This window comes from Microtus oregoni, unplaced genomic scaffold, assembly GCF_018167655.1.
Source record: "Microtus oregoni isolate MIOR12 unplaced genomic scaffold, Mior012 000007F_ref0000211, whole genome shotgun sequence".
In the NCBI taxonomy this organism is placed as follows: Eukaryota; Metazoa; Chordata; class Mammalia; order Rodentia; family Cricetidae; genus Microtus; species Microtus oregoni.
This window is the reverse complement of record NW_024543066.1, coordinates 29448836-29593014: the sequence shown is the minus strand read 5'-3', so window position 1 is coordinate 29593014 and position 144179 is coordinate 29448836.

The following is a 144179-nucleotide window of genomic DNA, read 5'->3' as shown; positions in this document are numbered from 1 at the left end:
CAGCTGGACACAATATTTTCCCATTTGTTTTTGCTTCCTTCATTGTACTCTGTCTTTACACTAAGTGCAGAAGAGGGAATGTGAGCACTTCTAACCTGGACTGTATCCTAATAAGTAAAAACAAAATGTGTTTTCTGCAGGGGAGTTGGTGAACACTATTTATGCAAATCTGTCTGAAAGACTATATCATTAAATTCTGTTTTAGGATTTCATACATGAGAATTTCATCTACATCATTTCTATCTCTTTATATTTCCAAATATTCCCGGATGTTCCCTTGAGTTTATGATATTTTTCCTTATTATTACATAGAAATGCATGTATGTATGTAAATAAAACCTCCTGAGTTCATTTAGTTATACCCACAGGCACATGTATAGAGATGACCATTGGGATTCTATAATATTGCTAGAAAAGACTGGATCTTCATCTCTTAATAACTATCAATTGCCTAAAACATCTCATTTGTCGTAGACATTGTAATACTTCCTTCATTCACTTTTATATGCCAACTTGGGGAACTGTATTATTGTGATTTCATGGTTGCAACTTTTTTGAATATATATGAAGATGCTATCATGCAGCTATTTTTACAGTTAGTAAAAAAAAATCAAAGGAATATTAATTTTTAATAATAGTTAATTTATGGGAAAAGGGTAGTTTTAGATTCTGTGAAATAATGTTGGAAAGGATGAAACATCACATTTTCATTACCATTTTATTGGCAATTATCTTTATTATATTATTTTTATATTTTTACATTATTTTGACTTAAATGAATAAATCAGCATCAAATTTATGATTATAATTAGAGTGTTACACTGTAACACATTAATAAGAATGAATCATTTTCAGAAAATAGCCAGTTTATATATTTAAGTTTGTTAGAGATAGATGAGATAATAACAACTCAATAAAATATGAAATAATATAGAAAAATATAAAATTTCCTCAAGGAAACAAATAATATTCATACCCTTGCATTTTTCTGCTTGTATTTAAATTATTACATTTATGTTTCTTTAGGCATTTTATAATATTCTTAGTTTACACAGAATCATTCAGATTTTTGTTGAGCCATTGCTGGGTACTTTTAATTATTACTATAATCTTTCATGGCAATACTGCTATCTTTCATTAATATTTATTTTTGTTAGCAAATACATTGCTTGTGGGTGTAGTATAACAAAATAGTATGGATTAATAATATCTTTAGCACTTTCTAAATATAGAATGAGATAAAAAGAGAAAGTTGCAGTCAATGAGGGCTAATGAGACGCCAAGGACAATGTCACGGGGTTTTGATCCTACTTAATGTGCTGGCTTTGTAGGAGCCTAGCCAGTTTGGATGTTCACCTTCCTAGATATGGACGGAGGGGGGAGGACCTAGGACTTACCACAGGGCAGGGAACCGGGACTGCTCTGTGGACTAGAGAGGTAGGGGGAGAGGAGTGGGGGGAGGGGGAGAATGGTGGGAGGAGGGGGAGAAGGGTGGGAGGGAAATGGGAGGCTGGGAGGAGGTGGAAACTTGTTTTTTGTTTTTGTTGTTTTTTTTCTCCTTTTCTCAATTAAAAAAAAAAGAGAAAGTTGCGTAAGTTCTCTAGAAGAGGTATGATTGTGACAAGCACTGAGACTGGATTTTCATTTAAAATAAAAACTTTACTTATGTGATAGTAACATTTTTACAAGAAAAAGAATCTAGAAATGGACTTAGTCTTATCTTTCTGGGAAACTCACGTTTTGTTTTCCATGCTGTATGTATAATTAGCACTCTCATCAGCAGTGGAGGGGTGTTTCTCTTGTTCCACGTCCTCACGAGCATGAGATATTATTTGTGCTATTAAATTTAGCTAATCTGAAAAGTATAGGATGAATCTCAAAGTAGTTCTGATTGGCTTTTCCTGATAGATAAGGATATTGAACATTTATTTGTTTCACAGCCATTTGAGATTCTGTATGGGAATTCTTTGTTTAAATCTATTTCACAATTTTAAATCGAATTTCTGATATTTTATTGATTGAGTTTCTTTTATAATTTCAATATTAGTCCTCTTTCACATCTCAAGTTGATTTTAAAACCCTGTATTTAAATTCTATAGACTTTCTTCTGTCTTATTGAAGATGGATTTTTTCTTATATAAATGTTTTAGTTTAAAAAGTCCATTTATTAATTGTTAATCTTAATCCTGCATTTTCAGTGTTCTATTTAGAAGTCATCTCATTTGCCAATGCATCCTAGGATGCTCCTCATTTTCTCTTTTTTCAGGTTCATTGTATCCGGCTTGATGTTGAGGTCTTTGATCCACCTAGACTTGAAATTTGTTCTGGGATAAGCATGGTTCTATCTGCGTTTGGGTGCATGAAGACATCAAGGTGGACCAACACCATTTGTTTAAGATTTTGTCTCATTTCCTGTGTTTTTATGGCTTTTCTATCAAAACATAGGTCTGAACTTATGTCTGATCCTCAGTTAAATTTCACCAATCAGCATTCTGTTTTTATGCCAATAACATATGGTTATAATTATTGATACTCTGTAGAACAACATGAAATCATGAATGGTGATACTTTTTCGGCTTTTTTTGTAATTCAAGATTGGGTTAAGTCTCTTGAGGTTATTATTCATTCATGTGAGGTTGAGACTTGTCCTTTCAAGATTTGTAAAGAATTGTGTTGGAATTTCTATTGGGAATGCATTGATTGTTTTATCTTTGACTTCATTATTTTCTATAACATCAGGGACTATTTAGCATTTGTATTAGAACACTATAAGATACTAGTCCATATTTTGCTGCACTGATTTTTTTTTTAGAATTTTAATTTTATATTAATTTATCAATTTTTTTACTTAGGCACATTCTCACTGTGTAGCCCTGGTTGGCCTGGGACTTTTTATTTTTTTATATTTATTTATTTTATTTATTTATTTATTAAGGATTTCTGCCTCCTCCCCGCAACTGCTTCCCATTTCCCTCCCCCTCCCCCGATCAAGTCCCCCTCCCTCTTCTGCTGGAAGAGCAATAAGGGTTCCCTGACCTGCGGGAAGCCCAAGGACCGCCCACCTCTATCCAGGTCTCCTAAGGTGAGCATCCAAACTGCCTAGGCTCCCACAAAGCCAGTACGTGCAGTAGGATCAAAAACCAACTGCGATTGTTCTTGAGTTCTCAGTATTCCTCATTGTCTGCTATGTTCAGCTAGTCCGGATTTATCCCATGCTTTTTCAGACTTAGGCCAGCTGGCCTTGGTGAGTTCCCGATAGAACATTCCCATTGTCTCAGTGTGTGGGTGCACCCCTCGTGGTCCTGAGTTCCTTGCTCGTGCTCCGTCTCCTTCTGCTCCTGATTTGGACCTTGAGATTTCTGTCCTGTGCTCCCATGTGGGTCTCTGTCTCTGTCTCCTTTCATCGGCTGATGAAGGTTAATATTCATGAGGATGCCTATATGTTTGTCTTTGGATTCACTTTCTTATTTAGGTTCTCTAGGAACATGATTTATAAGCTCAATATCCTTTATTTATGGCTAGAAACCAAATATGAGTGAGTACATCCCATGTTCCTCTTTTTGGGTCTGGCTTAACTCACTCAGGATAGTGTTTTCTATTTCCATCTATTTGTATGCAAAATTCAAGAAGTCCTTGTTTTTTACTGCTGAGTAATACTCTAATATGTATATATTCCATACTTTCTTCATCCATTCTTCCGTTGAAGGGCATCTAGGTTGTTTCCAGGTTCTGGCTATTACGAACAATGCTGTCATGAACATAGTTGAGCATATTCTTTTGTTGTATGATAGGGCCTCTCTTGGGTATATTCCCAAGAGGGGTATTGCTGGATCCAGGGGTAGGTTGATCCCGAATTTCCTGAGAAACCGAAACACTGTTTTCCAGAGTGGTTGCACAAGTTTGCATTCCCACCAGCAATGGGTGAGTGTACCCCTTTCTCCACAACCTCTCCAGCAAAGGCTATCATTGGTGTTTTTTGTTTTAGCCATTCTGACAGGTGTAAGATGGTATCTTAAAGTTGTCTTGATTTGCATTTCCCTGATTGCTAAGGAAGTTGAGCATGACCTTAATTGTCTTTTGGCCATTTCAAGTTCTTCTGTTGAGAATTCTCTGTTCAGCTCAATGCCCCATTTTATAATTGGGTTGATTAGCCTTTTACGGTCTAGTTTCTTGATTTCTTTATATATTTTGGAGATCAGACCTTTGTCAGTTGCGGGGTTGGTGAAGATCTTCTCCCAGTTAGTGGGTTGCCTTTGTGTCTTAGCAACAGTGTCCTTTGCTTTACAGAAGCTTTTCAGCCTCAGGAGGTCCCATTTATTCAATGATGCCCTTAGAATCTGTGCTGCTGGGGTTATACGTAGGAAGTGGTCTCCTGTGCCCATGTGTTGTAGAGTACTTCCCACTTTCTCTTCTATCAGGTTCAGTGTGTTCGGACTGATATTGAGGTCTTTAATCCATTTGGACTTGAGTTTTGTGCATTGTGATAGATATGGATCTATTTTCATTCTTCTACAGATTGACATCCAGTTTTGCCAGCACAATTTGTTGAAGATGCTCTCTTTTTTTCCATTGTATACTTTTAGCTCCTTTATCGAAAATCAGGTGTTCATAGGTGTGTGGGTTAAAGTCAGGGTCTTCTATTTGATTCCATTGGTCGACTTCTCTGTTTTTATGCCAATACCAAGCTGTTTTCAATACTGTAGCTCCAAAAAATCAGTTGCTTTCCTATACACTAAGGATAAGGAAGCAGAGAGGGAAATCAGAGAAGCATCACCTTTCACAATAGCCACAAATAGCATAAAATATCTTGGGGTAACTCTGACCATGGACGTGAAAGAGCTATTTGACAAGAACTATAAGTCTTTGAAGAAAGAAATTGAAGAAGACACCAGAAAATGGAAGTACCTCCCTTGCTCTTTGATTGGGAGGATCAACATAGTAAAAATGGCCATTCTACCAAAAGCAATCTATAGATTCAATGCAATCCCCATCAAAATCCCATCAAAATTCTTCACAGATCTGGAGAAGACAATAATCAACTTTATATGGAAAAAAAAAACCCAGGATAGCCAAAACAATCTTATACAATAAAGGATTGTCTGGAGGCATTACCATCCCTGACTTCAAACTCTATTACCTAGCTGCACTGATTTTCTATTGTCTTTTTTTTTTTTTTGCTGTTTCATTCAACAATAAAACCTTTCTTCTTGCAGAAAGACACAGTGTTTACAGGCAGGTGAAACAATAGAATTTGCTAAGTGTAGGTAAAACATTCCATCTTGCAGAAAAATTTTTAAATTCAGACACTAAGTAATTTAACAGCTTCTGAAGTGCCAGAACTTGAATGTTCACCAAATATATATAAGCTGCAAGGAAATCTGGAATATACTGAGATAAAAACCACTGACAAGAAAAAGGTTCAATCCAACTGTGCTGTATGTATGGGTTACTCTTCAACCTCATGATCAGCCTATGACACATACACACTGAATTCCAGGTTTCTGGCATTCATGAGCTGTCACTCATGTTGAGGTGGTTGTATTTGATACACCTGTCTTTGATTCATTTCGCTTCCTGTAAGTAATCCATCACTCATATTCCTGTTATTAACCCAATCAAAGTCATTGGTTTTACAAAGTAGAAATTTTTGCTATCCTTAATTTGGCCTGTCATATGTTCTCTCAGCGGGACAAGAAGACATTTGTTCACATCTAACTGGGAGTAATAGCATATAACAATGATATTTATCAAAGTACAGGCAATAAAAAAAATTTAAATGAATACAATTTATGATGAACATTGAAATTTCCATATTTAAAAAATCAGGTAGAAACTGAGTGATTCTCAGTTGAGGATTTCAAGGAGGAAAATTCAAAGCACTGGACATGTGATCTCACTTAAGACTCAGGGTTAGCTTCATTGATTAAATTTAGAATTTTGTATCTGGCCGAGATACAATTGATTTTTTAATTTTATAAAGGATGTATGCCTCTTGATTTCCAGAAACCATGAGTCTCAAATCACTGTGTCTTCATGCTTTATTGATTTTTAAAAATATTTTCTGAATTCTAAAATAAAGTTCAAATTGTTCATATGATTATTCCTACCCAGAATTTTTAATTTGGATTAAATTTAGCCAGCTGATTAGGAAACTTAATCACACTCATGGAATCAATTCTCTTTAAAGGATGGAAGGGAAATTCTATCATGTCTATACCATTCTGATACGAGACGAGAGCTGAAACAGGGTATTGTTTCTAGGTATCTCTACTAAGCAGCAAATATTTCAGGAGTTGTCTTGGAAGTACACAATTTTGGACTGATAAGATAGCTCAATGGGTAAAAGGCTTACTATACAAGTGTGAGGACCCATGTTTAGAACCCCAGAATTCATCTAAAGCTTGACATATTTGTGAATATCCATAATCCCTGGATTTCTTCTTCTATAAGGGAGGAAAAAATGGAGAATTCCTGTGAACTCATAGGCTTATGACCTGGTATGTGAAAAGGTTAATAAGCTATAAAACAAAGTAGAAAATTAGAATAACACTTAAGGATGTCTTCTGACCCCATATACTCACTGTGGTGTCTAAACACCACACACACACACACACACACACACACACACACACACACATATGGACACACACAAAGGAAAGAATATAATATTTAAACAGTTTGATTTTCAACAAAATATGTTTTTGTTATTCTTATGCCTACAGAGGATTTTCTTTGCCATTATGTCAGCTCACTAAGATTGATGTTCAAGTTAGGGAATGTATAATGTCACAATTTTAGGAAGCTTTTTCTTTGATGAACCAAAGGCTCTGCCAAATCATTTCATGTCAAATAACTGACATATTCAACAGTATTTTCTCATTTGAGCAAGTAAAAATTTCAGATTTGTGAATCTGACAAATATTAAGTTAAAACCCTGTTTGATTAATACATTCATATTTCTGTGTATAGTCAATGTATACCTAGCATCCGTTCTTTGTATTGCACAGGAATTAAAATGTCAACTTAGGAATAAAAAGAAATAGTGGTAAAATTGGTGTGAATACTCATCTGAAATTTTGAAAAAACATCAAAATAAAATCTCTATAAATATCATTTCCCATTCAGATGTCAATTATTAATTGTGATAAAGCAGTAATAATTTAAAAATACATGATGCAATAAGAATAATTCTAGTACCAAAAAAGGTGAGAAAGAATGGGTGCAACTTGGAAAATGTGACATAATCCCAGACTTTGATGTAAAGATTCACTCATAGGAACACAAGCAGGAAGAAGACTTCAAGAGCTGATCTCTTTTGTGGTTCCCTCTACTTTCCACCCTTTGTCTTGAACAACACCTGCATGAATATCTAGGTCCTGTACAATCTTCAGAAGAGCCAAATGTTGGTATAGTTTAACATAGCTTTCTCATCTACAACTCAACTAAGAGAAGTCCTGCCTCCTGACGCCTTCCTTTTGGTAATGGGAAAGTTGATGGGTCTTCTTCCTCCCTAATCCTTGAAAAATTCCTAAGCATCAAACTCATTGATTTTATTTACAGAATTAAGGAGTGGAGGTAAGTCTGGGTATGGGCCCTTTGAAAAAACTATTTTAGGGTGCTTTATATTTTTGTATTAACTCAGTTTGGGCAACAGGGTGTCTGTTTATGATATTTCTTTATCTCTTTTACTATTTCTGCTCCCTCTCCTCTCTCTTTTTAAATTTCTTTCCTCTATCTACATTACTCTATTTCTTCTAACTCGTGTATGCATGCTTGGATGTATGTGCGTACATACAATTAGGTATACAACATAAGTTTATATATTGATTCCTATAATCAAAAAAGTTTTGTGCTTAAGTTTAAATCATCAATGTGTTTTTATTTATCTAAATTCATTTGCATTGCCTTCTTGCTATATATCAAATCTACCAGTAATAACAGTTACATATGTGGGCATATACATAGTGCATATATAAAAATTTTTCATTTTTGTGTTTAGAAGCTCTGATCTACATATGAAAGAGAATATTATGTGGCATTTGTATTTCTCAGTCAGGATGACTTCAGTTCAATTATCTTCAACTAATCACTTTAACAATTTTATTTTTATAGTTAAATAAAATTTATGAATCACATTTTTATTATTTATTCATCTGCTAATGAATATTTAGATAATTTTTATTTTCTTGCTATTATAAGTAGATCAGGATTAAGAATGGATGTGCAAGTAGCTCTTCAGGTAGGCATTGGATTTTGTGCCTATCTCCATTTCCATGATAAGATTGTGTCTGTCTTGAGGTTGTATAGGTCCTTTACACAATATCACAGTTTTTATGAGTTTATATGGACAACTATATCACCATTTCCATAAATCTATGCTTCATTGAGATTATCTACTATGTGTGGCTCTTACCATCTTACTTTAAGACCCTTCTTTTGAAAAATCTTAGGTGATGGGTTTGAGGATTATGTCTCATTTACGTTTGAGCATCCCACTCTCGTATTCTATGAATGTTGGTGGTTTGATTTCTTCTATCTTAACTGCTTTCAATGACTAGAAGAAGCCTCTCTAAAAAGGAATGAGAGATGCAATGATTTATAGGTATAATAATAATTTATTAGGAGTCATTTTAATGCTTGTCTATTAGTAGCATAATATTATGTTCTTCTCTAGTTGCTATGACTTGTCTAGCCATAAGACTTTGGGCCCATTGATTGTGCCATGCCTGAGTTTCGAATTGTGCAATAGGCCTAGATCCAGTCAGAAAGTAGTTTTTTTACACCTATGACATATGTACCACTCCCTATTGAACCAATGGTCCTATCATGTCAAGCTATTCATTACTGTAGTTGGTTTCATTGTCTAAGTGGATGAGTATGACTGACCACATCTCTTCCTCAAGATGGCACAAGATTTCATTGCAGATGGTTATGAGCCTACATGTGATTGCTGGGAAGCAAACTTAGGACCTTTCAATGAACAGACAGTGCTTTAAACTGTTGTGCCATTTTTTCCAGACCTCTTACTATATAGACAACCTAAAATTTTGAAATACTAATGCTTCTAAAATAAATATAATTTACAAGAAAGTATAACTATTGTATACTTTGAGCTAGAAAGAGAATTTTTTCCCACCTTTCAGGGATTTCCTATAATTGATACTGAGAGAAGCGTTACTGTTTTAGAAGATAATACAGCTTGCTAATTCAGCCACATATGGCAAAAACTATTTCTTTTCCTTTATAAACTATTTTTAATCATCTTTAACATTCATTTGAAAATGCCCTGTTGGTATCAACTTGCATATACTTTAACTTAGAGTGAGGGTCTCCATGATTCTATAGAGCATCTCAGACATTTGAATATTAAAAGAGTTAATGATTTAGAAGTCTATATATCATATTCTATGCTTTTAATGGAAGATTTCAAATGCTTCAGTGTTGTCTCAAATTGCTCATTAGAAATCGATGGAATTATTCCTAACAAATAACTAGAGAAATCAAATTTAACTTTTTATACTAATGAAACAAATTGAAATTATGTCAGTTAAACATACTGTAATTTTGCTCTTATTTTTAATTTCAAAAATAAATTAAGTTTTACAAACAGTAAATTTGCTTAAATCTGTACTCCTTAGAAATTAAAGACTTTGTAATTTGCTTACAGTTTACTAAAATTTTTATCTTTCCTTATTTAGTTCATTAGCAATGAATAATAACATGTCAAAAATAAAACTATCTATATTCACAAAGTAATTACAAATAATCTACAAATTAATTCTTTGTAAACTAGAAGAGCAAATACACAATAATTCTTCTGATAACTCAGATAAATAATAAACTCATATAACCTTCCAGAAAATAATCATCTAAATCTTGATATTTTAAAGAATTGTATCATATATTTCTTTCCAGAAGTAACACTGAAAACTCTTATAAATTAGATACTAACTAAGACTATTTTATATTTACCTCTGATTTATACTCAAAGGAATAAAATCTTGCAGATGGATGTGTTCCACTTTGCAGAATTTGAAAAATTAAAATATGTATACCACACCATTGACACTTATCCTGGTTTTCAATAGAAAACTGCTTTGAGCTCACAAAATGCTGACTCAGTAATCACACACTTTTTCTAAAAATGTCTGAATCCTGCTCTGGGAGACCCTTTGCAAGGTATGATAGAACCAATCTTTTTCTCATTTTCCTTGCCCAGACCTTGTTTCGACAACAATTTTTTGAACATTTGACTAGCAATAAGTGTATTGGGGCTATATAAATATACCCCCATTCAGACCATAATATCTCAACCTTAAAAATTTACAGATAAGTGAGGTACAATGTATGACTGAAAAGTTCTTTCATGGCCCTATTCATCTTTCCATGAAAGTTTGCTGCTACTTTCTTTAGAATCTTGACTTTGGCCAATCACTTGTAACTGTGTAATAGTCTCCATTTTAGGCCTTGACTGGCAGTTATAACAGAAATATTGATATCAATATCCAAAAGACCAGAAAAGCTTTTCCATTTATAAACAAAGTAAGTTCTTATTGCTGTGAACTTATGGTTTGTACCCAGTAGGCATCAGGTGAATCAAATCCTGCCTCTCATCTCTCATTTCCCGTAACTTGAGTAAGTAAAATTAATTGTGCAAACAAATGACCTGTTTTTATCACAGAAATTCCATTAGGTGAGTGACTCATAACATTGGTTTCTTCTTCAAAATCAGCATCAATCACTTCAGGAGCAACAAATATCCCTTGCATCATAGTGCTAGTTCTCCCCACCAATAATCCTGTGAAATCCTTCTGGAAAAGGTCCCTCAATCCCAGTGCTTGCACCTCCATTTCAGGAATTAAAACTGTGTAGATGGAAAAGCTTAGATTGTACCCTTCATTGACTGGGCTTGCTCTTCAAAGGTCCTGAATGGATTTCCTGGCAGAGTAACAGGCTGCTGGATTGCCACAGCATCTCTCTTTGATTTGTATTCATTAGTCCAATGTTTTCTCTCTTGCATCCCTGGCACAATGCTATGCTAGTTCCTTCCTCAACTCTGGGCTTATTCCCTTTCAGGACACTGATCTGATGTCCCATAAAATCATACCCAAAGCAGCTTCCGAAAGTTCCTTCAGCCCTCCTTTTCTCTGGGTCTTGATTTCTTTATTTGGAGAGAACATATTTCACTGTCTTTCCCTATTAAGCATCAGGTATAGCCAATCCCTGTGTATACAAGGGGCCAGTATCTCGCCAAATCTGGATATAATTAAAGCAATCACCTTTCTTTTAAAAAAGACCATAGAACAGTTTTACATTTTGTATTAGTATTCTCAAAGGCTAGCTTTTCAACTGTCAAAAATCCTGCTTCTTATCTCCAATCAAACTTCTTGATGTATACATCAGCCTGGAGTCAAAGTCCTGAAACAACTCATTGTGCTCCTGTCTTATTTTATTAGAAACAGTCCTCAGTGTGTCCTTTTGAAGATGGAAGTTAATTCCAGGCATTTTTGGCAGCTTCATTAATTTAGGCATATGCTGATATATCAAAGTTTAACTGCTAATCTATTTGTATATAAAGAACTCAAGAAATCAGATACCAGAAAAAGATAATCCAGTATAAAATGGGGTACAAATATAAAGAGAGTTCTCTATTTTTTTCTTTTTTTTTATTGAGAAAAAAAATTCTGCCTCCTCCCAGCCTCCCACTCCTCTCCCCCTCCCCCCACTCCTCTCCCCCTCCCTCTCCAGTCTGAAGAGCAGTCAGGGTTCCCTGCCCTGTGGAAAGTCCAAAGTCCTCCCACCTCCATCCTGGTCTAGGAAGGAGAACATCCAAACTGGCTAGGCTCCCACAAAGCCAGGACATGAAGTAGGATCAAAACCCAGTGCCATTGTCCTTGGCTTCTCGCAGCCCTCATTGTCCGCCTTATTCAGAGAGTCCGGTTTTATCCCATGCTTTTTTTTTTTTTAAATTTATTTATTATGTATACAATATTCAATTTGTGTGTGTTTGCAGACCAGAAGAGTACAGCAGACCTCGTTACAGATGGTTGTGAGCCACCATGTGGTTGCCGGGAATTGAACTCATGACCTTTGGAAGAGCAGGCAGTGCTCTTAACCACTGAGCCATCTCTCCAGCCCCTATCCCATGCTTTTTCAGTCACAGTCCAGCTGGCCTTGGTGAGCTCCAATAGATCAGCCCCACTGTCTCCGTGGGTGGGTGCACCCCTTGTGGTCCTGACTTCTTTGCTCATGTTCTCCCTCCTTCTGTTCCTCATTGGGACTTTGGGAGCTCAGTCCAGTGCTCCAGTGTGGGTCTCTGTCTCTATCCATCGCCAGATGAAGGTTCTATGGTGATATGCAAAATATTCATCAGTATGGGTATAGGATAGGATCATTTCAGGTTCCCTATCCTCAGCTGCCCCAGGAACTAACTGGGGACCTCGCCTTGGGCACCTGGAATCCCCTCTAGGTCCAAGTCTCTTGCCAACCCTAAAATGGCTCCCTTAATTAAGATATGTGCTTCCGCCCAGCGGTGGTGGTGCACGCCTGTAATCCCAGCACTCGGGAGGCAGAGGCAGGCGGATCTCTGTGAGTTCGAGACCAGCCTGGTCTACAAGAGCTAGTTCCAGGACAGGCTCCAAAACCACAGAGAAACCTTGTCTAGAAAAAAAACCAAAAAAAAAAAAAAGATATGTGCTTCCCTGCTCCCCTATCCAACCTTCCTTTATCCCAATCATCCCGTTGCCCCAAGTTCTCCCCATCCTACCCTTCAGAGAGTTCTCAATAGAAGAATCTGAACTAAGCGAGAAACACTTAAAGAAATGTTCAACAAGCCATCAGGGAAATGCAAAACAAAACTACTTTGAGATTCCATCCTTTATGAAGGCGTAAGTCACAAACAATGCCACACCAATTCGGGGTTATGATTATTAGGGTGGTATTTATTTAAAGGGGAAAAAACTTACAGATCACTGTCCCAGGCAACAGCCCTCTTCGCAACCAGGAAAGGAGTCTAGTTGCAGGCGGAGCAGGAAGTGAAGAGAGAGAGAAGAGGGAAGTGGCCGCTTTTTTAAAGGGAGAGAAACCACGCCCCAGTGGGCTGGTACTTCAGCGGTGATAGGCTGGAGGAGTGGGAGGACCTCCCGCAACACCTCCCCCTTTTGTTTAAATAAGAGAGTTCTAAACCTACTATGAAATTATATACAATAAGTACAAATATCCTATTCTAACTAGCTTAGGTCTTGTATAATAAATAACTTGGCCAAGTCATGAGAGAAAGTCACTACATTTATATAGTCTTCAACCCCATCGAAGATCTGAGAAGGGAAATAATGTTACCTGGGTAATTAGGAAGTTCAGTAAAACAACTTCCAAAACATGCAACAAATTACAGAGACAACTAGCTACCTGGGCAATCACCCAAAGTCACATTAGCAGCGTTGAAGCAACCAACTTTGGCTAAGGCCTAACATAACTGACATACCATTTTCTAAGGCAAGCAACTTTTCAAAACTATCTTACCCTGTCTTGGCAGGATATGACAGTCCTGTTTTATCCATTGATGCATGCTCTGTATCTTTGTCAGTTGTTGAGGTATGGGCATTTCTTTGCCCAAACGCCAGTTCTGCCAAAAAGAAAGGCTCCAGGTGGAGTGTCTTTGGTGTTCAACATTCTCTCGGGAATAGAGTGGTGTTGCCTGGAGCAGTTGTGTCTCACTACCACAAAATTCTGAGTTAGATTAAAGGCCATTTTCTACAGCTCTTTGAAGAAGTTGAAGATTATCTATCTATACTGAGTAAAATCTCTATATATCTAAAGAACCTGATTAGTCTATTATAAATGACAAACTTAGATGACTATTAGTCTATATAATTCTCAATATCTATCTAACTTAAAGACTAAGACAATAAACGACTGTGAAACAAATGAGGACAATGACCTCCATATATAAACAATGTACAAATATACATTGCAGTAGGTAAATATATATCAATACACAATCATTATATAAGTATCTTAATCAGAGGTAGAAATGTACACTGCAATGTGGTAAATATATACTATATATATATATATATATATATATATATATATATATATCAATACAATATATGTTAATACATAAAAAATGTTTTAAACAGAGGTAGAAACATGCATGCGTACAATAGTCAATATAATTTAACTTTGTATCAATATACAAGAATCTATACCAATGTATTTGTCTAAAAACAGTAACTCACAATTACAAATCTATTATCCCATCATACCTCTTTTTTTTTTTCAAAATGATCCCTGAGCGTATAAAATTCCTCCCCCAACCCTCAATCGTATACTAATTATAATCGACCCCTAAATGATGTCCCTAAACCCAAGGGCAAGTTTTATTGGGAAAGGGGACGTCGTCCTCTAGAATTACTTCCAGCTGTCATGGGGGCGACGTTCTTTCTGGGGGATCCTGTGAAAGTAAAATGATGGTTAAATTTCAAGATCAATGTCTTTTAAAATTGCCAATAGTCTCTGAGTATTTTGTGCAGGTCTGGCCAAAATGTTGTATAAGATGTGCACCATTTCAGCTAACCAAGTTGGAACTGTCTTGTGCAGCTGGTACCAAAAGCAGGTCTTGTAGTAGCACTATCAGTATCATGACGTCATATCAACCAGTTGGAGTTGCTGTTATGGGGCCCCATCTTCTTCCTGGAAACTTCAAATGTCACTTCAGGAAAAACTCATTGTTCATTATGAAAAACTTAAACATTAATCATATAGACATATATAGACATATATATATATTCAATGAAAGACATGATAGATATATTCAATGAAAAGTATGATAGATATGAAGAAAAGCAAAGATGTTTTCTAAACTCATATTTCTTTCTGTCCCATATCATGGCTCTTGACATGAGAGAGAAACTCCAGAAACTCTGGGTTTTTCTCTTACTAACAGGCTTGGAATTGGAGAGGGACTGAGCCAGAGTCCAACTTCAAAACCAGCTTTATAAATTTAGAAATATGGTTTAATATTACTTACACAATCCATTCAGTTGTCTTGATATTTCCTATTGGGCAGGTATTTTTCCATCTGTCAGTATCCAAACATCCAGGGTCCCTTGAATTTTTCAAAGATGAGTGTTTTCCTGTGGAGATAAGAACAGAACCCTGCCCCCATTCTATGTTTTTCTTACCACCTGTATGAATATCATCATTGTGGATGAGTTGTCATTTCTCCTTTCCAAGAGGTTTCTCCTCTTCAAATCGAAACTTTATTAATTTTGATGGTATCCACAATTTTTCTTCTCCTGTGGAAACAAGAGCAAAACCCCTTCCCCAACGTAGCACATCTCCTGGCTTCCACTGAGAGGTCAGCACATCTTTGAAATAAATTGGTTGATTTAGTTCAGCAGACTTTTCCATTATCCAATGTCTTTCTGCTGCTGTCGTTCCTTTCTCATTAGCGTTAAGAAAATTCAAGGTTAATAAAGCATTATGTAATCTATTTCTGGGGGTATTTTCAGTCCCTTTCTGTTTGTTCAGCATATCCTTTATAGTACGATTTGATCTTTCTATAACTGCCTGACCTGTAGGATTATTTGGTATACCTGTAATGTGTTTTATATTATAATAATCAAAAAAGCGTTTCATTTTCTTAGATACATATGCTGGACCATTATCTGTCTTTATTTGCGCAGGTATACCCATGATGGCCATAACTTCCAATAAATGTGTGATTACTGAATCAGCCTTTTCTGAGCTCAGGGCAGTAGCCCATTGAAAACCTGAATACGTGTCTATGGTGTGGTGTACATATTTTAATTTACCAAATTCCATAAAGTGGAACACATCCATCTGCCAGATTTCATTTCTCTTAGTACCCTTTGGGTTACTCCCTGCAGGCAACGGTGTTTGATTATAGAAAGAACAAGTAGGGCATCTCTTTATAATGTCCTTAGCTTGTTGCCAAGTAATGGAAAATTCTTTCTTTAGGCCTTTACTATTGACATGATGCTTCTTATGAAATTCTGAGGCCTGCAACACACTTCCAATCAATAATTGATCAATCTCAGCATTGCCTTGGGCTAGAGGACCAGGCAGACCTGTATGGGACCGGATGTGTGTTATGTATATCGGACAAAGCCTGTTCCTGATTATGTCTTGTACCTGGATAAACAATGAAGTCAACTCTGTGTCATCTGGTATAAATTCAGCGGTTTCAATATGCAAGATAACTCTTTCTGCATATTGTGAATCTGTAACTATATTAAGAGGTTCTTTAAAATCCCTTAGCTCCATATGAATGGCATATAATTCTGCCTTCTGGACAGAATTATAAGGGCTTTGTTCCACCTTACTCAATTCATCTGACTTGTAACCTGCTTTCCCTGATTTATTTGCATCAGTATAGAACGTACGGGCTCCAGTTATTGGAGCATCACGTACAATTCTAGGAAGAATCCAAGAAGTTCTTTTTATGAGATTAAGTCTATCACTTTTGGGATAGTTGCTATTAATTTCTCCCAAAAAGTTAGCACAAGCTCTTTGCCACGGTTCATTGTCTTCCCATAACTTTTTTATTTCTTCAGTAGTAAAAGGCACTATAATTTCTGTTGGGTCTATACCTGCTAGTTGACGAAGTCTCAGCTTACCTTTTATAATTAATTCAGAGACCTTTTCCACATAAGTTTTTAATTTTTTACTTGGTTTATTAGGTATAAATATCCACTCTAAAATAATATCTTCCCTCTGCATTAGAATCCCTGTAGGAGAAATTCTGGAAGGCAATATGACTAGGATGCAGCTAAGATTTGGGTTCACCCTATCCACATGTGCTTCCTGTAATTTTTCCTCAATCATTGTCAGTTCCTTTTCTGCTTCAGCTGTCAGTTCTCTTGGACTATTCAAATCTTTATCACCATCTAAGGTTTTGTTTAAATGAACTATTAGATCAGGTGTTATCCCAACAGCTGGTCGTAGACTGGAAATGTCTCCTAACAATCTTTGGAAGTCATTAAGAGTCTTTAACCGGTCTCTCCTAATTTGTGCCTTTTGCGTTTTAATTTTCTCTAACCCTATTCTGTAACCTAGGTAATTAATAGAATTTCCTCTTTGAATCTTTTCAGGGGCAATTTGTAATCCCCACCTAGGCAAGACTTTCTTTACTTCTTCAAACATCCTTTCTAAAGTATCTTTATTTGAATCAGATAATAAGATGTAATCCATGTAATGATAAATGATGGACATGGGGAATTGTTTACGAATTATTTCCAATGGCTTACTTACAAAATATTTGCACAGTGTAGGACTATTGAGCATACCCTGTGGGAGGACAGTCCACTGATATCTCCTATTAGGCTGAGAATTATTATAAGTAGGCACTGTGAAGGCAAATTTTTCTCTATCCTTTACTTGTAACGGTATAGTGAAAAAACAATCTTTCAAATCAATAACTATAAGAGGCCATCCTTTTGGTAACAGAGAAGGCAAAGGAATTCCAGATTGTAGTGGGCCCATAGGTTGAATTACTTTGTTGACAGCTCTTAGATCTGTCACCATTCTCCATTTACCAGATTTCTTTTTTACAACAAACACAGGAGAATTCCAAGGGCTGGTTGATTCTTCAATATGGTGAGCATCTAGTTGCTCTTGCACCAGCTGTTCCAATGCCTGTAGTTTATCTTCAGCTAGAGGCCATTGTTTGGTCCATATTGGCTTCTCAGTTAGCCATTTTAAAGGTAGGGCCGTTGGTACCTCTAAAGGTTTGGTATTTGCTGTATGTTCTTGTACAGCCTGAATGGCTGGTGACCTTTTTCCATAATACCTCATCATATCCTTCCCAGAATTATGAGTTCCTGGAAATACAGGAATGTTAATCTGGGTATTCCATTGCTGTAGCAGGTCACAGCCCCATAAATTTATGGCAATATTGGCTATATATGGCCTTAGTCTTCCTATTTGCCCTTCGGGCCCTATGCATTCAACCCATCTTGTGCTTTGTTTTACACGAGATAGGGTTCCAATTCCCAGGAACTGAACATCTACCTCTTGAAGAGGCCAATTCGGATGCCAAGATTCTGGGGTAATGATACTTACATCCGCACCTGTGTCTAATAAGCCTTCAATAAAAGTGCCATTTATACAGACTCTTAGCTTTGGTCTTTGATCATTAATAGAAGTCTGCCAAAATATACGTTTACTCTGTCCTATTGGGTTTTTTGACTCATCCTCCACATGTAATTCTTCATTTAGACCAGTATTACTTTTTACAGCAGAAATTGGAGCTTTTAATTTTCTTGGTGAGGCACGTTCTCCACTGTGACTGGGAATGACTGGGCCACTGTTGGCTTGGGGGCCTGCGAGAGGCCCCCCAAGGAGTTTCCCGATGATATCGGATTGCCCCGTCTGTCTGTTGTTGACCTACATTCGTTGGACCAATGCCTGGTGATTTGGTGGGATTCTTAAGAGTAAAAAATTAAAAATTACAAAAAATAAAATTAAATTATGTTTATTATAAGCCTTATATAATTTAAACTTGTTTTTATTTTCAAGATTTTTCCAAAATAGATTATCATGAATAGGAGAATATCTCTAGATACTTAAGATTTCATAAATAATATTTTGGAAGAAGTATTAGAATATTAGTGTAGGAATAATATTAATTATAGAAACCAATCATGTAAGAGGATTTTACAAGGACACTAATATAATTCAAAGGGCAAAGAATATTATTTTTACCAGCATAATGAGACATTCATTAGTAATTAAGAATAGGAAAAACATAATCTGACACCATTTCATTTCCTACTATAACATAAATCTCCAACATATGAGAATTTAAAATAATTTTTATTTTAAAAAGTTATCAAAAGTCCTGTTAAAATTTTAGGATGTAGCTATTATGTGGAACATGATAATGAAGTGTTTATTACCCATGGTATTCAGTTTTAATAATTTTGGGATAATTATGATGCATACTATTACAGTTTTCTGAGACAAATTAAGTTTGTCTTCATGCTTTTATATAGACAAAAATGACTTTAAACTTATGATCCTCCTGCCTACCCTTCTAAAATATAGAAAGTAGAAGTCTGAAATGCCATATTGTCTTTTGTTGCTGTCTGGGGGAAGCAAACCATGGTTTTGTTTAAGCTGTCCAAGTGTTAGTCCTCAAAGTTACAAACCAAACCCTGAGTATATATTAAGTATACTTAATTGTTTTAAAACAGTCTTAATTGTTTCTCTCAAAGTGTTTACAAAATTTTTCTGTAATGGGACATATCCTTTTATTTTAAATTTTATAACTGTGTAGTGATGAATAATGTAGACCACACTTTGTCTATTCCAATCTATGGACATATGGGTCATTACAAATTTTCTTATGAAAATGACTTTTATAAAGTTTGCCATATCAATATTTTTATGTGTGAACATATTTGTTTGTAATCCTTTTGGATTAATACCCAGGAGGGTAATTAATGTGTCACAGACTAGATGCATGGTTTATTTTATAAAAACCTGTCAGATTGCCAAATGAGTATTCCATTGCCTAACTCATTAGCAATATGTGACTACTATGACATTGCTTACAATTGGTGTTAGTCTTATTTTGTTCATTCCGATTCTTATGGGATGATATTTAATTAGCATTTCACCTCAGTTTAATGAGACTAGGGTATTTTCAAGTACTCATTAGCTAGTTACATGTTTTTGTGACAAGTTTGTATTTCATTTATTTGATTTGCCTATTTTGATTACTAAATTAATCTGATATATATAAATACAACTTATGTTTCATTCTAGAATATGTCTTCTAGAGTCTTGGCTTATTGAATCATATTCTTTATTATATCACTTAATCAAAATAATTAATTTTAACAAAAATCTATTTGAATTTTATTATTTTAATCAATAATCTCATGTTGGGTTCATGAAACTTCCCCTCTATGTGATTATTTGATTATTTACTATCCTGTAGAGGATGGGTTCAAGGGCTAAAGCTTTGATGTTTACAGTACTAATGTGAAGTGATGGGAACTTTGAGATGGGATCAATGGAAAGATCATTTGGACACTGGTGAGATTTGAAGGACACCATCCTGCATGATCCAACACATGAGTCAAAAGTTATGTGTTGCCTCAATTCAGTGCAAGAAATCTTGGCAAATAAAAAATGAAAGGAAGACTATAACACTAGCAAAAATTGAATATAAGTTAGTAACCTATTTTTTGTCATAGACACGTAACACAAATTTAAGTTACAGAGTAATTCTGTTTCCTTATAAATCATGTTTTGATTTTTGTCAACTGAGACAGTGGTTCAAGTAAACATACAGTGATTTTACCACAATTAAGTTTCTTCTAATGAAGGTTATACTCTGGTTGGAAACTAAATGTATACACATGCTGAATTCTCTATATTGTATTGCATGTACTTGCTACCTTATGAGAACAGTATCCTGTTGTACGAACTATATATTTCAGTAGAAAAATGTGCCTCATATTAATCTAATTTGGCTCTGAGAATTTTCTGAAGGTCACCATGTCCCATCACTAACAAATACCTAATCTGTACTCATACGTTCCTCCTAGTTATCAATCTCCTTCATCTAGATGGTGGATAATTTTATGTTCAGCATCATGAAATAACTAATTCAGTCTTGATATGGTAAGAATTTCTAAACTAAATTCAATTAAGTCGGTTCTACAGCCATAGCTTAAAAACCAGAAGTAATAGTATAGAAATGGGATTTACTTGGTATTTGAGCTTGTTTACAACACATAAAACTCTGTTTGATCCCCAGAGTCACATAAAGAGAGCATGATGGAACACAACTGTGGTATTAGGCTCCAGAAGCAGGAGGAACAGAAGCCCAAGTTTATCTACAGGTAACTATAAAGTAAATTTGAAGACAGCCTAGACTTAATGAGAATCTGTCTTAAAAAATAAACAAAATATAATGAAAATATTCAAAAGAAGAAATAGATATGGGCAACAGGATAATAGGTGAATAGAACAGATATGCACTAAAGACTGTTCAATTAGGATAAATTCTATGAGAGATGATGATTTTTTATTAACTTTAATTATATGCATGGGCATTTGTCTCCATGTATATTTGTGTATTACATGGGTTCTGTTGCTAGAAGAGGTGAAATGCAGGTTCCAGGTCTGCTGGGTTTGGATTTAGAGGGGTTCTGAGCTGCTGAGTAGGTGTTTGAGATCAAACCTAGATGCTCTGAAAGAGCAATGAAAGCTCTTAATCATTAAGCCGTCTCTCTAGTCCCGTGAGTAAAAATGTTGAGAGCATAAACCTATGCCTGTGGAGCATACATTTGCAGTTATATTTCTTCATGACTCATACATTATTTTCAATAATATACTTTAAGTTTTGTCTAAAATACTATCTATATGCTTCTTTGTAGCAATTTAGATTGGGATGTATGGGTACAGCATTAATATATAACCAAAGGATCTGGAAAAAATAATGAAACCTCCATATCTTCACCTTTTCTTGCTAGAGAATCAGATTTAGATAATTGTTATAGTATTGCTAAGAAGGCTCAATTTCCCGCAATAAAATAACTAAGAAAACAAAAGAGAAAAGGATGTCAATATATCTGAGACTACTATAAACTATCCTTTCTATGACAGAAATAATGGTCGACAAAATCATCTATCTATTAAGTAGGCATAATAGAATTACAATGAATTATATGCTAAATTCTGGTATTTGACCATTAGAGCTGGTCTCTCTCACATCAAACATTGTTATTAAGAAAATGCTATGCAGACTTGCCTGCAGGCTTTCTGACGGAGGCATTTTCTCAACTGATATTAATTACTCTTCACAATAACACTAGCTTGTGTCAAATTGACAAAACACCACCCAGAACAATCAATGTATTAAAGACAATTTCCATTTAATATTGCTATGTATTTCAGATATGCTATCATTTCTAAAAGGGGGAATCTAAAACTGCCTCTGAAACTTGGCATATTTCTACAGATAAGAATGACAAAACCCTTTATTTTTACCAGTGAGAAGCAAAAGCTGTTAGCACATAGCTGGGATTTTCAGGATGATATATGTCATAGGATTACATGAAACTTCTGAAAATTCAGAAAAACATTCTTGAAATTTAAAAAGTAATCCAGCAAGAAAAGTTACAATCTAAGTAGAACTTTTCATTTAAAAGAGAAAATGTGTAGCAATATTTCCCAAGTTCATTTAACTTTCAACTGTTAAGTAGATATAGAGCAAAGAAGCAAATAAACTTGGGTCATGTAAAGTAAAATTATATCTTATTCTGATGCTCAGGTATCATAATAAGCTATATTTTGTGGTTCTTATACATCTGTGTGATGAAAACTGAATTCTGTGGGAATTCCTCAATGATAGCTCTGATACAGACAACATTATTGTCTTAATAAAATGTCCCTAGTCCCAAATCCGATGTTATATGCAGTTATCTTAAACCAATAAACCAATGCTTTCAATGTGAGATAACAAGTAATATATAATTGAAAAAAATAACTAAATATCATTAAAGTCTTAAGCAGACATCACATTGTAGGATGGGAATGTTACAAACATAATTTCTCTTTAGTAGATTAGAGAATATAAATACATTTTACTATATTTCGGCCATGATCCCATATTGCCCATTCCTGCTTGCTTTTACATATCCTTCAGCAAATAATTATGACTTAACTTATTATTTGTTATCATGAAGATTGGTAGAGGTGGGAATTCCCAGTGGAGTCATATTTATGTGATGTCATAGCAAAAAAAATCATTTTTTGATGGTTAAAATTAGTGGAAGATCTGAAATATCTATGAGAGGCAATATTTGTCCCTGAGTATACATAGTTATGGCATCTCCTTTTGGTAAAATGGCAGGAACTTGTGACATTTGTCATCTAAATTTCTTTATAAATTTCATTTTCTATTTATTTAAGCATTATAACATCACTTCTATCCTCCCTTTCCTTTTTCTAATCTCTACTATGTACTCACAGCTAATTTAATCCCCAGTTCATGGACTTTTTTTCTCAGAAATCTGCTCAGTTGGTTTATTGTAGCAAGTATGGATATTTTTACTACTTAACATTTGGTACTGGAAAACAAACTGTGGGGTTTGTTCCTTAGGAACGACTAATTCTCCCAATCTCAGTAGTCTTTAGTTTCTGTGGCTTTTCATCTATGTGAGAAGTCATGCAACATTTATCCATCAAAAGCAGTATGTAATTTGTTGTGTTTGGTGTTCAATTCTTATTTGAGACACCATATTAAAATGAGTTCATGGAAGTAGCTTTCTTGGCATATCTACAGGCCATAGGTTTAAAGTATGTGGTATCTTCAGCAATAGATGCTTGTCCTCAGGACTTAGAGGTGAACCAGTACAATAGCAATAACCTGTAGAAACTTTTGAGAACCAAGCATAGATTGCAAAAAATAATAAAATAATAAATAAAAGTTGATTAAAACATTAATTAAATTATAAAGATGTTTTTAAAAAATACTTCAAAAATCTAAAATAGGCAGTATTTGTAGATTCATTCAAACTTTATTAAAGTTAAAACAAGAACACATCAACAACCTAAACAGATTTATAATAAAAAATTAATTGAAACTAATAAAAAAAATCGTTCTTAAAGACAAAGCTGGGGCTCAGATGGATTCACAACAGAATCCTTCAGATTTTCAAAGAATATCTACAACTAATACTTCTTAAAATATTATTTTTATAGTTAGACACAGAAAGAAAATTACCAATCTTTTTCTATGAGACCAGAACTACTCTAATACAAAACCAGTTATAGCACAACAAAAATAAATCTAGAAGCCAATGTCCTTAGTGAACAAAGACACACAAATCCTCAATAAAATGCATGAAGGTTGGATATAGAAGTATATAAAACAGATTATTCACCATAATGAAGTTACCTTTACCGAGAAGATGCAAGGAAGTTTCAACATATGTGAGTCAATAAATATAATAAATTATATAAGGTGACTTAAAATCAAAGTAATGCTATCATCTATATAAATGCAGAATATCGGACAAATTTAACAAGTCTTCATGATGAAAGTCCTATAAAGTGTAGGACTTGAAGAAAAGAATATCACCATTATAAGGATTTTAAACAACCAATCCAATATTATTCTAAATAAACAATAAAAACTTGAAGCAATCCTAAAGCAGGAATGAAAAAGAACTCTCACCTATTCTCACTCCTTTTCTTTCTTTTTTTTTATTTTAGGACTTATTTTATTCAAATATATTTATTTTTATTTTTTTAAATTTATTTATTTATTAAAAATTTCTGTCTCTTCCCCGCCACCGCCTCCCATTTACCTCCCCCTCCCCCAATTAAGTCCCGCCCCCCTCAGCCCGAAAAGCAATCAGGGTTTCCTGTCCTGTAGGAAGTCCAAGGAACCCCCACCTCCATCCAGATCTAGTAAGTTGAGCATCCAAACTGCCTAGGCTCGCACAAAGCCAGTGCGTGCAGTAGGATCAGAAACCCATTGCCATTGTTCTTGAGTACTCAGTAGTCCTCATTGTGCACTATGTTCAGAGAGTCCGGTTTTATCCCAGGCTTTTCCAGACCCAGGACAGCTGGTCTTGATGAGTTCCCAGTAGAACATCCCCATTGTCTCAGTGTGTGGGTGCACGCCTTGCGGTCCTGAGTTCCTTGCTCGTGCTCTCTCTCCTTCTGCTCCTGAATTGGACCTTGAGATTTCAGTCCTGTGCTCCAATGTGGGTCTCTGTCTCGGTCTCCTTTCATAGCTTGCTGAAGGTTAATATTCAGGAGGATGCCTATATGTTTTTCTTTGGGTTCTCCTTATTTAGCTTCTCTAGGATCATTAATTATAGGCTCAATGTCCTTGGTTTATGGCTAGAAACCAAATATGAGTGAGTACATCCCATATTCCTCTTTTTGGGACTGGCTTACCTCACTCAGGATAGTGTTTTCTATTTCCATCCATTTGCATGCAAAATTCAAGAAGTCCTTGTTTTTTATTGCTGAGTGGTACTCTAATATGTATATATTCCATACTTTCTTTATCCATTCTTCCATTGAAAGGCATCTAGGTTGTTTCCAGGTTCTGGCTATCACAAACAATGCTGCTATGAACATCGTAGAGCATATAATTTTGTTGTATGATAAGGCCTCTCTTGGGTATATTCCCAAGAGTGGTATTGCTGGGTCCAGGGTTAAGTTAATACCGAATTTCCTGAGAAACCGAAACACTGCTTTCCAGAGTGGTTGCACAAGTTTGCATTCCCACCAGCAATGGGTGAGTGTACCCCTTTCTCGACAACCTCTCCAGCAAAGGCTATCATTGGTGTTTTTTGTTTTAGCCATTCTGACAGGTGTAAGATGGTATCTTAAAGTTGTCTTGATTTGCATTTCCCTGATCGCTAAGGAAGTTGAGCATGACCTTAATTGTCTTTTGGCCATTTCAAGTTCTTCTGTTGAGAATTCTCTGTTCAGCTCAATGCCCCATTTTATAATTGGGTTGGTTAGCCTTTTACGGTCTAGTTTCCTGAGATCTTTATATATTTTGGAGATCAGACCTTTGTCAGTTGCGGGGTTGGTGAAGATCTTCTCACAGTTAGTGGGTTGCCTTTGTGTCTTAGCTACAGTGTCCTTTGCTTTACAGAAGCTTCTCAGTCTCAGAAGGTCCCATTTATTCAATGAGGTCCTTAATGTCTGTGCTGCTGGGGTTATACGTAAGAAGTGGTCTCCTGTGCCCAAGTGTTGTAGAGTACTTCCCACTTTCTCTTCTATCAGGTTCAGTGTGTTCGGACTGATATTGAGGTCTTTAATCCATTTGGATTTGAGTTTTGTGCATGGTGATAGATATGGATCTATTTTCATTCTTCTACAGGTTGACATCCAGTTTTCCAGCACAATTTGTTGAAGATGCTCTCTTTTTTCCATTGTATACTTTTAGCTCCTTTATCGAAAATCAGGTGTTCATAGGTTTGTGGGTTAATGTCAGGGTCTTCTATTTGATTCCATTGGTCGACTTCTCTGTTTTTATGCCAATACCAAGCTGTTTTCAATACTGTAGCTCTGTAGTAGAGTTTGAAGCCAGGGAAGGTAATGCCTCCAGACGCTCCTTTGTTGTATAAGATTGTTTTGGCTATCCTAGGTTTTTTGTTTTTCTATATAAAGTTGATTATTGTCTTCTCCAGATCTGTGAAGAATTTTGATGGGATTTTGAAGGGGATTGCATTGAATCTATAGATTGCTTTAGGTAGAATTGCCATTTTTACTATGTTGATCCTCCCAATCCAAGAGCAAGGAAGGTCTGTCCATTTTCTGGTGTCCTCGTCAATTTCTTTCTTCAAAGACTTAAAGTTCTTGTCAAACAGATCTTTCACATCCTTGGTCAGAGTTACCCCAAGATATTTTATACTATTTGTGGCTATCGTGAAAAGTGATGCTTCTCAAATTTCCCTCTCTGTTTCCTTATCCTTAGTGTATAGGAAGGTCACTGATTTTTTTGTGTTGATCTTGTATCCTGCCACATTACTAACGGTGTTTATCAGCTGTAGGAGTTCTTTGGTAGAGTTTTTGTGGTCGCTTATGTATACTATCATATCATCTGCAAATAACGAGAGATTAACTTCTTCTTTTCCAATACGAATCCCCTTGATCCCTTTATGTTGTCTTATTGCTATTGCTAGAACTTCAAGCACTATATTGAAGAGGTATGGAGAGAGTGGACATCCTTGTCGTGTTCCTGATTTTAGTGGGATGGCTTTAAGTTTTTCTACATTTAATTTAATGTTAGCCGATGGCTTGCTGTAAATAGCTTTTATTATATTTAGGTCTGACCCTTGTATCCCTAATCTCTCCAAGACTTTTATCATAAAGGGGTGTTGAATTTTGTCAAATGCTTTTTCAGCATCTAATGAAATGATCATATGTTTTTTTTTTCCTTTCAGTTTATTTATAGGATGGATTACATTGATAGATATGTGTATGTTGAACCAGCCCTGCATGACTGGGATGAAGCCTACTTGATCATAATGGATAATTTTTCTAATGTGTTCTTTTATTCGGTTTGCCAGTATTTTATTGAGAATTTTTGCGTCGATATTCATGAGTGAGATAGGCCTGTAATTCTCTTTCTTGGTTGGGTCTTTGTGTGGTTTTGGTATCAGGGTAACTGTAGCTTCATAAAAGGAATTTGGCAATGACTCTTCTGTTTCTATATTGTGAAATACATTAAGGAGTATAAGTATTAGCTCTTCTTGGAAGTTCTGGTAGAATTCTGCATTGAAACCATCTGGACCTGGGCTTTTTTTGGAAGGTAGATTTTTGATAATGGTTTCTAGTTTTTCACGACTAACAGGTCTTTTTAGATCGTTCACCTGGTTTTGGTTTAGCTTTGGTATGTGGCACTTATCTAAAAAAATGTCCATTTCTTTTGCATTTTCAAGTTGTGGCATACAGGCTTTTGTAGTAAGATCTAATGATTCTCTGAATTTCCTCTGTGTCTCTGGGTATGTCCCCCTTTTCATTTCTGATCTTATTTATTTGCGTGTTCTCTCTCTGTCGTTTAATTAGTTTGGATAGGGGTTTGTCGATCTTGTTGATTTTCTCCAAGAACCAGCTTTTTGTTTCATTGATTCTTTGGACTGTTTTCTGCGTTTCTATTGTGTTGATTTTCGCCCTCAGTTTGATTATTTCCAGTCTTCTACTCCTCCTGGGCATGTCTGCTTCTTTTTTTTCTAAAGCTTTCAGGTGTGCTGTTAAGTCTCCGATGTATGCTTTCTCTGTTTTCTTTAAGTGGGCACTTAGTGCTATGAACTTTCCTCTTAGCACTGCTTTCATAGTGTCCCATAAGTTCGAGTATGTTGTTTCTTTATTTTCATTAAATTCAAGGAAGACTTTAATTTCTTTCTTGATTTCTTCCTTGACCCAGGTGTGGTTCAGTAGTTGACTGTTCAGTTTCCATGAGTTTGTCGGCTTTTTGGAGGTAGAATTGTTGTTGAATTCTAACTTTAATCTGTGGTGATCTGATAGGACACAGGTGGACACTGATATTTTTTTGTATCTGTGGAGGTTTCCTTTGTTACTGAGTATGTGGTCAATTTTTGAGAAGGTTCCATGGGCTGCAGAGAAGAAGGTATATTCTTTCCTATTTGGGTGGAATGTTCTATAGATGTCTGTTAAGTCCATTTGCTTCATTACCTCCAGTAGTTCTCTTACTTCTCTATTAGGTTTCTGTCTGATTGACCTGTCCATTGCTGAGAGATGTGTATTGAAGTCTCCTACTACTAGTGTGTGTGGTTTGATGGCTGCCTTGAGTTTTAGTAATATTTCTTTTACATATGTGGGTGCTTTTATATTAGGGGCGTAAATATTCAGGATTGAGACCTCATCCTGACAAATTGTTCCTGTTATGAGTATAAAGTGTCCCTCTCGATCTCTTCTGATTGATTTTAGTTTGAAGTCAGTTTAGTTAGAAATTAATATGGCCACACATGCTTTTTTCTTAGGACCATTTGCTTGAAAGACCTTTTCCCAACCCTTTACTCTGAGTAGATGCCTGTCTTTGTGGTTGAGATGAGTTTCTTGCAAACAGCAGAAAGTTGGATCCTGTTTTCGTATCCAATATCTTAGCCTGTGCCTTTTTATAGGTGAATTGAGACCATTAATATTAAGTGATATTAATGACCAGTGGTTGTTTATGCCGGATATTCTTATTGTTTTTGGAAGTAGAATTTGTGTGTCTCCCTTCTTTGAGTTGTGCTAGTGAAGGGTCGCTAGATGCCCAAGTTATTGTAGGCAGTGTTGGCCATGTTGGATTCCTTGGGTTGCGGTTTTCCTTCTATTAGTTTCTGTAGGGCTGGGTTCGTGGCTACGTATTGTTTAAATTTGTTCTTATCCTGGAATGTCTTGATTTCTCCATTTATAGTGAACGAAAGCTTGGCTGGGTATAGTAGTCTATGCTTGCATCCATGGTCTCTTTGCTTCTGCAGTACTTCTATCCAGGACCTTCTGGCTTTCATTGTTTCCATAGAGAAATCAGGTGTAAGTCTGATCGGTTTACCTTTTTTTAAGTTACTTGGCCTTTTTCCTTTGCAGCTCTTAGTGTTCTTTCTTTAACCTGTATATTTTGTGTTTTTATTATTATATGGCGAGGGGATGTTTTTCTTTGATTCAGTCTGTTTGGTGTTCCGACTCCTTTTAGACTGGGGAACTGAAGAGGTAGTTTGCAACTGTCATCTGCTCCCTTTTCTCTGCTCTTCCACATTTTTTACCCCAATATATGAGTCCTGATTTTTTGATAAAAATTAATAAGATTTATGCTTCACCTGGAATCCAGCTCTGAGAATAAAAACATGGGTAGTCTCTCATTCCTGGCTTTGTAGTGAATGCAGCTTCCACCAGAAGCCTTAGCTACTTTCCATCCCTCGCCACAGGTCCTTTGAGTGAATTTGGGACTTTTCTGTCCCAGCCTCTCTAAAACAGTCTCCTCAGATACTTGGGCTCCATATGCCACCAGAGTAAGCTCCTAGTCACAGGACAGTTCTGCCTTCCAGTATCTCTCACCACAAGTGCTTCTTCCTGCATTGTGCCCTTATGCATTTGTCAGACAGCTGGTTCTTTCTCCCTCATAGGTTGAGTGCCTCCCATGGAACCTCCTCTTCTGGATATGGCCATACTAAGTAGATGACTTGATACCAATTTGGGCTTTTACTCTTTTTGCAGCTATCACAAAGTCTCAACTCTCAGCTCACAATTATGCACTAACAGCTGCAGCTCTGCAGTGCCTGTATTCTCCTCTCAGATATGATGTGCAGCAGCAGCAGCCACCTTAATGGTCCATTGTCATGCAGCAGATTTGTTGAGAGTACTGGGGATTTTAAATGGGGGAAATAGTTTAAAGAGAGAAGGTTTTCCCAAAGATAAACAATGGGAAACACTTTTACAAAGCAGGGAGTTAGGTTTCTGTATGATTACACAATCGATAGTTTAAAAATGGAACAATTAAATGAGTGGAAAATTAACTTAGCTATAATTTACATAATCTTAATTAAGCTCATTATCACTTTGGTAATTCTTATTTTATCTCTAATAAAGTTAAATGATATGAATGCCAGGATACAGGTCTTAGAAAAAGTTACTAAATAAAATATTACCATTTTAATTGATAAGTTACAAGTATTAGATAAACTTACTAAAATAGATAATAGAGATATTCAGAAAAAGGCAGAGTAATTTAAAGGAAAACCAACAATACCATTATATTATTTAGAGAAGAAGAGCCCAAGGTTCTCAAATAAACAAAATTAATTTATCCAATCATATGACATAACAACTGCAAAATGACAGGTATCCCAAGGCTATGTAAGAATTGATTTGATTCCTGTGGAGAATTTAAGGAAGAATTAAGGGAGCGATAGTCTCATATGGTGTGCATTCACTTTTTGTGAAGCAGATGTTAAATTCACACTCAACTGTAACAGAATTGTCCCACAAGACAAGAAAGACTTGGTTACAGCAATTTTGAAACCTGGTTCTCAACTGCAGTGTAGGAACTGGTGGAAAGATGAATTTAGGAACATTAAAAACTGAGGCAGGGCTAGAGGTATGAAATTTCCCAAGAGCAACTTCTTGGAGAGGACAATCATGGTGATATATATATATGATCACCACATCATGATTTTAGGCAATGTAGCAGCTTTGAATGCTTGAGACAGAGTTGAAAACGTTGGAAAGAGAACCAAATCATTTGCTAACATTATAGGGACCCCCCAAAAAAAGCTTTCACTGATTTATAAAAAGGATTGACTTGAGTTTAAATAGAATATGATGAAAATTAGAAGCGAGACAAACAAAAATTAATTTTTGGCTTTCTAAAATGCTAAATTACAATATAAAATAATAATTAGGCCTTTAAAGTCAAGATCAGCACTCACAGAGGAATTGGTCTGATATAGAGTCAGTATTGAATATCATAACCATGGTGATAATTGGATAGGACAGGTAATTTCCAGAGGCTTGAAGAAAAATCAAAATGTCAGGTATTTCATTTGTGGTAAGCAAGGTCACCTCAAAAGGGACTTTAGGCAGTGTGTTCTTAACATAATAAAATTGCATAAAACTTCCTGAATGTTTGTTTCTGTTGTTCTCTATAGTCATATAATGTAAATGGTATTTTTGTGGTTCCAGTTTAATTAAAAACTAAAGCTGCCTTTGGATTCTGAAGAGTGGCTCTCTTCTTCTCTAAACCCAAGCATGCTTGTTAAAAAGAAAATACAAAATCTTTGTCTCATTTCGTTAGAGCCATTTGATATGGGACATGAGAAAAAACAAATTAAGGAATATTTTCTTGCCACTAAACACATAACTCTTATAATTTATTTAAAAAATATCTTTAAAACTTTTCTTAAGGCATACATATTTACTCAAAACTCATAAAATATTATATATTAAACTTTTTTCTTATGATATTAATTCATGATTATTAATTGTAAATAGCACTAATTCTAAAAAAATGCTTAATCAAGCTTACTGTATATGATTTGGGGTTTGAATCTCTATCAGGTAACTAGGAATTAAGCTTTTATACTCTGTATGTATATAGCAAATTATGGTCATTTAACCTCTTAGAGATTTGATGATATTTAAACTGTTAAGGTTTTCTGAAGTGATTTATGACAATGTCCAACAGTGTCTTTGAAATCTCTAAAAGGAGGATGTGGACCCACAATGATGATTCCATATGAAGTGTGGTAATGGAATGAAACTGAATAATACCACCCAAAGATCAATTTTTGATTACAAACTGTTCAGGATAATTCCAAGTTCTCTAACAATTTTGTTGCACCCAGAAAACAGAAAGTAATTTTAAGAACACAATGCCCATATTCCCAAGATTTAGGGTGGGCAGTTTCTGGTCACTCAGGGGGCTATGGTTTTTGCCATAGTATAAGGGAGTTGGTTTAAAGTTGTTATTGGTAATGGTCAAGGAAAAAAAATGAACAAAGAGATTAGATTCAGGGATCTTACTTTGAAAAGAAAAAGGTGAGGTCTAGAAATAAAGATAGGATAAAGGATAGGTTATTGAAGCTATTTTTAAATAAAATAATAGGATAAAAGAGTAGATTCTTATATTTACTTTTAAATCAAATGAAGTAATTATTAGTCTTAAATACATTACATTGTATGTTAATACAAATTTGAAGTTATTTTTGTTATAATGTATATATGTTTCTACTCTTGTTTAAGGTAATTTGTATTTTGATACAAAATAAGGTTTTTTGTTATAATATATTATACATATATTTCTACTCTTGCTTAAGGTATTATACCTATGCAACTCATTTAACAATATAATGTAGATTTCTAGTCCTTGAAATTTATTATTATAAACTATTTAGGATAATAATGAAATGCAGGTTAATAATTAGTCTCTTATTAAGTCAAACTTTTAGTCATATTAGTTATGTTTACAGAGTCAAACAGAGATATATTTTAAATAGACATGTCATCTTTAAATACTTCAGAGATCTACAGAAGACATCTAAGATGTTTTAATAACATAAGATTCTTTTTATTTATGACAATGAGACTTATCTGTTCCTGGCGGCACCAATTCACTTCAGAGAAGATGATGGACATTGAAGATATTGTACATGGAGTTTACTTTCTTTGAAACAATAGTGAGCCACTGAATAAGAAACTGCTCTTGTCTTGATGGCTAAGGGTATGCTGTCCAAATGGACAAAAAGGACACAAAAGAAGGTGATTGATGAACTTTCCAAGGCACTGTAGGATAGCCCTTCAGAAAACCCTGCTTCACAGAAAAGTCTGTCACATATTCTAGGCATTCAGGCTAAAGATGGATGCCCCAACTTTACTAAGTAACCCGAGGGACTGTACAGAGAGCCAGCCGTTACAGTCATTTCATAGTATTGGAATTTGTTTGTTCTGCATTTCCTGTTTACACAGGTGGTATTATATACTTCTCAGGCTCTGATGGAACTGAAGACTAGATACTTTTCCTTGTTAACAAATTCAGAAAATAAACACACAAAAAAGTGTTTAGTTTATACAGTTGAGAGACTTAAAGGATAGTTTTGTTTGGTAATGCAAATTAGGCTAGAAAACTGGATTAGGTACAACACTTTTAACTCACCAAGATAGACTAGATAATGGAATGTTTTGTCTAAATTTGACAAGTGCACATGAGCTGGACATAGCTAATGTAATTATTGCCCAGGCATGTTTGTATTTAGTTATTGTGCTTATTTTCATGTTAGTTAAAAACCTTTGCTTTTTATTTAAACAAAAGTGTGAAATGTGTGATATTTTGTTTGTTTTCTGACAATTAAAGTTTGCTTGGTTTCAGAGGACTGAGCTAAACACTAGTTAATCATAGAGGTATGGACGAATATAGAAAGATATAGGAAATGATAAGACCACGGGAGAAAAAATTTGGGTCCTTGGGACTGAAGAACTGGAGAGACAGAAAAAAAATGGACAGTTGTTTCCTGTTCTTTTTATCCACCAGGTTTTTACTGGAATATCTGACTCTTGATTTTTATTGGTAAAGATTAGGTCACTTGGAGATATTAATATTTACCTTAATGTATTTCTCAGATATTTATATATAGACTTTGATTTGTCAATTTGAATGCATTTTCCTTACCATGAATAAAAAAAAAAACTCATATGTTATCTATCTTTCTTTTTAATCTAATGTATGGACTCTAAGGTTTAAGGCAACAGCTCTTATTAATCACATGGTTTTAGAATAAAATAATTTATAAAATCTCAAAAATAAGAAATATTTTATTAGAATGCTTAAGTCATGGTCATTTAAATATACATTAATGGGTGTTAAAATATTTAGAATGAAAATAACTGACCTTACAACAAATTTGCATATCATATAAAAGAAACTAAACTTTTCAAAATAATATGTATTATTTCAACAAGTATTTTATAAGCAAATAGACTATAGTTTTCTAGAAAATTGCAAAAACAAAGCTGACTTGTTTCATATTGCATTACAATAATTTGTCAATCATTGAATAAACTCTATTTAAAAGTGTTAAAGCACATTATAGTATGCAGCAATGTATAATAGAGCACTATCCCAGGAGTAAAAGTGAAGACAAATCAGAAAAATGTAGTGTAGAACAATCGAAAAATTCATACTTTCTTGCTAATTCTGGATTAACAAAAGCTATAGTGTCTAGAGTATGGAACAATATTGCGTATCAAAATAGTAGTTTTCACAATATGGAGAAATTTGAACATTAAGTTGCAAATAAAACATATTTCCTTCATTGTTATAATCTCTTCAGTGCTATCCTGTAGCTAGATTGAACAAATATAAAATAATAATAATATTTGAAGGTAAACTTCTCTTCAGGAATAGCCAACATTCAGGTAAAGGAACCTGGACCTCAGCCTTTTTAATTTTGTTACTAGGTACAAAAAAAATCAACCAATATATTTTTAAAATTTCTGAATGAAAAACATTTTCTATAAAGTGGTGCTTCTTGACTGAATTTCAGAATACTTTCTTAACTCTACCTTCCCATCATCAGTTTGTTCAAATGAGTTTGTGGTGATTTTCATGTGGTAGAAATAAAAAATGTTAAATATGAACTTAAAAAAACTATACTGATATGCTAAGCAACTATCATTATTACCTGATCTGACAGTACTTAAATCTGTAGATAATACATTACAAAATTCCTATGCAGTATTTTACAGTCATTTTGTCTAAATTCAAATCTGTCTTCATGTGTCCATTAATGTAGACACAGTTTGCATTTTGATCTCAATAAACATTATGAAGTTCAGTGAGTTGAATCAGTGGATAAAACACTAGCCATCAATCTTGGTGGCAAACGTAGGTAACTCGCTACTATAAGTTGCATAATGACCTTCATATGCACACTGTGGAACATATCAGACATTGCCATGCTCACACTTGCATGGAAGTGTAAATTTGTTTTTAAATAAACATATAAAAATAGTAAATAATTAAAATTATAAACAAGTCAATGATCATAAATATTATATTAGACAAAGCTTCTTTAGGAAGAAGAAATCTAAAAAGAGTTTCATAAATGAAAAACCTGGCAATCATTAATCAGAGCTATTTCAGGCACAGAGATTAGAAAATATAAAAGTCCTACACATTGTTGAACATGAAAACCAAGTAAACAAAGTTAAATTTAAAAAAAGCTCACAGAACTGAGGTTGGAGTTAATTAGGAACCAAATTAGATTTTACATAAAGGATTGCAAAGACATTATAAATGAGATGCATTCAAAAAATGATATTTTAAAAATGTTTTGACATGTTGCATGATTTTTGATGGGAAAATATTTGTAAACAGGTATACACTACAGATCAGACACTACATTTCCTTAAAGCAAACATGAACGAGGAGAGACTTAGGAGATCCTAGATGAATCATGAAAAGCCCAGCTCATATGATTAACATTTCTCTAAAGTCAGGTGCTTAAAATCCTCAGCTCAATTTACATGCATCTAAAAGACAGAACATTTACTTCCTAGCTTTTTTTAGTTGTCTTTTATTTTATATATCCCATATTAACTCTAAGAATATATTTGTAAGCCTTTTTACTTTCTTACCTCTCTAATTCTTGTAATATTCATAACCATTATCATTATAGTAAACACTTCACTTCAAAGCAGAGGTGCTCTAATTAATAGGAAATTATATCCTGGCATATGACCACTTTGGCCCTTAAAATCTTTCTTTCTCTTCTTCTACAATGTTTCCAGAGCTTTGGAAGGTTAATATGCTTTATTTTACTCTTCTATAAAGCTGAAGTTGAGCAGTCTACGACATAGGAACAGTAAATTCTTCTGTATAGATTGACTTCTTTAGAATCTCTGCAGAAATATTGCCCATTACAAAAACCCTCCATGATAGAGTAATGAATTTCTTATTTTATACCTTTCGTGAATTTTGCTGAGGCTTTAAAGCCCTCAAAGCTTCATAAGCACAGTGTCTATCTCTCTTTCTTTTTTCCCTGTCCAGTAAATCCAACTCAAAAAATTCTTGCAACATTTGATTCAAGGACCTTAGTCATTTGAATGATTTATCTTCTGTTACCTCCTCTTGTGTGCTATAGAGTCATAGAAACCCTATGAGCACCTCCTCTGAATTATGTAGATTCACCAGAGCCTGTTTTATCTCCCAACTATGATACACCATCAAGTTTAGCTATGCCACCAACATTCCATACCAATTCTGACATTATTTTTAACAATATCTTTCTTAATGTTCATATAAATATAGACCTATTATTTCCATAAACTAGGCATCAAACCCTTTCTTACCTTGTTATGAATGTACAGCCTCTACTGTCTTGTAGTCACTGGAATTCATGGGGATCTCAACTGGTGATACCCATGAACCTCTTGTGGGATATATAGGCCATTTATCTGGGACTGATTTCACTTTTATTGCCTCAAACGATGAAGCCTTTGTCTCAAGACAAAATGAGTAGATACATTGCTTGGGCTCATCCCTTGCAATTCACTCAGAATTATCAAATTTTCCCCATGCACCATAGCATAAATGTCAGACTGTGAGAATATTTTATTAAAAAACCTTCCCCCAATTAACATAGAATGTATGCATATTGTTTATTTTTGTGATTTCCAATATAAAATTAATATTGGTGTAAATGCCTCCATTGTGAAGCATGGACTATCTGTTCGTCTATGCCAGAGGTTATACCTGACGGGTTCCTTTATCATTTATCACTTCTAACTTACTCTTTTCCCAAGGATGATTCATTCTACAGGTTGAGAGTTTCTGGATCCTAGAAGGAAAGAACTTTTTAAAACATATGTGATTTGTATTCTCTTTCACAATCCCTTACATTTTGCTATCAATAATAGAAAGCAAACCAATAGCAATTCCCTACTCCCATATTTTTCCAGCCAATTCAGAGACAAATATGGAGGATATAACTCTCTTTTCTTCATTTTGATTTCTTCTTTTCATAAGTAAATTCTTTCAGAGAAGAGTGGTCAACCATAGTTCAGTATGTTAGCACCCTACAGTAAATGCAGCTGTATGTTCCCATAGTTCTTTGCTTCCACACTCCGCTCATCATCCCTTCCAATATGTACTAGTTTAATGTGATGCAATATGTTATATAGTAAACCAGTCAATTTATGAGTATGCTCATGTTCACATTGCACACACTGTTCATCAAGGAGGCATGGCATCACATATGATGTAGAGGACTGCTACCCATAAATTCCTGCCAGTATTGTTTTATCTTCAAATGTATCAGCATTGATTAAATGTTTTATTATAGGGACAGGTAACTGTCACCTGTGTACATTGGTTTCTTTCCTGTCTTATTTATGATATTAAAATTTTATGTTAGAAATAGTATATTATTTCCAGTTTGAAAAATTGCCAAGATTTGGAACTATGTCCTTTTTTTAGCTCCACATGTAAAGGTCCTATCATATGTCTATTCTAGAACTCAGGAGAAGAGAGTATCAAGTAATTACAATGAACAGCACTTGTCATTAAATAAGCAAAATAGACCTCGTCTTCAGTTCTAAGTTACAACTTTCAACTTTGTTACATTTAAGACTTGACATTCTATTTTCTAGGTTCTTGCTTGAAGTAGCAGATTGTATCAGGAGAGATTTGGCCTAAGACTAGCAAAACAACTCCTGAATCAATACTAAATTACAATTTGCTAATAGTTGTGTTTAAGTTCTTGACCAGCAAAGTATCTACACAGAAATTACATTAACTAAAACATGTTCACTGCTGTCAGAGGAAGAAAAAAAAATGTTTCATTTGAAAGGAAAAGAAGGGACCACTTTCCTACAATCAAGATAAATTGTGCATGTTCTTTCTAACTACTGACAAAGCCTATCATGTTGTCAAAGAAAGCAATGTGTTTGACAAGTCTCTGTCTTACCTGTGAATTCTTTTAAAAACAGAAATGTATTTTCTAAGATATATCCAATAAGTTTCAGAAAAATTGCTATTTTCCAAAACAGATATTTAAAGGTACCTATGATATTTTATATGCACATAGGTCAAGTGTTTTCATCTTCAATCACTATTTTCAACTGAATTAAGCTGACAAGATAATAATTTAAATGAAAGAAAAGAAGTTCAGAATGAAACCTCAAGGACATTTTCCCGTATAGAACACTATAAGCTTCAAGTCATAAATAGTAATCACCCCATTGAAGAGAATAAGAATAATAAAATTGTTTAGTAACTAAATTCTATAAACCCTTCTAGAGAGTCATGCAATCCTGAAATAAAAAGGGAAGAATGTAGGTGTACAAACCCAATGTAATCTCTCCATTCATATGACTATTAGAATAATCTTGCATGAAAAGATTTTGTAATGTTTTTAATTTATGAAATAACATAAGACAGTTGGGGCATATCTCAGATGCTTTAATTCAAAACACACACTTTCACTGAGTAAATTAATGCAGAGACATTCCCTCAAAGCATTTTTATATTTTATTGTTTTTAAGGTACCTATTATGTAACTTCTGCTTCCTTTATTCTTATAAAAACTATCCAGGACTCAAGGACACAATGTTAACTCATTCACTCAGTTCAATTAGATAAAGGTTATAGCAGTAAATAAATCTTTCCATGTTTATACTGCTAATTCAGGACAATGGATCTTTTTTTTTACTATTTTTACCACGTTTTTTTTTACCTTGACCCTCAGATGGATCCCAAATGTGTGTGTGTGCCTGGGTGTATGTGTGCATGCATGTGTGTGTGTATGTGTGTGTGTGTGTGTGTGTTTGAAATATTTTTACTTTTGCAATTTGTCTATTTAAATGGCTTTATCAAGTAAGTATGGAAAGTTAAATCACCTAAAGAAAACTCAAAGCACAACTGAACACAAAGATCTTATGTGTATTTTCACATCTGCTTCTTCTCCATTCATTTCTCAATGGACACATCCTTGCTATTTGTTACTAATCAACCTTTGTTGCATCATTTTGGCGGTACCTGTTCAATTATTCAAAGAATCTCTTCCAGAACTCCTTTCAAGTGGTGAAAGTTTCCTCTGTTGCCCATTCAAACAGTGTTTTTCCAGCCACTCCAGCACAGCCTTTAGTTGGCCAGTCAGTGTAATCTGCAAACATCAGTCACTGTCCACATTAGTGTTGTCCAGCTCCCTTCTCTGACAACTGATCTCTCACAGAAGCTGAGGGAGGGCGTTTCATTAGCAACTACATAGCTGAGAGTGTACTGAAATACAATTAATTATGTAGTATACTACCTGCCATCTTTTTTCAAATATTTATTTATTTATTATATATACTGGGTTCTGCCTGCATGCATGCCTACACATCATAAGAGGGCACAGGATTTCATCACAGATAGTTGTGAGCTACCATGTGGTTGCTGTGAATTGAACTCATGTCCTCAGGAAAAATAATCAGTGCTCTTAAGCTCTGAGCCATCACTCTAGACCCTGATTCCGTAACGTTTCTGTTCCATTAATTGTTAATTATTTTGTTTTGCCTTTATGCTCCTTCTATATGCATTTAAAAAGTGAATTTATCTGTTTTGATTCTAATTTTACCATAAGGGATCTAGTTAGTACCTGAATTTCCAATCAGATCCATGTTAGCTATTTTTCCGGTTGTTCTGGTTAAATACCCTGAGCAAAAGCTAGCTAGGTAAGAAAGGGTTCACTTTGGCTTGCTGTTCTTCAGGAGTTACAGTCTACAGTTTTAGGAAGGACACAAGAGTAGTAGCATTAACCTAGTTGGACAGCAGGGAAGTAGATGTTCACATTTCACGAACACACAGAAAGTTGAGCTCAGGAAATGGGGTCAAGGTACAAATCTCAAGCTTCTCCCAATGGCATACTTCCAGCAAACTTCTACATTCCAAATAGTTCTACGACATCAGGACCAAGTGTTCAAATACATAAGCCAAGAGATGACACCTCTCATGAAAACCAGAGCAAGATAGGTACAGACAAAATATACATCAACTAAAAAATCAACACTACATTATGTTCTTTGAAAATCTAAAAAAAATGTTCAGATTTTTAATTTTCTTATTAATTGCCTGAGGTCCATCATTTGATTTACAGATTATCATAGAAGAAAATATTACAAAGACATTAGTTCATAGCTTTCTAAAGTAACCTTATATGAAGAAATCTGATAAGATCTAGAAAAGTACAGCAACATAGATTTTATATTGGGAATAAATTAGGACTTTGGTTAAGATGACAATCAAGTGAGCTGTACCTTTGAGTTAGTAAAAGAGAGAAAAAACTGTATTCTACAAAGAAACACGAGCGTTGAAATTTACAAAGAAAGGAAAGAGTATCTCCCAACACATACACACACACAAAAAAAAATTAGGAAAGGGATTAGGATAAAGAATCAAGTGTAAGAAGCATAGCCTAGTCCTCTATTAGTTTAGAGTGGGCAAAGTCACTTCCAAAATATAAACCAGAGAAAAGATGGCCAGGACTGTCCTTAATTCTTTTCAGCCTTGAATAATTTTTCAGAAATTAATGTGGTAGTGATTCCTTTAGTTGATGGGTGAATTATTACAGAAGAGAAATCAGAATTTCTCTTTATTTGGTTTAGAAGGAAGTGGCTCTGTGCTGTCTTCATAGAAAATGTATTGCTCTGAACGTCTGGAATGAAAAGCAAGCAAGCAAGCAAGCAAATAAGCAAACGTGGGTCAAGAAGCCTCAATTTGCCATTCCATAGGCCTCAAGTCAAGGAAGGCCCATATAAGTAAGAGAGTTCTGGAAAGCAGGGGCTGGAGATAACTTGATATGACCAAGGTACAGGTATCAGGATGGTGGGTTCAGGGAGAGAATTGCACATGGAAGACAATCTTACTATCTGTGTCAGAAATAGACTTTCTTAACTGAGAATTATATGAAGGTTAAAAGCTCTGAGTTTGAGGTGCAGATATTATCAGGAAGTTTGTATATGTTCACTGTATAGCCCCAGTTGTACCTAATATCCAAAGAAGAGTGATTAACACTTAGGAAGCTTTGTAGATTCTAAGGTAGATACTGATCTATAACAACCCCAGTGCTAGAATAGGTTTCTACAAACTTAAATCAGTTGTGACACAGAAAATTAAATATGAGACATTCCAAAAAAGTAATTCTGTAGCCTTGTGAAAGGTAGAAAATGTACCTGTTCCATAGACTGTAATCCACAGTCTAAATGCCATGGGTAAGGACCCCTAGGACATACAGACTTTTGACCTTTGTGCTATATAGAATCAACAACAACTATACCACGGGGGGGGGGGGGGAAACAGAAATTCAGAAACACAACTGACTACTCCAAATGCAGGTATCTGGCATTTGCAGTTTTCCAGGACCCAGAAAGAAACCATTCCAAACCTTAACATCTTTATTTTATCATGATACCTCTGGCTTGGCTCAACTCTATACTGCCTGTTTAATGAGATTTTTACTTTACCACAATTATTTTAAAGTTTTATTCTTTTAAAATTATTTTCAAATTATATATTTTGATCATGTTCTTCCCTTCACCTATTTTCTCTAATAAATCTAAAAGGTTTTTTTTATTTTTTATTTTTTTTTCCATTTTTTTTATTGAGTAAAGGAAGAAAAAAAAAACAAGTTTCCACCTCCTCCCAGCCTCCCATTTCCCTCCCCCTCCTCCCACCCTTCTCCCCCTCCTCCCACCATTCTCCCCCTCCCCCTACTCCTCTCCCCCTCCTAAGTTTTTTTTTTAATTACCATTCATGTATTGGCCAAATTTTGTCTACAAATTTTCAACCGTTAGCCAATATTTCAAGAGTTTTTATGTTCTCCCTCCCTCCCTCTCTCTCCCTCTCTCTCTTTCTCCCTCTCTGTATTTTTCTTTCTCTGCCTCTGTCAACCTCTATTTTCCTCCCTCCATCTCTCTATTTGTGTCTCTTTCTCCCTCTCTCTCTTTCTCTCACCTTCCGTCCCTCAAATGTTATTTTTCTTCTTTCCCCCACCACAGTGATTTTCTCATTACTGTGTATTGTTTTAGTATTTTGATGCCATATAATTTAAAATATAATTTTATTTTTATCTCATAATACCTTTCTCAAATATCTAATTTTGTTTTTGAAATTTTTCATTATTGAAATGTTTTAATCATGTGAGAGACAGTTGTGTAGCTTTGTCTATGTGAGGGGCCCCGAGCAGTGGGACCAGATCTATGCTTGGTGAATGAGCTTTGGAGCCTATACCCTATGGTGAAATATCTTGCTCAGCCTTGATGCAGGGGGTAGTGGCTTGGTTCTGCTTCAACTTAATGTTCCAGGCTTTCTGGACTACCCATGGAAGGACTTGTACATTGGAAGGAGTGGATGGGGTATTGGTTGGGAGGGGAAGGTGAGGAGAGTCCAGAATTAAGGGTGTGACTGAGAACAGTAGTTGGAATGTATAATGAAATTTAAAAAAGAAATATAATAAATTTCTGTTATTTTTTCTTTTCCCTTTTCTCTTACTTTTTTCTCCTCTTGCATTTAATAAATTTGGCCTCTCTCCTAGTTTTGTCTGTCTCATTCATTTACTATTTTACACTCATGCTAAATCAATTTGAATTTTACAGCATAATGTATAGCAATTTTCTAAGCTCTGTTTTATAGTGATTGGTGATATATTGATATGCAATAATTTTATTTTATTTTATTATAATACCATGTATGTTTCCATACCACTGCTGGTTCAACAGTGATTATCCTGCTAACTGAGCGATATGAGAAATTGAGCCATCTAATTTCCATCCAGTACCAACCAACCCTGAGATCGAATCAAGAGAAGTACATATTCTAACACAGAAATATAAAAATCTTTGGCAACATGCCTAATTTGGCTTGCCTTCTCTACAACTCCTGAGTTCAGTGTTATAGGAATAAGTCAAATAGGCAAAGGTTTCAAGGTCTTCTTATAAAATTGGCAATGACCTGAAAACATAAAAAAAGAAGATTGATTGAATCTTCAGTCTGTAGAGGAAATCCAGGAACATATAGAGGAAAGCAAAATGGAAGAAAATTCAGAAAGCAAATTGAGACGTCTGAAAGAAAACTACAAATATAAGTATTATAAAGGAAAGAGGCAGCACAGTGGGGAAATGCAGAATCCACTTTAAAAAATCAATAACTTTTCTCTGTCCTACTAACAAACAGGCCAAGGAAGAAATTACAGCAATATGCTCACTAACAATAACCCCCAAGAAAATAAAGTAGCCAGTAATAAACCTAAACAAGGAGAGAAAATATGTCTATAGCAAAGCCTATAAATCTCTGAAGAAAGAAATAGAAAAAGATACTAAAAAATGGAAAGACTTCCCAAACTCACATTATGAAAATAATCATTCTACCAAAAGCCACTAAGATATTTGGTGCAATTCTAATAAAAATACCCATCCCAATTTTCACTGAAAGCATAGACAAGTTATTCTAAATTTGTATGGAACCACAAATAGCACAGACGTCCAGTGGAATTCTTACCAAACAGAACAATACTAGAGGCATTCTAGATTCCAGAATTATATTCCAGATCCTTTGTGATAAAAACCATATTACACTGCAATAAAATAAAACATGTGGAAAATAGCAAATAATAAAAGTCCCAACATATCTACATGTAACTACAGCTAGTCAATATTTAACTAAGAGACCAAAAACACATACTGAAGAAAAAACATTTTCATCCCTGATAAAATCCAATATCTGCACATAAAAAAATAAAATTAGACCCTTGCCTATTACTTTGCACAAAAATTTAATACCAATTATATTAAGAACCAAAATGTAAAATCAGGAACACGGAAATCACTATCAGAAAACATAGGCAGCCCCTTGTTAGATATAGACATGTGAATGGACCTTCTGAATAGCAGCCTGTTTCTCCAGGAATTAAGGCCAGCAACAGACAAGTGGGACCTGCTAAAACTAAAACACTATGCACAATCAAGGAATAAAAAGTTGAATGAAAAGGATGCCCAGCAAATGTGAGAAAATATTTGCCAGCTATACATATGACAGATGATTACTATGCACAACACACTGACCTCAATAAACAGTACAAAAAACGTCTTAATTAAAAATGCAGAATATAAATAGGAACACATTTCTTTTAAAAGTAGCTTAAACTATCTCAAAAATGCTTATCATTCTTAGCACAAATGTTAGAAAGCACAGTTAGAAAGCACAAATAAACAACTTTGAAACTTATTAGCCTAGTCAGAATGGCTAAGAAAAGTAGAACATCCAACACCAATTGTTGGGAAGTATTTGGGGACTAGGAACCTTCTCTCACCCGTGCTGTGGTTGCAAACTGGGATAAACACTATGGAAATCAGTGTGAAGAGTCTTCAGTAACTAAAAATAAACATACCATATGACCTAGCTATACCAATCATTGGGATATACCCAGTGTTCAACTCCACAAATACTTGCTCAGTCATTTTCACGGCTGTGAGAGATCACAGCATTTAAGCACAAGCCTAAAGGAGACAGTAAATTTCAAGTAGGGTAAGGCTACATGTGGAATTTTGTCTGTGCTATAACAAATAAAGGTTGCCTGAGGATCAGAGTGTGGAGTAAGTCACCCGTTAGCGCCACAAAGGCCGGCAGTGAGGACACACATCTCCAATCCCAGCGCTTGGGAGACAGTTACAGATGGATCTCTGTGAGTTCAAAGCCGCAAAAGATTGAAACAGAGCCAGGCAGTGGTGCCACATATCCTTAATCCCAGTACTTGCGAGTCACTCGCCTTTAATTCAAACACTAGGGAGGTGGAGACAGGAAGGTATATGGCTGGGTGGAGAGAGTAATATATGGTGGGAGAAGTTCAGAGCTCAAGGAATTCAGTCTGAGAACTTACAGAGATAGGATACCCCATAGAGTTTGAGGATATCGTAGAGGTGACAAGCTTACTGCTCTGCTTCTCTGATCTTTCAGTTTTCACCCCTAATATCCGACTTTAGGTTTTTATTATTAAGACCAATTAAAATTTGCACTATAGCTATGAACTGTTAAGACCAGTGCTCAATGATATACTTCCAACAGCAATACTGCTTTTTCAATATACTGACCAAATAACATCACAACTAAGGTACCAAGTATTTAGAGATCCTGGTTTATGAGGCACATCTTTCTCATTTAAACACTCTTATTGTTATTTCAATTACTAAAGTGAGTATGCATGGAAAACATGACTTGAAATAATGAAGATATTTATAAGAATTAATGTTATTAATAGTTAAAATAACTGTTGAATTACACTTTAGTATTTTTCAAAATATTTTTAATAGAAATAGAATTGCAATATGTCTCCCACTTTCCATCCTTCTAGCTCTTACAAAGCACCCTCCCTCCAAACCCAACCGTATTTACCCACTCTCAAGTAGAAAGCCTGTTTTTATTATATGTGCAAGCACATATACATACACACACACATATATATATATATGTATATATACATCTATATATACATATATATGTACATAATCTGATGTGTCAATTTCTGTGTATTTGATTCAGGAATGATCACTCTGCACTGGACAATGAATAAGGGACTCATCCCTGGAAGCAGCTACTTTTCACCTTTTCAACAGTTATTACTTACCTGTAGTTTTTTTTTTTTTTTGCCTAGTGGTGCGATCACATAAAAATTCTGTCTTCCATATTAATATGTTCATTATTATTGTCTTTGTTCCAATATTATTTATGCTGTCTTTTGCAGGAGGGAACTGTGTCACAATAGACTTCCTGTTATTCTAGGTTTCACACCATATTTCTTCTTCCCCTTTCACAGTGTTCCTAGTGCCACTAACACAAGGGAAATGATACAGATATAGCCATTGGGGATGCTATTCACAAGATCTGTTGATCTTGGTACTGAGCCCAGTTGTAGTTTGTTTATGATGGCTTCTATTCACTGAAAAGAAAGGCTTCTTGGATGATGGATAACACCAATGCTATCTGCAGTTAAAGAGACAAGATTTATAATGGAACAATGAGTTAGCCTGACTTAGCAAGTCATAGTAGCAGATTATTTTCTAATATCCATGACCTCCATAGTCTTGTGAAGCCAGCTAGACTTTCAGGACAAGTAATACTATTTCTAATTTTGAGTCATCCTTAAGTCTAGTTAGATAATTGCTCTTACCACTGACGTGTGAGTGCTATGTCATTTATTGCACCTTGACAGCCTTGTTGGTCATTATTCTGTTCCATAGATCCTGCAGGTAGATAGGACTGGCTATTCGGTGGCCTCCTTTCCTTGGTAGCTTGCATAATATGTTCTGTCACCACTGAGGTCAGACCACAGGAAAAATACTTTCAAGTGAGACACAGTTTGAATCATTTGAAACCTGCTTATGAAGTGGGCAGTGTGATAAGCAACCTAGGGCTGCATCAGAATAAAAAGCAGTATAATAAATTAATACCCTGCCCAATGTAATCCAGTGCTAAATATATATATTTATTTTGCCACATTAATATGCCTGAAAAGAATAGCTATATGCCACATTCCTTATCCATAAAGAATTTTGATGTTCTTGAGCAAGTGTGGATCATCAGAATTGTATCACACTAGCTGCCCAGATTCCTGGCCCACTTACACCTACTCCATAATTAATTTGAGATCCTTGAAGTACAACAGAAACTTTATAAAACTCAATGTATTTTATGTTAAGGTTACCTATTGTGATCTTTTCTAAAATGTGAAACTGAATGAATATTTCATTAGACATTTTAGGAGAAGCTCAGCGTAGCAGGCTATGGTATATGCTATTTCCAAAGAAACAGTAATATAGGTGACATTGAGACTCTGATGTTGTAAAATATTCATGACAATGTAAGTATCTATTAAGAAGCCGGGATCATAAAACTTCTTGCAGCAAAAATGCAACCTTACTTTACATGCATACTGTCCTTACAATGGAATGCTCAGCACAGTACTGTTCTTTCACCCTCACTTTGGATGGCTCTTTAAAGAATATAGATGATTTGAAATATTGAAAAAGTCTTTTTCCTATAAGACTAAACAAACTACATATATCTAAAAGTAATACTCTGATTAAGAAATTCTACGGAATATATAATAGCCTTTGAACTATTTTTGTCTCTCTCTTCCCCCCCCAACACACACACATACCACAAGCACACTTTATATTCTATTACCTTTGTGTAATTTTAATATCTTAAAATTGGTATTACTTTTATAATTTCCTATGATAGAATGTGCTATTATTATTTCATTAATCTGATCAAGTGACAACAGGTTATGATGTCAATGAATGAAAAATGAAATTCTCGAAACACTGATTTTAAGTGAAGATTTCAGAACCAGATGACAGATGCTAAAATCAAGCAGATATATTATGTTTTTTTTCAATTCATTTAAAAATTAACAAATACTTTATTGCATCCATCACATTATTTTGAGATAAATATATCTGCATTATAGGGAAGGGAATCTAGCTAACTAACAAATGTGTCACTCTACATAGTATACGTTTTGTATATGTGATTTTAAATGGTTCACATTCACTGTTTGCATGTTTCAAGAACATCATGAAAAAGCAAGAATTATAATCATCATGATGTACAAACACATTTTTTGAAGCTGACTCCTTGAATCTAAACATAATTTGGATCCTCTCTTCTGCATCTCCCCATATCCCCCTTTCTGTAAACACACTAACCACTTTTAACCCATATTTTCCCTAAATATATTTAGCTTTTTATTATCATACTGCATATTTTTTCTTGTTGGTATATGAAATGAGCATTATTGTCTTATCACTTTTATGAATGCAAAAACTAAGAATGATGATCTTAGTATTCTCTACTTCTTCCCAAAAGAATCACCCCTATTTTGATGGGTTTTTTAAACACTGAGGTTAATTATTGTTTCTTAAGAAGCAAGAGTGACTGTATATTTATCAGAACATTAGCATTTATTAGTGGCTAGACAGTTGAACAAATGAAATATGTTGATATTTGCTACAGCAACAGTAGCTTCCTGTAAGCCTTAGGGGGATGCATGACACCCTTAACTATACATAAAGAGATGTAAATGAACCAATCCTATACATGTTCTATTCTACCAACCAAATACTGCAAAAATAGCCTTGTGACATTAGAATAAACTGTTCTGAACACGCCTTTAAATACACTCACTCCTAAGTTCATTCTGCACTGATCTCTGAGATGAAACTCAAGCCTTGGAGTTGATGATATAAAGGTTCCAAATAGAGCCAATCCTGCCTCTATCACTTTTTCCACAGGGTTTGGACCTGTTGTGAGGCGGCATTATCTGCCATGCTCCACACAGAGAGGTACAGCAGTGCATCTATAGGTACGATCCTAAGGATTTTTGAGATACTCTTACAGTGCCCACTTTGCAAACAGCTATCCAACACTAAGCTCACAATGAAAATACAATAGCAGATGCCTACAACCCTTAAATACAAATGTTTCAGAAAGTAGCACCCTGTGTGGTATTCTGTTACTTATTGTGGGATCAATGGAGAAAATAGGAAAAAAAAGAGAGGGATACCATGGTGGGATTAATGGGATCAAGATAAGAATGCTAACATACATAGAGGAATGGTGAAATCAAAGAAAAAAATCAGTAATAAAGGCAAACTAGAAGCGAAAATTGGAGGGTTTGGTAAAAGATAGGTAGATAACAAAAATAAAAACACATGCCCAGAGGATATTGCTCTATCTTATTCCAAAGGAAGTTCTGTGATCAGAGCCCAGTATCTCGAGAAAACTGACTTTTTAGATTAAATGAAAAACAAATTATTTTAGCAAAGGGAGAATAGGAGATACAAACACTGGATCTTGTGAAAGACTTATTATATCTTGAATATTGAGTGAATAAAAAATAAGTATATAAGGCAGCAAAAATACGAGTGAGACTATCATGAGAGTGGTAGAGTGGATATACTTGGTGATGTATATGTATGTATGTATATACTCTCTCAAATTACGATATTGGCATTATAATTAACATATAAAAATAAACTTTAAAATTAAGACCTTTCTTGGGTTTTAGACGTGTCATGGACATATTCAATTCAGGAAAATTTGAGGTTTTAATATGTGATTTATTGGTAAATATTTTAATATCAAAATTGTGTCACTGCCTCATTTTGTTGGGTACAATGGACACTATAAGGATGTTTGACTTACATTAATATTAAATTAAACATTACCTTCTATTTTTATGAGCAGTGAAGTATTCTTTTATTCAGAATTCAGTAATATTCATCTTGAAAGTTTGCACTATGACATAGTTGTGGTTTTCCATAAAATGAGAAAAATATATTCATTTGTGTTTCATGGAATTTTCTCAATCAATTAAAATAATATGTCAATATTTCTCTGGAATTTTAAAATTGACATATAATGCAATGTTAACAAACTCTTTTAATTATTATGATATGTATCAATTATTTCAAAATTATTGGTAATTCTGATCATTTAGTCTTATTTGAATGATTTTGAAAGGAGAAGTAATGTTTCTTCTGCAATAATGAATGATTTTTGAGTCTTATTAAAGACCCTACAGTCAGGGATGATATGAAAGAAAATATCTCAAAATTAGTGATTAGGTAATGAAAAGTAATCTTGAAAATTAATTCATTAAAACTTTAATTTCAGGGCTGGTAAATGTCTCAAAAGTAAAAAAGAAAAAAACAAACTTTTGTAACACAAGCATGAAAATTCAAGTTTAAATATTTACAAACCTTGTAGAAAACCATGAATTGCTTCATGAACTTATAACCATTGTGCTGTTAGAAATGGAGACCGGGAGAATACTGAAGCTCATTGTCCCCCAATATACCCCCTGAGAATCCATCTCATGATAACGAGACAAAGAGTTTTAGAGTAAGATGCTCAATGTCTACTTCTGAGCTCTTCTTGTGAACATATATGTATATCTGCACACACATGTGTAATAAACTACTTCTTCACAATTTGCAGTGCTTCAACATACTCCATCATATAAAAAGATAGTTTATACAACAATTAACTATATAGACCTGAAACCTGGCTAGAGTGTGCAGGGTCTAAATCTATCTCAACTTTCAGAAGTCAGCATTACTTTCTGGAAGAGAGACAGAACTCTGATGACTATATAATATCTAAATTTGTGCTGAGCTTTATTATGCAGCACAGTGTTGTTATAGATTCCACAGCAGCTAGGCAGATGGTGAGACTAGATAAAAATGATTAAACAGATGTGTAAAGGATAAAATATTTGCCGGCAATTGATGACATATAATTTTGATCCTAATATTTTGGAGTCAGTGAGTGGGGTGTGTGAGGACAGCCTGGAAAACATACCAAGACTCTTTGTCAAACATGACAGGCAAAAGTGTGGGGGGGTCCCATTCAGCCTCTGGTATCTTCTCATGGCAGCTCTCAGTTACCTGCAGTCCAGGTCAAGGGAATTGAAAGCCCTGTTCTGACATCTGAAGACACCTACCCACACAAAGACAACCATATATATTTTACCCAAAAAAAAATGCCTGAAGAAATAGTTAATATATTAATACCTTCGAGATCGGTGTTTAGTAAGAACAGTGAAGGAAAGATCAACCCGGCTACAAGTCCTCTGATCTGAAATGTGAAATGTTTGTTGGATAATTGGTGCAATATTGGCACAAAATTTATTGAAATAAGCAACTACTATTTAATTGGATTTAAGACCCACTCCATGAGATGGAACTCATGTCCAACGGTACTGGTGTGGCCAAGAACCTGAGAATAGAGAAGTCATGTACCTAGGAGAAAACAAAATGCTACTGTTTTACTAAAGAGATTGTAGCGATAAAATGACTAGGGATATAATACTGTATTCATAGATGTGTGTTTTGTTCATCCATTGTCAGAAAAGCTTCCTTGTGCAGTAGATGGTAGGAAATACAGAACCTCACAATGGGACAAAGTACTTTCTAGTGAGACACCTTAGAACATTCACTCCTTAATGGGATATCTCTATCAAATCACTCCCATCATTGATCAGCAAACTCTGAAGAAGAGGCAGAAATACTGTAGGGACCGGAAGAATAGGAAGATACCAAGTAATCCAGACCTTCTAGACAAGTAGAACTGATGTACCTATGAACTGTGAACAGGGCAATCAGAGGTTAAAATTTGATAGGGCTCCAATGCCATAGAGGGCAGTGGACACAAGCTCTCATCCATATCTCTAAGCTAGCAGTTATCTCCAATTAATAGCTATTTATAAAGAATAAATTAATCAAATTTCTTCTGTGTATAGATACCACACATAGGGAAGGCCCTGTGCCCAGCAGATGTCCCAAGCAAGATAGTTAGTAGTATTTTGGAGTTTCTTTATTGTTTGTTTTATTTGATTGCTTCTGTGTGTTTTTTTTCTTTCTTTTTTTTTGTTTTTTGTTTGTTTTTGTTTGTTTTTTTTTTGTTTTTTTTTGTTTTTGTTTTTTTTTTTGTTTTTTTGTTTTATAATGCCTTGCTTGGGCATTTTTTTTCTTCCTTTCCCCAAAAAGTTGTGTTTTTGTGTGAGTAAGCATCTCTATTTGTTTTTTTTTTTTTGTAATTATTATCTTGGCACTTGTTTCCTTTTTCTGCTTGTCTGTTCTGTTCTCTACAGTCTTATTCATTTTCATTTACTCATTTTATTATCATTATCAACAATTCAGTTGCCTGTTTGTTTTCTAATGAGAGAGAGATGAAAAAAGGCTATGCATTGGGTAGGTGGTGGGGGAGAGATGAGCTGCAAAGAATTCAGTAAGGGAGAAACAGAATAAAAATATGTTGTATAAATTCTATACAGTAATAATCATACTAAGAGTTTTAACTTTCTTTGATGGAAAATGCACACATCTCATAATTTTTTAAGATGCTATAGATGCCCTGTTTCAAAAATATCACCTGCTGTCAGCTCTGCTATATAGAGACAATGCATTTTAATAAGGAGCATGCATGCAGTTATATACTCATGTGAACATTATATGCAACTTGATAACTTTGTGGAGATCTCTGTATTATTAGAATCTCATACTTTAATAGTTACCACATTGTTTTTAAATTCATAAGATTTTATTTCTCTCATTTTATCTGTAAATTTCCTAAATAAATTTTCAAGTAATGATTCTAATAGAAATGAACTATTTTTACTTAGCTTTACGTGTTCATTATACATGTCTCATACATTTGTATGTAGAGAAGACAGTTAATACAAGAAAGCATTAAAACAAATATTCACCAAATCCTTAGGGAAGATTTTGTATTTGAATGACTGCCAATATGAGTAAATATTTCTCTCATAAATATTTTTCTTGTTTTTTAACATGTATAAATTATTACAAATATTTCTTATTGAATTATAATTATGGTAAGTAATGTTTAAATGAAATATATAATATGTTTAAATGTTTTATATCATAATAAGGTCTTTAAGCATTTTAAGTAACACTTTTGGAAAGAAGTTTAAATATACATGTTTATATAATAAATATATATCTTTATATAATTCTTGACATATAATTTTGCAGGTTACTTATATTATTATGAAAATTGTATGGTGTGTTGAGGGAATTACTTATGAGATTTGTTAAAATGTATAGATCAGTATACTTCACTTTTTTCAAATATAGTGCTAAAATCATGGATTAATTTGATTGTAAAATAAATATTCAACATTAATGTATTGTTAATATTTAAACAACTGTTCTGCACTAAGCGGGAAACTATATGTACTTAAGGCGACAAATGGAAAAAAGACAAGCCCACGTACATTTAGGTGAAAGCATGGAGCATAGACACATGAATAATCCATGCACATTATTTGAGAGAAAGTGAAACAAATGATTGGGCAATGGTACAACATTTTGACATGGTATTAAGAAGTGATTGCTCAAAGTAAATCCAAGAAGAAAGGTATTTAGAAGAAAGATTTGTCAGGATTTATTTTAGATGGATGAGAAACATCGAATAAGTAGGGGAATAAGGTCAGAGAATTCTAAGAAAAAAAATCTTAGTAAATTTATATTCATAGAATCAGGAAGAACATTGGGTTATTATGTCAAGAAGAAGCAAAAACAAAGAAGAGTTTAAGTGTAATCCAATGGGAGGTTCACCAAAATTAAGCAGGATGGAGCTGGGGAAAAATTGTTCTTGGATGGATTGACCAGTCAAGTGATTGTCATCAAACAGTGCAAAAGGTATGACACATATTGGAATATTTTTTCTGATCTTAGATTAAATTCAACTTGATATTCATGTTGTTCATCCAATGAAAATTTAGGTTCAGATTTTTACTCTATAAGAAGTAGACATTACAGGAAGTCAAGAGTGAAGTTATAATCAATTCCACCAGAAATATAACATTCTAACTTATAAAACCTCATAACTTAAGGTTTAGAATGTAATTTGATCCAAATAAGTTTTACGTGTGATAATTTCAAGTAATATAATATATACAGAATTATAGTGATATTAAGATATTGCAAAAATTAAGATTTAACATATACACATTATCTGAATAATGAGAGAGCAAGCAGATATTTTATCATTCTTCTTGCTTCAAACTGACATGTAGGACTTAACAATGTATGGAAATTAAAAATTTAATCATTCTGAATACTAAAACATTTAATCCTTTAGTACTTCTCCCTGATGTGGTCATTGTAAATCTCTTTGAATAACTGTGTTTTTTATTTTAAAATTGCCATGCCCAAAAACAACAATTCAATTCCATAATCCCAGAGTTGCTTTATTTACTTCAATTTAGGGGCCAGTTCATACATTGATACTAAATGTATATCATCACCGTTCTTCCCTTCAACATCTTCTGTGTTATCCTTCTCTGTCTCAAATTCATAGCCTCTAATTATTGTTAAACACACACACACATACACACACACACTCCATACAAACAAACACAGCCTAATGAGCCCAGTTAGATTTATTACTATGCACATATGTTTATGACTGACTAATTGGAAATGGAACTGGATAACCTATCAAGGTATTTGTCCCTGAACAAAATTTATTTTTGCTGACTAAACAAGCAGCCATTGACTGCCTGGAGCTCTTCATCAAAAGACAGAGCTTTGTGAAATTTTCTCTGTCCACTTTAGAATATCAAGCAAAGTTGTTTTTTGAATATATTCTTTATGTAACCAAATTAGTGAGATTGCATAGGTGCATTTTTCACATCATGTTTAAAAGACAATATACATCAGTATGTATCCTGCTCTTCTGAATTGTGCCTACACCCACACTCTAATGTTCCTTCTAAGGCTTGAGGAACATTAGAGAGTGGATGTAGGAAGAGGAAGAAAATGAGAAGAGTTGAAAGAATGAGGAGTGAGAGCTATGATTACTTATGTATACTGAAAAATACAGGCATTTGTCTTAGTAAATTAAATGGTAGAGAAATAGCTAACTTAGCAGTAAAAATGATCACCAGAAAACCGTATTATATTTGAAATTTCTTAATAAATTCATTGCCAACTATTGAGAAAAAAATCTCTACAGTGAGAGAAAGGAGATACAATCAACATTCAATTCAAATATAATTCTCTGAGGAGGACTATCTTTTGCTCACTCTCAGGAGTAGACAGCTCTATTGAAGCATTCAGCCATATCATGATGAAGAATTATGAAAACTTTGAGATGTTGGCCTACCTTGGTTATTACCCAGTGTGCTATGTTATCCTCATTGTTAGTAGAGACATCTGGGTCCAAACAAAAGGGTTTTCTGACTGTACATTAAGCAGCATTAGTAGTATTTGTATTCCCTCTCAAACATCTATGTAGAAAGCTTTAGAGGGATTGCACAAACAATAGGTTATATTGGAGCCAGTACTCTATCACAGCTCTTTCTTAGGGAACACTAATATTTTTTTAATTTATTTATTTATTAAAGATTTCTGTCTCTTCCCCGACAACGCCTCCCATTTCCCTCCCTCTCCCCCAATCAAGTCCCCTTCCCTCCTCAGCCCGAAGAGCAATCAGGGTTCCCTGCCCTGTGGGAAGTCCAAGGAACACCACCTCCATCCAGTTCTAGTAAGGTGAGCATCCAAACTGCCTAGGCTCCTCCAAATCCAGTAAGTGCAGTAGGATCAGAAACCCATTGCCATTGTTCTTGAGTTCTCAGTAGTCCTCATTGTCTGCTATGTTCAGCAAGTCCGGTTTTATCCCAGGCTTTTTCAGACCCAGGCCAGCTGGCCTTGGTGAGTTCCCAATAGAACATCCCCATTGTCTCAGTGTGTGGGTGCACCCCTTGCGGTCCTGAGGTCCTTGCTCGTGCTCTCTCTCCTTCTGCTCCTGATTTGGACCTTGAGATTTCTGTCCAGTGCTCCAATGTGGGTCTCTGCCTCTGTCTCCTTTCATCTCCTGAAAGTCATGCTCAACTTCCTTAGCAATCAGGAAAATGCAAATCAAGACAACTTTAAGATACCATCTTACACCTGGCAGAATGGCTAAAATAAAAAACACCAAGGATAGCATTTGATGGAGAGGTTGTGGAGAAAGGGGTACACTCATCCATTGCTGGTGGGAATGCAAACTTGTGCAACCACTTTGGAAATCAGTGAGGCGGTTTCTCAGGAAATTCGGGATCAACTTACCCCTGGACCCAGCAATACCACTCATGGGAATATACCCAAGAGAGGCCTTATCATACAACAAAAATATATGCTCTACTATGTTCATAGCAGCATTGTGTGTAATAGCCAGAACCTGGAAACAAACTTGATTCCCTTCAATGGAAGAATGGATGAAGAAAGTATGGAGTATATACATATTAGAGTACTACTCAGCAGTAAAATCAAGGGCTTCTTGAATTTTGCATGCAAATGGATGGAAATAGAAAACACTATCCTGAGTGAGGTAAGGCAGACCCAAAAAGAGTAGCATGGGTTGTACTCACTCATAATTGGTTTCTAACCATAAACAAAGGACATTGAGCCTATAGTAAGTGATCCTAGAGAAGCTAAATGAGAACCCAAAGAAAAACATATAGCCATCCTCCTGAATATTAACCTTCATCAGGAACACTAATATTTTAAATGCCCAGGACCTCTTCTATCCAGTATGTTCTAGTGGTATCCATTGCCAATATTATTTGAGGCCATAAGTATATGTGCATTACCTTTCAGAATGATATTCTGCCGTATATGCTTGTTTGTGACAAAGTCATAGAAATTATAGGATAAAACAGAAGCTTTCACGTCTAGGCTCAAATGATTTGGAGAAATGTGAGAAGTCAATGAAAAACTGTCTTACAATAATCACCCTCTTATTTTTGCCTGACAATTTAAGTTTTTAAAGCTAAGGGAAAAATTGATTATTCTCATGGTGACAGCTGGTCATCAGAAACTGATGAATCATCAGTGACAATTCTCCTAGCAAGCATACATTAAGAAGTCTTCCCCTTGTTTCTTAATGTATCACAAAATAGATTATATCTACTAATCTCTGTGCCATAGTATCTAATGCAAGCAAGCATTCACCAGAATTCACCAATTCTCCAGAAATTATGAATATTTTGAAGTCATCTGCCACTGCATATCACATTTCTTTTACTTTTGTAATAATGTCAGCAGTCTTCAATGTCCAAGGAGGTTTTTAACAGATTAATAAAGCTCTGACTAAAGAAAATGAATTCTGGGTTTTTGTTTTTAATGTCAGGTCATCATATATATATATATATACATACATACATATATATATATGTATGTATATATATAATATTCCACAAATACCTTTAAAAATTTATTGATCTATTTATTTAGCTCTTCCTATTGCATCCCCTCTTCATGCACCCCATATACACCTCCTCTGTAATCACTCAGGAAGGGCCAGGTCTCCTGTGGATTGAAGAAAAGCATGGCATATCAAGGAACCATAAGACCAAGCACCTCATCCTATATTCAGGCTGGGCAAGGTAATCCAACATGAGGAATAGGTTTCCAAAAGCCAGTCAAAGTACCAGGGAACGCCATGTTCCCATTGCTGGGAGTCCTGCCAATAGACCAGCTTCACGACTGTCTCATATATTCACAGCAGCTAAATTATTACAGTGTATGCTTCCTTGTTTATTAAGACTCTGTGACCCATGAGCCAGACTCTGTTTCAATGGAAATTCTTGAAATGTTCCTAACTCCCCTATTTCCTATAATCACTCCTCCTTTTCCTCAGCAGGATTCCGTAACTTAGACCAATGTTAGACCATGGGGGCAGATTCAGAGACCCATAGTCTAACATTGGGCTCTCTAATGGGAGCTCACCAAATCCAGCTGGACTGGGACTGAATGAGCATGTGATCAAACCGGACTCTCTGAATGTGGCTGACAATGGGGGCTGACTGAGGAGCCAATGATAATGGCACTGAGATTTGATTCTACTGCATGTACTGGCTTTTGGGGACACTAGTCTGTATGGATGCACACATTCCTAGGACTGGATGGAGTGGGGAGGGCCTTGAACCTCACACAGAACCCTGCCCTCTCTTAGGACTGGAGGGGAAGTGGGGAGGGTGAGTAGGGGAGCAGGAGGAAAATAGGAGGAGGGGAGGAGGTGGAAATTTTTAATGGTATTATTTATGAAGCAATAAAAAAGAAACTAGACTTAAAAAACTAAATAATCGAATTTCAAATCAGTGTACTGACCTAATCAAAGAATTCTATCAAAAGAATCTCAACTAGCAGAGATACACTCAAAGAAATGTTCAACAACCTTACCCATAAGAGAAATGCAAATCAAGTCAACTCTGAGATTCCATCTTAAACCTGTAAGAATGACTAGGATTAAAAATACAAGTGGCAGCTTTATAGTGCCTTTTAGTAATGATGAAATAAAAAATTATGGGAAGAGAATGAACTATAACAAAGAGCTTGTGCTAATTTGTTTTTGGAGAAATTAGTAACAATTATCCCAAACGTGAGAGACTTAACCTTATAAAGATAAATTCTTGGATTCTTCCCCTAATTGTATGTGATGCTCCAATAACTGGAGCCTGTACATTTTAATTTTTTTTATTTTTTTATAGAAAAGTTCTTTTTTTTTTAATTCTTTCAATGAAAAATTTACACCTCCTCCCCTCCTCCCATTTCCCTCTTGCTCTCCTACTTCCCGTCATTCCTCCCCCTCCTTCCAAGGACCTCCCCCCTCCATCCAGGTCTAGGAAGGTGTGCATTCAAATAGACTAGGGTCCCAAAAAGCCAGTACATGCAGTAGAAACAGGTCCCAGTGACAAAGGCTCACCCCTTCGGAAGGACGGATCTTATGGCACAGGATCAGGGCCACTTTCTGGCCAGGGACCTTGTGAACAAAAGGGCAGCCTTGCTGGGTCCAGGCTCAGTGGGATAAAGAAACTCCTGTAGCAGTTGCACGTGCTGCTTTGTCCTCAAACCCTCAGCCCCAAAACACATGAGTTGGGGGATCCTATGACACCGCAGATGGAAAGGGGTACTTGGAGGCAAGCTGGGATGGGATAAGAAGAGAAAGGCAGTAGCCAGGGAGAAGCCCTCGCTGAATGGCCAGAAGGTTTAGGGGAATGGAGGGTGCCTGTGCTCTTTTTCCGGAGCCTCTGGCCAGCTGCAGGTCAGGCTCACACTCACCTTGGTATAGTGTTTGTATATAAAACCTTCTTTGGGGGATTTCGTAATTAGACTCTTTTTGTATAAGGGAAGTGTATACACTGTACTTGAGATTGCTGATTACAACACATATATTAACTGCCTAATTTGGAAATAACTAAGAGTTCTTTTTAATATATGCATTAGAAATTATCATAAAAGGATTTTTTCAGAATGTATAAACCCTAAAGAGCAAAAATACCTGTATTTAGGGATATTTATAAAATTGAAATATATGAAATAATAAATAGTGGCAATATCAAAATAACTTAAAATTAAGAAGTAATTCTAGGACTTGAGCACTAAATTTAATTGGCAAACACTGGTTATTTATACTTTGTAAACATGTTTTGAAATAGACATGCATTGTAAAAGGCTCAATGAAACTAATTAACAAACCCATTTCCTAATATTTGCCTGTTTGTTCCAAGAATATTTAAAATCTACTATTTCAGTGACTTTTCCAAAAGTAGTAATGGGTAAGTGGGTCATTGGATTACACAAGTCGAAATGATCATGGAATTTAACCATGGATTTCTGTATTAAAATGATCCTATGCATCTGAATGAATGTTAAGGTTTTGGAAAGTTCAGTACTTTGGTAGGAGGATAAGAGATATTATCTTTGTGCAAGTTAAAGAATATAAGATTATAGCATGATATCACGTCTATTTCTATCAAAATATTTTAAGTTTAAAGTGTGTGGTTTCTTAACAACAAATTCTTGAATTGCAGTATTTGAAAATTATTTAGATAATTAGTCAAGCAGTCTCAAATAGCAATTAAGTTTTTAAAAATAATCTGGTACATTCTGGTTCAGTAACAGTAAAATATTAATGATCAAATTCTGTATTAACATACCAAACTTTTATTCCATACATTGTTCTTCAGCAAATTACATTTATGACCTAACATTATCATAAAGAAAATATCAAAATCTGTCATTAGAAACTAAATCCTGAACTCGACAAATTAAAATTTTATACTATAAGTTTTAGCTTTAAATTGAGTCAGCTTGCTATATTTCTCATTCTTTATTTGAATTACATATCTCTTCTTTATTTGAATAGTTTCATTGTTTGAATCAACACAAGATTAAAGAAACATTTATTAGTCTGTAAAATACTGGTTCACTCAAATAATAACGGAAATATTATTTCAAAATTATTCAAGTTTATCTTGTTAATGATTTAAAAATTGGAAATTCATGGAAGATAAATGAGGGAATTGAATGATATTAGGAAAGAGTACCTGTGAAATAGCAAGGTTGGCTGATCCTGTTTAGTTATGTTGAGACCGTACATAGAAATAATGAGAGAATGAGTACCATTAATAAGCAGCTAAGTGTGAGCCAGAGGGCCTCTTTCGTAGCTCATGAATAGGTCATTACCTCCTACAGTAGAGGAGTGGTTATAGTTAATAGTAGATTTAAAATTTGATGACATCTCAAATTCTAAATGCATTTGTTATTTAAAACAGATCTGAGATGCTTGAGAGCACTTGGTGAAAAAATTCAGGCTTCTTATGCATTCAATGCAGACATTTTTGTAGATAACTATGATAATGTTGGCTTTGGTGATCACTCCAGTCACAGCCTTAAGGAATGGCCTCACCTGCGGAATGGGTTAGAACTGTTGTGAAAACCCAGAAAAGTCTCTTTGTGTATAATATTGCATTCCATCAACATCATCTTGGAAGCTAAAATAAAATGCCATAAAACAGTTAACATTACTTGGATGGAAATATGCTCAGTCTGCTGGCAGAAAAAGGAGATTTCAGTGCAAATGAGTTGCAGCAATGAATCTGGGTATGCTATCAAGACAGAATAGAAATGAAGGGATTACACTGAGTGCTTTTGATGAAGAAGGCCAGATATAAAATTGGTCTAACTTAGAAGCACATCTCAAGACAAGGATTTATTGCATTAATGGATATCAAGGGAAATTTTCCCAAGAGACAAAGAGAGACTTCTTTTGTAGCACAAGGGGAATGGCTATGGAATCACCATTTGTCACTTAACTGTATACTGTTGTTTGAGTATAGACACATATTGTATAACCCTAGAAGGAAAAATATTTTGCATGTATATTCAATTTTGGTTAGTTGTTTCTAAAGGATCTATAATTCTTTGTTCAGATTCTCATATACAGAGTGAATGGAAACAACAGACAGGCAGGTTGATTCTTTCATTTCTTTTAAAAATTCTTTGTTACTTTTATCAATCCCAAATCCAGTCCATAAGTTTCCACCGCAGTAAAATCATTATACATTTCTTTTTACTTTATGAGCATTTTGAATTTAAAATGAATAAATTTTAAATTTCATTTTATTTGTTTACGGAGGTTGAAAGAAGTTATCAAATCCCTGGAACTAGAGTTACAGCTACCAGTGCTGAAAAAAAAAGTTTTAAAGTCTAGTTTGTTGAGTTCTTTATATATTTTGGAGACTTAACCAAGAAATAGAATTACAGACCAATCTCACTCAAGAACGTCGATGCAAAAATTCTCAATAAAATACTGGCAAACCGAATCCAAGTACATATTCAAAAAAATTATACATTAGAATCAAGTAGGCTTCATCCCAGAGAGTCGGGGCTGGTTCAACATACAAAAAAAATCTATCAATGTGGGGCTGGAGAGATGGCTCAGAGGTTAAGAGCATTGCTTGCTCTTCCAAAGGTCCTGAGTTCAACCACATGGTGGCTCACAACCATCTGTAATGGGGTCTGGTGCCCTCTTCTGGCCTGCAGTTATACACACAGAATATTGTATACATAATAAATAAATAAATATTTTAAAAAATCTATCAATGTAATCCATCATATAAATAAACCGAAGGAAAAAAAAAACATATGATCGTTTCATTAGATGCTGAAAAAGCATTTGACAAATTCAACACCCCTTTATGATAAAGGTCTTGAAGACTTTAGGGATATAAGGGCCATTCCTAAATGTAATAAAAGCAATATACAGCAAGCTGACAGCTAACATTAAATTACATAGAGAGAAACTCAAAGCCATCCCACTAAAATCAGGAACAAGACAAGGCTGTCCACTCTCTCCATACCTCTTCAATATAGTGCTTGAAGTTCTAGCAATAGCAATAAGACAACATAAGGGGATCAAGGGGATTCCAATTGGAAAGGAAGAAGTCAAACTTTTGTTATTTGCTGATGATATGATAGTGTACTTAAGCAACTTTAAAAACTCTACCAAAGAACTACTACAGCTGATAAACACCTTTAGTAATGTGGCAGGATATGAGATCAACTCCAAAAAATCAGTTGCCCTCTTATACACAAGGAGCAAGCAGAGAGGGAAATAAGAGAAACATCACCTTTCATGATAGCCACAAATAGCATAAAATATATTGGGGTAATCTAACCAAGGAAGTGAAATATCTATTTGACAAGAACTTTAAGTCTTTGAAGAATGAAATTAAAGAGGATACCGGATAATGGAAGGATCTCCCTTGCTCTGGGATTGGGAGGATCAACATAGTAAAAATGGCAATTCTACCAAAAGCAATCTATAGATTCAATGCAATCCCCATCAAAATCCCATCAAAATTCTTCACAGACCTTGAGAGAACAATAATCAACTTTATATGGAAAAACAAAAAACCCAGGATAGTCAAAACAATATTATACAATAAAGGATTGTCTGGAGGTATTACCATCCCTGACTTCAAACTCTACTACAGAGCTACAATATTGAAAACAGCTTGGTATTGGCATAAAAACAGAGAAGTCGACCAATGGAATCGAATAGAAGACCCGGTTATTAGCCCACAAACCTATGAACACCTGATTTTCAACAAAGGAGCTAAAAGTATAAATTGGAAGAAAGAAAGGATCTTCAACAAATGGTGCTGGCATAACTGGATTTCAACTTGTAGAAGAATGAAAATAGATCCATATCTATTACCATGCACAAAATTCAAGTCCAAATGGATTAAAGACCTCAATATTAATCTGACCACACTGAATCTGATAGAAGAGTTAGTGGGAAGTAGTCTACAAAACATGGGCACAGGAGGCCACTTCCTAAGTAGAACCCCAGTAGCACAGACAATATGAGCAATAATGAATAAATGGGACCTCCTGAAACTGAGAAGCTTCTGTAAAGCAAAAAAAAAAAAAAAAAAAAAAAAGAGAGAGAGAGAGAGAGAGAGAGAGAGAGAGAGAGAGAGAGAAAACACTGTCATCAAGACAAAAAGGCATCCTACTGATTGGGAGAAGATCTTTACTTAGCATCTTTTTATAAATAAGTTATTCTTGAAAGTTCTATATAGACCTGGAAATCAAATTGTGATACAGAACTGTATTAATTAAAGTACTGCTTAGCCCTTTAGTTTTAGCCTCTTATTGGATAACTCTTATATCTTAATTTAAGCAATTTCTAGTAATCTGTGTATTATCACCACTAGGCTGTGGTTTACTGGGTAAAGTTTTGTCCAGCTCTGTCAGGGTTCCATGGCTTCTCTCTGACTCCACCAATCAGGAGGTCATTTTGGTTCTGGGTGGATGGTTCAAACAAGCAGCCTCCTATCTACAAATTGGTACCCAAGGTCCTTCTGTCTATGTGTTTCTTTTATCGAGTAATGAATAAAGAAACTGGCTTGGCTTATAGCAAGATACAACTTAGGTAGGTAGGAAAAACTAAACTGAATGCTGGAAGAAAGGAGGCAGAGTCAGGGAGAAGCTATTGAGCCATTGCCAGAGATAGATGTGCTAACACTGTTGGTAGTCCACTACCTCATGTGACGCACAAATTAATGGAGATGGGTGAAATTAAGATGTAAGAGTTAGCAAATAAGAAGCTAGAACTAGTTGGGTAAGTAGTGATTGTTATAATATAATTTCTGTGTGATTATTTTGGGTGTCTGGCAGCCAGGAAACAAACAAGCAGTCTCTACAACATACATCTATCTATCTCATTCATTTTAAAACATAACCTATACTCTTAAGCCTAAAACATGACAAATTGAAGGTAAAGACAGAGAAAAATTTTGTTTCATTCTGGTAAACATTGAAGCATTTTGTATATATAAGAAAATTACTTTTCATTTACTTAATCATAAAAAGATAGATATTTAATAAAATGTATTATGTTAATAGTGAGTTCATTATTGATATTTATAATGATTCATCAAATTATTTGAAATGTCAAATTTTAATATTTTCTCCAGCTTTTCTATCCACAATATGTGCAGATTGTTTCATAGGCTCAATCAAGTTGCACTTCATCCTTCCCAATTATAATAATTAAAAAGTCATATTAACAATCTTAAAAAAAACCTATGCTTATAAACCACAAAGTTGTCAGATTTTATCTTTCAAAGGAACTTAATCTTATTCTTCAGAAATAAAATATTAGATTCTATGGTTAGTAATTCCATATGATGGTAAATATTGAATTTACTGATTAAAGTTATGTAATAGTAAGCTTACAGAAGCAGGTACTTCAATGACATAGCATCTAAAGTGTCAGTGTTTTCATGTATTAATAATGAAACAGAGTGGACAGCCTTGTCATGTTCCTGATTTTAGTGGAATTACTTTAAGATTCTCTCTACCTTTACTTTGATGCTAGCTATGGACTTGCAATATATCATCCTTATTATGTTTAGGTATGTCCCTCATGTCTTTATGAAATTTTTTGTATTATAAAGGTGTATTGGATTTTGTCAAAGTCCTTTCAGCATCTATTGAGATGTTCATGTGTTATTTTGTTTGTTTTTAATTTTTTTTCTTTCCATTTGTTGATATGATAGCTTACATTAACAGAATGTCATATGTTGAAACATTTCTGATTCTTTGGGATGAAACCTCCTTGATCATGATAGATGAACTTTTTCATGTGTTCCTGTATTCAGTTTGTGAGTATTTTAGTAAATATTTTTGCATCTATGTTTATGAGGAAAATTGGTCTGTAATTCTCTTGTTGAGTCTTTGTATGCTTTGAATAGCAGGGTCATTGTGGACTCAAAGGATGAATTTGGCAATATCCCTCCTGTTTTTATTTTGTGGGATAATTTGAGGATTATTGGTACTAACTCTTCTTTTAAAGTCTGGTAGAAGACTGAACTGAAACCATCTGGCCCTGGGTAATTTTTGGTGGGGAGACTTTTTTATGACTGCTTCTGTTTCCTTGGGGGTAAACAGTCAATTTAAATTGCCTAGAATCTTTCATGATAAAAGTTTCTAAGAGTTCAGAAATACAAAGATGTCTACAAGTAATATATAGCAAGCCAAGAGCCAACATCATTTAAACGAAGAGAAACACAAAGCAATTCCACTAAAATCAGGAACAAAGCAAGGCTGTCTACTCTCTTTGTATCTTTTCATTATAGTATTTGAAGTTTTAGCTAGAGCAATAAGAAAACTTAAGAAGATGAAAGATATACAAACTGGAAAGGAAGAAATCAAAGTATTGCTCTTTGTGATGATATGATCGTATAATTAAATGCCCCAAAAAATTCTTCCAGGGAACTCCTACAGCTTATCAGTACCTTTAGTTAAGTGGTTAGATAAAAAAAATTAATGAAAAAATCAGTTGTCCTCCCATATATAAACAATAAATGAGAAAAGAAAGAAATCAGGGAAACAATACCCTTCATAATAGTCACAAATAATACAAAATATCTTGGGGTATCTCTAACTAAGATTAACAATTAATGAATAGGACTTTATTAAACTAAAACGCTTCTGAAAAGCAAAAGACACTGTCAATAGGACAACAAGAAAGCCCGCAGAATGGAAAAAGTTTATTCCATCCGACAAAGGAATAATATTCAAAATGCAGAAATAATTCAAGAAACAAGACATCGATAAAATAAATAATTCAATTAAGAAATTGAAGAACGGACCTAAACAGAGATTTCTCAATGAAGGAAATTAAAACAACTGAGAAACAAATAAATGTTCAACTTCTTTAGGCATCAAAGAAATGCAAATCCAACTTATATATTTGTCAGAATGGCCTAGATAAAAAAACACACATGACTCCTCATGATAGAGAGTATGAAGAGGAAGGAGAACACTCCTCCAGTGCCTTTGGGAGTGCAAATTTGTACATCACTTTGGAAATCAATATGGCAGTCTCTCAGAAATTTGAGAACAATCTACTAGAGGATCCAGCATACCACTTCTGGGGATGTACACAAAGGACAATTCTTCATGTGACAAGGTCACTTGCACCACTATGTTCATAGTAGTTTTATTCTTAATAGCCATTTACTGGATACAAGTTTTATGTGTCTCAACCAAAGAATGGATAAACAAAATGGTGTACATTTATAAGATTGAGTATTACTCAGCTTTTAAAAACAATATCATCAGGAATTTTTTTTGATGTAACTAGAAAATATAATCCTTAATTAGGTAACCCAGACCCAGAACAAAAATGTATTATATACTCCTGATAACTGACCCAGACCCAGAAAGAAAAACATGTTATATTTTCCCTGATGAGCCATAAGAGATAATCATGCTAAAACACACAGCCCCAGAGAAGCTAAGAAAGGAAGAGTGTATAATGGGAGGGGAAGCTATGAATCTCCAAGTAAAGGACACAGAACGGACATTTTCAGTGGAGCAGGGACAGACCTGGAGGGGGAAATGTGGATGGAAATGGGAGGGATCAGGAGGAGTGAGGATGGATGAAAAGACTAGTAAGAGATGACTGGTATCTGGAAGCATCTCTGGGATGAGCTGGAACCTAGAACAATGGAAATTCCCAGTAAAATATGAGAGTGACCTAGATAATACTCCTAGCAATAATGAATACAGAGCCTGACCTGACCATCTCTTTCCTGTATCTAGGCAAGATTTCCATTATAGGGTCTGAGATATGAAGTCAGCTATAAACCCTTGATCTAAAATTCATCCTGCCTACAAAATGTGCTGGAGTAAAGATGGCACAGAAATTGTGGAAATGACCAACTATGGCATATATGCATATGATATTAGATGAATAGTTAATAAAAATAGACTGCAGATTAAGAATGTTGTACTCTTAGAATATATTAATTTGTGTGTATGTGGGGGGTATGTTTTTAATTAATTAAGGGAAGAAGGTGCCCTAGCTAGGGTTTATATCAATGTTAAAACCATGAACAAAATCCACTCAGAGAGAGGGGTTTGTTTATATCACATATCCGTGTCACTGCTATCATTGAAGAATAATCCTCCAGCTTTGCCCTCCACAGCACAGATTGTCTTTTATTCTCAATTCAGCTCCATTTCACAGCTATTGCTGTCTTTGATAGTAGTCCCATGGTGCTGTCTTCTGTATTATTCTGAAATTGAATATCTTCTGCAACTGGGCTCCACCTTCACTAATAACCTCTCCTGTTATTTTTCTTCTTATTATTATTCTTTTGGATTTTTCGAGACAGGATGGATCTTTTTGTGAGTATTACTGATTTGATTCTATGGCAGACTTGTTGGTGAAACATCTGCCTTTCAGTAATCAAGGTTGCTCTTATTAACTATACTCAATTCTTTGGTTCTTTAATATAGACTGGATTGTGAAGTAATTTCTTCCTTTGGCCATCCTTATACTATTTGAGATAAATAGCTGTTTATACCCAAGAAAATGTCATAAAAATTGTGCTCAAACAGAGATCAGTAGACTCAAACATGAGTAAAAAAAAAAAAGCCTAATAATGTCTGTTTGCTTGATGTTTGTTATAACCTTGATCAATGATTATAGGACATGAAATTAAGATTTTTTTTTCTGAACACTTAATATCTGTGGAGGTAACTATAATATGGTTACTTTCATCCACAAAGTATGGAGTGGTAGATCTCTTTGCTGTAGTCCTTTTTAGAGCCCACTGTTGTGTATTATAAGAAATACTGGTTTTTATATCTAATTGAGATGACCTAGTTATTTGGAAAATGTCAATTTCAATTGGGGGAAAAATGTCCTTATAAAATTGGTCTGTGGACAAGAATGTACTTCACTTTCTAAATTGGTGACATGGGGGGCTACTCTTTGTGGGTGATGCCACCCCTGGAAAGGTGATCCTGAGGTATATAATAAGACATAATGGTTAGGTGCTGAGAAACAAGCCAGGAAGCAACACTCCTCCATGTCCTCTCATTAGCTCCAGCCTCCAGATTCCTGTTTTGGGTTCTTGTCCAGACTTTCCAGAATGATGGACTAACAAGCTGTAAGATGAAATGACTCTCTCTTTGCCAAGTTTTTTAGTCGTGATGATCTATTATAGCAATAGAAATGCTAACACAATTGTTTTCCATATCTTTTGATTATTATGATGTATTTTTATTTTCATTGAATTACAGGCAATTTTAAGCTTCTTTCTTCACTACTTTTTAAAACAAAATATCATTCTGTAATGTATTGTTTAGTTACCATGAGGTTTTGGGTTTTTGTTTTTTGGGTTTTTTTTTTTTTATTTCCATGTAGATTCAATGCAATCCCCATCAAAATGCCAACACAATTCTTCACAGATCTTGCAAAACAATAATCAACTTCATATGAAAATACAAAGAACAGAGGATAGCCAAAACAAGTCTGTACTAAAGGAACTGCTGGAGGCATTATCCTATTACAGAGCTACAGTAATGAAAACAGCTTGGTATTGGCTTAAAAACAGAGATGTTGACCAATAAAATTGATTTGAAGACCGAATTTGATATTAATCCATACACCTATGAACACTTGAGATATTGAAATAACCTACAATTTTACAATGGAAAAAAGAAAGCATCTTCAACAAATAGTGCTGTCATAACTGGATGTCAACTTGTAGAAGAATGAAAATAGATACATATCTATCACCATGCACAAAACTCAAGTCCAAATGGATTTAAAAACTCAATATAAATATGACCACATTGTGCTTGATAAAGGAGAAAGTGGGAAGTAGCCTTCAATGCATGGGTACAGGAGACCACTTCCTAAATATAACCTCAGTAGCACAGACAATAAAAGCAACAATAAATAAATGGGACCTCCTGAAACTGAGAAGCTTCTGTAAAGCAAAGGACACAGTAAATAAGACAAAAGGCAACCTTCTGAATGGGAAAATGTCTTCACAAACCTCACATCAGACAGAAAACTGATCTCCAAAATATATAAAGAAGACAAGAATTAGATATTAAAATTCTAAATAACCCAATTAAAAATGGGGAACTGAAGTGAACAGAGTATTCTCAACAGAAGAATTTCAAATGACCAAAAGATACTTAAGGAAATGTTCAACTTCCTTAGCTATCAGGGAAATGCAAATCAAAAAAACTTAGAGATACCATATTACACCTGTCAGAATGGCTAAAATCAAAATAACTAATGATAGCTTATGCTGGAGAGGATGTAGAAGAAGGGAACCACTCATCCATTGCTTGTGTGAATACTAACTTATGCAACCACTTTGGAAATCAGTGTTGTGATTTCTCAGAAAACTGGAAATCCACCTACCTCAAGATCCAGAAATACAACTTTTGGGAATATACCCAAAAGATGATCTATCATACTACAAAAGCATTTGTTCAAATATGTTCATAGCAGCATTATTTGTAATAGCCAGAACCTGGAAAAAACCTAGATGCTTCTCAACTGAAGAATGGATAAAGAAAGTGTGACACATCTACATATTAGGGTACTACTCAGCAGTAAAAAAAAATGACATCTTGAATTTTGCATGCAAATGCCTGGAATTAGAAAACACTATCCTGAGTGTGCTAACCCAGACTTCCCAAAATGAATATGGTATGTACCCAAACATAAGTGGATACTAGCCATCAACAAAAGACATGGAACCTATATTTCTGACCCTAGAGAACTATGTAATGTGAACCCAAAGAAATATATATATATATATATATATATATATATATATATATATATATAGACCCACCTGGAAATTGGAAACAGATAAGATCATCGGTCAAAATTTTGGAGCATGAGGGCATGGGGTAGAAGCAAGGATAGAAGGGGAGATTTGAGGAGAACTTGAGGGAATGGGATAATTGAGATGGAGGAACGACAGATATGATAGCAAGAATAGAGATATCTTGATTGAGGGAGATGTTATGGGGTTAGTAAGAAACCAGGCTCTAGTAAAATGCCCATGAACCCACAAGGATGACCCCAGCTAAGACCCTAAGCAATAGAGGATAGAGTGTCTGAACTGGCCTTACCCTGTAGTCAGCCTGATGATTATCTTAATTGTTACTACCATAGAAACTTTGTCCAACAACAAATGGAAACAGAGGCAAAGACTCACATTGGAGCACTGGACTGAGCTCCCAAGATCCAGTTGAAGAATGGAAGGAGTCAGAGTATGAGCAAGGAAGTCAAGACCATGAGCGGTTCATCCACTGAGACAGTTTGTCTGAGCTAATGGTACCTCACCTACTCTAAGTGGACTGGGAGTGAACGAGCTTGGGAACAAATTAGTCCCTCTGAATGTGGTTGACAGTTGGGGCAGACTGAGGGACCACCAATAGTGACACTGGGATTTGTCTCTATTGCATGCACTGGCTTCTTGGGATCCTCTTCTCTTTGGATGTATACCTTGTTCAACCTAGATGTAGTAGAAAGGCCTTGGACTTACATTACCCTCTCATAGGATTGGAGGGGATGGGGTGGGACGGTGTGTGGAGGGAGTGAGAGGGGAGTAGGAGGAGGGGAGGGAGTGGGGATTTGGATTGTTTTTTTCAATAAATAAAATAAAATATATGTACTTCTATAGGCAATTGAAAAATAAAGGAAAAAAATTAGAAATAACAACTAGGGGAAAAAGGTAGTGAAGAACATAAGATAAGTGAAACTGAAGAGTTGTTCACAATGTATAATATGAAGTTTGTAAACATTTGGACTAGAAAATACAGTTAAACTTCATATTAAAATATAACCATAAGATTAACATGGAAGAAAGACATACTGATGGTTTGGGTATAAGATAAAATTTAAGAAATACCTTTGTTGTTACACATTTAAAGATAAAGAACATTTTTAAGTCATGAATGACTATTTTTATATTCACAAAAATGATGAATACATTACAAGCACTTTTGTAAAAATCTATTCTTTCTTGTGTATTATGATAATATGTATGTAAAGTATATAACTAACAATTTTGACATTCATATGCTCATGAAATATTTCAAATATTTCAAAAAAGTATTAAAATTTTCAGTAAACTAAACTCTTTCAATCTGATGGGAAAATGATGGTAAAAGTAGTGAATTTCTCTTTATGTAATACTTTCTGCCAAGTATGAACTGCCCGAATTCTAGTTGCAGAACTTGATAGGTGTCTAGGACTTTTAAATTTCCAAGTAAATTTTAGGCAAGAAAAATTGCTACTGGGAAATACATTTAATATGTTCAAAAGAACACACAGTTGGAATAAAAAACTGTTGGCAATTGAGGTTAAATTTTCAACTGAGAAAGTAAAATCAATTTGTTCAATAAGAGAAAAACATTAATTTTTTCAAGATTAATTTAAAAATACTTACTTTGTTATTATTTTTAAGTATCTTTACACATTTGTGCATCTCTCTGGGCTCGTGTATATGACTATAGATGCCTGTGGAAGTCAAAATATGGCATTGGAGATAGACTTAGAGGTGATTATGAGTTGACAGATGTGAATGCTAGAAACCAAACTTGAGTTCTTTGTAATAGTAACATGTTCTCTTAACTGCTGAACCATCTTTCCAGCTCAGAGATATTCTTAATGAATATAAAATAAAACTTAGTTGTTTTGAAATAAGTGGTATTACAATGAATAAGCCACATGTGTTATTGTGAAAAACAATTTTGTCATCACTTTGACAGAATATCTAACCATCTAAGCACAGCATCTTTAAGAGGGAAAATTGTTGCCTCATGTTTGAGAAGATACAGGCAATCATGGAAGCAAAGGCATGATTCCAGGAGCTTCCAGTGTGGCTTGCATACAAATGAATATAAAAAGCAGTAAAAAGAGAGATTGGAACATATGAGATATAAGACCTGACTACTAGTGCTTACTTCTACTTTCTAAACCTCATTTACTTAAAGTAAACAATCTACCCCAAGGTACTGTTAACTATGGATCAAGTGGATATGAGTGGCATTTTACATTCATGCTATAATTTTCTATTTCTTGAAATTTTTGACTCAATTCCACTCAATCTTTAAAGTCATTCAGGCCTACTTCAATAGCTTCATTGTCTTACAGCTCCGGCACTGTTCAAAAGTCCAAAGTCCAAACTCTAAGTCAATACAGTATCTTAACAGTGAGTGCTTTAAAATCAAAGAGAAAGGGAAATGTTTGCAGTGTACAATGTCTTAGATTAAATGAATTCCCAAAGAAGGACAATGAAAACACAAGGAAACAACAGACTAAGGAAGATGGAAATCTACCACGATGAACAACAGCCCTAGTACTCTTAATTGGTCATGTCAAGTTCATAGTGACATCATCCACACTCACCTGAATTTGGCAGCCCCTCCCTTACATCTGTATGGACTCTGGTCATGTGGTCTATCTCTTGCATTGGCTCTATCAAATGCCATCCACTGTACAAATAAGCACTTCGTGAATGAAAAGAACTAAGTAGATTCTGATGCCTGAAGTGCTTATCCAATTACTCTTTATCAATTAAAAACTCAAGAGTCAGATACTGGGGTAAGAACCAGAATGATCAGAGAAGTAGCAGATAAGTGGTCAGTAACCTCCTCTCTGTCTCCTTCCTAGATACAAAAAAAGAAAAGCAGAGAATTTTTCTTTAACCATCCCTATTAATTCCTGTGTCTTAATAAATAATAAATATCCTCAGTTTTCAAAACCTTTATGGCTAACTTTGGCCAGCTAGTAACTTGCTCTACCCTCTGATTCAAAGTAAACTTTATTGACAGTTTTTTAAAATGTCATAGTGTGCTCAATATATCCCTATACAGATGGAGCCAGCTCTGTGTTCCAAGTACCTCAAGAAGCTGAACAATGAAAATTTCTCTGTAAGTGGCCATTTTCATTGAAAGAACACCTGCAAAGGTACTCTGTTCAGGTGCTCTCCTTTCAAATGATGATTTTCAATTTTATATTGGAGCCTTTATTAGGTGAGTTTTTGTCTCCTGGGGACAGTTTATTTGAAGGAGTGTAAAGAGTAGTATATTCAAATAGTTTGTGATACAAAAAAATAATTATATAAAGAGATAAAGTTAATTTGATTGATTTTGGTAATCTTATAATGTATACATTTGTTAAATATTGTATTTTAAGTATAAATATTTACAAATGCATTTGTCAATTTATTTTGCCATTTAGAAGAAGTGCTAAAAGAAAAATACAGCATTTAACTCTTAAACATTTCCTATTTGGGGAATCTAAGTACTGAGAAAAAAAATTAAAAATGGTCACATATGACTGCACAGAGACTATAAAAGCATGCACCACATTTCCACAGATTCAAATGAAATGAGAAATGGGATCTCAGTAAAAACTTTAAACTGAAATCAGTTTTCTTCAGTAGAGTGTCAATGAGTTTATCAACCCTGTTCTAGGGCAAACCTTACCTAAAAGTAGTTGGTCAAACCAAATGAACTAAACATTACTGTCTTGTAAGTTTGTTTTCTTTTTTTAAATTTTTTTTTTGTGTGTGTGTGTGTGTGCATGCATAAGTATATATTATTTTTTTTATTTCTCTCTCCTTTCTGTAGAGAAAGCATATAAAGCTCTGTAAGTGGGTAGGTCAGAAGGATCTGGGAGATCAAAATATATTTTATGAGAAAAATAGAAACAAAGTAAATATAGGATATCTTTTGTGCTCTTTCAAATAAAGCTAATGTAGTTTGCTTGAACCAAAAGATGGTTTTCTTCTTAAACTATAGAATCCAATTAGTTCAAGTGAAAAAGTAAATGCTTGAACTTCAGGCCAACAATGCTCTGCATTCTAAGGGCAAAGCTCTCTCAGTCAAGACTTTATTAATGGATTCCCTAGTAGGGAGAATGTTAGTAAACTGCAAATATTCAAGTAACACCTGTGAACTGAAATATAAAAACCAAAACCAAATCAAAATAAGAAACAACAGTAAATAAAATTTAAAGAAAAATCTCATGCCAATTTATGAAATTTGTAATGTACTTATAAAAATGATTAGAATACTCACAATATAAGTTATTAGACATCAAAAAGTGGTAACATATTAAGGAAAAGTATATATATATATATATATATATATATATATATCAAAGCAAAATAAAAATATTTCAATTGGTATAAGAAATATGCAAAATAATATTTTTTATAGAAAGTCAAATGTAATTTTGCTTTCCTCATGTATGAATGGGATATAGAAACATGTACTTTAAATTAGTAAAAATTTATAAATGCATGAAATTCTGGGATCTAACCTATACACACACACATACAATTAGATACATTATTTCAAGGCATACTCTTGAATTGCTTCCAATTCATACCTGTGACACATTTAAGGAAATCTTTGATTTTTTTCAACATTTTTATCTTTTAATGAAGCAGACATATTCTTTATCTTATATCCACATAGAAACTGGTAAACTTTTGTATTGTGCTGCCTTATCTTCATGTATAAGATGTAACAATATGGTCTAGACAGATATAGCCATGGGGTTAAGTTCCACATTTCACAGTTTGAAAATATTTGATAATAGCTAGAATTTAGATTACATGAAAGACATAATTTTTATGAGTTATGTGACTAGAGACTATTTTAACACTGCAAACTAGAAAGAAAAATATGTAGTTATTAAAAATACATATACTAAAATCTGAATGTCATAGATTTCATTGCCTGAGTAATAATATGGTGTTTTCCTTTTGTACCACACTATAGATTTTTTTAAATCATATTTCTTCTCATTTCATAGTTCATTCTACACTAATATTTTAAGAAAGTTCACCTAAAATTATCTCAAACTGTTTTGATTTCAAGTATCCCTTTCTTTAGAAACTTACTGTTTCCCTTTGATCCTTTGTGGCTATTCTTTGAAAGAAAAAAAATCAGAGAGTGTTATTGTAAAGCTCAGCAGTGAGTTTATAAAGGACAGCATTATGGAACAGCAAGGACAGGTTTTATCTGAAAAGGCCTTGATCGCCTTGCAGAGATGGATCTTTTCAGTGTTTCACAGGAGAGTCTGCTCTGGGAAGAGTCCAACAGGGCAGAGGGACTTGATCTGCTCTACACTCAAAAAACAGATTTTAAACTCCTTATTTTATGTCAGCCAGTTGCAGGACAAGCAAATCAAGACAAAATGAAATGAAAAAAGAGAATAGCAAAAAATATCTGTTCTCCATATCCAAAAACACAAAAATTTGTCTCTCAGTAAGTTTAAGATAAGTAATGTTAAACTAAGATGAACAGTAAAAGACATAACAATGAAGTTGTAATTAAAGTTATTCTTTAATAATTTTTCTAAGAAGTTTGAAAGTTATGTAATACATTATTCATAGAATAAACAAATTTTATATATTCTAAATCATGATAAATGAACAGAAAGTTTTAACAAAATGTATTAAAATGCAATAACTCAAAAATTGAACTGCCTCTAGCATTATCCCAGCATAATGAAATCCATATGAAAAATACTGGAAACAAGTAATCATCTAAACACAGAAATTGTTTATCAATGACTTACTATCTTGCATAAACAGATTTCAATATTTGAACAGATACACATTTTGCTCATCAATACATTGTCACGATGAAAGTGAGATGGCTCCGTGACCTTTATTTATGGCTAGAAACCAATTATGAGTCAGTACATCCCATGTTCATATTTTTGGGTCTGGGTTACTTCACTCAGGATAGTGTTTTCTATTTCCATCTTTTGCATGCAAAATTCGAGAAGTCATTGTTTTTTACCACAGCATAGTACTCTAATGTGTATATATTCCACACTTTCTTCATCCATTCTTCCATTGAAGGGCATCTAGGTTGTTTCCAGGTTCTGGCTATTACAAATAATACTGCTATGAACATAGTTGAACAAATGCTTTTGTCATATGATCGGGCATCTCTTGGGTATATTCCCAAGAGGGGTGTTGCTGGGTCAAGGGGTAGGTTGATCCGGAATTTCTTGAGAAACCAAAACACTGATTTCCAAAGTGGTTGCACAAGATTGCATTCCCTCCAGCAATGGATGAGGGAACCCTTTCCTCCACAGCCTCTCCAGCAAAGGCTATCATTGGTGTTTTTGATTTTAGCCATTCTGACGGGTGTAAGATGATATCTCAAAGTTGTTTTGATTTGCATTTCCCTGATTGCTAAGGAGGTTGAGCATGACCTTAAGTGTCCTTTAGCCATTTGAACTTCTTCTGTTGAGAATTCTGTGTTCAGGTCAGTGCCCCATTTTTTTAATTGGGTTAATTAGCATTTTAAAGTCTAGTTTCTTGAGTTCTCTATATACAATTGGTGAACCTAAAGAAGCTAAATATGAAGGTGAACCCAAGGAAAAACATATAGTTATCCTCTTGCCTATGGGAAGTAGACGAAATTGCCAGGGAGAAAAGTGGGATCTTGGGGGTGGGGTGGGATGGGGGTAAGGGGAGATGGGGAGAGAAAAGTGAGAAGGGAAGGATGGGGGAACTTGGGGAAACAGGATGATTGGGATAAAGGAAGGCTGGATAGGGGAGCACGGAAGCCCAATTCTTAGTTAAGGGAACCACCTTAGGGTTGGCAAGAGACTTGAACCTAGAGTGGCTCCCAGGAGCCCAAGGCGATGTCCCCAGTTAGTTCCTTGGGCAGATGAGGATAGGGAACCTGAAATGACCCTATCCTATAGCCATACTGATGAATATCTTGCATATCACCACAGAACCTTTATCTGGTGATGGATGGAGATAGAGACAGAGACCCACACTGGAGCACTGGACTGAGCTCCCAAGGTCCCAATGAGGAGCAGAAGGAGGGAGAACATGAGCAAGGAAGTCAGGACCACGAGGGGTGCACCCACCCACTGAGACAGTGGGGCTGATCTATTGGGAGCTCACCAAGGCCAGCTGGACTATGACTGAAAAAGCATGGGATAAAACCGGACTCTCTGAACACGGCGAACAATGAGGGCTGATGAGAAGCCAAGGACAATGGCACGGGGTTTTGATCCTACTTCATGTTCTGGCTTTGTGGGAGCCTAGCCAGTTTGGATGCTCACCTTCCTAGACATTGACGGAGGGGGGGGGGGACCTTGGACTTTCCAAAGGGCAGGGAACCCTGAATGTTCTTTGGACTGGAGAGGGAGGGGGAGAGGAGAGGGGGAGGGGAAGAAAGGTGGGAGGAGGGGGAGGGAAATGGGAGGCTGGGAGGAGGCAGAAACTTTTTTTTCCCTTTTCTCAATAAAAAAAAAGAAAGTGAGATGGCATCGAATCACAAAGCAGCTATGAACTTAACTTCTTTATTATGTGCCATGGATATGTTTAAAATGCAGAAGTAACACTTAACAACACTATCTCTAGCATTTATGTGATATTGCCACATTACAAACATCTTAAATTTCTTCATATTTGATCAATACCTAGTATGTTTATGATTGCTTTTTTTACATTTTTGTTTACTTTTATGTCAACTAGACTCATTTAGGAAGAAGCAACCTTAATTGAGAAAATGCCCCTAACATGTTGTCCTATGAGCAAGCCTGTAGTGCATTTCCTTGTTTGATGATTGATGTGGGAGGGACCACTTTACTTTGAATAATAATTCCCTGAGCAGATAGTTCTGCACTGTATGAGAAAACAGGATAAGGCATGGTGAGGAAGCCAACAAGCCCCACTCCTCCATAGCCACTGTATCAATTTCTACCTCAAAGTCATTGCCTTAAGTTCCTGCCCAGCCTTCATCACTGATAGACTATGCCTTGGCTGTATAAGTGAAGTAAACCCTTTCTCTTTGAGTTGTTTTGGTCATAATGTTTTAACAGGGGTTACTGAGTACCAGCCTCAGCACTCCCTCAGGATTCAGAACATGATGTCTACAACAAGTGAAAACTGGCTAAGGTATCTGAAGATAAATAAAATGAATTAGCTCACATAAGTCTCTCTATCATATCTCATTTATTCTTTCTATACACTCTCCAATGCCCTTTTGATATTTTCCTTTCAATATTCTTCTCTGCTGATCCTTGCTGTACCTCTTCACTGATCTTTTGTTATTCTACCCATTCCATTAAGTTTTTAGTTTATATACACATACAGAGATTGTTAGCAATTCCATAGGTGATAACAATAGTATCAAGCATGCAATTTTTTTAGAGCTACCATGATGGATAAAATTTGGCAAGACAGGTGTCTTATGTCTGAGAAGGGGCATGGCTTATAAGCTCCCTGGCAATACTTGAAGGATAAGGGTGGAGATTGTCCTCCAGGCTAAGCATCCTGCCACTGTATCTGTTGGCACCCAGGTGAGAAAGAATTTGTTTCTCTAGGGTTGGTTTAGCAAGCAAAGGTTTTTTCCTGTATACTCTAGGTGTAAAGGTGAAAACTGATAATTTTCTAGACTAAGACCTTGTGTCAAATGAAAGGGGAAGATAAGCAGAAATATTAATAACTTGTTAAAATAAAGTAAGACCAGTATATTACCTTTTTGAGTCTGCTGCTAGAGGAGTTAGGGCCTCCCAGACCTGTTTATCAGTTAGAGCTACAGTCTCTTTTGTTCAGGGCCTTTTTCTCAGGACTCCTTTCTTGCCAATAAGCCTTATCAATAAGGATAATTGTGGGGAACTACCTCTATTGTAGATTTGACTAGGAGAACAAAGTTTTGACTAAGTGAATGCCTTCACACCATGGATCCACGGTGTGATAGAAGGTATGCAGTTGCTAGTACAGGAAAAGTCAGGTTTAAATAATAATTTATACACCATTGGGGTGTTTGGGACAAATCCTGTTATGTCGTGATCTCATAACATTTCTACCAAATTAACAGTGACTATCCAAAAGACAAGTGTTCCTGAAACTCTACAAATCATGTTCTCCACCAGATCATACGACTGTAGCTCTGTCTAGTGATCTGTTTTAATTTTTCCCTTGTTCATATTTTTATTTAGCCATTTATAAGCATGAGAACGTTTCATAACAGATGTCCTGGTATTTTTGATCTTATAATCTTTCTACAATCTCTACCTCAATATTATCCGAGACATGGATTCAGGGGCTGTGATGTAGATATATTTATTTTCTTTGCTGGGTTCCCCAACATATCATGATTTCATCAGTGTGTCTAGATGTGGTTTTCTGTGATGGTCATCATTTCCTGTGAGGAAAGCCATCTTTGATGGGAGATGATAACTACACTTAGCTGTGGGTATGAATATAAATTTCACAAAGTATTTTGAAGTTATACCAGTCTGGTAAAGTTGTGGTAGTAGATTTTTTTCTAATATCTCTAACTTTGCCTTACTCCATAAAGTTGGCTAGATTTCCAGTACCAGGCATGATTTCCTTGTGTTTAATAGGTCTTAAGTACAACTATACAGCTGTTGGTTACCACCAACAAATAAGTTTCACATTTTGCACCTTTAGGGATATCTAGCTATGTTGTTCATTGTTGTTCACAGATGTCCAGTGTGGATAGTGGTATTGGTAGCTTGCAGAGTATTTTCTGGAGTCATGGAATCTAGATCATAGAAAGGAGGTTTTCAGGTAAGATTAAGGGCAAATAGTACAAGTTCCAAGTTTGAAGTGTGTCGTGCTCAGAAAAAGGGGCTTACTTTTAACACCTGAGAGACAACCAATAGTAATAGTGACAATCTAATGCTTTAGGACTCACTTGGACTATTCTGACCAACTATTCTAAAGGAGATATCTCTTACTGGGTAATATGGTTTCAATTAGTAATAGATTCTTATGGAAAGCCATATTAAGAATTATAAAATAAGACTCATTTGCCCAGAAATTCAGTATAAAATGAACAAAGAGGAACTCATAAAACTAAAAACCTTCTATAGAGCTAAGGAAACAGAATGAAAATGAACCTTTGTCAGTAATAAAACTCACCAAGGATTAATGTCCAGATATAGAAAGAAAAGCATCAACAACATCAAAGAACAACAACAAAAAAATCCCTAAGAACTAATATGTCAAGGAAAGAAATCATCCAATGGGAAAAATGGGCTAGGGATCTAAGTAGAGAGCTCTCAATAGAAAAATAAAGTGGCTAAGAAAATCCTCAAATAATTATCAGCATTCTTTACTATTGGGAGCAGTGAGACCCCAGATACTGAATTTCTTGTATTCTCCTGATCTGAGTGCCTACAGCTGCTCTGAGCACGAGACCTTCAGGAGTTACCAATGGCAGGAGAGTGGTTTCTGCTGGGTTTGGCTGAGGCGTGGCTATCTCTATATAATTTGCCCCTGAACACAATAAAGGGGGCATTCTTGGGGGAATTCAAGGAATACCCATGTCGCTGTCTGTCTCTCTGTCTGTGTGAGTCTGTGTATTTTAACCTCCAGCCCCCTTGCCCAAAGCTCGCAAACTGAGTGCCAGGGCACAGAGCGCAGACACGGGGCCGCGGGGCTCGGCTCTTAACTATTTCAAAAATAAAAATTGGACAAGTTCTTTTGATTTTCTCTTAACCCAATCATAAAGCTATGACAAAAATTAAACAATGAAACAATTGACCAAAACCAAACAAACCTGACAGCAAATGTTGCAAAATTGTAAGAAGAGGAGTATTCATTGTGAGCAGGAATGCAGTTTGGCACAGCCACTCTGGAAATTAGTATAAATAACCCATCCCCCCCCCCCACACACACACAAAAGCTAAAAGTGAATCTACTATGTGGCTCATCTATGACACTCCTTGGCATATACACAAAGGACTTTACTGTATTGGCATTTCATTTGTATTTTAATAAATAAAGCTTTCTTGAGGATCAGAAAAGTAAAACAGCCACACCGCTGAGCCATACAGACAAGGCAGCAATGACACACGTCTTTAATCCTAGTAGCCACACTAGCTTGCCATAGAGACCAGGTGGTAGTTGTGCACTCCCTTAAACCCAGAACCAGAGAGGATTATGAGACAGGAGGAAACAGCTCTCAGTTTCAGCCTCATTCGGAGTATCTTGGTGGCAGGATCACCATTTTCAAACTGAGGTAGAGAGGTAAGAGCCAGTGGCTGGCTGCTTTGTTTTTCTATTCTTCAAGTTGAACCCCAACTTCTCTCTCTGAGTTTTTCTATTTTTCTCTACAATACTTGTACAAATTTCTTCATATGTACCATATTAACAATAGCTAAGAAATTAAACCACCCTACAAGTCCTTTAGCAGATGAATGGATAATGAAAATATGGATGTGTATATATATATATATATATATATATATATAATCAAAGAAAATAAAATCAATAAATGTTCCCATGTAAAATTACAGACATAGTAAGAGATAACCCAGAGGGAGAAAACAATCACTGCATGTTCTTTCCTATCTGTAGTTTCTAGTTCCATATGCTTAGATTTGAATATAAAACATGGAAACCAGAAGAGTATAAAGGGACCATGGAGGCAGCACTTCATAGGGGAATAGTACAGTAAAGATGAAATGAAGCAAGACACAGAAAAAAAAAAAAACAAACTGGGTATGCATCTGGAAGGGGATAACAGGGTGAGGGATAAAAAACACCAAGGTTTTCTGATAAATCATCAAAGAGTCATAATATTTTATGTTTACCTGAAATGACACATAATACATAAAACTATATATAATAAATATACATATATTTATTTTAATATATGTATCTAAGTGTACATTTATAATAAAATATAATATAAATATATATTAAAATAAATAAATATGCAAAGTAATGCCAATTGTGATGATCATGACCCACATATGATTGTGTTATACTCTTTTTCCATGTAAATGTGCTATTTTATTGCAAAGCATCTCAGAACATGAAAATTTCTCCAAAAGGAAGCTCAGCTAACAATTTCCTCCTGTAGAATTGTGGTAAGACAGGACAATGTGAGGTTTTCTGCTTGCCTGAAATCAATTAGAAGGTATAAACAGAACTGATCTAAAAATGATTGTTACTTAAGTCAGAAAATAAGAGTCTCAGCAGGTCCAGGCACCTCTTGTAGAAAGCTTAATAAGGATATGTTAATAGAGTTCATAAGCAGACACTTAGTAGCTCACACATTTGTCTTTTGATTGCTTTTTTTTTTCCACTCATCCCCTGAGGGTTCAATATTAAGACCTGGGCCTGCATATACAAAGTAGCTTTGGAAAGAGTTCTCCCACCAACACTGTCCAGGGATATGGCTCTGGTTTCTATCTAGTCCCCGAGGATATTATATTTAGTATATTTTATATAAATATAGAAGAATAGAAAATATAAGATCTGAAAGATGGAGGATGGGGAGTGAGGAACTTGGAGAGAGGCCAGAGTCACAAGGTCAATTTGATCTCTTTTTTGACTTCTTTGGTTTCTGGATTTTCCATTTTTCAGTACAGACTGTAATTGAGCAGAAAAGTGAAAATCATAAAGATTTGGCAAGGCTTCATTAGGTGGCCTAGTCCATAGGAAAAGTTTTGAATATCCCCTTGTAGAAGTCACTGACTTTCTTCCTGGGACTTTGAATTTGTCCCATCTTTTTTGTCACCTGTTCCTCCCATCAGTCAATTTTTTGTATTATTCTCTTTACTTTCCCACATCCATTATATTTCCTCTTCCTCTTTCAGAGGATCCTATTCCACCTTTTAGTTCTACGTGTGTGTAAACTTGTTTCTATATTCTACATATGGAAAAGAATACATTGTGTTTGCCTTTGTGAGTCTCACTTATGAGGCAGGAGTGAGTAGTCAAGGTTGGTGTTAAGTTTGTCCTCGTTCTCAAACGTCCTAGTGCTGGGCTTGCAAACATCCTTTGTCCTTATCTCTATCCATGTGTGCGTATGTGTAATCAAAAATTAGGTCCAAAAAGTTATATTTTTTTTGAAAAAATATCTAAAAGGAGTATCAATTTTTATGGCACCTATGAAAATTATCATTCTATAGTATCTGCTTTTATGTATGAAGTATGTTAGTCATTTTTATATCTTAAATATCCAGATACTATATTTCAGCCTGTTTTGCATATTGCTGTTATCTAAACAGTATGGCAATAACTGAACACATAATACATTAGTATTCATATATTTAATTCATATGAATAGTGTCAAAGAGGTTAAATACTCCTCCACAGGTGAAAATATTACTAAGTAGCAAAGCATGACCTTGAACCCAAGCATTCATATGTCAAGCGCTGTGTATATTCCATTATTTCATACTGGCTGGTTATGAAGTCAATTGGATTTAACCTTCAATTTAGAAGTAATTAAAGTTAGTGATTCTTAAGGATTCTGAACACTCTAAGAATTCTAAATTGTTTGTGGGAGTTAGGTTAAGTGGGTAGAAATGATGATTTACATAAAATATTCCTTTTTAATGAATCATTTTATTACATTTTAAGGGTTGAGTGAATCCCGAAAAATTTCAGTTGACACTAATATGTACACTCAATTTAGTTAGTACATAGTTTGGGTCTGTGGAACTAATTCTGATATTCAAGGGTCCAAGATTTTATTTTTTATTTTATTTGTACTGTTGTTTAAAAATAAAATTATTTTAAAAGTTACTAGCTTTTAGTTTTCAGATTTACAACAGAACTTTGTATTTGTTATTTATTTTTATTTAGATTCCCTTTGAAAGCTACATTCTTAAAAATGAGTGTAAAGAAATACTGAAATTTATAACTTTAGAAACAGTGGTCTCAATTTTTTAATGCTTCATTTTATGTATAATTATACTTGGAGAATATTGAATGTGATAATTTAAAATAACTTACATAATATTAATGTTTCTGAAAATATGTTTTTTCTAAGTGACATTCTGAAATATTTTGAAAAATGATCTTAATTTTAGGGTAAAACACATGCCTAAAATTTTAATTTTCTTGATGACAGGAAACATTAAATCTGTTTTATAGAGCCTGTTGTATCTGCACAGAGAAGTACACAAAATTAATTTTTATATTAATAAATGACAACTTCATCCTCAAAGGTAAGTAAATATTTATATAAGGGAATTGATTTTTTTATATTTTCCTGAATGAATTAATGTTTCCAATCCCATAATGTTTTAAAATTATCATTCTTTGATGTAACATACAACCATCCATGGCTGAAGGTCACATAGCTGAAGAGAAAATTCTGAGCTTTGTAAAGAGATGCCTCAGCTGTTAGAAATACTGGGGCTTGGACACAAATTTGTTCCCAACACCTACATTAGGCAGCCCACAATCACCTTAAACTCAAGCTGCATGGGATTTGGGAATATTTTCTGACCTGTGAAGTCATATATTCTTTCCATATATATATATCATACATAACCTTTCTTAAAAGAAAAACAAAATGAAAAAATAATGGAAATATGGGGAAAATAGAAAATCTGTTGAAACAGAGATTCAAGAATTATTTAGTAACCATGAAAAGACTAAATCTGTTGTTAATGAGTTCATTTAGAGTCCTTTTTAGTACACTACGACTACAGAAATGTTAGAATTAAGTACTGACTTTGGAAGGAGAGTGGGAAAAATATGCATATCTTAGGCTGCTGCACTAGACTGTGATGGCAATCAACAGAGAGTACAACAGGGTTGTTTACCATGGGAAAGGATCCATAAGGCTCTAACCACAGGACAAAAATGATTTTAGATATGCTGGGGCCATGAGTTAGAAGACTGTGAAGATCTGTGCAGTTTCAAATAATGCCAAATTTCTAAATTCAGGATAAAAGCAGCAGAAGGAAGATTTTAAAATAAGTAAACATCTTCTTTAAAGTAAGTAAGGAGTCTGATTCCAGGCTAAGAGCTAATGTGAAAAGGTTTAGGACTACTGTAGGAGATATGAGGTTTTCACTGAGCTGGCACACTTCATGGGTCATCCCCACCCCTATGCAGATATCTGCATAGTGAGTAGGTTAAGGTCTATAACAGTTTTGTAGTCAGGACCTGTCATCCACCTGGGAGCAGACTCTTCTCTTGCTCAAGTGTCTTTATCATGACCCTAACTTGAGACCCTTCTCTAGTGTATTTTATGCGAATACTATGCTCAGAACATGTAAGACACATGAAGAATCGTGACTGGAGGATTTGTTTGTATCCTTCCTTTCTCTCTACAGTGTTTAAGGTGCATAGAATGGGAGGAGCCTTTCATTTAAGGGGATAATTTGGGGCACATGGTCTTCCCAAATTACTGAAGTTTTAGCCATACACACCGCTCTCCTATGAAGGAAATGGCATGTTGAAGGTGACAATATTTTTCTGCTTGGGTCTGTCTAACGGTTTGATAGTTAATAAATTTTTAAATGGTGCTGTGATTTGGGCTTGAAGTTTAAATCAATCATCTTAGAAATTGGGAATCTGGTACTCTTCAGCTCAGCTCTGTGAGAAGAGGATGAGAGCCCAGGATTGAAATAGCTATGGGATTCTCAAAACTTGGCAGACTTGATGTTTCCTGATCTCAAGGCTGTGTCTTTGGAAGAATTCTCTTGAGGAATATACACCCAAAGCCTACAGTGTAACTGAGGGAGAACTTTAAATCCAACACAAGCTAAAACTTCTTTAACTGACAACTTTTGTTAGCTGGAAATATTATTTCCCATTCCACCAGGGGAGGCAATTTTAAATCATTTGAAACATTTTGGACTAGATTTTTTTTAAATTAGGTCTTACAGGAGGATCGTAGACTTAATTATATCCATTTGAACTAAGTAAATACTATCATAAATGTTAAATAGTGTTATTGTAGGTCAGATAAAGAAAAGACAGAATTAAATTCATACGTGAAGAGTGTGAATGTTTATTTCTTTTCTTAATTATCTTTTCAGAACCAGGGAGTTTGTTCTGGCAAGAATAAAAGATCCACATTGTGAATTAGCAACGACAATCTTCTGTGAAGAACTGTGTCTGCTGCAAAAAAAAAAAAATGCTAGTGTTGAATCAGAAAATAAATATGTGAAATTTCTATGGCCTTGAAACTCAAAGTGTGTAATTGAATCAATAAAGATAGCACAGAAAGGAAAATAGTGGAGAGATTACAGGTCTTTAGACTTCTATGACCCTGTGACATTTTAAAAAACACAGGCTTCAGAGTGAATTATCTTGTGGTCTGTATCTAATGAAGGTGAAAAGGTATGCCTAAAAATTTATAACATAGAATCCAAGTAAGTGATATTTTTATGTGGATAATAAGGTCATTCTTTAATATTAATTTTGTTCTCTAATATATATCATCATTACTAATTAGCTACCATTAGCAGGACATTTCTTATTCTTTGAGGAGAAATAGGTGCAAGGACAGAGAGTTGCTTATTTATCTCTACTTACTAATGGCTAACTCATTCTCTGACACTCAAGAATGATCATCAGTATATTAAAATGAAACAAAACCATTCTATGGTGTACTTTTTATAATCAATAATAAAAACACATTCTGCAGAATGTAATTCTGTCCTTTGCTTATATGATTGATATTGGTGATTGGTTTCCTAAAGACACCTATCATTTTTAGACTCTTTAAGATGCATGTTGTATTAGTTCTGAAAACAAATTTCAGATATAGGTAGGGAATCTATATGTCATCTTCTGTGTCATTCAGTTTACTGTTCCATAGATAAATACTGTCTACACAAAGTTATATGTCCCCTCTATCAAACACACACACACACACACACACACACACACACACACACACACACAAACCCCTGGACAAACACACCTTTAGAATTATATTTCTATCAAATTAAATCATGTGAAACCAAATGGATAAAAATGTTGATACCAATTACTCCATTTTATCAAACAGAAAAAGTGCACGCAAAGCATCAGTATATATAAAACACTGTGTGCACAGTGAGTATTACAATATTAGTAACTTGAAAATAATAAAAAGATCTAGAGAGTTCTGCATGTTCTCTATAAAACATGTGAACTAATACAGTTTCAGTATTAATATCTTTGTATTGTTAATTTAAGATAACAATATTTTCTACCAGAAAAATTCTAGAGTTTAAGCAAAATTCTCTATTTTTTTATAAAACAAATTTTTACTTCACATCTGGAACAACTAATGCTTATCCCCACTCATAAGTGCAAAGCAGCATAGATAGATATGCATTTTAAATAATAGTCTCAACATGGGTACTAACCTCAGTAATTTCCTATCCCTGTCTACATTTTAAATAATAAATAAAATAGAAAAAAGATAATCTCAAAATTGACATTTGCATTTGGGGTGGATTCTATCTGTCAAAACACTTATTTTCTATGTAAACTGTATGAAAGCATCTTAAAATAACAGATCTGTGTCTCATTTCCTATTTGGAGAACATACCAGGCCAAATCTCAGATGAATGTCTTTTGTGCCTAATAAGATGAACCATGGGACAAATGGGAGTTGATTTTTTATCTTGGCAATGATACTGAAGAAGCATTCTTGTTTCTTCAAGCCAAAATATGCAGAATTCATTTGGCAAGATATATTCTTGGCATTGACCTGCAGCCTTCTTGGAACAAAAGGCTCTGGCAAGAAAAGTCAAAATGATGGCATGGTTGGCTCTTAAGAAAGGCAGGCATTTGAGACAAACACCAAGGACCTTGAATCGTGGCTTACACGTCAAGAAAAGGAGATATACTCAGACAGAAGGCAAGGGTCTCTGCCTCAGTGGGCTGTTCCAGTCTGTCCAACTTTTCTTCCTAATTTTTTGGGGGTCTGTCCTGAATGTGGATTTAAAAAGTCTCCAAAGTATATTGCTAGATTTTTCTATATTTGTAGAAACTTGGACTAAGACCAATTTCTAACAAAAAATCTTACTAAAAATGTTTTGTGCATCTTAACTGAAGATAGATTTCACTGTTTACCTTTGAGCTAAATAGTATATTTATGCATAAATTTTATATTAGTTTATAGTAAAATTTAGATTTAACCTCTTATTTTGAGAGAGTAAATGTATTTTTTTTTAATTTAAGCTTAAATGTATTAACTAATAAGAATATAGAGTCCACACTGTGAGATAAGGACTGCAATGTACTATAAAGAACCATAAGTGTGCTGCAGAAAAATTATATTCTGGAGTATAAGTAAATACAGAGAATTTCCATGACATTAAAATTCAAGGAATTTTATTAAAGAGATATAAAAATAAACAAGTAAATAGACAAAGGCAATGTGATAGATAAATCTGTGTCTATGTAACTATAGCTTGGTGGAAAACCTGAGAAGTTTTAAACTAGAATGGTGCAAAGTATTCTATTATTTAATAATGATTATGTTTTGCATGGATAATGAAATAACATAATTAGTGGCCAGTTAACATTTGAAAAAAAGCTATATCATAATTATTGACTTTTTATATAATCTATACAAAAATTAACCAGTGGGTAAATTATAGTACAATTACAGAATAACAGCTAAATCCATAGCAAATACCTTTCTATTCTCCTCAGTTAATTCTCACACATGTTTATACTCAACACACAGATACTTACAAATTGAGTGTATTTTACCTGTTTAAATGGTCATGCGAAGTAGTAAAGACTAATGTAATTTTGAAGTAGAATACCCTTTTAAACACCCTTACCCCAGAAAACTAAAAGTAAGAAAAAGTATTTTAAAGATAGAATTAATTAAAATAAATTGGAAAACAATTCCTTTTTGAATTTTTAAACAGAAAATAGACAAGCCAAGAATACACTGATATTTGCTGTTTATTTTTATATTTTATTTTACATAAATGGCACTTTATGATTACACCTACATAAATGAAGTTTGGTATGTTTATTTGTAAAGCCAAAAGTTGCTAATTAAACATACACATTAGTTACAGACCAGAAAGCATGGGGAAAGAAAAGTCCTATTTATCTATTACTTGGCAACATTACTGACAATGATGTGTATCTTTATATATCTTCGAGGTGTGTGGATGAAGAACGCTGGGCAGAGATAGGGAAGCTTATGTGTGCATCATGTCTCTTTATCCCCATGGAGAGCATGCTCATGTCTGGAAGCAGAAACAACTGAGAGATTACCAAGAATTCTCATCCATTCACCCACCCTTCTACTTAAATCCTCCCTGCTTTTCAAAAAGTTTATTTTCCTATAACATTACATGTCTCCTGAAACTTCTGAAATAACAACAGCTCTGCATTCTCAGAAAAAGAAAAATTTCAAATAAACATGAAAATGATGTGTGAACACCCCATCATTTCCCTGGACATTGTTGATCTTAGCAGCAACAGAGACGATGCCTCTTTGAATGGAAATAGTCTTAAACTTTTCACTGTGTTCCAGCCAAGACCAAACTGAATGAAGTCCTAGTTCTGGAGGAACACCAAATATCTGTTTCTCAGCCTGTACATCAGAAAAATAGAGTTATTGATCCATACTCTCTCGTATATTTATTCTGAAAATTACAAGTTTATGAATGTATGAGTTGGCTTTTGGTCCCCCAACCAAATACCAGAGCCAACTGATTAACATCAAACCTTATTTAGTCTCACTGTTTTGAAAGCTTCAGTCCATGATCAGCTCTCTCTGTTGTTTTAGGATATGTAACGTAGTCCAATATGATAGGAGAGTAGTTTGAGTGAACTCTTCACCTTGTAACCAAGAAAAGAAAGTGAAAATGAATAAGACACCTGGGCTCACTCTCCCACAGTTCTATGCCCTCAGTGATGTAATAGTATCTCACTAGGCTCCACCTTTTAAAGGCACCATCATCTCCAAAAAGCAGTGTTTTGTAGAATAAGGTAGCAACTCATGGGTTCTGTGGGCCTATCTGATTCAAGAATAACAATAATAAATAAAAATAGTATAAAACAACATTGCATAATTTTGCATAAATGTAAGAAGTCTAACTGTACATTCTTTTTAAAATTTAATTGTGGTCCACAATTTGTCATTCCCTTGGAGTTCCTCTTGAATCATGTTGTTCTCATAGTCAATGCCTGTCTGCTGTTAGTTCTTTATGCATATGATTTCACATACCTTCACAATATGTACAAACTCAATCACATCTAGAATTGCATACAGACATTCAATCATCCATTAATTTCAATTAAAAGTTATAAAATAAATTAAAAGTTATATAATGAAGAGATCTCAAATACTTGTAAAGAAATATTTAAACTTAAATTATATTTGAATTGACTATATTTTTGAACTGTAAAGATCATCTTGAAAGAAAGATATTCTGAAAATAAATATTTTATTTTACATAATTTATAGGTACAATTCATTGTATATAGTAAAAAATGTTGGAACTAAATATACTTCATTAAATCCTATTGCCAATATATAAGGAGTTAAAAAAATCTTCTATTTAAGACATAAAGTAGCCATGGCAGTAGTGATACCTGTCCTTAATCCTAGGATGCATGATACAGAGTAATAGACATCTCTGATCTCTGAATTTGAGAATAGTCCTGTCTACAGAAAGATTTTCAGGACAACTTTGCCCACCCAAAGAAATCCTGTCTCAAAAAAAAAGAGAAAAGAAAAAGTAAAGAAAGAAAGGAAATTTATTAAAATAGAGTTAAAAATTGGATAATATAGAAACTGAATGAATTAATTATGATTAATGAAATAAACTAAAACAATATAAAGTTGTGCAGATCATCAACCTATAAACTGAGTTATTTTAGTACACTTGGTTTCTAAAATGTTTTGGAAATTGGCTCCAAGTAAATATATGAAATGTAATAAAATTAGCAGAAATTATAAAAAGAGCTATGAAGATTACAGTATATTAAGGTAATAATAACTTTTCTATAATATTCTATTGAAAACTGAAAGGAAGCTAATGCTTTTCAAAAAATACCATAAAATTATCAAATAATCATATAAAATTCCTAAATGCAAATTAAATTTAATACCTTGAAGAATAAATAAAAATAAAAAGTATCAAAATTACATCTGGGTTGCATCTACATTTGCTCTACAATGTTATACTCAAATGATCGTATCACTAATTATTTTATAAATATATAGAAAAGCAACAATTCAAAGCCTAAATCATTATTTTAGTCAGTCTTACTTAGACAACAATCCAAATATACTGTTACTGACATTAAAAGTCGGTGGTACACTTGAGTAATATAACAAGGCATTTTTTAACAAATAGGATTGTAAATTATTTGTGATATAAAGCAACAACATCACAAGGTAGGAAGAGCTCAGGTTGTGGCTTCGTTGTCCACAATAAAGACTTCTATCTCAACAACTGGCAGAAAAAAACAGTGTGATACTGGAGCAGTATTTCCATGTTTTATTTCTGTGCATTTTTATCATTTGCATTAAAATGATATATATGTATAATTCCAGGTAATCAATAGTAATTGGCACAATTCCACATAAAATATTCAAGTAAAAATTGAAATAAAACATAACTTGGGATTACTGACCTCTTCAATGTAAGGCAATTAATTGCTGTGGGTAAAGCATGAAGGTGGGCATCATTATAAATCTTCTTGTGTGGCAAAATAATTTGAAAGCCTGTAGTGCTGCCTTTAGAGAAGGGCATAATAAGCCTTAACTTTCACTCTTTTAATTTGCCCTAGAAAAGGTTAACATTAGTGCCCAACTTAAATAATTTTACTCATATGTCTTCACTAGTTCTGCTTCTTTTAAATAACATTGTGTTATTGACATGGCATTAAAGAGAATATGGTGGAAGTAATTTCAGTAATTATTATTCCAGAATTCTGCATTGCTTTTTCACATACTAATTTGCCCATGTATTAAAATTATAGCTGATGTCAATCTGCAGTGAGAGACTGGAATACACAATATTGCAAACTGCACATTATCTGTTCTTGAGATTTCCTTGGACACTAGCCAAATTCACCAAGTCTAAAAATTGTAATAGAATAAAATCATAGAGATATTTACTGAGACCTTTTCACAATGGTTGACAAAAGTAGGCAAAATATCTTAAAAAAATAAATGTATTTTTATTTATTTTTTAGAGGTATGGAAATCTAAAATCGGCTTCCCACTCCATTTCCTCCTCTCAGTCCCATTTCTCTCCCTCCACAGACCCTCCCAAATCCCTCCAATCTTAAGGGAGTGCCATACACCCTGCCCTGTGGAAAGTCCAAAGTCCTCCTACTGCATCTAGGTTGAGCAGGGTTTAAATCCAAAGAGAATAGGATCTCATGAAGCCAGTATATGCGAGTAGAGACACATCCCAGTGTCACTATCTGTGGCCCCTCAGTCTACCTCAGCTGTCAACCCCCTTCAGAGTGGCTTGTTTGTTCCCATGCTCGTTCACTCCCAGTCAAGTTGGAGTTGGTGAGCTCCCATTAGCTCAAGCAAACTGTCTCAGTGGATGACTCCTTCATGGTCTTGAATTCTTTGTCCATACTCTCACTCTTTCCACTCTTCAACTGGATCTTGGGAGCTCAGTGCAGTGCTCCGATGTGCGTCATTGCCTCTGTTCCCATCTGTTGTTGGATGAAGGTCCTATGGTAATATTTAAGATAATCATCAGTCTCACTATAGGGTACCCTTCCTCCATATCGACTATCCCATTCCCTCAACTACTTCTCAACCCCCCTTCTATGCATCCTTCTACCTCCCACCCCCCTGCTTCCAAATTTTTATCTGATTCCAATTTCCAGGTGGATCTATGTTTTTATTTTGGTTCACCTTATTACTTAGTTTCTCTAGGATAATTAACTATAGGCTCATTGCACTTTGTTTATGTATAGTATCCACTTATTAGTGAGTACATATCATACTTGCTTTTTGGGGGGTCTGGGTTACCTCACTCAGAATATTTTTTTCTAATTCCATCCATTTGCATGGAAAATTCAAGGTGTCATTATTTTTTTACTCTAATGTGTAGATCTGCCACATATTCCTTTTACATTCTTCAGTTGAGAGGCATCTAGGTTGTCTCCAGGTTCTGGCTATTACAAATAATGTTGCTATGAACATGGTTGAACAAATCCTCTTGTAGTATGATTGAGCATCTTTTGAATATGTTCCTAGGAGTGGAATTGCTGGATTCTGAGGTAGGTTAATTCCCAGTTTTCAGAGAATCTGCCACACTGATTTCCAAAGTGGTTGCACATGTTTACATTCCCAGCAACAATGGATGAGTGTTCCCCTTGCTCCACAACCTCTCCAGCATAAGCTACCATTAGTGTTTTTGATCTTAGCCATTCTGCCAGGTGTAATATGGTATCTCAAAGTCATTTTGATTTGCATTTCCATGATAGTTAAGGAAGAAGAACATGACCTTATGTATCTTTTGACCATTTGAAATACTTTTGATGAGAATTCTCTGTTTAGTTTAGTACACCACTTTTTAATTGGGTTATTTAGAATTTTAATGTCTAATTTCTTGTCTTCTTTATATATTTTTGAGATCAGTCCTTTGTCTGATGTGGGGATGGTGAAGATTTTTTCTAATTCAGTAGGCTGCCTTTTGTCTAATTGACTGTGTCCTTTGCTTTACAGAAGCTTTTCAGTTTCAGGAGGTCCCATTTATTTGATGCTCTTATAAATCTGTGCTACTGGTGTTATATTTAGGAAGTGTTTTCCTGTGCCATGCATTGAAGGTTACTTCCAAGTTTCTCCTCTATCAAGTTCAGTGTGGTCAGATTTATATTGAAGTCTTTAATCCATTTGGACTTGAGTTTTGTGCATGGCCAGAGATATGGATCTATTTTCAATCTTTTCCAGGTTGAAATCCAGTTAGGCCCGCACCTTTTGTTGAAGATGCTTTCTTTTTTCCATTGTATCTTTTTTGCTTCTTTGTCAAAAATCAGGTGTTCATAGGTGTGTGAATTAATATCTGGGTCCTCAATACGATTCCATTGGTCAACGTCTCTGTTTTTATGCCTATACTAAGCTGTTTTCATTACTGTAGCTCTGTAATAGAGCTTGAAGTCAGGGATGGTAATGCCTCTGGAAGTTCCTTTATTGTACAGGATTGTTTGGGATAACATGGTTTTCTTGTTTTTCCATATGAAGTTGAGTATCATTCTTTAAAGGTCTGTGAATAATGGGGATTGCATTAAATCCCCATTGCATTTTGATGGGGATTGCATTAAATCTATAGATTGAATTTGGTAAGATTGCCATTTTTACTATGTTGATCCTTCCCATCCAAGAACATGGGAGATCATTCCATTTTCTGGTATCATCTTCAATTTCTTTCTTCAAAGAACTAAAGTTCTGTCAAATTGTTCTTTCACTTCCTTTGTTAGTGTTACCCCAAGATATTTTATGTGATTTGTGGCTATTGTGAGAGGTCATGTTTCTCTGATTTCCCTCTCAGCTTCTTTTTCCTTTGTGTATAGGAGGGCTACTGATTTTTTTTTTTTTGGGTTGATCTTGTATCCTGCCACTTCACTGAAGTTATTTATCAGCTGTAGGAGTTCTCTGGTAAAGCTTTTGCGGTCACTTATATACACTATAATATCATCTGCAAATAACAAAAGTTTGACTTCTTCCTTTCCAATTTGAAACCCCTTGATCTCCTATGTTTTCTAATTGCTATTGCTAGAACTTTAAAAACTATGATGAAGAAATATGGAGATAGCAGACAGCCTTGTCTTGTTCCTGACTTTAGTGGAATGGCTTTCAGTTTCTCTCCACTTAAGTTGATGTTAGCTGTCGCCTTGATGTATATTGTTTTTATTATATTTAGATATGATCTTGTATCCCTAATATCTCCAAGACCTTTATCATAAAGGGATATGGAATTTTGTCAAATATGCCTTTTCTGCATCCAATGAAATGATTATATGTTTTTTCTTTCAGTTTATTTATATGGTGGATTACATTGATTGATTTCGTATGTTGAACCAGCCTTGCATCTCTGATATCAAGCCTACTTCATCCTGATGGATGGTTTTTTTTTATGTGTCTTGGATTTGGTTTTCTACAATTTTCTTGAAAATTTTTGCAACCATGTTCATGATTGAGATTGGTCTGTAATTCTTTTTCTTGGTTCAGTCTTTGTCTGGTTTTGGCATTAGGGTAACTGTAGCTTCATAAAATGAGTTTGACAGTGAGCCTTCTGTTTCTATTATGTGGGACACTTTGAAATTCTGGTAGAATTCAGCAATACAACATTCCAGCCATAGGCTTTTTGTTGTTGTTGTTGTTGTTGTTGGGAGGTTTTTGATGGCAGCTTCTATCCTCCTGCGGCTTATAGGTCTATTTAAATTTCTCACCTGGTCTTGATTTAATTTTAGTAGGTGGTATCTATCTAAAAAATTGTCCATTTCTTTTACATTTTCTGGTTTTGTGGAGTACAGGTTTTTGTAGTAGGACCTAATGATTCTCTGAATTTCCTCAGTGTTTGTTATTGTCTCCTCCATTTCATTTCGGATTTTGTTAATTTGGATGTTCTCTCTCTGCTTTGTGATGAGATTGGATAAGGATTTGTCAATCTTGTTGATTTTCTTAGCCAGATACTTGTTTCATTGATTCTTTGCATGGTTTTCTGTGATTCTATTTTGTTGATTTCAACACTCAACTTCATTATTTCCTGTCTTCTTTTTTTGAATGAGTCTGTTTCTTTTTTTTCCTAGAGCTTTAAGGTATGCTGTTAGGTCATTGATGTGAGCTTTCTCTGTTTTCCTTATGTGGGCTCATAGTGCTATAAACTTTCCTCTTAGAACTGCTTTCATAGTGTCCCATAGGTTTGAATATGTTGTGTCTTCATTTTCATTGAATTCAAGGAAGATTTTAATTTCTTCATTTATTTCTTCCTTGTCCCAGGAATGGATCAGTAGTTGTCTGTTCAGTTTCCATGAGTTTGTAGGCTTTCTGTTAGTAGTATTGTTGTTGAATTCTAACTTTACTCCATGGTGATCTGATAAGACACAATGGATTTCTTCAATTTTTGTATCTTTTGGTGTTTGAAATCAAATATCAGAATTAATTAGTTGAATTTAGTTTAAAGGGAGGCGTTCATTGTTTGATCATGGAGTGAAAGATTAAAAAAGAAAGACACTTTCTTTTAAAGAGAATAGATAATCACACTGTAAAATGAACATGGAAAGCAGCTATTCTTATAGAGATCAATGGGAGCCTTCAATTTATAACTAACCTCAACAATCTACTATAAACATAATGTAAACTTTGGAAACAAACTCAATGTGACTGAAAGAGAACAGTAGGCCACACAGATATTCCCTTAATGATAAACATCTTGAGTTTAGCTGCCTAGATTCTATTTAGAATTCAGTTCACCTATTTCTGACTCATCACTCTTGAGACTAAAGGAAAAGTAACTTTGTAAATATCAATAAATTAAAATATGTCATGATTTTTTAATAAAAAGTAAGTAAAATAAAAATGAAGTGTCTCATCTGAAAATCACAAAAAAAATACTGAATTGCCTAAGTCATTACTAGAGATGCCTATAAGAGAAAAAGTATTAACTGCTTATAGCATTAAACAAGTTGAGGTGTAAGATTATACCACATACACACACAGAGTCAGAAATATCAGAAAAAATAATTCTATTTATTATTATTATTATTATTAATCAATTTAAAAATGAAAAAGTCATATCAGGTTTGGTCAGTTGAATTCTGGAAATGTTTTCTTGTACAACTAATAAGATAATCAATTTCAGACAACATTGTGGCATAGCAGAACTTAGAAATCAGTTTAAGAAGTGACTGGATCAATCCACTGAAGCATGATGACCCAGCAGGAGACATGCCATTAAAAAAAAACTGACTAGCTCTCAGAAGCCATCAACTGTAAATATTTCCTTAACTAGGGATGGGAGCTAGTCAGCTCCTATCTGCTCCCTGCTGGTATGTTGACAGTTCTGATCTCTTATGGTCATTTTACAGGAAACCACAGTTGCTGTGATTTCATGAGAGAAGTAATCCTGTCACATCCAGAAACAGTGAGTGTTTCACTCTCTTTCTCACCAATATCAGGCTATTACAATTCTTCTGCCCATTCAAGACCATGCCTGAACCTTCAGGTAAGAAGGTGTTGTACAGATATCCCATTGATGGAATCTATCAAATCTCAACCTATGATCCTATGATTACAAAAAGAGCATTATCTCCAATTCCAGACAACTTCAATCAAATTATATTACAAGAATTTATATATATATATATATATATATATATATATATATATATATATGAAATATGGCTCATATGTTAAGAACACTTATGAGGGGGGGCCTTGGGGAAACAGGAGGATTGGGATAAAGGAATGTTGGACAGGGGAGCACGGAACCACAATTCTTAGTTAAGGGAGCCACCTTAGGGTTGGCAAGAGACCTGACCCTAGAGGGGCTCCCAGGTGCCCCTAGCCGAGGTCCCCAGTTAGTTCCTTGGGCAGCTGAGGATAGGGAACCTGAAATGACCCTATCCTAGAGCAATAATGATGAATATCTTGCATATCATCATAGAACCTTCATCTGGTGGTGGATGGAGATAGAGACAGAGACCCACACTGGAGCACTGAACTGAGCTCCCAAGGTCCCAATGAGGAGCAGAAGGAGGGAGAACATGAGCAAAGAAGTCGGGACCACGAGGGGTGCACCCACCCACTGAGACAGTGGAGCTGATCTATTGGGAGCTCACCAAGGCCAGCTGGACTGTGACTGAAAAAGCATGGGATAAAACTGGACTCTCTGAACATGGCGAACAATAAGGGCTGATGAGACGCAAAGGACAATGGCACGGGGTTTTTATCCTAGGTAATGTGCTGGCTTTGTGGGAGCCTAGCCAGTTTGGATGTTCACCTTCCTAGATATGGACGGAGGGGGGAGGACCTAGGACTTTCCACAGGGCAGGGAACCCTGACTGCTCTTTGGACTGGAGAGGGAGGGGGAGAGGAGTGGGGTGAGGGGGAGAAGGGTAGGAGGAGGGGGAGAAGGGTGGGAGGAGGGGGAGGGAAATGGGAGGCTGGGAGGAGGTGGAAACTTGTTTTTTTTCTCCTTTTCTCAATAAAAAAAAAAAGAAAAGAAAAGAAAAAAAAAGAACATTTATGATGTGGGATTCCTCTCTGTTTTCTGTGATTACATCTGATTAATAAAGACATTTCCTGGGATTTCCTGGGGCCTGCACAGGTGCAGACTAGAGGTAGGTGAGGACAACTAAACTGAATGATGAAAGAAAGAAGGCAGAGTCAGGGAGAAGCCAGGTAGCCCCACCAGAGACAGATGTTGGCAAAAGCTACCAGGCAAGCCACAGCCACATGGAGATACACAGATTACTAGAAATGGGTTAAAGTAAGCTGTAAGAGCTAGCCAATAAGAAGGTAGAGATAATAGACCAAGCAGTGATTTAATTAATACAGTTCCTGTTTGGTTATTTCAATCTTGGGCAGCTGGGAAAGAGCAAGCAGTCTCCGCCAACACTCTTGGTGTTCTGATATATGAGAAAGTTTCATTTCCCAGAACACTTAGCATCTCATTGCTGTCTGTAAATTCAATTCCAGGAGATCCAATTAACCCTTCTGCCTTCTCTGGGCACTGTATGCATCTTATGCATAGACATCCATAAAGGGAGAATATCCTTACACATAAACATGTATAATTATATGAAGACATATACTATATAATGAACACATAATAAATATTTTATATATTTATACACAAATCATAATTATATATGAATATATAACGTTTTATATATTACACGAAATTTCTAAAACAATGTGTTTCTATATGTTTTCCAAATATGCTTAGTGTTAGTTACCAGTTTTATACCCAGATTGTTTAATTCCCATGTGCAAATCAGTGGGTTTGAAAACAGGACAGAAATTTGGGAAGCACAGGGGCATTTTGCAAACAGTAGTGGAAGTACAGGCAGGAACATAATCAGAGTACATTGCATTCACTAAAAAATTTTCCAAACTTTCAACAAAAACAATACCATACTTTACAAGTGACTGGAAAGTATTTTTGCTAAACAACAAAAAATCATGTGTTATCAAAAATTTCCCTCGCTCTATAAGATACTTATTTTAAACTATTTTTGTGGCAATCGGAAATTCCAATTCATATACACAATTTGTAATAATCGTAAATGACGGTACCAAATAATGAACATTTACAGTTAATTTCATGTTCAGCAGAAATTACAACAAATGACAAAGGAAAAATTTGAATGTGAGATAACTAGTTTACATCAGTGTAAGAAAATACAATTTTTTATTTTAAAAAGGGAACATATACTTTTTCAGAAATTTTAATTTAATCTACATAATGATCATTAGGGTTAAAACGTTTAAGGTCTGTACATATTCAAATTCATTGTCCCACATGTAGAATAAGAATTAAGATTTTCAGTATCTCACAACTAAAGTAATAGCAAACAGTTGACCAACAAACACACCTAGACATTACTTTTGTTATATTCCCTTTTTTATTTAAGATGTTTCTAAAATTGAAACCATTAAGTGTTTATATAGGGCATCTTTCTTTTTTTTTTAATTTTCAAGGCAGGATTTCTCTGTGTAACAGGCCTGCCTTTCTGAAACTAGCTCTTTCAAACCAGTCCTTAAATTCACAGAGATCTATCCATCTCTGCCTTTCTAGTGCTAGGATTAAAGATGTGCAGCTTTTGTAAATCAGCTCAACTTTATTCCAGAGCGTAAGTAATATATAATATTGGGGACCTGGGGGACAAACTCTAATTTTGCATTAAGTGGCATACTCCTATCACAAAGCTTTGTATGTTCTAGTAGGGTCCTATGACACATCTCTTAGTACAAGACTTCTTAGCAGGGATCTGTGCCAAGGTGCAAGCTAAACATAATCAGGCATTTGGTTTAGAGACAGTTTTTAGATAAGGTCAGTTCTCCAGGCCCAGGGACATTCTCTAGATAATGGCAGGTAGAAAGCGGGAAGCCTTGCTGGGAAGGGAAGGAGATTCCATATTGTCTAGCTTAGAGAGAAAACAGCTAGGCTATAGCCAACTACAACCTCTGACCAGCTAGCAATGTATTCCAACATGTGTACTATTTGTAGGAAGCTAAACCTCAATGTGTTGATATTTTTAGATAGGCCTGTTACTGCTTGGTAGGAATTTACACAACAATGAAAGTCGGGTCTTTATGAGACAAATATCTTTTTGAGATTAGGAGTTTGCACTCCATGCATGATGTAAAGTAAGACCATGAAGAGGCACAGCTAAAGACTATTGTTTGCAATCGAAGCAGAGACTTTCATAGTGTTGTAGTTTGTATCTGCGATATCCCCAAAGAATAGAGTTTAAAAGGATGATCTCTAGAGTGGTGTGTTCAATGAGAACATACTTTCGAAGACCACAATAGGATTCCTGACACTTTTTCTAATCTTTTCCTGCTTCTTTTTTTGCTGCACTATGTACTCTAGTCATATTTTCTGCAGAGTCCCAAAATTATGGAGCAGATAATGTCGGACTTAAAACTTCAAAACTGTCAGTCAAAGTCAATTGTATCGTATATTTGGCATAGTGATAAAGAATTAAGCATTATACACACTATTGAAGGATGTTTGTTTAACTTTGGAAATAGTAAAAATTCAGTTAAAATGACAATTTGAAAAATAGACTCCATTGACTCATGAAACAGACCTGGGGGACTGTGCTTCCTGACTTGTAGAGCAACTGATGCTGAATCACAGATAAAAAAAAAAAATTACACGTCAGTACACCCTGATTGAGGTACTTTTGTTTATCTTCTTAATTATTATCTCAGTCTTTTTCTGTTTGGACTATATAGATAGCTGTACTTTTAGCTCAAATACATGAGGTTATTAAGCATGTAGCAAACAAAAGTAAAGGAACATATAGCAAATAACCATAGACAATATTATAACACTGACATAATAGAGCACTTATAACACCTGATAAAATTGTTCAGATAAGCACTGCTGAGAGGACCATCAAAAGTAACATGGCTGTTAACAATCAACAGAGAGACAACACCATCAAAATAGGTGTTTGCAGTATCTATCAGAAATGAACAGACAGTCCCTGACTGAGAGATTTCTAGGCACCATGTTTTCCTGTACTCCCAGCAAATTGGTTCCAAAGTCTTGTCCCCACTACATGGGCTTGTATAATATGAGATCAACAAATGATACCACTGGAAAAATGGTTTTCCTCAAAGCGGTCCTCAAGTGCACAAAGTTTATAACATGTTTAAATGTATGTTGTTCTCCTTACTTGTTGTCAGGCATTTAATCAGCATGCACCTTAGAGAAATCATGCCCATAACAAGGTCAAAAGAGATCCACATTGGTCACAGATTCAATTCTCGTACAAGAAATATTTGACAATTATCTAATATAATTGAAAATTATCTAATATAATTGGGATTACATTATTAACGAAAATATTTCTTTTGGAGGAAAAAGTTAGATAATAGGTAGAGAATGCTGTAAATGTATCACCAAAGGATATACACTTTCCTCATTTTAATTTTTTATATGTTTAAACTGTTTATTTTAGGAACCATGATCAAATGCATGGCACACACATGTAACATATGATCAGGGGAAAACCACTTGAAGTTGGTTTTCTACTTCCTTCTGGATTACATATGAAATCTAGCTAGCAAATTAACATCATCAGACATGGTGACAGTTCTTGCAAGCCTTCTTTGTTGTAAATATATACTTTCTTGACAAGTGTTTCTGATTAGGTGTGTGCTTAGCTTTAGTCAATTCATGATGATAGAAACCTGTGTCTGAATGTTGTTACCCTTGTTCATGCTACAAATGTCTTCCTTAAGATTAAAATGTTGAAAATGGAAAAAACAAAATATAACTAGTATATTCATTTGTCACATGTAATAACAAGATATCACAGGATATCTCTGATGACTTAAATGTAAACTAACATTTTACATCTGGGATTCTAAAGTGTAAAATATCTTTTCCATTATAGTTTATTATGCAAGAAGTAAGATACATTTTTATTATTATTTTTATTGAGCTCTACATTTTTCTATGCTCCCCTCCCTACTCTCCTCTCCCCTTCCACCCACTTCCAAGGTCCCCATGCTCCCAATTTACTTAGGAGATCTTGTCTTTTTCTACTTCCCATGTAGATTAGATCTATGCATATCTATGCTGATAATGCGTGAAACCAGAATATCAATTGACATTAAAAAAATGCTTAATGAAAAACTTTTTGGGATACTAGTTAATAGAATATTCCTGCTATCAACAGAGACTTTGATAGGTCTTTTAATAACAACTGAATCAGAACACTGCAGAATTTATATTTTAAGTAAGAGAATCCTTGCTCTATTGTATAAGCTGAACTAGTAATTATAAGTAGATCAAAGCTTCAAAAAAGTAAATTCTTATTGTAATTTACTATCTAAATGAACTATTTTCTTTCTTTTTCTCATGCTTCTTTTACTTTTTGTGAGATAGTGTCTCATGTCATATAGACTGGCTTCAAACTCATCATGTATCCAAGGTTCCTATTGAACACCTAGCCTTCCTAACAATACATCCTCAGTGCTAAGATTTTAGGGATGGATAACTATGCGTAAATTAGAAAAAAACTTAACTTATAGTCACACAGATTTTATTTTTCTGGACCTCCAGCTCCTAGACCACTACTCAGGGTAGCTCAGAGTAATGCTTCTCAGGAGTGAGGATTGAAAGATTTCTGTAATCACTTCACTGATGATCAGAGGCTCCTTTTCTTTCATTCTTCTTTAATTCTTTTTCTAATTGTTTATAAGTTCTTAGGTCTGATTCTTTAGTTCCCATAGTGTAGCTCTAAATCTTTTTTCTAATTCTCTGTTTCAGTTCTCTTTGCTTCTTTTTATTTTCATCTAGCATGAAAACACTTTTTACAGGAGGTTTAAGCCAATAAAGTTACAAGATCACATCTCGTTAGTCACAGCACATTCCTTGGGTAAGTGTTAAGGGCAGAGCCTGGCATCTCAAAGTTTCAAGTTTTCTGATGTAAGACTTGACCAGAAGCTGGTGACACAGTGCTTGCTGGGATAAGTTGCGAGACAATTCTTTTATCAGCTATCTTGGCAAGACAAGAACTGGCATGATTTTTTTAGATTTCTTTGTGTTATTAACCTTGGTCAGATACCTGCATCTCTAAATTTGTGCATAAGTGAAAAGTTTTTAAATTAAGATACATCTAGCTTGAACTTGCTCTAATGTAAAAATGAGCTATTTGTGTCTAACTGTTTTAGACTGAGCAGGATTGTTGTTTTTTGATATTAGTCCGAGTAAAAAGAAAAAAGTAAGCTTTTAAGTGTCTTACAAACTATTGTGGGGCAATAGATCTAGTTATGAATCATAGTTTTTATAAATCAAAATCATACAAATTAATGAGAATTCATCTTCTTGATCATTCAGATATATGAACCCATAAGATTGAGATGCCCTCATGAGATTACATATATGTCTCATATGAAATTTCACATTACACTGCAAGTATCAGGGAGATATCAAAGCTGCTTGCACATGTGAAACTAGACAGGTGTTGAGGGAGGTCCTCCCACTCCTCCAGCCTATCACCGCTGAGGTACCAGCCCATTGGGGCGTGGTTTCTCTCCCTTTAAAAAAGCAGCCACTTCCCTCTCCTCGCTCTCTTCACTTCCTGCTCCGCCTGCCACTAGACTCCTTTCCTGGTTGCGTAGAGGGCTGTTGCCTGGGACAGTGATCTGTAAGTTTTTTCCCCTTTTAATAAATACCACCCTATTAATCATAATCCCAAATTGGTGTGGCATTGTTTGTGACTTACGCCTTCAGACAGGAGTAACAGTCTCCATAGTCAGTGGTCCTACATGCTACACCTGAGAAGGATTCTCCTCCATCAGATAATTATTCCTCTAGTGGGTTGACATCAGAACACAACTTTTCACCTGTTGTATACATCCGTGGTCCTTGACACAGTTTTATTTATTATGTTTACTCTTTCTATTTTAGATCAATAAAATGTGGGTATTGGTTAAGAACCCTTTCTATTTCTTCAAATTATTTAATCTTAAAATAAAGATTAAACCTGTTGACTTAGTAACACAGCATTAACAAAAATACAAGTTAATGCTTTATAAACATAAGGTCAGTATGGTATTTCTAGTACTGATTACATTATAAAAACAAATATAGAAAGAACGCAAGAACAAGTTCTTTAACATGTAAGCAGTTAACATTCTCAGTATGTACTGATATACCAACAGCATTCTTGAATACTACATATATGATAATTAATACTCACAGAAATGTTAGGTTTGTGCTGTTGCAACAAAAGTTTTAAATCAAGTTAATGAGAAAAACAGAGTAAAAAACACTAAATATCTAAAGAAATATAGATCTCACAGTTGACCAAAGACTGCACTGGGAGCCTGCCTTCTCAAGCCCTGTGATGTGCATTTTTCACAAATAACCAGCATACTCACTTTATAAAATGTCACCAGAATAACTTCCCTTTTTACTTCACCTCAGGTTGGATCTGTTTGAGCAAAGTAGTTTTAAAATGGAGAATAATTAATGTTTTTTGTATTCCCAATTTTTTGTAATTGCTTTCCTTTATGCATCCTTTCTTGTTTATGATTCTGAAGTCTAATATCATCAGAAACAACTTCCCGTGCCTAAAAATTATTTCATGCTATCAAACAATTATCAATTTCTTCTTAGAGAATTTATCATACTGAAAGAAATGGCTTAAAGATTAAAGGCACTTATGCTTAGCCCTAATAACCTGAGTTGTAGTCTCAAAACCTACATCTCTGAAGAAGAAAAGTGACTCTTTATAATTGTTCTCTGACTTCCATATGCATGCTTATGACACTCTTGCCACTACCCACAAGGACACACCACACTAAAATCTGATTATGTAGGAAAAGAGATGATGTGGGCAATAAGTCTAGAACCTTTTGACTCAGGTTTCTGTGGCTCATCCAGACGATACTGTAGGTGACATCACACAGTCACTTTGTGCCTTGGTTTTGAGACGGAGCCTGTTTTTGGTGATTTTTCCTAAGATATTAACCCAAGAATATAAAATCATAAATGTCATTCCCTACCCATTGTTTGTTGTTGTACAGAAACAACTGCACAAATTAGTATAAATTATTTTGAGGAGATAAAATGATTTTCTGTCTAAAATGCCACTGTTAGGACTTTTCTCCCTCTTCTCTCTCTCTCTCTCTCTCTCTCTCTCTCTCTCTCTCTCTCCCCCTCTTCCTTCCTCTCTCTTTCTCTCCCTCTTCCTTCCTTTCTCTCTCTCTCTCTCTCTCGCTCTCTCTCTCTCTTTCTCTCACACACACAAACACACATCTAGCTAAATAAGAATTCACTGTCATGCTACAGCATGTTAGCAAAAGCAGTTATAAGTCACGTTTTATTTTTAAAAGAAAGGGAAATATTTTATATTAATAATATTTATGGTTTACCAGTATGTAACAAACATGAATAAAATGATATTTATGTGTGAATTTTGAAACCAAATGGAAGTATTTCTCAATTTGATATGCACAGGGTTTATTTCTGGAGTGTTCTTAGTTCCAAGTAAAGAATGATTCACAAAATTTCCCCATGTAATTGATTTATTTTCTATTCATGTAGAATGAAATTGCAAATGCAGCTTCATGCATAGAACATTTTTATTTCTTTCCCTGAAAACTAGGCTCCAATTTTCTGCCTAATAGGAGAGATGACACCATGAGCATCTTATAGCACACTGCTTGTCCTTAGCTTATGCCACGATGGAGACAATAGTCCACAAGATTCCTCAACGTACTGTTTTCCTGGAAGAATTTATCTTGTTTCTGCCTTCGAATTAAGATTATATATATATATATATATATATATATATATGTGTGTGTGTGTGTATGTGTGTGTGTGTATGTATATATATATATACATATGTGTGTGTGTGATTATTTCATACATCATTTGCATTGGGCAATCGAAAAAAATCTGGGGAAAAATAAACATTCATTCACCTTTTCCAAAGTTTCCTCATTTTACTTTTAAAATTCAAGATATTTACACTCTTAGTATATTCCATAAATTTTGTCATAGGCTTAAAAAGAAATATATTGAATATTTGAGTTAATTCTTAAGTATATGTTTTTCTTCTATACTTATTATTCTTTTGCAGGCAAAATCTTATTCTTTAATAACTCTTAGTTGTCTTTTTGCTTTGTGTATTATCAGAGTCTTTGAAAAATAAATCATATATTCTCATGTATATATGATTTAATATTTTCAATGTAAGTAAACATAGAAGTATTTTAAATATAGAGGTGTTTTGAGAAAAACCCCTTCACTTTTTAGGTTATCTGATGCAGGATGTACCTGGGAAATTCTCTAGTCTAAACTCCTGTGGGAAATCCTTCCTGAAAAAGTCCTATGGAAATGGGAGTGGGAGAAGAAAAAAGAGAGGAAAGGGAAGGGAACAAACAAGCAAGTTAGTATAGCTCAATAAGAAATTTCCTTCTAAAGGCTGACATCCAATTATATCAGCCCTATTTGCTGAAAATGTCTTCTCTTTGGTGAGAGTCTACAGAGATTTTATTCCATCTTACCTGAAAGTCAGAAACTTCAAGCTTGTTCTTGTTCCTCAAGACCAAATAACAGAATGTTTGGCCAAAGGTGTGGTTACTAGATGTTTTGAGAATTAAGGTGGTGATGATGCTTGTTTGTTCCCTAAACTATAGAAAGGAAGTCTTTTGACCATGCCTTTTTGCTTTGGATATAAAAGAGCTATGAGAAATAAATTCGGGGATGCTGCAATATTTCACTGAGAGTCCTCCCTATTCTATCTTCTTTCTTTTGTCTCTTTCTTTCTTAATTCTCACTCCCCTATTCAGGTACTGTTCAACAAGTTGGTTAGCCCAGATACTTTATTTCATTGTAGAATTTTTGCTTCTTCTTTTTTAATCAGCTGTCCGTAGTTGTGTGGATTTACATGTGATTCTGCAATTTGATACTATTAACCCACCTTGTTTTTTTGCCAATACTATGAGTTTTTTATTACTAACTCTGTAGGAGAGCTTGCAGTCAGGGATGTTGAAGTTCTTTTATTGTACAGAATTGTTTTGGCTATCTTGGGTACTTTGTTTTTCCATATGTAGATTGTTTTTTTCAAGGTCTGTAAAGAATTATGTTGGCATTTTAATGAGATTTTATGAATCTGTAGATTAGTTTTGATAAGATGATCATGTTTACTATATTAATCCTTTAGAGTCATAATCATGGGAGATCGTTGGTCTTCTCATATATTTTATAATTTCTTTATTCAAAGATTTGGAGTTATTGTCATAAAAGGATTTCAATTATGTGGTTAAAGTTACCCTGAGACATTTAAAATATTTTATATTATTTGTGGCAAGTATCAAGTGTTATTTCCCTGATTTATTTCTTAGCCATTTATAATCATTTGTAAAGAAAACCAGATATACTTAATCTAACAGAAGAGAAAGTGGGAAATAACCTTGAGAAACCTTTCTAAATAAACGATCAATAGTTCAGACACTAAGATTGACAATTAATAAATAGGAACTCATGAAACTAAAATGATTTAGTAAGTCAAAGGAAGCCATCAATAGAATGAAATGGCAGCCTACAGAATGTATAAAGATATTTACCAACCCCACATCTGATGGAGGACTGATTTCCAAAATATATAAGAAACGTAAGAAACTAGACATCAAACAAACAAACAAACAAACAAGTAACCAAATTAAAACTTGGAACTTATCTAAATAGAGAATTTTCAGCAAAAGACTCACAAATGACCAGGAAATATTTTAAATAAAGTTCAACACCTTTAGTCATTCAGGAAATGCAAAAAAAAAATAAATAAATAAAAGTGACAGATCATCTTAGAGAGAATATAAAAGTAGGGGAAAGGGGAACTCTTTTCTATTACTGGTGGGGATGTAAACTTGTAGCCACTTTGAAAAACAATATGGCGATTTCTCAGAAAATTGGGAATGGATTTGATAGAGAACGGAGGTCACTTCTTGGTTTCAAGCTGCCTGGCTAGCTTAGACCCTAAATAATCACAAAGAAACTGTATTAATTAAATCACTGCTTGGCCCATTAGCTCTAGTTTCTTATTGACTAATTCTTATATTAATTTAACCCATTTCTATTAACCCATGTATCACCATGTGACAATGGCTTATTGGCTAAAGTTCCTAGGTCTGTCTACAGAGGCTTCATAGCTACTCCCTGGCTCTGCCCTTCTTTCTTCCAGCATACTGCCTATCTTTCCCTACCTAGTTCTGTTCTTCCTTGCCATAGCCTCAAAGCAGTTCTTCATTCATTAACCAGTAAAAGGACTATACAGACCAAAGGACCTTCCACACCATGGATCTACCTTAAGACCCAGCTATACCACTTTTGAGCATATATTCCAAGATTACTCAATCATACCACAAGGACACTTGCTCAACTATGTTCACATCAGTTTTTCTTATGATAGCTGGAAACAATCTAGATGGCTTTTAACTGATATATTTACATAATGGAAAATTACTAATCCGTGAAAAAGAATTGTATCATGAAATTTGAAGACAAATGGATTGAACTAAAGAAAACTTATCCTGAGTAAGGTCATACAGATAGAGAATGACAAACATAGTATGTACTCATGAATCAGTGGATATTAACTATAAAGTAAAGGATATCCATGCAACAATCCACAGACCCAGAAGGTGTAGATAAAAAGGAAGGCTCAATGGTAGAGAAAAGAGTTTATGTGTTAACTGAGGGTGGATAGGGATCGTAGTATGCTAGAGCAATTTGAGGATAGGGAATAGGAAAGTATTGAAAGAGATGAATGGGAAGGGGTCAAGTAGATACTTGGTGCAAAGGAGCCTCCCAGGCTATAGGAATGATCTCATATAAGACCCTTAGCAATATGAACTATGTAGTCTGAAGTGACCACCTCCTGTGAACAGACAATTCTTCCATTTTAGGCCTGGGACACCAACCCATGAACATAACATTGAAATCTATAGTCTCTTCCTATAGGATGTGCTGGGTAAGGGTAGCACAGAGACTGTGGGAATGGTCATCTAATGATTGATTCAGTCTAAGAACTATGCCATGGTAATGTGTCCACACCTGGAGCACCAGGACCCAGAGATTGAATGTTTCAGAGACCAAAGATAGAACCGAACATGACTGGAGAAAAAAAAATATTTCATGTAATAATGTAATGATACCTAATGATATTCTGCTACACTCATAGATTTATGTCTAGTCCAATTTTCATCAGCAAAGCTTCACCCAGCCACTGATGAAAACAGCTGCAGAAACCCAAAGTCAAACATAAGGTAGAAAACTTGGGAAATCATACTGAAGAAATGAAGAAGGATTGAAGGAGTCATAGGGATCAAGAACATCATATGAAAACCCACAGAATTATTTAACCTGGGTTCAAAGGACCTCACAGAGACAGACCTGACAACCAGAAAGCCTGCACAGGGCTGATCTAGTCCCTTTGTGTATTTGCTATAGTTGTGTAGCTTGGTCCCTTGTGGGAGTCCTAATAGCAGGAGTAGGTACTGTCTTTGATTCTTAGACTGGCATTTGGTGTGGGATGCTTTTCCAAGACTTAATACAAGGAGAAGTTCTTGGTCTTAACTGCAGCTTGTTATGCCATGTTTTGCTGATAACCATGACAAGCCTGCCCTTTTCTAAACAGAAAAGTAGGAAAAGTAGATAGGGTGAAAGAGAGGGGATATTGAGGGGTGGGTTTGGTAGGAAAGGAAGGAGTAAGAACTGTAGTTTGGAAGTAAAATAAATAAAGAAAATCTAAAAAAGAATTTGCAACAGCATAAGATTGACAGGAAGAGCAGAAAAGAGGGTCTGGTTGGTTGCCTTGTGCCTTTGGCCATGAAGCACTTGCCTTGGAAGAACAGGTTAGAGGTCTCATTCTGTTTTGCTGTTGCTATTTTCCAAACTCTTGGACTGAAGGTAGGCCTCTCAAGAAGTAAAAAATGCCTGAAATAATGCATTTTTACATTTGGTTAAAAGGTGTCTGTGGCTAACATATATTAGCCTCATTATTTTATGAACAAGTGAATATTATTTGATAGAGAATGAGTGTTCAAATCCAAAGGAACTGAAGCTTAACACAGCAGTTATTATATGAATGTTAGTTTGGGGGGTTATAGGAAAGTAGAGGTGGAGCTAGGTCTGTTTTATGCCACTGCTTCCCAGACACTGCACCTGTCACCAAGTATAACACCCCTTCCCACATACTATCTCCATGTTCATGCAGAATTCACATGGACTTTCAAAAGATCATGGGTCTGGCTTGGAGATTATATTGTAACCCTGGATTGTAAAGTGACTTTCAGTTGCTTAATGGGATTTATTTGAAGGCACTGTTTCACAGAAATATATGGAAAGCATAAGAGAAATCTTATCCCCAAGAAGTATACAAAAGCTTAGAGGATCAGTTGAATAAAGAAAGGTTTAGGTGACTCATAGATGATTTCTCCCAGGTATTTCTGAAGCATTTCTTAGTAATGCATACATGAGATTCATTGTCAAGCAGTGACCAGAATAAAGCAGTGAATTATTCTGTGGTTTGACCCCCTCTGTCTGTTCTTAACACTGCACTGAAAAATGAAGCTTTACATTGGTATAGTATTGGCAGGTCTCTATGTGGAAGCACAGTAGTGTTTAGGCCAAGTAATTGGGCAGACACTGTTTCCTTAATTAGTTTTTCTAGCAAAGGGAGATATTTTATTTGTGGTGCGATAGATGCCTCCTCCTTACCTCAGTATGGTGGCTGAAAAATAACTTTAAGAAACTATTGGAAGTTAGTTGATACAGTACCAATTAAATGCTAAAAAATAAACTTAATGGAAAATGCACAATATGTATTTTTTTTTTGTGGGGGAAGGGGTTTCGAGAAAGGGTTTCTCTGTGGCTTTGGAACCTATCCTGGAACTAGTTCTTGTAGACCGGGCTGGCCTTGAACTCACACAGAACTTCCTGCTTCTACCACCTGGCTAGCAAATTTGTTATATTTCAGTAATAAGTTAGTCTTATTGAATTAAAAAAATAATTAGTGTCTAGGGCTATGACTTAGTTTGGACAGTGCTTGCTGTTTGAGAGTGAAGATTTAAAATTCAAGGAGCTTCTGGTTTAATGAACAATTCTATTTCAAGAGAATGAGACATAAAAGAGACAGAGGAAGACTTGAAGAAGTTTCCCATTAACACCTCTGTGGCAAAGGCAACAGCATAGACTCACCCAAACAATCGTGTGTTTGACACACATACACACACCCCACATACAAATAACAAATTATAAATTATATATACACACAACACATATATATTAAATTTACCATGCATGTAAAAGTGTTTGCTTGTCTAGCTTGAAGAAGAGTTTGAGCTCAGGACTTCTTGGTAGAAGGAAAAAACTGAGTCCTCACAATTGTTCTCAGACTGTATATAATGCAGTATGGCAAGCTTTGCATCTACACACTCATACACAAAAGTACACAGAGGCACACGAACCATGGACACAGGATAATAAACAAATGTAAGATTTGTATAAACAATGGATGCTGAAATGAATTTTCAGTGACCCTGAAAGTCAGCAATTTTGATAGGTACAACAGTGATTTGTAATATCTGACATTGTTTCCCTTTAAAATGACTGCTAATAAAATATTTTTCAATTGTCTTTACTATTTCAATTTTTAAAAAATGATATATACAGATGTAAACATCACAAAATAAGTCTATATTTTAATACATTGTTAAGCACACATCCTATTGAATGGGTAAGGAAACAGAATTTTGCAGCTTCTACTGGTACCCTGGAAGTTCTTCCCCAGTAATCTCATGACCTTCTTTTTCCCATCTAAAAGTAAACACTCAGCTGGTATATCCATGATTTCTTTCCTTTGGCTTTGTCATCACAGCGTGAATCTTTCATTACTAACTGCTTTGTTGAGCAACTTTATATTTGATATGGTTTTACTTTTTCTAATCTATAGATTCACTTCATTCCAATTTCTTTTTATTACATTTATCTAATTTATCTTTTAGGGTTATGATGTAGCCCAGCGATAGTACTTGGTTGGCCTGTGCAAAGTTTTGGGTTCAATTTTATACTTGGGTTCAAATATATAATTGTCATAAACTCAATACATTTTATTAATTCATATAATTCATTCAAAGTCTGAGATTTCCTTAAGGTGTTTTTTATTTTGCTAAAGACAAAAAAAATGCTTTTATTTTTATTTAGTTTCTAGAAAAACTCAAGCTAGTTTTGTAAATTTTAAGTTCTAACAGAGCATAGTCACAGTTTATTGCTATAACTGTGTAGAAATAACACATCCGGTATTTTTCATTTTGCTTTCCCATACTCACAAACCTTGCAAGAAATATAAATTATTGAGGCTTCTGTTAGTAGTAATAGTAACTGCTTTTCTTTGTAAATATTTACAAATAAAAATAAAAGATTTTAAAACAGGTGTGCTTGCTTGTGTTTGTAAGTATCTTCTCTGCATTGGTTTGAATGAGAATGATTCCCATATTCTCATATATTTGCATGCTTAGACCCCAGTGGGTAAACTATCAAGGAAAGTTTAGGAGGCTTTGATGGAGCTGGTATTTTCTCATTGGGGACAGTATGTTCATGTTTATGGAAATGGCCAGGGAAGTTTCAAAACCCATGGTATTCTCAGTATACCCCTCCCCTCTTCCTCCCTGAAGAGGGAGGGTGTAAATTTCTCTGCTACTGGTATACAGCACCATGCAAGCCACCATTTTCCTCACCATGATGATAATGGACTGGATAAAACCTCCAATTAGATACTTTATTTTTAAGAATTATCTCGGTCATGCTATGTCTCTTCACAGCAATAAAACACCAACTAAGACACTCACAATCCCAAACCACATACCTAAATATTTTGTTACATTTTCTCTACTTATCTTCTAATATTGCTTCATAATTTTTCATTTGACATTAAATAATCTTTGAAAAATAGTTGTAGTACTTGGGATATATCTAAATTGGAAGCATGCTCCCCTAACATGCATGAAGCTCTAGGTTTGATATCCAGAACTGCATAAAACATCATATGATATGGCACAGTTATAATAATCATCTAAAGCTGAAGCCAGGAAGACCAGAAATTTATTGTCTTCTTCAGTTATAGATTGAGTTTAAAAAAAAGTCTAGGCAGCTGGGCGGTGGTGGCGCACGCCTTTAATCCCAGCACTTGGGAGGCAGAGACAGGCGGATCTTTGTGAGTTCGAGGCCAGCCTGGTCTACAATAGCTAGTTCCAAGACAGGCTCCATAGTTACAGAGAAACCCTGTCTCGAAAAACCAAAAAAAAAAAAAAAAAAAAAAAAAAGTCTAGGCTACATAAAGCCTATTTCAAAATAAACAAAAATTTCTCAGTGAGTAAAGTACTCTAAGTAACATAAGGGCCCTATAGTGAATATTTCATCTCAGTCAGAGGTAAATTCTTTGACATATCTTCTTCCTATTTTAAAGTCATTGGCATATTTCTTATTGTTTACTTTGGAAGAACTAACAAGCTTGAACAATTTAAGTGACATATTTTTTCAAGTGAAACTAATGAGTCCAAAGGAATCAATTTTGTCTTTTAAATGGTTTATAATTTATGATATTTAACACCCCATGAAGAGTGCACAAAGTCTCAGGAAACTAGTGGGTTCTAGACTAGCTCTGACTGCACGGTCATATGCTGGTTATAAGAATAATAAGGCTAAGTAAAACAAAAGAAGTGCACATGCCAGTCAGGTTAACCAGACCTTGAACAATGTTACTTTAAATATCTGTCCTAGGAAATGATTTCATATAAATATTTGCATTTGTATTTAGTTATTATTTATTTTTTAATACTCATGCAAAGTATGCAGTAAATGTGGTTTAAGTTCCTGTCTATATTTTTCTCAATTATATATGAGAACCTCCATCTTTTATTTACAATTATTTTCAGTAATTTTGAAATTCAGGTATATTTTGATTATTTTCTTCCCAATGTCAAAGTTTATCCAGATCCTCTCCACAGTCTCTACATACCATACATTAAGTTTTTCTCAAAATAAAAATGAAAGAAAAATGTGCTTTAAAAGTAAAGCTTGCTGAAGATCAGAGGACAGAACTAGATACTAACTAACCATAGAGGTCAGGCAGTGGGGGCTCACACCACTGATCCTGTAATTGGTATCTCTTGCCTTTGATCCTATTACTTGGGAGGCACATGCCTTTAATCCAAGCAGTAGGGAGGTGGAGACAGGAAGTGATATGCCTGGGCATAGTGAGGAATATAAGGCCTCAGGAAACAGGAGCTCAGCCTTTTGGTCTGAAGGTTTTGTAGAGGTAAGAAACTTAGTGACTAGCTGCTCTACTTCTTATCTGTCAGCTTTCATCCCCTGATATGTGACTATAGGTTGTTCTTATTAGACAAATTTGAATTGATACTACAAAAAAAAATGTCAAAAACTAAAAACCCATGTAACAACAGAATGCACAAAACCCAGAAAATAAATGATATCATCATTTAGTGCTCAAAAAACACCCACCAAAAATAAAAATAAAAATAAATGAACACATGTGAGTGTACAGTGTGTGACCCACACAAATGAATGAAAAGAAAAACAGAAAAACAAACCAAAAAAAATGTGGTGTCCATTATACATTGGCTATCTACCCTGAACTCTGCCTGAGAGTGGTTTATATATCCATTGTATTTCCATTGGTAAAAACTAATTTTCCTTCTCCCATCTGGTATAAATGGAAGTTGCATCCTTAACTTTTACTCTAGTTGTTGGATTTACATACATTCAATTATTCATTCATTCATTCATTCATTCATTAAAAAATAACACAGTAGAATATAATAAGATAAAACAAAAAAAATCAAGTAAATCAAACAATACAGAAGAAAAAGAGCCCAAGACACATCACAACCCACTCTTTTGTATGCCCAGGAATCCAATAAAATCACTAAACTCAAAGTCATAAACTTGAAATCTGATCAGGACTTCTGCATTCATGTTCAGCCTCTGTGAGTGCCTAGGAGATTTGCTCCTGCTGATTTAGAGGTCTTTGTTTCTGGGCCTCCATCATATTCGAAGGCTCTTCTATTCTTTACACCCCTGTTCTGTGGGATTCCCTGAGCTCTGATGACAGACAGGGATTTTATGGAGACATACAATTTAGTGCAGTGCTGCAAAGTCGCTCCCTCTCTGTGCAAGGTCTGGGTCTGGTTGTAGTTGCCTATATTTGTCCCCATCATCTTCTTTTTCCTAATGAATTATTCGTTTTTTTTTGTGATTACTATGCTTTAATTCTTTGTTTTCTTTTTTTATTGCTTCATAAATAATACCATTCAAAATTTCCATCTCCTCCCCTCCTCCCATTTCCCTCCCACTCCCCCACTCACTCTCACCCTCCAGTCCTAAGAGAGGGCAGGGTAACCTCCCTCCAAGTCCAAGGCCCTCCCCCTCCATCCAGGCCAAGAAAGGTGTGCATCCAAACAGACTAGGGTCCCAAAAAGCCAGTATATGAAATAGAATCAAATTCCAGTGCCTTTATCATTGACTTCTCAGTCAGCCCCCATTGTCAGCCATATTCAGAAAGCCTGGTTTGGTCAAATGCTAGTTCAGTCCCAGTCCAGGTGGCCTTGATGAGCTCCCATTAGATCCATCACACTGTCTCTGTCTCAGTGGGTGGGCCAACCCCTGGTGGTCCTGACTTCTTTGATCATCTTCTCCCTCCTTCTGCTCTTCAACTGGACCTTGGGAGCTCAGTTCAACACTCCGATGTGGGTGTCTGTCTCTATCTCCGTCCACCACCGCACGAAGGTTCATATTCATCTTTTTGGTTCTAGGTTATCTCACTCAGGATAGTGTTTTCTATTTCCATCCATTTGCATGCGAAATTCAAGATGTCATTTTTTTTAACCGCTGAGTAGTACTCTAATGTGTATATGTGCCGCACTTTATTTATCCATTCATCCATTGAAGGACATCTAGATTGTTTCCAGGTTCTAGTTATTACAAATAGTACTGCTATGAACATAGTTAAACAAATGCTTTCGTAGTATGATTAGGCATCTCTTAGGTATATTCGCAAGAGTTGTGTTGCTGGATCCTGAGGTAGGTTGACTCCCATTTTCCTGAGAAACCACCACACTGATTTCCAAAGTGGTTACACAAGTTTTCATTCCCACCAGAAATAGATGAGTGTTCCCCTTGCTCCGCATCCTCTCCAGCATAGGGTATCATTGGTGCTTTTGATTTTAGCCATTCTGACAGGTGTAAGATGGTATCTCAAAGTTGTTTTGCTTTGCATTTCCCTGATAATTAAGGAAGGTGATCATGACCTTAAGTATCTTTTGGCCATTTGAACTTCTGTTGAGAATTCTCTGTTCAGTTCAGTACTCCATTAGCTATAGTAATGAAAACAGTTTGGTATTGGCATTAAAACAGAGACGTTGACCAATGGAATTGAGTTGAAGATACGGATATTAATCCACAAACTTATGAACACCTGATTTTCGACAAAGGACCTAAAGTATACAATGGAAGAAAGAAAGCATCTTTAAGCATGGGATAAAACCGGACTTGCTGAACATAGTGGACAATGAGGACTACTGAGAACTCAAGAACAATGGCAATGGGTTTCTGATCCTACTGCACGTACTGGCTTTGGGGGAGCCTAGGCTGTTTGGATGCTCACCTTGCTAAACCTGGATGGAGGTGGGCGGTCCTTGGACTTCCCATAGGTCAGGGAACCCTGATTGCTCTTTGAGCTGATCAGGGAGGGGAACTTGATCCAGGGAGGGGGAGGGAAATGGGAGGCGGTGGTGGGGAGGAGGCAGAAATCCTTAATAAATAAATACATAAATAAATAAATAAATAAATAAAAAGCTGCCTGAATGAAAGCATTAATAAATGAGTAATACACACACACACACACACACACACACACACACACACACACACACACGAAGAAAGCATCTTTATCAAATGGTGCTGGCATAACAATGAAAATAGATCCATATCTATCACCAGGCACAAAACTCAAGTCCAAATGGATTAAAGACCTCAATATAAATCTGATCACACTGAACTTGATAAAAGAGAAAGTGGGAAGTACTCTGCAACACATAGGCACAGGAGACCTCTTCCTACGTATAACCCCAGTAGCACAGACAATAGAGCAACAATGTATAAATGGGACATCCTGAAACTGAGAAGCTTCTTTAAAGTAAAGGACACTATCATTAAGACAAAAAGGCAACCTACTGAATGGGGGAAGATCCTCGCCATACCTGCATCAGACAAAGGTCTGATCTCCAAATTATATAAAGAACTCAAGAAACTAGACATTAAAATCCTAAATACCCCAATTAAAAAGACAATGATTTCTATGGCTGTTTATATGTTCATATTCAATTTTCAAATGTTTAAATTTTTTGATGATTGCATATATATATATATGTATGATCTTTTATTTTTATATATTGCAAAATTAAAATTCACTAATGTTAAGATATAAAATTTTCTACAGGTATATTTATTTGTTTCTGCCATAAGAAAGTTATTCGTATAAGTTACATAATGATATTAAACATCATAGCTATTGTAACTACAAATATACCATTGCCAGTATTGTCAACTGGTTCCATGGTTATTTTTTTTGTATTTTAATTATATCAGTCCTTTTACTTTTGGCTTATGGTTTTACTAATTTCTTACTGTTGTTCACTGAATTGATGTCAGTGTAATTATGTGTCCCAGCTCTAAGTAGTGTTTCAACTTCAAATCACATTTCTGCGATTTGCTTTGTGTTGCTGATTATTAAACACTGAAATCCACATCTGCATGTTGCCTGTCTGTTCTACACTGACCTTTGCCAACAAGGACAATAGAGGAAATTGCAAGAACTCAGAAATGACAGCTTTGGTTCCTTCTATTTAGTCTTTTCTGTTCTAGTTTCTTTCATGGTTTATTTATCCTTTTTATAATTTTTTATTCTTTTAATTCAAATAGTCATATATATATATTTTAGAAATATTTATGTATAAATATATGTTTATATTTAGAAATAAAAATTTCTAAAATTTATATTTTTTGTAACTGTGGATGTTTGCTTTGTTAAAGACTATGTGGTCGATTTTTGAGAAGGTTCCATGAGCTGCAGAGAAGAAGGTATATTCTTTCCTATTTGGGTGGAATGTTCTATAGATGTCTGTTAAGTCCATTTGATTCATTACCTCCATTAATTCTCTTATTTCTCTGTTAGGTTTCTGTCTGTTTGACCTGTCCATTGGTGAGAGAGGAGTGTTGAAGTCTCCTACTATTAGTGTGTGCGGTTTGATGGCTGCCTTGATTTGCTCTTATATTATTATAACAATACTATAGTTTATTTATGCAGTTCTCTAATGCTAAGATTTTAATATCTTTCATAATATTTTTAATTTTTTGTTATAGAAATATAATTTCAATATGAAAACTTATACCATATAACACACTGTTAACTCTAAATCAATACTTTATATGTATCATAATCACTGGAATGTATAAACACATGAAACACAATCAATGTTTTCCTTGGTTATTCAAGAGGAGCATGAAATGCTGAGAGAATTTTGGTGTTTTACTTACTCGCAAGCATTAAGTAGGTGCCTTTTTTCAGTCTTAGCAAACCACACTATTCCAAAAGCATCATATAAGTATTCTCTCTTGTTTTTTTGTTTTCTGTGTTCTTTTAAATGAATTTGATTCCCAGCCTTTATTTGCTGCTTAACAGCAAAGACTCGGAGTGTTTATTTCTTGTTTCTGTTGTTTCAGTACTGCTGAGAATCCATGGTGCCACTGAGGTGACACTCCCAGACTTTCAAAATTAATTTTGAGATAAAAAATACTTATTTAAGATTATTTCTTTTATGTTTTAAGATTATAACTACATTTTCTCTCTTACTTTTTGTCCTGCCAAACTTTCCCATATATAATATCTCAGTCCTTTTCAATTCAATAGACAATTTTCATTAATTGTTAGTACATATATTTCTCTAATATCTATTTTATAATTTATAGGTATTAGGGATATAATCCAAAGCACAATCTATTCAGTTGGTACAATATTTTCTGTACATATGTTTTCAGGGCAGACCACTTAATACTGTATAAGCAGATATTATAATCATTGCTGGGAAAGACTACATATCCTTTTCTCAGGATTCCTTAGCTGCATGTAGTTCTTAGTATAGGATTAAATTCTCTTGAACTCTCTATCATTCCCATTAACACAACTTCTTGTCCTAGTTCAGTTCCTGTTTATGCAGTCATGATGGTCAGAATAATGGAGATAGTTTTCAATACTTCTAGTAGACATAATCACAATTAATTCATTCTTTGAAATTAAATGTATTTATATCTTTTCCCCATCCCCTTTTCTACCTCTAGCTCTTCTCCAGTTACCTATCTTGATCATGCTCAAATTCATAACCTTTTTTCAACAATTATCATTACATATATAATAAATTAGCTATATATATATCATATATACTGCTAAAATATAAATATCACTTTCTTCATATAAAATATACATATACAAAGTAAAATTCATATAAATATGCAGAAATACAAAAATACACCTGCACTTATACTATCATGGATCACTTTTATCAGATAACCAATTTGTGAGATTTATGGAAGACTCCTTTAGCATCACTTAGTTGCCTAGTTCTTTGTCTGGATTTGAGGTCCCATTTTTTTTCTGTCAATATTAGATCATCTATCAGTGTTCTTATTGTTCCTAGGTGAAAATTCTTAGATATTTCCTCTGTATCTTACAAACTTGAAGTACTATTTTTCGCTATCATCTCTGAATTTTAGATGCAAGAGTACTGTTGTAGATGTATCAGTTTCAAATGGACATCATATGGTAATTGTTCTCTGCATTTTGAACATTGTGGGGTTTTGTAGTGCTATCCATGTGGTACAAGGAGGCATGTTACTGAGGAAGGGTAATATGTGCCTATTACAAATGTAGTTTGAAATTATGCCAGCTTAATAAAGTGGAGAGTGTACTTACTTCTCTGAGATCTATGACTTCAGTCACCTTAGGTGGTTGTCTAGGTTTCCAATATTAGCCCTATGTTCCCTCTTATTGACATTAAATGTAGTCCAATTAAAGGACTATCGATTTTCAATAATATATGCATGGCACTATTTTTGTCCTTAAGGATATAGTACAATTCCCTAAAGATATGGTACAATGCTGGTCATTGTTTTAGTTCATAAGCCTCATAACTAAGTAGGACTACTGATTATATTTCTCCTTTGAAAGTATGTTAGCACCTTCTGTTACCATGAAAGTTCATTATTAAGGAGGAAATTTTCAGGTCCTCTCTGAACTTCCAGGACCTGTTTCCAAAGTACATGGTGTTTTTTTTTTTGTTTTTGTTTTTTTTTTTTTTAACAGTAGGGACTTACCTCCTGGAAGACAAATAAAGGAAACTGGAATTACTTGTAAGTTTTCAGAAATCCCTTGGATATGCCTAAACAAATCTCAAAAGATGTCCCATACCTGACATTTTTTTGTTGTTAAAAAGTGTAAGGTATTGAGGAAAGCACTGCTAGCTGAGAGAGAAAAAAATAAGTTATATGTGTATAAATATTTATATGTTTTATATGTAATTTTAGTTGGTAGATAATTATATGATTCTTTACATTTTTTCAGACATATTTATTCTCAATTTACCTTCCTCTTACATTTTTCTGTGTTAATATCCTAGATGTATGTGTGTGTGAGAATAAAGATGGTATCAAGAAAAATGAAAAATGGGGGCAAAATGTGTGTGAGAAGGAGAGAAAAAAAGAATTAGAAGAAAACTAACACTAAGGAAGTTTGTAAAAGCTGTTTTTAAATACTAATTCATAAGCTCCTAAAATATGCATGTTTAAGAAAAGTATAATTACAACTCTTAAATACATGGGAGAAAATCTTGTTCCCAAGAGCTACATGTTGAAAATGCAAAAGCCCAGTGCCAGACATTATTTATTTCTCTTCAAGTTATTATTTAAAAGAGTCCCAGAAATCACCCCTTGAAAATAAAGTATTGATATTATTAGTCTTTATCTATAATCAGAATTTGATGCTGAGACTACTGCTGAAAGCATCACACACTGATTATAGAATATGGCAAGTTTAAGTTTATAATTATTCTGAAGCTTCCTCCCTGTCTGTTAACTTACACAGCCTAAGAATATGCTCAGCAGACTTCGGTGAGAAAAGTCATTAACAGTCTTACTCAACTGTGAACACTGCAAGCTACAATAAAGAGTGGCCAGGCTGTGGCAGATATGCCCCTGGGTCCAATATTGGCATAAATGTATTGGGAAAAACCAACAACTTTGTGATTGTATTTAAGGTCTGTTCCACAGGAGGAAACTAGTGCCTGTAGTAAATTCTACCAGGAATCGTGTCTGGGCAACTCTTGAGCCCTTTGGAACAAAGGATCTGCATCGGTTAACCAATCAGGTCTAACTCTGCTGGTCCATCTCTGCAAATTGAGTATGTGAGACTGAAGATGCACATTGCTGTGCTCTATTCAGAGAGATTTCACCTAATGATTAGGACTTTATTCCTCCGCAGATTCATTGGTTTTGTCTGACTTCACCTCTACCAATCATCCAGAAGTAACTGTTAACTACTAGTGTACAAATTGTTGTACTTGCCCGCTTTGTGATAGTTTAGTCAGCTGCAGTGTCATTCAAAAAATAATCAGTCTAGCTCATAGTTACTTTTGCAATTTATCTTTGGAATTCTTATCATCATGAATAGATTTGGCATCAGAAAATAAATAAGCCAAAAAGAAAAACTTATGGACTCCAGCAAAGTGGAGCTTTGAGACAAAAGAAAAATACAATTAGAATGATGCAGCCTTTATCTATAATTAGGTCATCCCCCAGGTTGCCTAAGTGCACATACTATTCTGGAACACAGTAACTTATTCTGAACCAGTTTGTAAAACCATACTTCTCTGTGTCAAAGATATGCCAACCATTTTACCTGATGCCCTAGTTTAACAGGTTAGCTGAACTATTGAATTAAATGTTATTATTATCTCGATTTACAGTTAGGATTAAAGCTCAAATATTGATTAAACATATAACGTATTGATATTAATGAACTATGAACTTGAAAAGATAATAGTACTAGCAATGTATAATCCATTTGAGCAAGTGTGGTTTATGTTTCTGTTGCTAGACCCACAGATTTTTATATTATCTGGTAATTGGTTAAGCAATTAGAGTTATCTCCTCTTATAATATGCATTAATATTTGAGCTTCATGTGTTTTCTATTAGTTAACACAGGTAAACAGAAAGTTTTGGTGAATACTTTATGTTTAGATCATCTTTCTGTTTGTTTCTCTGTTTTGATTTTCTGAGAATTAATTCATGAAGCCAAACGGAGCTCATTGTGAGCATTAATTGTTGCCTCTACCAATAAGTTTGATGAAAGAATATTCTTTCCTGTGGTCCAACAATTACAAAAAAATGGCTAGTCTAATAATAATACAGTCTTCAACAAAAAAGTCTGTAATAACAAGGCACCTAGCTTTGTCTAAACCTCTTTATTCACAAAATGTGTATTGGACCTTGCCAGAAATTAAGAATGTTTTAAAATACAGATCAATTCCATTCATGTTTTTCTTTCTTCATTTTGTTTCATTGATTTTTAGTTGATTGCTTTGGGAAGTTAAAATATATTAAATATATAAACATACTTTTTCAGAAAGATTTTAATACACCAACACTCCTTGAAATACAACTATGACACTATTACTTTCAATCCTATTGATAGCACATTTTATGCACAAACCTTTAAAAACATGTAGAAATAAAAACGGCAGTCTGAGCAGAATGCAAGAAAACGTTTTCTTGTGCAGTAATAGTGTAATATAACCTTCATTCGCTTTGCAAAAGCAGATAGCATTGTCCTTCCACAGAAATAAGGTCCCATTTTCTTTTGGTAGGAAATAAAAAGTTACATTACTCTGTTCTAAATTGAACCATTTAGAAAATCTACTACTGCAGAGTCACACATTTTTTCTTTCTTTTTTTTTTTTATCTCAGGATACTATTATTGGAAACAATAAGACATACCATTGTAAGATCAACAAGGGTTGATATGACAATATTCTCATAAGCTAAAAAAGATAATCTGTATGATAATTAGAACATGTTAATTACTCTCCACCAGCAACCCCCAAATGCTAATGATATACAGCAGGAAATTAACAGCAGTTACTGCTCAATATTGCATGACTTTTCCATTAAGAATAATATGAGAAGTTGTTAAATTATAGAAAATGAGAATAATGAGAATGGAATTTTAAAAGGGGTTTTCTTTTCTGGTCTGTAATCATTAGAAAGGGTTCTTAGTGAGTGCCACAGCATGTGTGGGTTCAGCAAGCTGGAATACAATGAGGAAATCTTTCTATATGCTTTTGTTTTTACAAGGTAGAACAAGACAGCGTATTCTGGCTCAGCTTGCAGGAGTACAGTGACCTTTCCTGAATAATACATTTGCCAGAATTGGCTAACACCATTTTACCCTTTTCTTTAAATCTGTTGGACTGATATAACAATGAATATAATGTACTGGAGTCCCAGAACAATCTGAAGAGCTGGAGAAGGCTTTGTAGTTGGAAATCACTTTTATAGAAAGAAAGGCCATTGTGTGACTAAGACAGCTGAGACATAAATATGGTATGGAATTGAGTGGCTTTAATTCCTTCATATGAACCCACAGTGACAACTTTTCTTAGGAAAGTTGTACTGTAAAAGAAAATATGTTAGAATAGATCATCTCATTGACAATCACCCCTATGCTAATTTGTCTGTCAAATATACTGCAAATATATTAGGACTGGATGTTAAAAAGCAAGACAATAAATGCATGTTTAAGAACATAAAGTTATGAAATATTTTTTAAATAATATGCAAAGAATGTAATCTCAAAGAGAAAAACTGCTAATTTACTTAAGCAATTGTTCAAAATTTGCTACTATAATATGCTATATAAAAATTAAAACTATTTTTGAGGGGAAATAACAGAAGAGGCAAGGGGAGACTATATCAATGTGCAGCATTTGGCATGATCAGTCATCAGAAACTTTAGCAGGTAATTGCCTAGATTAATGTATATTCATTTGCTTTTGTACATATGCAGAATATAAAATTAGGAATGTTTTAACTGTTTTATTTCATTGTACTATAGTCTATATTTTTTGTATTTATGTCATTTTAGAAATTCGAACGCACAGCTAATTGACATCTAATATATATAGGGCACACTTATATGATACCATGATCAGTCTATGGCTTAAACATCAGTTTCACTTTCCTTTATAGAACAGATTTTGGGATTTATCTTTCCTTGCATTGAGGAGCTTCAGATCCACTGGAAAAACATTCCTGCTTTGCTTGCGACCAGCCTGTTTTTTCTAATGCAGTCTTGAGTTATTGCCACCTCCCCCTTGCCTCATTTTCCTCTTAAAAATCTACTAATGACAGTCTGGCCTCATGATTCCATTTACAGAAAGACATTTTAAAAGCATCCCGGTAAGTACTATATCACTGAAATTACTCCAAAAAACAAAATTATTGGAATAAATAGATGCACTATGGCCAAATCCAAGCTGCTGCTAACTACACATAAGCAAGCTGAGCGGCATCTTGCATAATATCATTGTACTCAAGGTAGGCAATTCATTCCTCTGTAAATATATTTAAAAGCATCTTCAAAATGATTGTTTCACAGTAAATATACATATCATTGCTTAATGCTTCCCTGTTATTATTGTTTGGCTTTTTTCCCACCATAGAAGTTTTTAAAATATTTTCTTTCTAACATTCTACCATGTACCATTTCCAAACAATAGATTTTAACAGATTCAACCAATCTAACCCAGGTACTCCATAAAAATTTAAGCAAATATGCTCACGCGGTATTCAGATGAACTCTCTAAGCATTTAGACTTTTCATACCACTTTATTATATCTTCTGCTTTCCCACTGCTTCACTGGAAACTACTTTCAGGACAGACAAAAACAGCACAGATAGGAATATTGCCCACATTTCAGACCCAGCTTATTTTCACAGAGGAACTATGAGGTAGACTATGTATACCCTGATGAAACACAAAAAATGAAGGTGTTCACAGAGACCATGGAGAGTGTTTGTTTGCTGTGTTGAACACTGAATAGCCGCAGTTGATGAAGGAATGGGATCTAATGTGCACTTTGGATGACTTTTAGAAAATAATGGAAGTTATTGCTCTCATTCAGCAATGACAACCCAGCCTGTATTTTTGCAGGGTCTGAAACCCAATTTCATATGCAAATTTACCCCTGGTATTTAAATTAGTTCCTCCTGACAAGTATGGAATTTAAGAAATCTTGAATTTCAGAACAAGTTTATTTATCAAAGGGCCTCTGAGTGCTGTAATTGTGCATGGGACATAAAACATAGGGTTGAAGTGAGGAATGCTAGTGATATGGTTTATGCCATAATTTTGTACACAATGTTGGACACTTTAAAACTAGCATAATCAAAATTTTGTGCATTATTCAATGAATATTTTATTCATTTATTTTCTTTTATATTTAACATAAAGTCAATCTCTGTATGATGTTTCAAAATGTCATTAGTGTTTATAATAGTTCTAACTACTCTACTACCTCCTTAAAAAACAGTGATACTTTGAACTGAATAAGATCCTTTAACACATTTACTTAAGAAAAAAAAACAATTAGAAAACATTAACTAAATTGTCAGAGATGAAGCTTATGTTACATTTTGCTTTATCTCTTATCACAAACCATATAGCAGTGTACTGCCTAGAGAAAGAGACAGATGTGTGCACACGCATTAAACAACTGATCAAAGATAACGTTAGTAGAAGATATAAATTGTCAACATGTGACATATAACAGAATACATTATTTTTGTTTTAGCTAACTAAATGATGAATAACTTTGATTTTTTTTTTTTTGCAATACAAACAAGAGCCCCAGTTTATGCGACCAGAACTGATAACTATGTACGGTAGCTGTAACTGGCAATCACTATTCTTAAAGTGATATATTTGGAAAGAAGACTAAAAAAATTCTGACGGTTAGACTTTAATTTTTTTTTCTAATTTTTGTGTTCACAGACCCATAGAGAAGTCTCAAGACAAACCTAACTATAAATATTACTTACTTTCAATTAAGACTTTCTGGGTTTGTTTCACATGTGACTTTGAATAGGTGTAATACTGAATCTCCAGTAAATGTTGGAGTACACAATGATCATGCTAATAAGAAGTTTGCCTAAAAAAATTAAAAGAATGACTGCACAATACTTTATAGCTGTATAATACTGTTAACAGGTATAGTTAATTGAAGCTTAAAGTAATTTTTAATTAACTCTCTCAAGAGAAGGTAATTCTTACATATGGTATAACTATCATCAACTAGAAACCATTTATTAATTAGTGCTAAATGTAAAGAAACTCCAGTGTTGACATCATAAAGGAATCACACACTGATTCAGTTCTTGTTTAGTGAAAAACTTTAAGATATTTCTTGAAATAAATTAAAGATTACGCTAGTTCATAAATGATCATTAATATACAAATAGTAAATTTTATGTGCATACACATACAAATATGTGTAGCATATTTTGTAGTATATTATATATATGCATATATCACACATACATGAATACACACCTACATGCATACATGCATACACACATATATGTTGTGCATGTGTGTGTATTAAACAAGTAACAAAATTTTTCCTTAAATTTAGAATTCAAGGGCTACTACAGGATAGATTCATATTTTCATTTTGTGAATGCAGTGCTCTTTCCTCTGACTTTGCACTGGCTGTCACTATGTCCATTCTGTTCATTGCTTCTCTAGGCCCTGAGGATAGTCTTGAGCCAGAGGGATATGTCTGTGATCTTAATGAAAAACATTATTAGGAGAAAACATACAGTAATAATAGAATTGAAATTAATCTCTGATCTGTTCTGGAGAAAAGAACAGGGGCTTAATTATATATACAAAGAAATAGCCAGAAAAATACTTTAGAGAAGATAGCATGACTAACATATCAGGCAATCCTGTTTGTTTTTTTTTTCCCCTGGCCTTCAAAGGCTAGGGTTAGTGAAGAGTTTCATATTTGAAGAGAGCATTTTCATTTATTGCATAATTTAAAAAATGGTGTACACCAGCTTTGTTTGAATTTATTTGTTGTGGAAAAATATTTGTCTCTTTGAAATATCTGGACGTATTCTTTGTTCAGATTACCAGACAAGGCTCAGAAGAGGCTACCACAGAAACAATTCCAGCAAGGAAATGAACAGCAGGGTATGTATATTCCAACTCTGTGGGAAATCCCATAACTCGTGATAAATATAAAAGGAAGAAATCTAATTTAGATAGCTCATCAGAACTATCTGGATTTCACCTAATATTTAATTAAACATATCAAAATTTTCAGTGTCTACTAACATTGCTATTAGAGAGGAAAGGGGCCTTTGATGTATTACAAGTGATGAGATGATTATGTAAAGGTATTAAAACATTCCTAAGAATACACAAGGAGATGATGTATCCCAAGTTGAAAATGCATATGAATAAATATATTACATTTGGCTTAGATAACTTGAAAACTGCATTGGATCCATCAATTAATAAAACTGTGTCATATTCTGGCCCTTCCCTTTACTGAAGAAATGTTGACAGTTGCTTTGGAAGGAGGAATTATTCTTTCATGAGGTTATGCCATTGGTAGCATTCCCATGTCCCAGTAGATGCCCCATAATAACCTGCAAAGCTAACCAGAATTATTGAACTATGAAAATGGGATGAATTTGGGAAGGGGAGTTTTTATGGGAGTATAAAGGGAAATGGGTGGGAGAAATAAGGATGAAATATTTTATTGTATGTATGTGTATAAGAATAGATGGATGGATACATCCAGTTCTCCATATAAGGAAACTTAAACTTTCCAGGATTTTTTATCAATTTCATCTTGATTTAATCACTTTTAAATACATGGATATCAATACTTGAATCAGATAGGCCACTAGTGCTCTGTGAACAGTAAAGACACAAACACAAAAGCAGTGTTCTACTGTTCAGTAAGATAGAACTTGAAGGATTGCATAGAAATTCTAAGCAAGAAGAAAATGAGGATTAATAGGTACTATCTAAAGACTAATTGGGATACCTAGGGATTATAACATGGATGTGGACATGTGTGGAGAATGTGGGTTTGTGTCTTGAGAAATCAAAAAAATATATATATCATCTTTGAATTTAAATGCAATCCTATGAACAAAAATACTTCACCAGAAAATATTTTCCAGAGTATAAGTCATCCAGAAATTATTACTTAGGGTTTACTTTACTCCTTCTGTTGAACATAGATAACAAATTCCATGTGCATACAGCATTCAATATTGATAGGTGTTTTCACATTACATTGACTAGCTTGTCTATAATGTACTGCTGGATTTTAGTAAGTACCACAAAACCTGAACTTGAAACCTAGGACATACATAGACAAATTAAAATTGTAAAGAGAAACAGAAGAACCCTTAGGTGGCTAGGGTAAAGTTTTATGATTCTATTTTAAAGTAAAACCTGAACTCTAAATGATTATTATACATAGGCCAAATGTAAAACATTAATATGTGTTTATGTGTTAATATGTACATGCACAATTTCTGAGGCATCATGGCAATTTCTGTGCACCCTCGAGTAAAGACTACACAGTGTTTGCCTTTTTTATTATCTAAAACCAACTAGATAGTGGAAAGATACTGAATAAGAAAGGACACTTTGAGGGTGAGCAATATAATTATGTAAGAATTTTTATCGTGAATTTTTGAGATGCTTAACAAAGTTGCTTTTTTTGCATCTAAAACAGGTGATTTTGGCTACTCATGTAGTATGTTATTTAGTGGAATACATGTTTACTCAACCATATCATATACCTTATAAAGGGTACATGTCAACATTGCAAATTGGGTATTCCTTACTTACTTATCTAGTTCAGTGACAACAACCATAATAAATACAGGGGAAGGATTCTGATAGAAGTTTTAACAAAATGGGAAAGTAGTAAGGAAAATGAAGAAGTTACAATAAGGAAATTAAATAAGTTTAGCACTGCAACACAGTTGGTGGCTGCCATGAAAGATATCTGTCTAATAAAGAGAAAAGTTCACAGAAAAGAGGACTGCATATTTCCCAGAACAAATATATTCTAACTTTACAGAATATTTAACATTAACTGAGGTTTTTGATTATCAAGGTAATTATGTATAGTAATCATAGGTACTCTTGCTGTGTCTAATGGTGTAGAGAATATGTTTGATACTACATATTTGTATATGTACACATAGAGGTGTTCAAGGATTCATTTGACTTTGTTATTGTAATGTTCATTGAGTATATTCTATGCTAATTTTAAATGCCAAATTATGCTAATTATTTCATATAATAGTTTCATTTTAAATTAAAATATGATAGCATATTTTCCATTACTTTTTCTCTTTGTAATGATTGAAATATATCTATCTTGTTCTCTCTAAAATTTATTGTTTCTATTTCTTATTTATTGCATTCTACTAAAGGTTTTTAGAAATGTATTGTGATTAGTGAAAACGCTAAACTCCAATAAAAGACAGTTAAATGAAAATGCATCAATTGCAAGTTTTTATGACTTTACTCACAAAATGGCTTTAAGATATATTTTCCACATTAATGTCAAAATCTGACCTGATGCCTGGAGCAAGTACTAATAGAATTGTGGGGAAGGAGATTCCATTTAATAATATATTAACAAGATCAAAATTAGCAAAAACAGGATAATTGTGACTATTCTCTTCCACTAAAATGGGTTAAAACTTAAATGTTTATTGTAATTCACAAAGTTTCATTCTAGAACTTCTTAAGGACACCAAAATCTAAAATGCTGGTGCTCTCAATACAAAATAGCAGACACTTGAATATGGTAATGTACAACATTTCACTTATTTTAAGTCATCTGTAAATATCTCTGATAAGCCATGAAACATATATGTTAGGTAAGGGTTAATATACAATGTTCATTTGAGTAAAGAGAAGAAAATGTTCATATTCCATATAGATGCATGGTTCTTAAGGACTTCGGATTAACATTTGATTTACTCTTTGGATATGGAGCTCAGACGCAGAGGGCAAGCTCACATCATCTGGCAGGTTTATATTTTACATATGGAGAAGACCACGTGGATGTGCAGCTTCACATAGTTTCTAAGTTATTGATATTTTATTGGTTCAATATATAAATTGGTTTTAAATAATTTATAGATTTAGTGAGGGGATGACAACCATCCTTTCTGAACAATTATACATGGTTGACCAAGAGAGGATCCTATATTGCCAGCATCCTTAACTGAACTGGTGAGCTTCTGAAGAAAAACTAAGAAACACAATCTTAAAACAAAATACAAATAATAAGACACAAGAATACTAATAGAGGAATGCACCCAATTTTAGTCTCTGGCTGGAGTATTCACACAGGGGCATTAATCTCTGTTCAGTAGCATATATGAACATATACAAATAGGTTCATGGTATATCCCATACACATATACATATTAAAAATTAAACATAAAGAAAATTGTAAGTACTGAAAACAAATTGAAGAAAATACTTAAATAGAAACATCACTCATATTCATAATATTGTGAAAATAGCCATACTATTAAAAGTATCTGTAGAATTAATTTGATTCTAGTCTCAATATCTAAGGCATTCTACACTGAAACAGTAAAATGTCTTAAAATTCCTATAGAAGTAGAAGAAACTAAATAGCTAACACTCTGTATATATAACTGAGACATGTAAGAACTTTCTTCCCCTGAGTAATTTTTATCAGATATGTTAACAAGGTGAAAAGATAAGAAAGACAATATGCTTTATCTGGATAATAACAAAGATAGAAATATCACGATATTGACTTTCAGGCTTTATCTGAATCATAATAATCCAAACAGCATGTTACCTTCAGACAAACAGAAATGTAGATCAATGGAATAATGCAGGTCATGGAAATGCATGGACATCCTCACAACCATGGCATTAAAGTAAATCTGCCTCAAACTTGGGGAACAGGTTCTAAATCTAGTATGTATAAAACTGCATATTTGCAAAAAAGAAGCTCTAAGTGTGTTTTCTGCCTTAGTGTGATGGATGAACCGTCTAATGTAATTCATGATTGGAAACTTTGAAACTACCAGAAAGGGGGCTGGAAAGATGGCTCAGAGTTAAGAATGATCATAGTTCTTGTAGTGCCTAAAAATTTGGGCTCAAAAACTAGTGTTAGATAACTCACAGTTTTTTTCTATTCCATCTCCAGGAATACAGTATCTCTGACCTCTTAGGTCACCTGAGCCTGTGTCTTTTTGCACATATCGAGAGAGAGAGAGAGAGAGAGAGAGAGAGAGAGAGAGAGAGAGAGAGAACTGGAAGAAGAGAGGCAAAATGCTTTATGATATAGGCAACAATTTTGCCTTTTGAAAAGGATTCCTACCATTCAGCAAGTTATATCAAGGTCTGAGAAATGAGATTGCTTGAAATTAAACAGCCTTTTCTTCTTAGCAAACAGAGCACTCATGCAGTGATGAAATACCCTATAGAGTAAAAGATGATGTTGCAAGAGTAAAAGATGATGTTGCAAGCTATTCACCCAACAGAAGACTAGTATCAAAAATATATGTAAAATGCAAAACTTCAACATCAAAAACAAATAATCCAACCCAAAAATGAACAAAGAAACTGAAGAATATTTTTTAGAAGAAGATTTATAACTTGCTAATGTATACACATTGTTTTCAACATCTTTAGCAAATAGGGAAACGAAAACATGAGCCTTACTAAGATTCCATCTCAGCCAGAATAGAATGCTATTATTAAAATAACTAGGGACAATAAATAGTGTTGAGAATTTGGGGAAGAACTCTTACACACTGCTTCTGGGAATGTGAGTTAGTGTTTCCACCACTGGAATTAAAATATAGATTGCTACAAACACAGAATAGAACTTATATATGACCCAGCTCTACAACTCCTCCAAAGTATGTTAACATTCAATAGAAACAGTTGCATATTTGTGAATAAAGTAATGATCATGCAGTAAAGTGCCGTGTCTTTTGGATATATGACCAAGGGTGGTATAGCTGCATCTTGGGTTCTGCAGTTTCCCCTGGTAACAACAGAGAGACACACAAATACATAATATGCAGCAAGGTAGAGATTTTGAGACACCCAACCCTAAGTAGTATGTATTTATTAATCATCTCTCATTAAGACTCCAGAATCTGGCATAAGAGAAGACAGAGATATTATAAGTGGCAGCGGTGTCACATGACCCCCATGAAACAACTTCCAGACTGATAAACCTACTAACCCACATAAACTGTGGAAAATGCAAAAGACATGCACAATTTCAACCATACAACATACCAACATGATAAGTAAGAAGTGGGCACAAAGTCTTAGTTCTAACCAAGAAGTCATTTGTAATAGATATCAACTGAGAAAACATTCAATTTTATTCAATGAAGTTTTGCTGTAAATCAACCATGATCCAGTACAAGCCCTGTGACTAGGAATATCTGGGCAATATAAAATGGACTTCATGTTTTTATGAGCTAGTTATTTTCTTTGCTATGTTATTTTTTTCTTATTGGAAGAAAGAACACAAATCTGCGTCAGTAGGAAGGTGATGAGGAGGTGAGAGGAGATGGCGAAGGGAAAATCTAATAATGTATTTCATGTAAATTAATTTGATGTAACAATAATGAGTTAAAATGTTTCTGATTGATCTCCCTGAGCCCTGATGTGATTTATTGTGCCTCAGGAGCACAAGATGCAGACTTATGCCATGCTTGGAATGAAAAAGAGATGGAGAAGAAGAATCTCCCAATTCAGCAGACTGACTGTAAAATGCACTTCTTAGGCTGGTGTGATTTAAATTTTATCTCCAGATGGTGGTGCTGTTTGACAAAGTTGGTATCTTTACAGACTATGACCTCACTAGACGAAATGGAATGTTGAGAGCAAACTTTGGAATTTATTGCTACCTACAGTACTGACGCAAAAGATCTGCTTCTTATCCGTCAAGACTTAAGGAACTCTTGCTGCAAGCTCAAAGCAGCATTTACCGAGTCGTATCTCCCTTCCTTCCATACCATGATGGACTGTCTCTCTAAAACCAGGGACTAGAAAAGCAATTTCCTGGAGTAGTAACTTCCATCAGATATGCAATCATAACAAAAGAGGGAAGAACAATAATAATGCTGTTTATCAGGAGTTGGAAAAGGGAGTAATAGGCAGTCATTGTGCAAAGGGTACAAGCTTCCATTGTAATACAGTTTTGATTGAAAGTTAACATGATGCAAGTTTGCTAATGGCTGTATATAATGCTATGATAACATTGATAACTGAGTAGTACATGCATACCAAATCATCAGATTGAAGACCATTATTCACACACCTTTAGCAAATGTAGTTTTCTAAGAGAAAGAACATTTTAATAATGAAGCACCCAAAGTTATTGTTTTGAGAGGTAGAACTATAAAAGTGTATTGTACTAGATATAAAAACCTCAGCAAAATGGAAAATGTGTATCATTCGCCTACATACAGAACAATGTGCAACCCTGTTAGAAAGGAGTGATCTCAGATTTTTCTCTTGTACATGTACATGTTTTCATACAAATTTGATCAAATTATTAATAAGACAAAAATATTGCCAGTTTGAAGAAGTGACAATAACAATAATACTGTGTGAGATACATGCTCTTTTTTTAATTTTCCGTAATTGTTATTACTAAATTTCATTCAAATAATGCTTTAAATAATTTTGATGAATTTCAATAATTTTTAAACATTTAGAGTAATACTAAAAATATATTGGAACATTCATTATTTTGTTATAATAGGAATTACAATGCTAATTTAGAGAAGGGATTCTGACATTTGTAACAATAGATTCATCCAACATATATTTGATTACCTACATTTGTCTAAAAAGGAGCATATTAAAAATTCTAGTTATTTTACTTTCTCTATTGGATTTTTCTCTGTTTGAAGGTAATACAAAATTTTACTTGCATTATATAAAATCATGTTTTATATTTATTAACATATGCTACTGGGAAAACTTAATGCTAGAAGGTATAAAAACACTGGTGAGTGGAATGTAGATTTCTTCCTTAAAGTGAATCCCAGGGGACTTTTGAGCTGATTGCATCTGGTTTCAAGCGTTCTGCACTTGACTGGCAATCAATTGTTCTAGTTGTAATTAACACAAGTTGGGTGACTGCAATACCATGCCCCATGAATTCAGGAGAAGAAAAAATGGATTTTTAATCAAAAGAGGCAAGTTCAAGTTTTGAAAGTGCTTTTTCTGTGTTTCCTTGCTCTCTGGTCATTAAATAACTTTTACTCAAAGTCTTAAAAAACATTTATTTTATTTAGAGATGAATGACTTTAAATATTTTATGGAATAACTCAGAGTATCTCTTTATTATGCATTTAAAATATAATCATCTCCGTTTCAAAACATCTTACAAGTGTGTGATGAGTAACAGAGGACTGTAAGTTGGTTACTGAATGTGTCAACTGGTTTACTTTGTCAGTGCTATAAATATAGCTATGAAGATACAGTTCTCTCACCATTTTTATTGTTTAATTTCAACATGTAATGTATATTGTATGTATAAGGTTATATAGCATATATGCATGTATATGTATATATATGGATGAACATGGATACATTTGATATTTTAACTCATAAAAGGAGCATGCAGTGATCAAATCCAACTTAATCCTTTTCCCAGTATCCATCCTTCCATTTTGACCATCCTCCCAGTCTCTAGAAATCACTATTTCCCATTTAGATCATTTTTTCTCTGTACCTACCACAAGTGATCATACTTTTCTTCTACTTCTGTCTCATTCTCTTTGATATAAATATTTTAAGTTCAATTCATTTTTGTTGTAAATTACCTGATTATTCTTTGTAAGGAAAACTACATTTTAGACATACACAACATTTTTTGTTCACCCATTTATTCATAGAGAGTGATTTGATTCAATATCTGAGCTATTATAATTATTTTCTTAAAATTTACAGTCGTGTATCCATGTGCTGTTTTAACTTCCTTTGATTACAGATCCTGAGAAATTGATGGGGAGATTACGTAATAGCAGTTTTCATATTCTGAGCAGCATCTGTATTATTCTCCAAAATAACTTCACTACTTCCATCCCATTTCACACTGTCTGAGAGATAATTTCTTTCTCTGGATATTGTTGCCAAAACTAAGGTTTATCTAACTTGTGTGATAAAATTTCTTTGAAGCTCTTCTTCCTTTAATTCTTATTTTTACTTTTATGTATGTGAGAATTTTGCCTGCATCTCTATATTACACCGTATATATTTAGAGTCTGATGAGGCCAAAAGAAGGCATTAGATCCCCTGGTATTAGGGTTGTAAAAGGTTGTAAGTAACCTTAGTGATGATAGGAGTCAAACCTGGTCCTCCCATTGCAGCAACTGTTCTTAACTGCTGTACTTTCTCTCTAGCCCACTCCTGGATTTGACTTGTGTTTACTTGATAACCACTGATATGAAGCACTTGCCAGGTGTATTATTGCTACTTCAAAAGACATTCTAAAGAAGAGTATGTTCAAATAATTTGTCCATTTATAAACAGGACATGTTTTCCTTTAATTAAGTCAGTTCCTTCTTCTAACAACACCACATGTGTCCTCTGTTATTCACTGACTCATTGCAATGAATTAGCTACAGTTGGGGGTAAATTTCTTGTCTATGGGAGTTTAGATGGAAACACTGGGAAAATTATATTAGGAATTAAAAGAAGCTATAGATGGATATAAGGAAGTGAAGGATATAATAAAAATGTGGGCATGTCTCCTATCCTGTACAGGATCTAGCTCAATAAACCAATGAATGATTGGGACAATTCACAGCTGACAGTCCTTTCTGTAATGACAAACATGGAGGCAACTTTCTACAGCGTGTAATTTATGGAATAAATACAGGTGCAGCTCCATGAGCATGTTCAAAAAAATAGACATGCCAACTGTTACTTCAGATATCTACCACACTAGCCACAAATACCAACACTATACTTACTATGTGCCAGAAAATTGAAAGGTAACAATAAATTTATTTATAAGGAATTATTTATTGTTATTTATAATAAATTTCTCCAGCCTGTAAAAAGATGAGAAAAATAGTTTAAGGTTGAATTTGGTTTTGTTATTGTTTTGTTAATCTAAGTATCTAAAATAATGTTAAGATCAAACATGTTACATAGCTTTTGAAATGTCAGATTAGTTAATTAGTTTATAATCATTTGGATCCAAAAGAGCTATCTTGTATAATAGGAAACAAAGAAGTGATTCTGTGATAAAAGAGCCTCATATTTATATATGTCCTTCACTATTCACAGTCTGTAGGACAGTGTAATGGGAATCCCTTTTGAAGGCTCAACCAAAGTCTCTGATGACTCTTCAAGCCTGAAGTGATACCCATCAAAATGTATTGTGTTCAGTAAGGCAGAACAGTATGCTGTATCATGGTGGTAGCCTTTCCAAATATATATATATATATATATATATATATATATATATATATATATATAAAGAATGCAATTCTCTGGAAAGTAAAGTGTTCACTGTTCTTCAGTAAAACTGAGTTCATGGGAGGTGAGTTTCCTTCTACCTAATGAAGATCTCTTCCTGATATAAATCAACTTTGTATTTAACTAAACTTTGCTGCCTAGTGATTGTAATTTCAAAATTACAATCAGACATCTTCCCATGCTAATTCTCATCATTATATGCAGGTATATTTATGTGTATACATATTACTATAAAAGACCCCATAACTTTGAAATCCTTAAACTAAAATGATTTAAGCAGGTGGCATGCGTGTTTGTTTCAGAGATATGTTCATTAAAGAACTGGAGAAATACATGTTATACAGTTTTAAGATATCATATTCATAATATAATTCTTATGTAACATTTAATTGATATATTTGCTGAATACTACAATATTTTAGGTCTTCTTAAATTGTAAATTAAGTAATTTAAGTGAATAGTATTTAATATCTACTATGTTCTCAGCATGATAAAATAATCGATATATGACCTGTGGCCCAGAAGAATTTACAGGTCAATTTATCATAAGTTCTAAATGAGAATAAAAATAATTATTCTATGTATGTATTAATTCCAAAAAGAAAAGGTACTAAAAATAGGAATAATTTCTTTGTGACCAGACAAAGGAAAAATAATTTTTTCTATAAAATTAAAATTTTACTGAAATTGACTAAATCCAATTCTATAACATCAGGAGCAACGTTTCAAATACATTGGTTTCCAAAGTATTTCTGTGGTCCAAAATGTGGTTTCTTCTTTAGTCTAGGCATTAGTTTCTCAGCTCCTAAAGGACAACCGAAAGAATGGTTTCCTTACTGCTCCCTTTGTGCTTCAAAGGATTACTGCTGCCCAGGGTCTCTCAGTTTTCCAAAGATTGCTCCATTTATAGGACACTGATTTTTAAAAATAAATCATTCATAAGAACCACTTTATTCCTTTTTAGGAAAATAGAGTAGGAATTTGACTGGGAAAGGAAAATGTATTTTTCTGATTTACTAAATTCAAATGATAGCCTCTGTGGGTGCCGCTGCCACAGAATGGTTGGTTTAATATGAGATTTTTCTTGATGCGGCGCAAGGCCCAGGAATAAAGTCTTCTTACACAGTTGCTATGGTAACAGGTATGCATCACCTGTCTTCCTCACACTTAAAATTTGTTTCTTAATACCTTTCCTATGGATATTTAGCTATTGTTTTTTTTTTTAATCTTGGGAAAGCTATCTTGTGTTTTAGTAAAATTAGTCAACCTCAGATTACAAGTAAACTTAATAGACTAAATAATATTAAAAGAGACATTTGAAATTAAGAAGTTACAGAGCCATAGGGGAGGTTATAAAAAAAAAGTCTACTATTGCTAGTTTGGGGACTGTCAATATTAAATTAATATTTCACTTAAATCCATTTAAATAGTTCATAGTGTATCTCTGTACTAAACAGAAACTGTTTCTCATGCTCTTGTTTTTATTATCAACCAGGCACATTACTATTGTTTCCCTACCTTTAAAATTAATTTCCTATCATTTTAGTTTAAGAATGAGAATGCTTTATTTACATACAGATTATTTTAAGTAGCATACCAATTTATAACAATAAGTAGTTTTTTGAGCTGCTCACATTCCTGATTTATGTTAATAATTTTTTTCTTGTTTTGTGCTGACTGATAGCCAGAAGAAAAAGGGATAGAATATTAAACTATGAGTATTTTGTAGACAGGAACCAATATGCTTCATAAGTATAAGACAGGGTTGTGACAACCATCAATTTTTTCCTGAAACGTTTTGTTTTAATTTGATAGATCCATGATTAAATTTTATTTTGCACCAAACTTTCTTTCCACTCCAAATGAAGATAAATTTCTTTCAGCAAATTGGTTTTGCGTACAGATAATTCTAGAATTACAATTAACTTCTTCTTTCAGGGAAGATAAACATTATTTGTAGATTACAATTGGGTCCTTTCTCTGATCATCCTGTCATCCTTAAATAAAATTAAATACTCTTGGTTTCTCCAGGAAGCCAAATTGCTTGTACTTCTGGTAGTGAAGATTAGTTGAGTTTCTACTACTCTACAAATTATCTATACCATCCAGCGAATGACGTATATTAGTCGGAGTCTCAGTTTTGAATGAATAAGTTAAATCTATTGAAATCCAAATTTAAGAAAATAGATAGCAAATAGTAGGAATAGATATACGAGTAGCAGGTAGAAAATTATTTCAAATGTAACTCACATGCTATTCATCACAGAATCCACCCTGAAGAACACCTTTGAGAAAGTCACCTTGAGGTCCCAAATGAGCGTCCCAGGCAAAGCAGTGCCTAATTCCAATTTCCCATGAATCCTCCAAGTACAAAATCAAATAAAGTCATATCATAAAATTGGGCAATCATGACATCTGTGAGTGGGGTTGGGGAATGAGGAAACTGAGGCTCTCAAGGGAACTCCCCTGTTGAACTGTTTGCATGGTTAAACTCTCTGCTTTTCCCTCCCACTGTAGGTATTTTTTAATATTTAAATTTATTTATTTATTAAGGATTTCTGCCTCGTCCCCGCAACCGCTTCCCATTTCCCTCCCCCTCCCCCGATCAAGTCCCCCTCCCTCATCTGCTCAAAGAGCAATCAGGGTTCCCTGACCTGTGGGAAGCCCAAGGACTGCCCACCTCTATCCAGGTGGGTGAACAGTGATCACTTCTGTTGGTGATCATTTTACCTTAGAACATAGTCATTATTATTGTGCTCCTTCATCTTCTATTTTTTTTTCTTCTGGTCTCAGAATTGGAGGGAAGTCAAACATGTAAGGAAGAAAACAAGGGACAGGTCTATAGGGATAAGAGTAGGAAAAGAAAAAGTGTTCTCATATTACGGTTCTATACATAAAGTATATGAAGATTGCCCTAAAAAATCATACGGGTAAACACTTTGATATCCAGCTGAGTAGCCGAGTAAAGAATTAGCACACACTGCCAATAGCCTTCTTTTATACAAACAATAAATATCCTTAAAAACCAATAATGGAAACAATTGGCTTTCAATAGTTTGAGAAAAATACCTTGGAATAAATATGAAAAAGGGAATGAAACCCTTCTTACAAGGAAAGCTTTCAGACACATTTTTTATAAAAAGGAAAAATTTCAGAAAATAGAAAGGCCTAAATTTCTGATGGATTTGTGTCAACTTTTGCCAACCTGTGCAGATCTGTCTGCATGATCAGGGATTCGAACACATTATAAAATAAGGTAGACTACAGCCTAAATCTGTTGAAATCTTTACTTCAGTTATAAATAAAGCACATAAAATCACATGTAACAAAAAAAGCAATGATGCAAGAGTGTTGTCTGAGTGCAGAAAACATGATCATAAAAACATATAAATAAATACCGGTAAGCACATACTAAATATTAACAAAGCCATCCTTTTCCAAAACTTTCTCAGGACAGAGCAATTTAAACACCAAAGCCTGCCATGCACTATAGATTTTATCTGGGAAAGAATGAAAGCGGGGCAGAAGGCCGTATCCCAATTCAGAATATGATGATGACAACATTCAGTAATCCTTTCACCAGAATACATTCTATAGCTGTGTTTTGACATCCAACAAGAATAAACATAACTTAAATTGAATGCAAATGTTTTTCACAGAAGGCACTAAATCCCATCCAAGAACAACACAGGAAACAAAGTACAATTTAATTCAAAGATCTTATGCCTTTTTTCTTGGATCCTCTCTTACAGTTCCATCAGGCATTGTTCACCATACATATTATAACAAAGTTCCAACAGATTGATAAAGTTTATATTGTAGATATGATGATCTTACCAGAAGCAATCTACAGATTCATTATAATCAACATCAAATTCCAAAGCAGTGCTTAAAAGAGATTAAAAATAAATAATAAATATCTTTAATTTAATATGAGAATACAAATCATTCAGGTTAGCTAAATAATCATGAACACTAAAAAACTCTATAGGCCTCATACCATAGAATTTTAATTATTGTGAACAAACTTCATGAAGAAGAGGGAAGCTGGGTTATGATCTCTCAACTATCTAAAATTCAGTTCCAAATAGATCAAGAACTTTAGTGTAATTACAACAGTAATCATTCTCTCTCTCTTTCTTTCTTTCTCTCTCTCTTTCTTAAAGACCACCATGGCAAAGGGGATGCATTATCTTACTGTGCTTTTCAGTTATTTTTTTTGAAGAGTAGAATGTTGAATATCTTTCTATTTACTGTCTACCATTTGTATATTTTATAGTCAAAATACCTAAACAATCTTTCTCTTTTATGCAAAAACCTCTTGTTTCTCCTTTGTCTTTAAGTAATGAGTTTCTTATACTTTGTTATCTTTTAATCACACACACACACACACACACACACACATATCTATTGTTTTTTTTTATTCATAGACAACTTGACTTTTGATTTTGCTCACTGTTTGCTTCACCGTGTAAAATATTTTTATTAAACTCAAAGCACTGTTTAAGTTTGTTGCAAACATATGCCAATAGTAAGGAGGCCGTCTTCTCTCTCCTTCACAACTTCATGTTCTAAAGAAGGCTTGTCTCCTAACTGAATAAAACACAGCAAGCAGCTAGTAGTACTAAACACAGTGTATCACTCACGATATTGACAAACTATTTCCAATGATGATATTATTGTTTAATGATATAAAAAGTGTCTGCAGTAGATAAGGAATTTGAAACATCTCTTTAGAGTATGGGAAATTACTTAGAGAGAATAATCTCTCTGTTGGAAACCCCAACAGACTGCATCTGTTTATCAAATCATTTTCCACTGACTGCTTGCAGGTGCCTAGTTCGATGGTGTTATCTATCTGCCGTTTGTTCTTTTACTTGGAAACCTTACATAAGCAGATATTCTGCTTTGTCCAGGACTCTGGATTGGAAACTAAGTAGAATGCCTCAACATATCTTAGTGAAATTTTTCCAGTTGCTACTAGGACTTTATTTTAATGATGCTATATATACTCTTTTGATCTGTCATTTATAATGATCCACACCTTTCTATTAGCTGCTTTGATCACATAATATTTTGAAGTCTGCTCTCTGTCTTTTGATTATATCCTTTACTATTTATTTATTTGCTTGCTACAATTTATTATACTCAATCATTTATGAAAGCATAGCATCACAGATCTTTCCAAAGTTCACAGGGAACAACTGAGAAGAAACAATTGTTTTATTGAATCAACAACAACTACAAAAAAATATGACTTATGGAGTATCATGCTCCCCTTTTTTCTTAAAAAATATTAAAGAAGTAATGCCATTTATTTGTCATCTATTAAAATATTCTACAGTATTCCAGAATTTCCATGTACATTTAAATCTGTGACAAGATTAAATACAGCTCTGAGTTTCACACATGTTTAACTTTCCAAAGAGAGGTCCATCAGGTGCAGTAAAACAGAGAAGCCACATGTCTTTAGATGACCTGTAATCCTCTCCATCTGAATTCTATGACAGCAATTTCACTTTGAAATGAAAACATTTATAAGTGTTAACACTTATTTTTTGGTATTAATTTAGAAATTTCTGCTTGAAACTTACTGGGAAATTATGTCTCTCCTTCCGAAGTCTTAATTGTTATTTGTTTATCTTTTAAAAAATTTAACAATTAGTTCTATTATTGGACCTAAGTTAGGTCATTTTCTAAATGTTATATACATAAAGATCACAAAGATCATTGAGGTAATAATCTGTGTAAATAAATAAAATTACTTACAGAATAGTAAAACTGTTTATAAATAAAATGAAACATTTTTAATTTTGAGTTATTAATAAATTATTCATTCGTGGAGATATATAAAGGAACAAAGCTCAAAGTCCAGTATCAAGTCTCTGTACTCATCTCCTTTGCATGTGAGCTATTGATTATGAACAAGCTCTTGACTACAGTAAGTACCAATGAGCTGACCTTTTACAACACCTGCACATTGGCAAGATGAGAAACAGAGACAGAGAAAGAGAGGAAGAGGAAGAAAAAGAGAAAAGAGGAATGGAAGACAAACTATGTCAAATGAACTAATATCAAAAAAGGTATGGGTTGATAACATTTTCTAAATCGTTATTGAAAGCACCTTCAGCATTAAAGAAGCTTAACCACACTACTGACAAATATGAAGAGCAATCATATACATCATTGTTTTCTCCAAACATTGGGCAAAGGACTGGAATAAATGAAAAATAATATGTCATAATGAGCTTACTTAAAACGTTATGAGATTTTTGTAATTTCTTGGTTTTCTTGCTTTTTTCACATTGATTATATAGTTTTGGGAGCTTAATTTCATGGCATTGGTAAGTAATAATGTTACGTCAAAATATCTGACATGCTTAGTTTAGTTCACATCTAAACTTTGATTCTCATAATCACTTCTAATTTGTTTAGATATGTACTATATCATTTGTAACAATTATTTGATTTGTTTTAATATTGAAGATAAAGTAGTAGTCTAGGCAGGACTTGATAACAAAATTCTCTTTCCCTGATATCCTGAATGCTGTAATTCTAGAAGGGTGGTAACTATGTCTCTTACTATTTCTAAAGATTAGGTGAATATTTCTACTGATTTTCCAACAAATTAGGATCTTCTTATCTTTACCATAATATTTAAAGTATTTAATATTCATATCAGAAATGAATTTTAAACTAGATTTCCTTGGTATTCAAGAGATAAACAATTACATGACAGTATGTAAATCAGATTTATTCTAATTCCCCTTGTTAGTGTATGAAGATGATTGTCAGTTACTGATAGTAAATGCCTTTTAACTATTTTATTAATATATGGCAAACTATTCATTTTGTTACTGGCTCTTCTTTTAATTCAATTTGTCTAAATCTACCTGTGGATTTTATTTTATTTTACTCCTTATTTTTAACACAAGGCATCACTTTGTAATCCAAACTGGGCTTAAACTCATATTTCTCCTGTCTTATATCAGGAAAAATAGGGAGGAATAGACTAACAAACACAGCTGCTGTAATTTTCAAATTTATAAGTTATTTTGAAAGCCAAAAAACTATGGCTTGAGTTATCTGAATATATCTTTGTTACTTCTTTTCTGTTTATGCTGCAATTTTATTCACAAAACCAGAACAAAAATGAAGCTGAGTAAATATGAAGAAATTAAACATACTTAAGAAAACTCACCAAAAGGAGCTGTCATTAATCACAAAGCACAGAAACTATTATTTGCAATTATATTTAAAGGTGTCGATATTTCTGCACATCTTCTCAACTCATAAAAATTGGGAGCCAACCTAGAACCCTATGGGGCACCAAGTCAGGGGACTAGGAGCACTCTGTGTGACAAAATGCAATTACCTGGAAGCAGCAAGGTTTCTATAGAGTGCAGGTAGAAACTCAAAAATTTCAGATGACTAAGCATAAAGGTTGCAGAAAAGGGCACCAAAAGGAGTAAAATGTCATCTCTGCAAGAATTGTCTAACCTAATATCTAGGCCCTAAGCACTTGTTAGGTTTGTCCAAAAGTGTATATACTGTACTGAGAGCAAATAAATACTGTGTGTTGAAACGTGTGTTTAACACTTTAAGATGATGATGCAGTTATTATATATAGCCATTTCTATATATTCATTCCTATTACATTATGTCTAAAGATAAACATATAACCACATGTGTAACAAATTTATAGTTTTTATA